Consider the following 144,179-nt stretch of genomic DNA (forward strand, 5'->3'; position numbering starts at 1 on the left):
TTCTTCTTTCTAATAATAAGGAATATTGATTAAAAAAAGAGTAATAAGAAACAACTTCTACATTCTCCATTGTTTAGGGGGTGCACGAGTGTATATAGACCCTACTATTAAATTTAGTGAATTCAACAGAATCCTGGGTTTTAGGATTATTTTGTATAACTGGAGTGTGAAGTGATTCTAAGTATTGTGTTTTGATGTGTTCCAAGAAAGTGAAAACTGCACCTAATGGCAACGAACATGTGTTGGGAAGCTGCAAAAGCAAATATTTCTTTAAATGGCGTAGCATATGCTTTTGTTGTTTGTATTTACTTTTATTTTCTAAGAATAATAACATACATTTAATAGCATGTATGGAATTAAAAATTAAGTTGACCATTAACCTTTATTTTACGGCTGTCAGTACACTGCCAGAATAGTAAATCCGTTCTTTCCCGCGTGGCATTGTACTGACACAGGCGAAATGTTTACTGTGACCCGCGAGCACACATATTTTTTTTTTAATTGATGTGCCTTATTGTATGAAGAGATAGTCCATAGTGAAAGGAACCAAAAACGTTGGTTCTCAACCGGAGTGCTCGCGGGTCAAAGTAGACCTTTCGCCTGTGTCAGTACAGTGCCACGCGGGAAAGAACGGATTTACTATTCTGGCAGTGTACTGACAAGCCGTAAAATAAAGGTTAATCCCCAGTTTCAATATAACTTTTGCAAAACAAGCGTCATTATTCACTACCATGATCAATATTATCCTTTCTATTTATTTGTTTTGCAAATTTATTATTAAATAATCTGATCACACAATTTTCAAGACAGAATTTTAAGATGTTCATGAGCAAGGAATCAAATATCTTCTTACACCTTCGTTGTTTAAAAGTACAAAGGGCTAGTACCGGTACCTACGTGCGTTCTTGTCAATTTATTTAATTAAATATAAAATACGATATATAGTATATTAACTGAAAAATAGTATCCTATTAGTTATACAACTTTTCGTCAAACAAAGTGTTCGAAACAACCAGGAAAACTAAGATTGATATACAAATATTCAGATCATGTCTTGCTCCCTCCTCCCCACTTTTAACGTCCACCGCCGCCACTGGTTATCGACTGCAGACAAAATGAGTGGTGATGAGATCAGAAACCTTAAGGAACTGATGAAAGATGGATGGCATATTTTCGATTGGATTATTTGACAGAAGACAAACCTTCATAAGCAGACACCTATTCAGTACGCACTAGTATACATTCGTTTTCCTGACTTCATCTTTTTTTCAAATACATCCACGGCATTTTTCGCAGGAGAGGACAAAGTTTGTGCTCCGGTTTTGTATTTTAATTGTAAGTGGACATTTTTATTCCACTTACTTGTAATAAGCTTACTGTATAAAGATATCTGGGTTATATATATATATATATATATATATATATATATATATATATATATATATATATAGTTTAAGGTTCATTAATTCCAAGCCTGGATAATTATTTAAATGCACATATCTATTTATATAGTCTATAAGGAGTTCCAATATTTATTTAATTTGTATAATTTATCTGTATATTATTTGTATAATAATTATATATATATATATATATATATACTGTATATATATTGCATATAACCTTATTAAAGTTATACTTCTTACAAGTAAACCTTACGTTTGGGTGAATCGAGTTGCTGACTGAGACACATATGAGAAAGTAATACAAAATGTGGTCAGTATTTCAGTGAAGTTGTAGGTGCGAAGCTCCAGGGGTTTAGGAGATACAGCTACCAGAACACCACATGGAAGTACAGAATAATCTTCATACAATTGGAGGTAAAAGCCCTGTAAGACCTCTGATAACGACAAAAGGTGAATAACAAATACATGGGTACATATTAGGAGTAGGGGGAAGTCATATAGTAAGGGTATACCTGACGGTGGCCATCTTGAAATCCGCCATTTTGAATTAAGGTTAAGTTTTTAAAATAGGAATAGGGTCATGTGATACATGATTTAAGGCGCAAATTTAATCAGAAGAACAATGGTGACGTTAATTTTGATTTACGGGCAATTGGTAAAAAGTTACAGGGAAATTAAATATTGCTGCAGCATATGTATTAGTCCTTTACCCCACCTTGTCAATTTTGTGTTCATGATAATAATTAAATAAAAAGCAGGTGGATAAATATTAGGTCTATGGTAAGAGTTGCCTTGACGGTGGCCATGTTCAAATCCGCCATTTTGAATCAGACAAAAGTTTTAAACAAAACGCATAACATTGACACCTTATTAATAGCAAATGTTACCATAAATCCAACGGTATAACCATTTTTGCTTTGTCATTATCCAGCATTTGTTATCGCCACCATTGTATTTCTGATTAACTTCTAGCCCGAAGTCATCTATTGCATTACTCTATTCCCATTTAATTTTGTGCTTGTTAATGATAAAGCAAAAATGGTTATACCGTTGGATTTATGGTAACATTTGCTATTAATAAGGTGTCAATGTTATGCGTTTTGTTTAAAACTTTTGTCTGATTCAAAATGGCGGATTTGAACATGGCCGCCATTAAGGCAACTCTTACCATAGACCTAATATTTATCCACCTGCTTTTTATTTAATTATTATCATGAACACAAAATTGACAAGGTGGGGTAAAGGACTAATACATATGCTGCAACAATATTTAATTTCCCTGTAACTTTTTACCAATTGCCCGTAAATCAAAATTAACGTCACCATTGTTCTTCTGATTAAATTTGCGCCTTAAATCATGTATTACATGACCCTATTCCTATTTTAAAAACTTAACCTTAATTCAAAATGGCGGATTTCAAGATGGCCGCCGTCAGGTATACCCTTACTATATGACTTCCCCCTACTCCTAATATGTACCCATGTATTTGTTATTCACCTTTTGTCGTTATCAGAGGTCTTACAGGGCTTTTACCTCCAATTGTATGAAGACTATTTTGTACTTCCATGTGGTGTTCTGGTAGCTGTATCTCCTAAACCCCTGGAGCTTCGCACCTACAACTTCACTGAAATACTGACCACATTTAGTACTACTTTCTCATATGTGTCTCAGTCAGCAACTCGATTCACCCAAACGTAAGGTTTACTTGTTAGCTAGAAACACTGTTCCATTTGTTTCTATAGTTTAAGAACCGGATACGTGCTGATGATCTGTTAGAACTTCAAGGGGGGAGGTTGGTAGCGTCGGTTTTTTCAAATTAGTAACGAACTTTCTTCATTTTTGCTGGGGATCTTTTCGTTCATGGATGCTGCCACTTGTGAGCAGAATCGTATATAAACCGAGCTGTTCCGCTCAGTTGGGGTTCTTCTGACACCCTGGACACCATGGTTACGTTCGACCGAAGGTCCTAATGTCTGTTGGATCAAACTTTTTTTTTTTTTTTTAAACTTTGCTGTTTAAGGCTGGCAGAGTAGGATAGTCTTTCGGAATGACCGAGGATAGGGAATAGGAGTTTTTGGTAGATAATTAAAGAATAGTTTTCTGGGGAGAATTCCTTTTTGTCTGTTAGGTCTTGAATTTTAATCCCGCCGGGGACCTGGGGATATGTATTAAATAGGTTTTATATTTTGAGATATGTTTTAATCTCTTGGACAGGCTTATTAAGGAATTCTGTTTTTCGAATACCAATTTCTTTGGGTTCGATGCCCCTCTGGTTCGAGAACTTTGTTTCTCGATTTAAATGTTTCTTTCCTGATCCTAATCCTGTATCAGTGATTATTTCCGGACTCTTTTAGAGCGAGACCTTTATTAGAGCAAGGCCTAATTGTTGGTGGCCAGTTTATTGTCTCGCAGAGAGAGAGACTTGGTTAGGGCAAGAAACACTTTACGGGCCAGTTTATAGTCTCATGAAAGAGACTTGATTTTTCCATGAACATAACCTATCACCTTGTAGTACTTTTTTAGTCAGGTATCCCTTTTCACAGGTTCTCTTGAGTTCTGGAGTCCTGTGTAGATAGGCCAAGCATTTTCTTTGAATCAAGGAACTGCTTTTAAAGTGAAGGCTAAGTGGAGCTGTGCCGCTAGCGAGACCCTTAAAACTTAGAGCATACTTTAGCATATAATTGTGTCTAGTTAGGGAGTGATGGGTTCTGAGTTAGACCCTTCACGAGTCCTTTTCCGAGTTCTAAACGAGAACTCTTGCTGTGTTTCATAGAGATTTTTTTTTTTCGTTTTTCTTCATATCTAGTTTTTGAATAAAATATTATAAAAGATCGAGATAATGTTTCGTTCTTTAAAATAAAAACTTCCCTGTACCCGGATGTAGTAAATATAGTTATAACCATACCCCTAGCATTTAAGTTTTTAAGAGAAGCCAGTATAGAAGGATTAATTGGACATAATCCTGTATCCTATTTTTTATTTATGTAGTATATTGACTTTTCAATTTAGTTAGTAGAAGACTGGTGTAAAAGAGATAAATCAAAGGGTTCATAGTAGTGCGATACTAGACAGTGAGTCTCACATTCTCTCTCTCATAGTCTTTTTTGGCCATTATATTATTAGTAATACTACTTATATGTGGCAATTATTTTGGAGACTACATAATATAGCTATAATAAGATAAGATATGCAAAGAAGTTGCACTGAGGCTAATTTATTTGATACCATCTCGACGAGCCAAGGCGGACCACGTTAATTCCACTCTCAACATTTTTGGATTTTGACAGGAAAACTAACAAGAAATCAGGTAAAATTAGTTTTAAATAATGACTAAATAGTCAGGAAGCAGTTGAGAGTCCCAAAAAATAATGAATTCTCATTTTAAACCAGTTAATAAGCAGTGAGATATGGATTTCAAGTATCAGGAACGCCATGTTGGTAAACATTGTGGACAGGAGTAGCATCAAAGTGCTTTGATTTTAGTGTTGTGAATCCTCAAGATTTAAGAATCAGTGATTTACAACGTTTACAATATTTCCTTTCACCCCTCCCAAAGTCTATTTTAGGGTTGCGGCAGCCTGTCCATTTATATATCTGGGTAGTGTATATATTTGTGTATGTAGTATATGTGAATTTTTTTTAACATGGTGTATAATTTTACTGTAGTTAGGGTAATTATTATTATGGTAGTGTAAACGTAAAAAGGGGGCTTTCATTTACTCCTGAATTCACTCAAGCTTCCAACTGAAATGGGTTGAACGATTTCTCGTTAGGGTTCTTTCCCTTCAGGAAAGGGACCCTTGCCATTAGCAGTTTTGATATGTCCTTTCAGTGACATTAATAGTATCCTGAAAACATGGTTTAGTTGGTAGAAGGGCTACTTGGCTCTGATTATTTCGTTTCCCCTTCTCAGTTAATAGGGCCGATTGTAGATATGGTAAAATTCAATAATCCTGTTCGATTCATATATAGTTGAATGGTGTGATGATATGCATTAGTATGTATAGTTATATGTATTAGTATTTGTTTTCTTGGGTATGTGGAATGTAATGTGCATGTATGTAATTGAGTATGTAGAGTTTAGGAGTAAGGTGCAAGTGAAAGTATGATATATTTGTCGATGGACAGAGTATTGTTGTTTGTTTATTTATCTCTTTGGTCCGTCATAATAAGTGCATTACTCCATACCGTAATTACATAGTACATGACTGACAATTAAAACTATAACAGCAGTGCAAAAAATATTTAATTGTGCACAGGATGTTTTCATATTACTAGCGCCACCGCGTTCGAGTTAAGTATTATTCGCTGCTAGTGTTCTGTTAATCGAATACCTAGTGATCTGGTCAATACGAAAATGACCCCTTTTTTGCTGTGAATAATAAGTAAATAGTTTAAAAACATAAAAATGGATTTTTAGGTAACTCACATTGCACAGGGTGTCTACTAAAATTCCAAAATGAAATTTTGACTTTTTCGTGACCTTTTATTTACAAAATCATAAAATTTTCTAACATTTTGAAGAGCGAATTTGGGTGCGAATTAGGCCGAATTTTCAACCATGCGATAGAAACTTACTTTGCTTGCGATTTGGTAGCGTCTAAACCCGACCATAGACATTTTTGGTCGTGAATTTTGACGTTTTATAGAACAAAATTTTCCAATCTGTACTTACATTTGTACAGTTTTCTGATTTCGTGACCGATAGACACACTGTTGCAAACTATCTCTCTGGAAAAGCACGATCATTTATATAACTAAGTAATCAGAATATTAATAATAATAAACTTCGCGTTCCCACTTAACTCGAAGTTTTGTCTATAAGGCATTATTTTTGTCGCCAGGCTGCATTTACGAATCATCTTTATCCGTTGCTTTCTGTGAGCAATTACATTGTTGACAGTTTTCTGATATATAGTTGCATGCTATTCAGAACATTGAACTTTCATTGCCTACAGAATAATTTTGAAGTGAATTATACCGTAGTTTGTTAAGAAAGAAATTCATATGCAGTATATAGAGGATCATACGTATTAATTAATGGATTATGGTAATTGCTGATTTTAATGTAGTTAGTTAGACTGCTTTGAACAATTGAGAAAGTATAGTGCTTACCGAGAAAGTATAGGGTGTCTAAAAATAAATCGACGTCGTAGAGAAAAGTAAATAAATAAACGAATAAGTGAGTAATGATAATATTATTAATATATAAATGTGTATAGTAACGAGTATGATTAAATAGTAGGACGCTCATGTGTAAATGTGCCCAGTGGTGAAGTTTGCTACGAAGTATAGATGATATATTGATATATAATAATAAATTTCTTAGTGCATTAATTCTCACGTTAGGATCCTATGTAAGTGGTACGATACGTAAAAACGATGGATGGTATGTTCACCTGGTGACTCGACATTTCTATAGTAAATATACCGAGTTTAGTAGGCTAACCATTTTCGGCATATAAAAGTATATTTGGCTGTGGATTGTTGTATGTTGAAATTGGACCACTTATCTTTGTATTTTAGTATCCTAGATTATTTCTTTGGCGCCGTTTTCTCTCTCTTCTCTATCTATCCCTCTATTCTCTTCAAGATTTTTTTTAAAATTGTTAACCTCCCCCCGAGTTTTGAACCTGACACATATCAATCATCTGAAATGTATCATTTGAACCTGAATTACCAACTGAGACATCGCGAGACACGATTCGTAGAGGTATTCATTGATGTGAAGTATGAAGTAGATGTTTTCCACCATATTGACAGACTGCAATAGCGAGCGATGGTCCGATCTACGATTAATTTTGGTTTCGTTTCCTTCCATCATTATCCGTGTAAAATCTTCCTTCAAATTATTAGCTATTCCTACATTTGTTTCCATTAGTAATGCTGAAGGTAATGGTTGTCGTAGTTGTTTGGGCCCAAGACGATTATCAATACCTTTAGCTTCATTTATATCTATATTTTTTGTTTACGTGCCTGCTTTGTACATCGAATGTTCACTATTTTAAATAGAATACTTGAAAATATGAATTTTATCTATATGCGCGTGAAATTAGTTAATTTGAAGTTGTACTATAGGTCGGATCTTGTATGTAAAGTGTTGCAACCTACAAATAAAATTTGTCGGGGTTATTAATTTGAAAGATTGAATAATTAATGAATATATACATGTTCAGATCTGAATATGTGTGGAATGTGAATATAATATTGAAGTGAGTAGTTAAATATGTATAAAGGGTCTTAGTACCTTACCCCGAACAGTCCTTGGTTGCCAAGGTTCCGAAATATCCGATAAATATAAAATGTAAATGTTAGAAAATACCGCCGCATGTTGGATATTCTTTTCCATCTGTGTGACACTCTTGAGTAACATATGTAAGAATTAACATTAACTGTATTACACTAAGCACATGCAGCATGGGTTTAAGACAGGTCAACGTAACCCTAATATATTACTAAATCTATCCTCAGACTAGTAAACTGAAATCCTACTGTATAATTACATTCTGATCCCATCCCTCCTGTACAAATCCTAAAACTCAACCACTGTTTCCACCTCTGTAATCGTGCTCTCCCCGACGAAGATCCTTCTGAACTTGAGAAATCCTAGTTTCTTGTGTTTCCCCTGTAAGTTGTGCGAATTTAACCATAAGTGTGCTTATCTAAAAGTATAAGGCAACAGTGATTAAACCTGGTCAAGGAACTAGTTAATCAATTGGAATGACCAGATAAGTAGAACAGTCGCCGTGAAGTAGAGATGAAACTTTGTCCTTGTAATCCAAAAGTGGGAGAAATGTATTCATAAGTATACCTACAGACAGATATGTGTCGGTTACGATTAGTAACCTAATCTCGTATGTGTATACGAAAAATTATAGTAAAGTGAAATGTTTGGACACCAGAAAAGGGTGCTTTGATATTTTGTGATATTAACGCTCATCGCTAACTTCGAGATAGGACTCGTAAATTTACTCAAAATCTTTATATATGAGAAAAAGACTCATTAAAACCCTCATATAAAGTTTTTTCTTTTCTCTTTCTTCATTCAGTTATGATTATGATCTTGTAAAATATATATATTTATATCTTTTTTAATTCGTACCATATATTCCAAAAATGTAAGTGAATATATATATGTTATCACAACGCTATTGTTCAATTTCACATGCAGATTGATTCATTCATATGTACGTTGATTGCATGTTCATAATTGTGTCTAATTCTAGAATAGATATAAAAAATTGACTTCGAATTTTTGCATATTAGCATGTTTTTTTCCTGATGTGATATTGATATGCTCTTTAAACAGAAATTCGTTTCAGGTATTTTGGGGTAAAACAGTAGGGTTTTATAGTGCATATATTTGCATATTTCAGAGGTTAGTTAGTGCATGTTTATGTCGTTATTGCATATAAATGCATATTTAAAGAAACGACCAAATTGATAATTTTTAATGTATAATAACTTTCGTCATAAATGGAATTCCAAGTTCTAAAATAAATAGACTCGAGATCTTGAAATGGTTCATTATGCCGGCTTCGAATATTTTCCAAGGTCATGTAAAAGCAGAATAAGAAAGGGGTGAGTGATTGATTCAACCTCCTGGCAATGATGCATGATCGACACCTTTTGTTTTAAAATAGAAGATATAAATAACGGTGTCAAATCACCTACAACAAAATTTCCACTTCACCCATCTCGGAAGTTAAAGTTGCTACCATTGTGTGTGTGTGGATTTGCAATTGTGTGGTCCTGTGGCAGGACAAAAATACTGAAAGAAAAATCTAGAAATTATCTCCTGAAACAGGGTCCATTTAGTTGTAGTGCGACATCTTCAAATCTGAAATTTAACTACGTCAGAATTTTCTTCATTTTTGTCCACCCAGTTTTTTTTTTTTTTTTTTTTTGTAAAATTAAATAAACGAGGGAGGGCCATTTAAAAATTTGGCCACTTTGATGACTTGTTGTGCGAGATCTTCAAATTCGAAATTTAACTAGCTCATAATTTTGTCCAATTTTCGTTCATTTTTGTCCACCCAAGAAAAAGTTTTGAAAATTCAAATAAACGAGGGAGGGCCATTTAAAAATTTCAGAATAATGTGTGTATGACAAAGTGGACATTATTTTCGAAGAAACTCCTAGGTCTAATTTTCATTTTTATATGCATTATATTCCAGTTTCCGTGTAATTCTTCTGTATTGGCGTTTTTTATATAGTACAGCAATTTGTATAATTAAAGCAATTTGTATACTTACACATTCTTTTCTCTCGAAATACTGGGACAGGAAATTGGGAACACTTTTTTGAAACTAAAATATTCGTATTTTTTAATACTTTTCAGCAGTTCTTTTATTTTATTATTATCTTTCCAAAATCTAATACGGCATGTCTTAGCTAAGTGTCCAAACTACAATAGCACGTTATTTATGTCTAAACCTATTATTTTCCAACAGGACTTTAAAAAAATTTTAAAAAATGGAGAAAAATTTGGGTACTTTCCCCTACGTCATTCTGGATAGTTGCCCAACTATGACTTCTGACCATTTTAATCAGGACTCTCAGGGAGAGTCCAAGGAATATAATAAAACAAAAATTAGTTGTCTAGTTTTCTCCGTTTCGAGCCATCTAAGGCTCAATTTTCTAATACTAAAACGGTCTTAAAGATTTATATAGTAAAGTTCAATAAAATAATGTTATATTTTAATTACTTTCATTTTATTTTAACTCGTTACAGTGAATCATCTTATTAGAGAATTCCTAACACTCTGGCTTTACTAAGAAAATCTGCTCTTCCAATGTAACAACCACACATTTTCCTGTGCCCAGTGTAGGCTTCACGTCCGTGAAGAACTCTCCAATTGTCGATAAAAGCGACAGTCCCTGGTTGTAGCTTCAATTTCCATTCACGCTCTGGACGCCGTATTTCTGTACCTAAATTTCTAAGCTCCTTGTAGAACATTGTTACTTGGTGAGATGGTACAGTGCGAAGAGGAGCTCGATCATATAAATTGAACCTACAACAGGTAAGGTTTCAAAAATAATTCAACATTCTTCAAAAAAGTAGTACTCATACAGGAGGATAGAATTATTTCTTACAATCAATAAGACCCAGTTTTTGAATTTCAACTACTCTGAGCTGTGTTTCCTTGTGATATTCTGTATCAATGAACATTGACTATCAAGAGATATTTACATGAACACAAAATGGATACGCGTAGCCACTATTTTTAGGTGCAGGTACTTATGGAAGAAATGGCAAGATCATTAAATATTCTGTCCTTTATTGGCTTTTGTATTGAACTGTATTTTGCAGCCGTACTTAACAAAATAAAGTAATAGTTGTTTCCTTGTATTGGCCTTTGAATTCAGATATAAATAATTTTCTGAGTATTTGGGAAAATTAAATAGCTACCTACTTAAATATAGAAACCACATGTTTTATATTGATGATATAAATATTAACGTCCTTATTAATACATCTATCAAAACACTATTCTGTAACAACTTTAGGTCTTATTTTTTATTTATTTACGTTAACATTAACGATCAACCTACAAGAAAATTTACATATTTAGATATTGTTTTTACAAATGATGAAAATATAATGTTATAATTGAAAAGGCAAAATATGAAGAAAAAAGTAAAAAAAAAAAAAAAAAAAAACTATGAAAATCAAACACCCAAAATATGAAATATACGAAACTAATACTTTCTAAAGAATAAACTAAATATGTATATATTGCCTTACAATTAAGTAACGTATTCATGAACTTTTTAAAAACACGTCAAGCGTAGGTTAACGTCATTATGTCAGTAATAAAAAAGGTTTCAATGAATAATACTGTTCAACAAATTTTGATCGAAAGTATTTAAATTGTTTAAATTTATGATTTTTGCATCATTTAAGCATAATACGAGAAAATATAATAGTGCACTATTCCTAGCTTTGGTTATGAAAAAGATTACTCTTGTACAATAATATTAGTATATTTCAAATGTATTAAAATTTATGAACATATTTAATCAAAGTAGTTGTAAATACCGAGATTAAAGTATTTTTACATTCATTAAACCGTAATGTGATAAGTTTGGATATAATTAAGACATACACTAGGCCATAATTTTATACCCTTGTACGTCCATATTTTAAAATGCGCAAATCAATGTTATATAACGGGCTTCAAATTATGGTAGAAAAAATTTGTACAAATATGTTTATGCTACATCAGGTAAAATCAGCACGAAGTAGTCCTAATTTATTTATAGCTGAGTAAGAATTTACAATTAGTATAGACATAATCCAACAGTTTCAAAAGAATCAAACTTAAACACAATATAAATTTTCAAACCAACAACTACACCACAATATAGGCAAAGGTTTCGTGAGATCCCTTGTACAAAATAGATTCCTGTTGAATTCATTTTGAGCGTCTTCGCTTGGCCTGCCTTTTATACAGTACATCTGAAGCGTCCCTTACAATAGTCCAACAGTAGTCTGCTAACATTTTAGAACTCCACTTGCCTTCATATCTCTTCTCCATGGTTGCAATATCTTGATGAAAACGCACACCATGTTCGTCACTTAATGCTCCACAATCCTCAGGAAAAAAGTAGAAATAGGAATGAAGAAAGTAGAGTTTCAGAGATATATTGCAATTAAGTTTCTCGTAGCATAACAACAACTCAGCCACTATTTCTCTGTAATTTGTTGTCGGTGTCTTCCCAAGAACTGTGAACAAACACTTTTCAAGCTTTCCCACTAAACTTTTTCCTCATCTTGTAGAATTTCATCGAACTGATGATCTCTGAATAGCTGTCAAATCTGTGGTCATATAAAGACGCCTTCTTTAACTTTGGCGTCACTTAAGCGAGGGAATTTTTCTCTTAAGTACTTATAGGCCTCATCCTCTTGGTTCATGCTCTTAACAAAACTTTTCATGATACCTAATTTAATATGAGGCGGGGGAAGCAAAATTCGCTTACGATCTATAAGTGGTTCATGTTGCACATTTTTCATCCCTGGCTGAAGAGTTTCTTTTGTACTCCAGTCACTTTTGCCGTAGTGACATGCACAATCTCTACTGTCCCACGCACAAATAAATCAACAGTATTTTGTATACCCTAACTGCATACCTAACAACAGCGTTATAACTGAGGTCACCACAAATGAGCCACTGAAAATCATAATATTTAATGGCTTTAGGTTAACGTTTTAAATTTTCATAAGATTCTTTCAAATGAAATGCATAACCTACTGAATTGAAGTTCATTTCCAATACGTAAAAGCACTGCCTTTAAATTCACCTTTGACGAATCTATGAAGAGCCTCCACTCCGTAGGATCGTAATTAATTTTGAGAGCCTTCATGAGACCACTTATATCTATATATGCCACAAGTATGTCTTGTATAGTAAAAAATGAGGTGAACTTCTTTTCCCTATTCCTATACAATGAAACATTTACTTCTTCCTGCAATAAATTCCATTGTAACCGTGGCGCTAAAATTTCTGCTTTCCTTTTTGGTAGGTCTAAATCCCTGATAAGATCACAGCTCTTCTTGAGTGAGTCTATGTGGTTCACTTGGGGGGTCGTTTACCACAAAGTCAGAGTCGTTCGAAGTACTTGGTTCAGGAGCTACAGCTGCTTGATCATAGTAAGAAAGGTGTATTCTCTGGGTGAGTCAAAAGCAGGTAGTCCTTCTCCATGTGGAACAGGGCGCATTGCAGAAGGAATGTTAGGATCCACTCCGCTTCTTCTTCCTGGAAATTCCCTTCTGGACAGAAGGAACCATACAAAAGTAACAGTCTTTGATGTGGTCGCTTGGCTCCCTCCAAATCATAGGCACTGCAAAAGGCATTGAACGTCTCTTCCCATTAATCCAGTTTCTCAGATTGCTTGCACAAGTGTTACAAACAATGGTGTCCAAGCCTTATCCTGGTCTCCAATTTTACAACCATAATAAAGTTCATAAGCTTTTCTTATTAACCTTTCTAACCGTGTGATTCCATTTGGAATCACAAGCTTCCTTGCTTTCATAGCGCATGGATTTTCTTACTTCCTTAGACTTAAACATATAATCCATTGAAATAAAAAAAAAAATCTTCATTTCCAAAACATAATTCAGGTCAGAAAGGGTTAATGGTGTTATATGCTGCTTTTGTGAAGAAAATGTTACTTCTCCACACACATAGCAGAAATTGTCCGGTCTATTCACACAATGTCGCGGCATTCCCGTCTATTCAAACACTCAAAATGTCATTTCAAGCAACTCAGAGGAACTGTTCAATAACATGCTTATAAAACTATGTCTTTTTATATGTTATATATGCATATAAAAAGACATAGTTTTATAAGCATGTTATTGAACAGTTCCTCTGAGTTGCTTGAAATGACATTTTGAGTGTTTGAATAGACGAAAACTCAGCGGCATTGTGTGAATAGACCGGACAATTTCTGCTACGTGTGTGGAGAAGTAACATTTTCTTCACAAAAGCAGCATATAACACCATTAGCCCTTTCTAACCTGAATTATGTTTCAAGAAAATCACACCAACAGCTCTGATAACTGCAATAGCGTTATTGTTTCGAACAATGGCAGAACGCAACTGTGATAAGGAATAGAAAGAAATAAAGCGTTTGTATAGTTCCTCCAGTGTTGCAGATCAGGGACATTTTTATCTCAAATAAAGCGAATATATTCACTATTATAACGTTATATAACGTTATTTTTAGACATGGGTGTAAAACAAAAACCAGAGCTAATATTTGATTTTCACTTTCACATTCATGATCAATACCACAAAATCAATAAGAATTAGGTAATTTTGTTCAATTTACATTTTCATTGTTGAACAGTCCAATTGGTGGTGTTAATATATATATTGCGGCTTTTAGGTGCTGATATGGCAGTCTGAGTCGTTATTAGGCTAATGATTATGAGGCGTAAGCCTATCACAGGTTCGAATTCCTCTGAAAAGGAGATATATATTTAACTGTCCATGAAGTTTCTATGTTCGTGTTCCTGTCGCATCGTATTAAGTAGAAAATTGCATTTATAAAAACCACGAAACGACTTAGAAAAGCGATAAGAGTCTCACGTCTGATGGGAAGGGTTCTAGCTTCGATTCTGGCTATGCGAATTTATAGTGTACAACATAATATTCCTAAGTTTGGTGGGGCTCTTTCGTTTCTTCTCACACTTTTCTTATTCATCAATTCATCCATTATAATTCACTTTTATTGATCACCCGTTTTCTTTAGCCTACAGACAAGGCGCCGATTTCTCTGTAAATTTGGGGGGGGGGGGCATTCAAATACAGAAGGTATATATATATATGAGGATTTTAAGACAAATTGCCAATTGTATATTCATAAATACAATAGGGGACCCACATGAGCTTGGAAGGGGGGGGGGCAGGATCGACGCCCTTGCCTACAGATTATATCTGTGGGACGAAAGCTAGAAGTTTCTTTTCATTTCATTTCAGTCGCACACAGTAAGAATAAAACAAAGCGATACAAGCCTGGAAAATATTTAACTATCACATCTCAGTTGCCCTAACTGTGTGTTAGTGTCACAAAGCATCTTCCCTCATCGTGGGATACAGTTAAGAATTTTTTTAAAAGTTAAATATATTAGGGTATAAGTAAATCCTATGTCGGTATGCCTTCCTATCTCATAAAGGAAGGCGAGCCTAATGTAAAGAGAGACGTCCTTCCGATCGGTCCTCGTCTGAGGCAGGCAGGGTTGGGATTGTAGTTATTACTTGGTTTCAAAGAGGTTCTCAGATCATTGGTTGGAATCTGGCGGGTTGTGCCATGCTATGGGATTCGGTATCTTGCGCTGTCGGGACGTCTCCTGGAGCTAAAAGGGGAATGTAAACATTCCGGTGTCAACAATGGAATCGGTGGTAGCCTTCCACCAGTAGATATCACTGGGTCTGGGAGATGGATTTCAGTCTAACGCAATTAATCTTATAAGAAAGGAAGCTCTCCTTCTAAATGGGGGAAAAGAGCTCTCCTCGCTGTAATAGTGGTTAAAGCGCACGCCTTTGGTACAGGGTTCCAAGTTCGATTCCCGGTAGAAAAGCATTGAAGCAGCTACGGTGGTTCAGATTCCGCCTTAGCAATAGGTTCACCTCTCCTATGATCTCGTTGATTTTAAAAGGAATGCTAAACTTCGATAAACTCCGGTAAAGAACGTAAAGAGAATTATGCGAAATTTCCATTTATGACATATGGATAGACGGTGTTAGTCATCCTTACACGTCAAGATGTAAACGGATTGACTCCATTACCCAACTCAGAGGATATAATCGTTATAGCTACCTGTTGCGAAAAACTGAATTCAAAATTTCGCTTATATGTATAGGTTATAGATAACCATTTTTACAGTCTGCATTATCCGTTAATATGTTAACGGATTTACTCTACTAACAAACTCGGTCAGTACGATCGCTCTAGCTGTCTACTGTAAAGAACAGAATTCAAATATTGACTTATATGTATAGGACACAGTCTATAAGTAGTCCCGTTATCCCTTAATATCCCTTAACGAACTCGGCCGAGATAATCGCTATAGCTACCTTTTGCACATATATAATATGTAAACAGATCCGTTAATATGTAATATTAAACAGTCGCTGTTATCCGTTAATATGTAAACAGATTGACTCCATTGGTGGACTTGGTCGAGGTAATCGCTCTAGCTATCTGTCATAAAAACAGAATTAAAACATTTGCACGCATGCGCGGCATATGGGTTATAGATAGCTAAAGTCACTGTTGTCCCTTTATCTGTTATCGAACTTAGCCGAGATAATCACTCTAGCTATATATTGCAAAATAATAATAATTCGCATCCGTTCAAGAATTATCATGCAAAGTAACAGACAGATTAACAACATATTTGGTCTAGGAATTAATTCGTGCGGGTGGACAAGAGATGGCGCAACGAACGGAGCGTCCCACAGTTCCGTGTATCCACACATGTGTTGCAAACCCCTGTCATCGCGTATCGTTCGTAGTATAGGGCAGTGGATTAAAGCGTCAACAACACCAGTTTGTAGTTAAGTGAACATGGCGCAATTTGTGCCTGATAAAGTGTTTTTGCGGGGTGTCCTGCTGCATTACTTTAACATGCAGAAAAGTGCGACTGAAAGTCATCGTATTTTGGTGGAAGTGTATGGTGACCATGCTCTAGCTGAGCGAACGTGTCAGAAGTGGTTTGCACGGTTTAGAAGTAGTGATTTCGGCTTGGCAGACCAAGAGCGAGCTGGACAGCCAAAAAAATTTCAAGACGAAGAATTGACAGCATTGCTCGAGCAGGATTCGTGTCAAACGCAGGAACAACTTGCAGCAGCATTAGGCGTTGATCAAACAACAGTCTCCAAACGCTTGAAAGCCATGGGAATGATTCAAAAGATGTCACATTGGGTTCCACATGAATTGAAAGACAGAGACGTTGAAAGACGAAAAACCATTTGCGAATTGCTGCTTCAACGACAGAGCAGAAAGGGGTTTCTGCATCGAATTACGGGTGATGAGAAGTGGATCCATTACGAGAACCCTAAACGAAAAAAGGCCTGGGTGAAACCAGGTGAACCAGGTCCATCACAACCAAAACGAGATATTCACTGTGCAAAGGTTATGCTGTGCATATGGTGGGATATGAAAGGTGTGGTGTACTATGAGCTGCTGCAACCGGGTGAAACTATGAATGGAGAACGTTATCGACGACAATTAATGCGTTTGAAGCAAGCTCTGGCCAGAACACGACCAGAATGGGAGAACAGACATGATAAACTTATTGTTCAACATGATAACGCTCGCCCACATGTCGCAAAACCGGTCAAAACCTATTTAGAAAATGTCGGATGGGAAGTTTTACCCCACCCGCCGTATTCACCAGACGTTGCTCCTTCGGACTACTACTTGTTCGATTGCATTAACAACGATTTGATTGGACAGCGGTTTACTTCTTCAGAAGATATCGAAACATGGGTCTCTGACTGGATCGCTTCCAAGGATGAGGACTGCTTTCGCCACGGAATCCGTACATTGCCTGACAGATGGGCGAAAGTGGTGGCTAGCGATGGACAATATTTTTCTTAAGGTATTTATGTATTTTGTGTTTGTACTACAGCTTCAATGTGTGCGTACCAACCGCACGAATTAATTCCTAGACCAAATAATATTGTTAAGTCTCACTGCGTGATCCTAATAAACAAACAAATAAAGAAAAGGAAGAGTATAATTTTTGAAGTTGATACAAGGTCACTGGATTTAGTGTCAGTTTAGGCACACGAAATGTAGAAAATATGGAGATTTTTACTAAATATGAAAATTTTATCAAAACATTATGAAATATGAAAATTCTAAACATGCTATTTCGATTCAATATATATCACGAAACATTAAGATCGTTGTTCCCATTGCCCTACGGGGCATGGATTAAAATACGAAATTTCAAATTTGCCTATTTCTAGCCATAAACTTTGTTATATGACAATGATGGCTCATGTTTCCTGTAACGCCAAAGAAGAACGTTACTTATTTTGGAATTAAAAAAAAATCAGATTAATAAGTTAGCGTAGCATATAAAATTTAAATTCCAGATTAGGTGAACCTAACTACGAAATTTATTATTAACCTTTGTGTATTCTTAAGGAAAAAACATCTACTATTTTGGAAACTTTCTAGAATTTTTATTAGCAAGGACCAACATCGTCTTCAGTGGATATCTTTAATCATTTTAAAAATATATACTTTATTTTTAACCTGAAAACTTCTTGACATGGCTTACTTTATTTTGGGGGGCTACCATATACAGGGTTCCCACAAAAAAGAGAAGATGGATTTCTCTGACACAAATTCTTGTTTTCCCTGACAAGTTCTTGAATATAAATGGGAAGATATGGGACAAGTTCTATTATACACTTTTCTAAAGGCCTTCTCTATCTCCATAGCCTATCTCCATAGTCGTCCATAGGTCTGCACGAAATTTATCAACAACAACAACAAAAAAAGCAATATAACATGCAGTCAAGAATATACTGCCAACTCTCCAAGAGTCCTATAATTATTAGTCCTAAAATGAAATCTTTTAAGTTTTAAGTTCCATGATTATGTCATTTAGGCTACAGGAGACGGTGATGATGAGAAATGAATGAAATGGTGAAATGAAGGAAGTGAGAGAAAACGAGAGAGAGAAAACTCATGCACATGGTGTTTGTCCACCACAAAGTTCACCTGGCGCGAGCTGGGTTCGAACCAAGGACCTCATGAACCAGAGGTGAACGCTCTACCACTGAGCCACCGCGGCCCACTATCAGTCCCAATATTGACAACTTTGAGACATGTTAATCCTCACACTTACATTTTTTAAACAGAATTTTGTTTCGCTTCCAGTTCTTGAATTTGTTCTACGAGAGCGTCTTGTTCTTGTTTGTAACATAATTCTATTTGTTTCTTCTTAACTTCAGCACTTAGTTTTCTTTTTTCACCTTTGATTTTACTTTCCTATGCACTTCTAATTCGTTTCTGTTCAAGGTTTCTTCGATCAACAGGAACAGATTCTACATCTCCATTGTACATAATTGCATCATGTACCCCTCTGTGCTACCACAAAACCTTCGATTTGGTTTTCTACAATAAGTGTCTTAATGACTAGGAACCCATCCTCCACTGAGATTACCGTGAGATGAAATTAAACATTTTCACAACATTCCACAAATCAGAATATTCTTGTTTCTTGGACATTACCTTTTTAAAGAAATCATCTAACCTGATACTGCCCATTTTCTCTTCGTATTCTCTGAAGTCAACTGCAAGAAACCCCTGAATTTCAGGACAGAAAGACATAAATTGACACTTTGCTTTCTCAGCTACAGAATCAGATATTTTGTTATGCTCATGCAGAGCTTGTAGGATGAGTTTCATCCTAGTCTGTGAGGAAGTTCTGGATTGTTCTTTTGTAGCCTGGGGTCCAAAGTTGACAGAGCGCGGACCAGTTTGTACTTCAGAGGGCTCCTCTCCATAATCTCCTTCATTGTGCCCAGCAAAAAGTTTCGACAGTCAAGCCTGAAACCTAGTTTATCTTTAGCTGACGCTTTCAGTTCTTTTAGTAGTTTTTCTGTCTTAAAACTGATGTCCACGGAATGACGAGTCATACTTCGATTTCTGCTTTTACATGATCAATTATCCCCCCCTCTGTCTCACACACAAAAACACACACACATACATAATATCTCACTCCTTTAGTACGAAATAGCAACACTACATCAGTGTCATCATGGGAATGCTGTATTATTGTGGTCCTCTTCACATGTCAATCTGTACAACTGCTAGAGAGGAAACAATGTTAGATTGAAAAAAGAAATATTACACTTGATATTTATGTTCCCTGACTTTCCATGAAATTTTATGCAAAATGCATGATTTCCCTGACATTCCTTGATTTTCCAGAATGTGGAAACCCTGGTTTATATATATATATATATATATATATATATATATATATATATATATATATATATATATATATATATATATATATATATATATATATATATATAACCCCTTTTTATATGGATTAAGGGATTAAGCTTAGTGTAAGTGCACCCAACACTAAAAGTTAACATTTGTTACATATTTTTTCTTTTGCAGGAAAATGCAAATATATTTGTCCAGTTCTTCACAAATTCCTCGGTTTCTCACCTCATGCACCATGTGATTAAATTAGTACAATGTTGCCATATCCTGTATTCATGCGCATCTATGATTATTAATTTTACTAGCAGTCAGAACTCCTTGAAACTTGATATACAGACAATTCGGTATAACGAAGAAATTTATAATTTAATAAATCATTGATTTCATTTTTAACATAATTTCAACAAAAATAATTGGGAAATCAAAATTTAGCTTTTTAATTTTTGTTGATGTAATATGAGAGATGATTTGAGATTTGGGACTGTGGCCGTCACGAACACAATCGCTGGTGGAGAAAAGGAATTTACTAGCCAGTTAAGTAATTTAAAAAGTAGACTATTGTTTATCGTTTACAATGACCATTCTTTACCGTATACAAAGTTCTGTATTCATAAATATATGTGGACTTTTTCATTGGCTACATAAAAAGAAGCTAAGAAAAAAACTAATTATGTTTCGGTACGGGAGAAGAGAGATGGTAGATATAAAGAGGAAAACTAATTTCAATCACAATTTCATTTATTGGGGAATTAATAGGGATACCAGCAGCAAGGTTAAGCCAGAAATAATGATGCTTGTGAGCTGGTGTGCTGACCATATTACATTACCCAGATGAACATGTGTTATTTGGCTAGTCATAACCCTTCATGAGCTGTAGATCCAGAAACTTTTTAGTTTTAGTGTGATGCTGCAGAAAAATGGAATGTATGGCATTTACATAAAAGAAAATGAGACGTCTTTAAGGAACATTTTTCGAAATATTCTTGGGAATTTGGAATCTGCCATAATTATATCCCGCAGACTATTTGTAAGCAGGGTTGGCAAAAACCAGGGTTTTTATTGAAAAAACAAAAAGAAAACTTTTTTTTTTTTTGTGTGTGTGTGTTTAAATTAGGTTTTTGGTTTAAGTAATTTGCTGTATATATTTATATCACATATGAACAGAAATAGTTTGTTTCGCCTTGGTGTTATTATGCAACAGCCGGGTTATGCTGGAAGGGGTCACATAAGCTTAAACCGGAATCCAAGGCGCTTCTCGGCTTGCATCCGAAAAAGATTGTCCTCCATTTGAACTCAAAACCGGGACTAATTGGCCACAAATGCGATACGTCTGCCGACTCACTCACGAAGGACTCCTGATAAAAATACGTTGTACTGATCTTTACATATTTGTTAATATAATTGTCAAGAGTCAAAAAGATAAACAGTTGCACAAGTGAAACCATTATACAGAATTACATATAGACAATTTGAAAAAATACTGCAGAGTACAAAAGAACTAATTTAGTCCAAGTTTGTTCACTATGACTTTTATTAGTCCAAGTTAAAGAAATACAACGACTTAATTTGCATATCAGTAAGAAAAGTGAATAAAGATACGAATTATTTGAGTCCACTTTGGCTCTGACCCATTTATACATAAATAGATGCAAAAGATACTTCTGACTTCAACAAATAACTCTCGTAGGGTTTGTATGACTCCCCCCCTCCCCCCCAAAAAAAAGAAAAGTACGGCATTTCGCTGTCTTTTATCAATAGTAAACATTATTAAAACGAAACAACATTTAGAATTTTTCTTTGATTGCAATCGCATAACAATAATAATAAACTATAAAAAAAAAGCACAACGAAACATTCAGAAACATTTAAAAAAAAGTTTCTTTGTAGTATAATCTCTCTGAGTAATGAATGGGGAATTTAGGTGTGCATATAATACGAATAATATACGGGAGTGAATAGCCCACAAATGTGTGTTCATCAAAACTTTACGAACACTCACTTTTACGAACGTTTTTCGTTTTAAACTTTTTTTTTTTTTTTTTTTTAAGCCAGATGGTTTAAACCAGCCAACCCTGTTTGTAAGGCTATCAATATGTATCTTAAGTAAAGATTTTGGAGTCGTACTTGTCAATCAATACCTGCGCACGAGTTTGATATAACTACAAAGTCTCTCGCGACGGGAGAAACAGCCTAGCTGCTGACGCCCCGATTAAATCATAACTATTCCGTTATTGTAAAATCTTGTTTCGCTTGCTCTGTTCTTTGCTGATAATTGGAACTATATGAGACCTCGCACTCAACCTAGAATACGAGGGAAATTACTGGACGCAGTAGAGTATCTGATTGAATAATGCATGTCGATATAGAAAAACAACTTGTTTTCACATACACACGCTTTCCAATGGGCACCAAAAGGTTTTATTACTATTATTTTACATCGGGACAGACTATAAGGCTTAAAAAGGGTGTACGGAAGTAAAACATACACTTCATTGACTTCGGCGCACATGGAGGTGATGGACTCAGCATCACATTCCAGCTTCTTCACTCCCCCGCCTTGGCTATCCATTTCACAAATGTTTGGTGGATTTGAGAGGCACACTTGAAAAAAGGTACAACGAGAAAAATTTCCTGTCCCCACCGGGAGCTGAACTCCAGGCCGCTAATGTATTGCACATTACCGCTTCTTGTATGTACATATATATTATGCACATTACCGCTTCTTGTATGTACATATATATTATATAAAAAGTACAGTATTATGATGAATAAGACCTACAGATTGACGTGTGTTTTTTTATGTATAATGAAATTACAAACTAAACCAACTTTTCTTATCAGCACTAAAACTGTCGAAAGGGCATTAACGGCCATTCACGGACTATTAGTAAGACAAATGTTGCCACCGTCACTTATTATTATTATTTCTTATTGTCACCAGAGACTAGCTGGCTCTTCCCTTGAATAGTGTTACCCTTTAGATCTTAACCTTTTTTTTAAAAAAAAAACAAGTTATAGAAAAAGTTTGTGTGTAAATTATATTTTTCTTCCGTTTTGATTTCTTTTTAGCAATCTGTGTGTTTAAATTTAAAAGAATTTTTGATGATTTTTTAAAAATATACTCGGTGCACACCGAAAGTACGTGCCGTTTCGTTCTAATTTCCAAGAACAAAGAAACACAGAGAACTAATCTATGTCTATTTCTCAACAAACTCTTCTTCTTTATAGATACACAGTTGCCATCACTACGTCCATTTTGTGTAGCATATGGTATAATCATTTTTGGGGGTATGTTTCGGATAGTGGAAAACAGCACTTCCCAAGAATAATCTACTGGCAAAATGGCGTCCACGAAAAAAAAAATCCTTGAGGTTTAGGAACAACCAGAAGTTACTCGGGGCAAATCTCGTGAGTGGGATGGGTGTGAGAAGTTCAATACCGTAATCAGCCAAGAATGAGGTCACACTCTTAGCATGGTGTGACAGTGTATTGTACATGTGGAGGATGAAATTGCCATCTGCCATTTGTGGTCATTTCTCAGTCAATTTTGGCAAAAATTCTGTATCCAAAAGTGCGCGAAAATGCTCGCCCGTAATTGTGACTTTTCGGAACAGGGTGGGCTTATATCGCTCCCTGTAAACCACAGAAGATAGCGTACAGCACTTTCTCACTTTCTCAATCGATGCCACCTGAAGAAAAGTTTTCGGAGGTGATTAGTGTATGTGTTTCCACTGCATTGACTGCTTTTATTTCTGGGTTGAATAATGGATTCTGTGATTAATTCATTGTAGTCTATGTGTTTCCACTGCATAGACTACTTTTATTTCTGGGTTGAATAATGGAATCCGTGATTATTCATTGTCACAACACTTTCTACAAAATTGCTTCCCTCTCTTCTGAAGCGTGTCAACGTTGCAACATTTGACATAATCCTTGCCTCTTTTTGATCGTCATTAAGCATTCGTGAAACCCAGCGAGACGAAACTTCCCTTAGGCCCAGTTCGTCTGTGATTTTTATCGTTCTACTGTTTCCACTGTTAGCCCCAGTGTATCACAAATCTCGCGCATTGTGACACGCTATCTTCCATGATAAAAATTTTCAACGGGTAATGTTGGTGTGAGCTGATGCTGCTGTTGAATATCCAGACCTCTGCTCATTTTTCACATTTGCTCTTTGAACTCTGGTACTCACCTGCCAACAATATTTTCTGCAAGAGCACAACCACCATACCCACTTTCCAATTGGCGATGAATATTGGGTACACAGCATCCAAATGCGGTGAGAAATTTCACAATTAACCGTTGCTCTTCTCCCTCGTTCAGGCACTGTGCTCAACCGCTGCTGTCTAATAAACAAAATTTGCACTGCTTAGAGACGAAGGATGGGGGTCTCCGACCCTGCAGTTGCTTTCCTGAATTGGCAAAAAACGTGAACTTTAGAAGAAAACAGCATGTACTTTTGGTGTGCACCTTGTGTATTTTTATCTGTAGGTGTGTGACTGTCATTCAACATTATACAGAAATGCAGCTATCTAGGGATGTAAGAAACAATCAAGAAATACGAACCTTAATAATCTCACCTTCCAAATAACATGATAATCTTATCTTACTTTTTCTTCTCTTTTCTCGTTTCTATAGCGAAAATAATTCATGATATGTCTTCCTCAGTCGTCAGGAATAACTTGATTTCTGACTGTTATCCATGGTGCTCTCACTCACAAAGTGTTCTTTCTCAGTTATCCGTCAACATAACTCACATTTCAATGACGGGTTGAAGGTGAGGAAGAGGGATAGAGAGACTACCGCTAGACGCGGACAGTAAACAGATACGAGTCAACAGTTCATTAAACAAAAGCAAGCACCTGCTGGAATCTCCCAAATGGACTGATCAGAGCTACGTTACTACGTTTTCGAAGTCAAAAGTGGAAGCTTACTATGTACATTTTTTGTTTAAATCTATGACATAAATTATAGATATATATATATCTCCTCTACGTCTATTAAAATTTTGGAGCTTATAAACTTAACAATAAAGAAGAAAACTGTCAAAAAACTTTGCTGTGAATTTTAAATGGGATAAATTTTGTGGATCCTACAGGTACCAGACCACAACACAAATGAAAAGCTACATTGTAAAGCAATTTTGCTGTCGTTCCATCAGAGGGGAAAAAAGTAAAAACACAGATAAAAAAGAAAAGAGGAAAACTCTGCTTTAATATTTCTTTTCTCTTTTCTTATCTCTGTCTGATGAAGGGTCTAGAAAGTGCTTACAGCATTGACATTTTTGTCTGTACGTTTCTGATAATGGTGTTAAAATGACTAATTCTTGATAAAGAACTTATTTTCACATGCTCATTTCGGGAATTCTTTTCTTTCAACTTAATTATATTACCTTATTTGAAGTATTTGTCCTGTCAAAGGACAATGCTTCAACACTGGCTCTGTACAGACATAATGCTTTCCAGATTCTATATACTCTGACTCGATTGGTGTGTTGCTAAGCAATTCATATCCAGCAGGATTGCTCCTCTTAAATGCTTCGGCAGCTTTAAATCCATCAACTAACAAAGTTTCCCCGCCTGTTCCATTGTGGTTTAAACAATGAAATACTTGGAGCCTGAAAGGAAGAAGGAAAAATTAAGATTTATCCACTAACATCTCAAGTACATTCAATAATTTGATGTAATACTATTTCATTATAGACAATATGATTGTACAACGATAGAAGGTAAACGAATGGTCTGAGTGAAATTGTCGTCTATCAATATAACATTTACAGGTTTTTGTAATGTTAATGATAGTTTATGGATAACATTTACAATAGAAGCTCCAGATACATTCTTACCTTAAATTTTTGTTTTCGGAAAGAGTACTTTTGAGAGTCACCATCTTTCCGACTTAGGATAAACTTACGCCTTAAAGTATAGCAAGCCTTGACACAAATTAAAAGTAGTAGAACAGCAAATCTCTTCATAATATCTCTAAAACTGTTTTTTATAATCGTTATGCAAACGTGAACATGCTCCCTCTATTTAGTAACAACAGATACAACACTGAATAAGAACAAGATTAGTACAAATATTAGAGCACACACATAAATACCATGCTTTTCCACAAAAAAATATAACTATAGTTATGATAAAATGTTCGATGTAAATCTTAACGTATGTTAATTGTTTTCGTTATTCAACTTCTTTACAATTGTAACTGTTTCCTGTTGAAAATAATGCTTGAAATATAAACAGATAGTGGGGCGGATAAGCAAAAGTATTGTGCACTTTGTGATAAAAGCATGAAATTTTGCACAAAGGTACCTGTTTATATTGTTAAAAGATATAGATATTGAGACACACGAGATCTACCCTCTGAGGCAATGGCAGCTATTTTCTAGTATGGCTACTTCACAAAATACAGTATTTGAGAAATATACAGTTTTAGGTTAATATTTCGTTTTCAATATTTAACGTTGCAATCTATTAATAATAAAAAACCCATGCTGCTAGGCTCTGAAGACCATGACAGTCATTTGCTAATACGGCTACCTAACAAAATGTAGTATTTGAGAAATGTGCGGTCTTAATCCTTATTTTTTAATGTTTAACGTTGCAATGTATTCAAGTATGTGGACAATAACAACTTACCCATGCCTCTATGGGATACAGATGATTTGTATGATGTGTTAAAGAAGTCTTGTAATTGATTTAATATGTAATTTAAAAAAAAAAAAAAAGAATTCTTTTTACCACTTTAGTTTAATTACATGTAATAAATGGTACTGTTTATGATATGCGTGTTTGTTACTTTTAGTTTTAATTAATTAATTTGTAATTTTATTTGCTATTATATTATATTTATTTTTTGCAGTGTTTTCAATGAATGAATGAATAGCATCATGTCTACAAACAACAGATTCAAAATTGTTGACCTGCGGAGTCCAGAACCATCAACGCCACGACAGGAAGCTGAAACCAACTGGACACTGTGTCATTTGTAAAGAGAACAAAGAAGATGAATAGCTTACTTGACCTTCACAATCCAAGAGAAAAGATATGAGAAGTGGAAATAGTATTTTAGCAAAAGCTTGACTGAATTTGCTGCCTCGGCCTGTTAATAATAATAATAATAATAATAAACGGCTGTCACTGAAAAGGTTTGATCAAGGTTGTGGCAAGCTCATAAACAAAATAATGCTCTTATTAAGGGGGATGGTGGGATTGTTGGATTTACTGATAATCCAATCGCTTTTCGGAGTTGGAGGACTGCAGATCCGGAAGCTGCACGTTATTGCAGAGTTTGAAGAAGGACTGGCACTGAAGAAAGTTTGGCGTGATACACGGCACCACGACCAGAAAAATAGCGTCCAAGAAACATCTGTTAATGGAAAAAATTGAAACTCCATTTGAGAAAGGTAGTATGGACCTCACTTCCATTGCAACAGAAGAAATTGCTGTTCCTCAGGTTGTCGACGTTGTGCGGAAAATAAAATCAGTGGGTTTGGAGGTGTATAAGGAATTCGCAACAAGTTCAGGATTTTCGCACAGAACACATTGAAAAGTAGCCATAGAACGAAGAATCATATAGCAACTTTAAAAATGATGTTGCTAGATTATACATCGGATATCAAACACTTGAAGATCTTTCGTTACGAGAACCAGGAATACCCATTACTTTTTCTGATAGGGAGCATATGCGTCTGGGTTCAAAAAGTGATATCCTCAAATGCCTAGAATATTCCATTGATCCTAAAAACTGGCAAACTGGCAATGACAAAAACAAAACTGAATTGTTCACGTTTCTCACAGGTTGTGCAATGAAAGGATTAAGGAAAGCAAGTTATCTTTACCAATGGTGGTGGTGATGATGATGATGATGTTCACCATGTGTATAAGATCAGAAACGGCGGTTCCTAAATGGCTGCAACTTTTGTTGTCGGTGGAGTGCCATTTTTGCATTTGCTGCTTAGGCCACAAAGCAATTCTATATGTGAATAAACTATTAAAAAAAAAAAAAAAAAAAAAGTGAGGAGTGGTAAAAACGCGAAAAAAAAAAAGCAAGTGCGTGACGATGGTCGTAGCTCGGAAAAATTGAAATGTTTGGATATGTTTCATGCTAGATTTCAAAAACTACGCATAGTGCAGCAATTAGGCCCGCTTTTGTTTGCGTTCAGTTGTGCAAAAGCTTGCGAGTGTCGATTGTTCCATCTTTCTACCTCCATGATCATTGCCACTTCTATATGTTAAGGGGGTTAGCTCCCCTTTGCACTCACGAAATCCATCGTCGAACTAGACCGCGGTATTAAGGCACTTAATGTATCAGCAAAGTGTAATTGAAATCCAATCCCAGTTACGGAAGTTAATATGTTCACAAGGTTGCGTTACATAAATCCTAACTATATATAAAATTACACGAACTGACATAAAATAAAGGGGTACTTCCGGTTCACGTGGAAAGTTGAAATTTAGCATGATTATAGCTTCCAAGTACTAACCCACAGGAAAATTGCTAAAAGTTAATATATTTAATTTTTAGGGGGTCTAAAGGAGAGGAGGAAGAAATTATCCATGTTATTTAAATGGGCTCTTTTTTGGACTTATAATCTCATATTTTAGGTACTTGGAATTGGAATAAAAACTTGAAATTCGATATAATTGTACACTCATGTCCAAAATTATTGTCGCATGCCTATAAATATGTTGTTGTAGTGATATAATTTGATAAAGAATTATACCAGTATTACTTATAATGTTATTACCTTATATGTATAATCGGCAAAGACATGTATGTGGAAAATTTCATGTGCAAAGAGCGGTAAATAAGAACAATAAAACGAAAATAAAATTTTCTTGTCCATTTAGCAACATTTTGATTTACTTATTTTAATTTTCGTATATATAATTCTTTTCCTATGTAATTTACCACAAATATACATTTCCCCATTATACACATAGTATCAGTCATGGTGGAAAGACTACAAGGTGGATGCAATGCAGTGCTACATTCTTGTCGCTCTGGCGCCTGACGTCATCTTGGTCGCAGACGTGGCCAGCGAGAGTCAGATGAACTTTTAACAAGCGCTTGCTCGCCGGTATCTCACACACAAACTTCTCTTTTATTTATAGTGATCTTCAACGAAGTAAAAATTTTAGTACAAACAATAATTATATAAACGTAATGTAATCAATGCTTAAGCTAAGTGAAAGGAAGATATTTACAATGGCAAAAGAAACAGCAATATCAGTTCACATTAAACATCTTTGAAGTTTGAACAAGCCAATATTTCTCACTACATTTTCTGTTTTTTCTTTCTTTCTTTTTTAAACATCTGAAGTAATACACCTGAGTATGTATAGGCCTGAATAATCTGTAACACATTGTGTCGTTAATGCATTTCATTATTATATATTTATGTATGCTCAAGTATATTTTCGTAACACATTGATCGGTTTTGATTTGACTATTATTATTATTTTGCTTGAAAGAGAATTCTTTACTGATGACCCCATATAAATTTTGAGAATATCTCAAGGGAGAATTCATGGTTTTCGTAAACAGAAATGCACGTACGTATATTTTCGTTATGCTTGGACAGTTTTTTTAAGAGGTTGCTCCCACGTAAGTTTCGTCAGAATCTCAGGTTAAAAACTTTATTGAGCAGGGACGCACGTATTTAATATTTTAAACATCGTTTTTATTTTTGATTTATATAAAAAAAAATCATCTTATTTGAAGTCGCTGATCGCTTATTTATAGAATTTGTATTTAAACAAAAGGTTTGGTGAAACTGACAGTACTCTGAATATTAGTGTCAAAATTTACGCTATAATAAACTGTATTATTAAACATTTGTACGGAATAAAACGTTACATATACTACTGTGTTCTAAAAATATATAGAAATAAATATGTATATACAAAGCATCTCAAACAAAGAAATTGCAACTGTACTATTTCAAGCAAGAAACAAAGTACTAGGCGTAGGTGAAGACGATGTAGGAGTGTTACAGCTAGACTAGAAACATATAAACCATAAAATTACATAATTTTCTTGATAAGTTTTCTCTTTTCTGTCCCGTGGACTAAAGAAGACAAAAGATAAATGCAAGTGAATGATTATGTGGAATGTGGTGGAATGAGAATGCGGGAGTACCCCGAGAAACTCATGGACACGATGTTGTCCACCACAAACTCACTTGACCGAGAAGCGAACCAGTATCCCTTTCACCAGAGGTGAACCTTCTGCCACTGAGCCACCGTGCTTCCTTGATTGATTGAGAATCTACCATATTTTTAAATGTATTGCAGTCATTCTTAATTTTGTAATTCTGGAGGGGGCCCCTAAATATGTATATGTAATTATCCAAAGTTATGATTAAAATGAACAAAAATTTCAAAATCTGAGTGTAAAAATGTCCCGACAATGTCGCCATGACATGGTAGGTGGATACTTGATTCTCTTGATCTAATACATTGTTATACATCTTTGTAACCGTTAATCGTTATTACGAACCTTTCATTCGTTAGTTAATTGAAGTGCAACGTCCCGTTTTAGCAACGAGGCTACAGGGAATGCAGACCTCCAGAATGAAATGGGATCTGAACTACTTTAACGCGTTCAATGCTCTCCATATGCGTAACACGAGGGAGGTAAGCCTCCTAGATCATCGTGGCTCCCTCTCTGGGGAAAATTTTGTCTCAATTTCTTATGTAGAAGGAAATGATGATAGAAATGATCACCTTTGTCGGTTCCCCTTCCTCATGATTTCGAATCCGGGTCTTGCCTCAAAGTTCGTCTTTTTAAATCGTACTATTGGATTTTTGTATGCAGAATCAACACAAGCTACTGTAGCCCTATATACTATTATTACATACTATTAATACTAAAAAGAAACTACATAATGAAATTGCTTTTTTATAATTTCATTTAACATTGCGTTTATTTATTACTTTTATGTAAAACTTACCATATTTAGGTTTACTTTGTCCTGTCGCCTGCAAGCTAAAATCCATTTCTGGAGACATTCCCCCTCTTTTGAGGAAATCTAAAGTATTTTTTATTAGTTCCTTTAGTTTTTCTGTAATAATTACTACAGCCGTACACTGCACAGTTAGACATTCTCAATATCATTTAACAGAACAAAGTAACAAAGAATTTCCACTTGTCATTTAAAGCCGCGCCTCTTCCCGTTGTCTCTTGCAAACCAGATGGCGTCACAGCCACGACAGCGCTCCAGGCGACACACAGTGGGGCGAAAACGCAAAAACCTGGCCAAAATATGATAACTATATTCAAATTGAATGAAATTTAGTATTAAGGGGTTATTGAGGTTGCTGATTACGATTCTGCAACTAACGTTGAAAAAAACAAAATGGCGGAATAAAATTTGCAAAAGTCGAAAAAGTCGTAGAAATGTTCTCAAAAGTGGCGATAAAGGGGTTATTGAGGTTGCTGATTACAATTCTGCAACTAAAGTTGAAAAAAACAAAATCGTGGATCCAAAATGGCGGAATAACAAGAATGTCAACATACTTCGTAATTTTCATAATGCATCTTTAACAACATTCACTTTTTTCACATGTTTTGATGAACAATTACTTGTTACTTACGTTCTTATTTATTAGAAATCTATTATTATTACTTAAATGACACAAATTATTGGTATTTGACTCGGTTATGATAACTGCAACGGCTTGTCACTGTAACATTAAATGAACAATAATTAACATCAACACGCTTCGTAATTGGCACGTTTTGGCAACTACGTTTTTGTCGACAGCATTAATTAATTTTCAGACTACCATTAAAATATGAACGTGGTGCACGAGGGTGCACATAATGTTTTCAACGCTTTAAGTTAATAAAATATATAAACAATGTGAATATTTTTGCCTGATTTGCGATTCAAATTATAAATTATTATATCATTATTATTAATTTTTCGCTTCATACACTTATGCTACTTACCAGTACGATATAGGAAAACTTTACAGATTTAAAAACAATGAAAGCGTTCGAAAATTACAACCGTTTAAACGGACGCGTCACAATTCTTCTATTGTTCTCTACGCATTTGACCTGCTGAAGGGTCTACTTAAGAGTGGCTCAAGTAGTCGTAATAAAGTAAAAACCCTATTCTATTTATGGATTTGGGCCCTTCTAACATCACTCTAGCCAACTACATAAAAAAATTTACCAACTTTCGTTTTTTTACTTTTGTCCAGCTTTTTGCGTTTTCGCTCCACTGTGCGAAATGTGCATGCAATCACCTTGTAGTCTTTCCACCATGGTATCAGTATTAAAAGTACCCTGCAGAATCATCATCAAATTATATTCTTACAAGAAGACAGTTATAGATATGCGACAATTATTTTGGACATGAGTGTACATTTCAGTTAGCGTTACCTAAGGAAATCCCAAAACTAAAAATTTTCAACCGTATAGAGGTTTTATGGGGAACAGAAAAATCTTCCCAATGTTATTTATATGGGACATCTACACACCAAAATGCTTAGGCATTTCCGGCAGGATTAGAATGATGAAATTTGGCATGATTGTAAACTTCTGGAACTAGCTCACAGGAAAATTTCCAAAATTTCCAAAATTTTTAGTTTTTAAAGGTCTAAAGGGAAGATGAAGTAATTCCTATGTTATTTAAATGGGTGTTTTCTTGTGATACAAAATCTTATATTTTAATTGTTGTAATACGAAAAGAAACTTTAAATTTGGTAGAATTGTAGGTTTTAGAGGTTCGAGGCAATAGACCAAGCAGACGCGAGGGACTAGGGCCGGAGCGCCCAGCTAGCCAAGGGCTAGTCTATCCTGTATAACGCAAATGGAGTTGGATTTCAATGATACTTTGCTGATACATTAAGTGCCTAAATACTGCGATCTAGTTCGACGATGGGTTTCGTGGGTGCAAGAGGGAGCTAACTCCCTTACAATATAGACGCGGCAATGATCATGGAGGTAGAAAGATGGAACAAACGACACTCGCAAGCTTTTGTACAACTGAACACAAACAAAAGCGGGCCTAATTGCTGCACCATGCGTAGTTTTAGAGATCTAGCGAAACATATCCAAACATTTTAATTTTCCCGGGCTACGACCATCGTCAGCCATGTGTTTTTTTCGCTTTTTTTTTTTTACCATGTTCTCACTTTTTTCTCCATGTAATATCAGTTATGATTTTTATTTGTAATAGTTTATTTACATACGGAATTACTTTGTGGCCTAAGCAGCAATTTTTAGTACTTTGCCCTCCTGAGATGTTACGCCCCAAAAATGGCATCAAAATCACAAACTTTTTCAAACCTCATAAATCTACGGTGCCAGTAGTATCATAGCTGTGGATATTTCTGCAGTCTCTTTACATGCAATAGTATTCAGCACAACCTTCCACTTTATGGCATTCCAAAATACAGACCCTTTAAAAGTTTAGTTTTTCTGGTGATTTCAGGTATTTGTTTCCAACCCTGCTTATTTATTTAGAAGCAAGAGTATATATTCTCCGTGTACCTCAATCTCTCCTGTAAAGATTCGTTATTCTTTGGTGTTTGTCTGATTTGTAGGTCCTGAGCAACTGTAGTTTTCGTAAACGTTTACAAATGCAAAAAATGGCACTCCACCGACAACAAAAATGGCCGCAATTCAGGAACACTTCTACATACAACGTGAATGATGTTATTGACCTTCTCATACACACGGTTCATCACAATCTAATTTCTCGGAGATGGTCGAGCAACCTGCTCTGGACCACTTCGTATGGACTGACCCACATGTGAGAAGAGCTACTTACCAGGACTCTTTATTCAATTCATTATTCCAGGCAAGTGTTTCCATAGTCAATTCAATGGAGTTGGAGGAGAAATCCTACTGGAGGTTACGAAATGTTATGGACTACTTTGCCACAATCAGCCTAGACAAGCCAAGAACTGGTATGGGTAAGTGCGAAAAATGTTGTGACAGATGATGTAATTGCAAGAAAGTCCAACTTCCATGTACTGCTACGTATTTTTGTGAAGCAGTGTTTCAGTTGTGTAGTAAAATATTGTTATTGTAATGTGAACGAGTTTTTTTAAATTTTTTTTTAACGTTTATATAGAGTAATAAGCTATAATATAAAATTATAACACAGCGGTGGAAAAGATAGTGAAATATTAATTTATACTGTGTAAAACAGTAATATACATGGAGCACAGAGTCTTACTATTACAGCATTCTCCTATACTCTTACATGAAACATCCCTTGGGTAGCATTCACAACATTCTAAATTAAATACAGTTAGTCGCCGACTTACAACCGACTTCGGTTACGACTTCCAAGTCGTAAGACGACCATATGATAACCTATTATGCAGTAATTTATCAAATAATATTGTGATCGATCGTCGATGACGATTTAGGCTGCGATTACAATGGATTAAAATTTGTACAGAATTTGGTCATACGAATTCTCATGAATCAAACAAATTGATATACATAGATGCAGTTATTTTAATTCCATTCTCCTTTAGTAACTTTTCTGTTAGTGATAAGTATTATTACAGATCGTTGATATGATAATAACCAACTAACCTAACCTTCGACGACTAACCGTACTATCGGTTCCTCCAAAAGTATAAATTTCAATAAATTTTCCTACCCCACTTTCTTTACAGCCATGTTATACTCTAGGAAAAAATTCCTTTCTTTCGTTATCAACATGTCTGGCAAACCCATGCTATATGATTCACGATGGTAATTACGGAGTTGGACTTTACATGCCCATGATGAAGAAGGGCTGGACTGAAGCGTTACTTTCTAGCTTTGTAACGGTGGATGCTTTTGATTTGATACAATTTCTCCAACAAACGGTTAACCACAATAAATCAATTTGCCTAATAATTCATTAAAAAGATAGTAATAAAATAGTGAAGTACAAGATGACTCTTCCCCTTTTTTTTTTAAATGAGGTCAAGAAAGATTCCTTGAACCAATTTCCTCCCTCCCCTCTCTCTCTCTCTCTCTCTCTCTCTCTCTCTCTCTCTCTATATATATATATATATATATATATATTGTTTCCTTGATTATTCGAAAGTGTACACTCCAATGGAGTCCGGACTCCCTCTTTAGAGAAACGAAACTACGAAGTTCATTCAGATTGATTCGATTGTCGTTTGTCAGGGAGACAAATGACAAATGTAATGTTTCTGGGCAGTGTAGCGATCGTGTTTCCGCATTACGGCGGCTATGGTCAGTGGACGCTTTTAAAGTGAGGTGCGTGTGACCATACCGCCCTAAACTCGTTCACACATTTACATGGTACATTAATATGCTTGTTTCTATTTGTTTCCATTATTTCCACTCTGTTTCATTGTTTCCACTCACATTTAGCTTGCAATACGAGAATAATCATTCAAGTTTTAATTATCATCTCGGAAAAATCAAACTGCGACCATGAAACTTAATGATGGTGTTAATCCTTTTCTACATATTTACCCTTTAATGCGACACATTTTCCTAACGATGGATGATTTAGCACAGACCTTGGCTGTACAAGTATTTATCTTAGCTATTCACGAAACATTCCACCTTGAAAATCACCTCGTTCTCATACCAGAAATGCCTGCCATGCAATAGTTTCTTCGTCCGCGGGAAGAGGAAAAAATCACTGGATGCCATGTCTGGAAAATACGGTGGGTAAGGCAAAATTTGATAGCCCAAAGCAGCGGTACGTGTGACTGGGTTCTGTGCACAATGAGCTGAGCACTGATGTGGAGCAAAAAGATTCCCTTGGAGTCGTAATGTTCTGCGTCATAAATAAATGGAATTCGTAGGATTTGAATAGAAATCGCCTCGCTATCAAATACATATATTCTTCCTCCTTCATGTCAAACTGTAATTAAATTTCCTCTGTTAGATACATATTTTCTAATCTGCCATGTGGTGTTGCGACATAGTCATATATGTATCGGGCCATACCGCCGAAACAAGGTCTCCCCGGAGGTTAAAGGTTTATATCATGTTCTGGTCTTGTTTCTATATGTAGCATCACACCTCACTCAGATGTGCATGAGTTCCAGACCAACCGATATATGTTAAATAATTTTTAATGCGTCAAAACATAATTATGGTTTAGCTTAAATCTGAACAATGCTGTTAGTTCACACAAAAATCCCACACATATAGATATCAACTTACCAGTGAGCATAATTGAATTTATAACCCTTTTCTTAGGAGGAAAAAAAACTTGCAAGAGATATCCACTAAAAGTACTACTAGAGAGATTACCACTAAAGATATTTCCCTGAAGGAAAAAAAAAATTCAGGGAGCCCAATTATACGTGCAACACCATGAACGAGCAATATGCTAACAGACGTAGGCTCACCCAGCTGCTTCTGTTAGATATGTATGATCTGTATGCACTCCAAGGTATTGCTTTGTGTACGCAGTGTCGCTGTGGTCCATTTTACTACTGAATTCCCACATGTCTCCGAAGAATGTTCGATGGATATGAGCCATACGCTCAACAACTTCTTGTGTTGCTTCCACAGAAATAGGAACCTACATCCGAACAAAATGATAAACTTACCTTTATTACGACAAGCGGAGACTGAGTATCAAATAATCTGGGAAACCTTTTAACTACTTTAAATGTCAACTGGTACGGTTTAGTGACTCTGATTAATAAACTACCGGATTCGAATACTCAATGAAAATTACAGTCTTAGTAAAAGTTATACGGCGTATTACGCATGATTTTGATCAGCAAGATCTCAGGTACACGTTTAATAAACACAGCTATTTTCTATTGATCTCTGCTGTATACAGAGCACATATATGAGAATATTCCATAAGATGAAAATAGTTATTCTGCAAAAATAACACCAAGGCCGGCCAAAAAGTACTGCATAATCCGTTCTGGCCTGGTAATGGTAAACACTAGAGAAATGAAATTTTCTAGATAGAAGTATTGATCCTTTACGACCTAACCTATGCTTAATTTTTATTTTCCTGCGTATCGTAGTCAGGGTTTGAAAAAACCTGGGTATTTTTGAAAAAAAAAAAAACAACCCACCTGGGCCCATATGGGTTTTTCGGGTATTTTCGGGTTTTATAGGTTTTTTCGGGTTTAATTGGTTTTTTTCAAAACATTTCAATGTTTTTGGGGTAAAAGTGTTAAAATGTGATTTATATTTCAAGACTGTCATTGTCGCAACTTGCAACAACTTTTGTTCACTACTGTTTTGAAAAAATGGTCGCCATTTTGAAATTGGATAGCCGAGAAAATCTATACAGCAAATTTAATATGTCTCTTGCTTCTACCCTCAATATTTCAACTTAAAAGTCCGAAAATTGCACCCTGTAGCTTAGGTACACGCTAGTTGAAAAATGGCCGCCATTTTCAAATTTTACGTTTGATTGCCGCCAAAATACATATACAGCTAAGTCAGAGTGTCTCGTGCTTCTACTCTGAAAATTTGTATTTAAAAGACCGAAAATTGTGTTTTGTAACGTGGATACCAGCTATTTTGAAAAAAAAAAAAAAAAAAAAAAAAAGCCGCCATTTTGAAATTATACGTTGGTATGCCGTCAAAATCTATACAGGAAATTTAGTGTGCCTTGTGCTTGTACCTTGAAAATTTAAACTTAAAATACCGAAAGTTGTACCCTGTAATATGCGTGTGGTACAGGCAGACAAACGAACAAATCTAGATCAAATCATTTCAGGAGCCTCACTAACGTTCGCCAAATACAGTATGAATACCAACTATATTAATTTAAAACAAATATATAATTCATGTATTATAAAATAAATGTTACAAAATATCTTATGTGGCAAATATTTTCCAGCATAAAATAAATGGTTTTATTATTGAAGTTCACTTTCAATACTTTGTGCATTCAATTACTAGAATTTCCCTAGCACTAGCAAGACGGTTCTTTCCGGAAAATGAATTTAAAACAATTAACAAAGAGATCATTCCTATTTTATAAAGTAAATGTTTCAAAATGTCTTAAATGAAATTAAATATCTTCCAGCTTAAAATAGTTTTATTGTTGAAGTATTCACTTCCGATGCTTTGTGCGTTCAATTGCGGGAATTTCCCAAGCACTTCTTTCATGACGGGTTTTCCCCGAAAATGTAACTTTCTTTACTGTACATCGACACTTCCACTAGTACGGAAGTTTAAATTCAGCACTTGAAATAGTAGTGTTACATTGTCTTCGGAACTCCGTGTATTAAGCTTGTTAAATTTGACAAGAATTTGTACGCTATTGCTGGTGTTGATTCTACAGAATGCTTATTTGAAGAGTAGCAACTAATGACGGAACTAAACTGTTGTTGTTGGAAAGCCAAATTTTACTGAAGAATACTTGTGTTAGCATCAAATGTATGAAATAATACTAATGTATTTATATATTTACTAGTGGCACAGGCACCTATGGCCTTAAGCTCGTCAAATATATGAGTGATAACGTCCCACGGCGTCGCCGAGCACACTATTCACGGAAAGTATTTTCTAAAATATAAAATTGCATATTTTACTATACTTCAAATAGGCTATAAACACAATCCATACATTAATTTGTTCTATAATTATCTCAAGCTAAGGTAAGCTTTTTTATTCATTCAATGCATTCAGAACTTTACATAGGTCTAACATTGAATGTTGTTGTATACTCTAACATGAAAGCTTCTAATTCGCCCAACGGAAGTCCAAAATCTGATAAAAATCACTTTCAATGTGATTACCTTAGTTGTACCAATAATATACTATCAAAAAGCTCAAAAACCAAGCTGGGTTTTAAAGTTATTTTTTTTTCAGGTGGGTCCAAACCGAAAAAATCCCGGCAGGTTTTTTCGGGCTGGGCCCACTTGGGCAAACCCTGATCGTAGTCGCTAACGGCCTCGTCTTTGGTACGCGCGGTTCCAGGTTCGATTCCCGGTAGGACCACTCGGTCGAAAAAATGTAAAAGATCAGCCATCCTGAGTGGTTTTCTCCTCATTCACACCAGGTAAATGCAGGGATGGTACCTAACAATGGTTCCAGCCGCTTCCTTTCTTCCCCATTTCTTTCTTCTTCTATTCCCGGATAGTGTGATTGTCGAGGGACATCATTCCTCATTCGTGACGGGCTAACATGGCCACAGAGCGCAAAAGCCCAGATTGACTGAATGAGCTTTAATGGGGACGTCAGCATCGACGCCATTTATCCCCGTCACAATCAACTCAACTGCAGTAAATAAAAGTCAACGTTGGAAACGAAAAGATCAAAATAGAAGAAAAATCCGCTGCAAGAAAGATCAAAACGTAAAAGAAGAGATAATATATTAGAAGAACAAATACATAACAATGAAATATATATATATATATATAAAACAGTTATTAATAATAATAACAATAAATAGTAAGATTAGTAATAATAACAAGAAATAGTAATATTCGTAACAATAACAATAGGAAGGTTAGTAATAATGACAATAAATAATACTAACAGTAACAATACAAAAATATACAACAAGGAGTTAAAAAACAATAAAAGTGCAGAATAACAGACGGTGACAGGAATTAGAACTCCAACAATCAAGACTTTGGAGGTTGACATGTAAGGCGAACCTTTCCACGTGGGCCAAGTACCGTCCACTCAGTATTGATCAGTTTGTCTTCCACCATGTCAGATGTCAAAGAACTCCAGATGGTTTCCGGACAGGAATAGAGTCTGTTCTTTTCGGGGAAACAACTGTATCATTGAGCCAGCGTATATGCTGGTTGTTTTAGAGCAGCGATATAAGGTGACAGGCGAAGAGCTGAAATTCGCAAAAGACCAGCACAAACAGAAACACGTATGGTTTTGGGAGGTTCGCTAGTCGATGCGACTGGGGTCTGAAGTTATGAACTTTTGTTGGGAACAAGATCTGTTTGGATGAAACCGTCGGACGTCTGGGTTTCTACAGATTTGCAAGAAGTAGCTTCAATATTAGCAAAAGGCACAGAAAGCAAGGAAGGTATGCTTTCTTTTAAAAGACGCTTAGCATCGGCAGCAGAGAGATTTTCCCAACAACCATTAACTCTTGGATAAGTTTCTCACGTTGAAAGGCTGGACAGTCTCGAGACTAAGCAGAATGTTCGCCCTTGCAGTTGACACAAAAGGGATTGGTCACTGTACAGGGTTCCGCACCATGGCTACTCTTGCCCCGATTCGCACAAAGAGCAGCACTCATATTACACAACGTGCTGGTGTGCCCAAAGTGTTGGCTGAAAGTAAGAATGAGTGACTGAGGAGTGACGACTTCACTTGACTTCTTACTTTTAGGCGAGCTACTTCTACAACATGGTGGTCAGCGAGCTTCGATTTAATCTCCTCCTCAGTGGCGTTCAGGAGGTCCCAACACGATATCACACTGCAAGAGACGTTCAGTAAATGATGAATGTCTACGCACTATCCACTCCCCAAGATTCCCACGAGTCCGACAGCGGTATTGCCAGCTGAGGGGCATGCGAGAAGATGCGGATGAAGGTTGATGAATGTGTGAAAAAATAAAGCTGCGCTCTCAGCTCCATTCCCTCCCTGACGATGACGGTCCAATACATGGAGGGGAGGAGTCAAAATCCTAGAAATCTAAATCCTAACCTAACGTAAAGTTTACTTTCTGTTGTTGAAGTAAGCCAACATGGATGATCGAGGCGACACTGTATTATGCCAACGTGCAGTAATCGAATTCCTCTACAAATCCAGGAATAATTCAGCAACAACGATTCACAGTAAGCTGTAGCATGTCTGTGAGAACAACATAAATCTAAGTAATGTGTACCGATGGCTTTAGAGGTTTCGGCGTGGTGATTGCAGCATTCAAGGCCAGACATGGTCAGGTAGACCGTCAATCTTTACAGCTGATGAAAACGCATCAGCCACTGAGGAACTCATCCAAAAAGATTCATGCATCACCACAAGACAGGTTATGGAGCACACAGGCTTGATAAAAGGATCTGTATTAACGATACTCCAACGAATGGGAAATACAAAAAATTGTGTTCGGTAGGTTCCGCAGCTCTTGACAAGGACATTGATACAAGTCAGGAAGAATTTGTGTAATGATCTTTTGCGAAGTTTATTTGGGGATTGTTATGGGTTGGCCGCGGGAAGCATGTACAATTGGTTACGAAATATTAACTACGTAAGGAAATAAACAAGATATCATCTTTCAGTTTTACATTTCAAGGTTATGTCGTGTAGGCTACCAGGAGACGGTGATGATGAGAATGAATGAAATAGTAAAAGAATGTGGGAGGAAACGGGGGACCCTCCAGAAAACCCACGTACATGATGTTTGCACACCACATAGACCATTTGGCGCGAGCTAGGATCGAACCGAGAATCCCACGCACCAGAGATGAACGCTCTGCCACTGATCTACCGCGACCCTATAAACAAGACAGATAAAATTAACAAATGATTGTGATTAGTTGCCCGAGTCGACCTACTACACATAATTACGCTCAAGTGTATTGAAATTACTTTTTCCTTTTTTAGTTTATGAAACGAAATCTCTATTGACTGTAATTACTTTTTGGAATGTGCATTATTCTTCTTGAATGACTTGAGTTGAACCAAAATACTTGCGAAGTTGATAATCTGATCTCTTTATCTGCATTCATGTGTCAAAAAGAAGAGATTGATGAAAATTGATAAGGATTATACTCCACTGAGTACCAATGAGTGTAAGACATACAACTTACTATGGATGCTGGTATGATGAAGCGTTGAACGGCTCTTTCTCCAAACAGTAGGAATGATTAACTGTTTGATTTTAATTCCCTTGGCTTTATTTAAATACCAGTTTGTTATATGGTTCGTTGTTCCTTCTCAGGGTTGACGAATAGCCTGTGCGAAGCGCGTCTATCGAAGACCAGGCACGAAATAGTTCGCAATCACCCAGAAACAGAGAGTACTAATAGTGGAAAGGAATGCATGATCCATTATCGCCCAATGAGAAGTTCCATAGTCACCACAGCAATGCCTTGACAATGAACGCATGATAAATTCATAATGATGTAGCTTGCTTAAAAACTAACAATTTTGTTTCATTATATGATATATTTTTACGGGTATTAGTTACACAGCAACACGAAAAAGTAAATGTGTTATGAAGAGAACGAGAGATACATAAAACGTAAAGTAAGAAATAGACTGAAAACTTGATTTGAAATAATATAGAAAAAAATAACTAAAAGGATTCTGTGCATTTAATATAAAGAAATGAACCGAAACGAACTTAAACGTTACATAAGAGATAAAAAATAATTTGTTTATACACACCGGTACTAAGTACCAGAACAGATAGTGACATCCATTATATGCAAACCCCATATAATTTTAACGATACTTACGTTCTCTACAAAGCCTACTCCAAATGTAACTAAAGATTTCACAAGTATAGACAGTCCTGATTCTGAAGTTAAGTATTCATTTTTATCCACATGAGCTATATCCAAGTTATGCACTTCATTGCCATCCCATGTAGAGATTACTTTGTTCATTCTGTCTTCCAGAAAGTTATCAAAATAGTTTTTCTGTAACCACAACAGAGGAAACCACGATTCATGATTATCATTCCCTACAAATAATAATAATAATAATAATAATAATAATAATAATAATAATAATAATAATAATAATAATAATAATAATAATAATAATATGATGTTGGATAAATTGATCTTTATATAGCAAAAATATAAAATTCTAAAATGTGATAAAAAAAATTGGAAGTACAGGGTGTTCCAAAATGATCTTTCCAACTTTGATCGCGTGTAAGTCAGAAATGGGGAGAGATAGAAAGGTGGGTTTGCGGTATATCATAGTCGTTTAACCTAGTTTAATGTGTGTGTGCCATCTGTGCCACGTAGGATATTTAAGCGATATTCCAGTTCCTCACACGTCCGGCCTAGCATGTTCTTCGTAACGTGTTCAAGTGATGCCGATATGAGCTCGCAGTTTCTGCAGTGGGGTCTTGAACATGACATTCTTCACAAAATCCCCACGGAAAAAATCTAATGGGGTGATGTTCGGAGACCTCAGGGGCCACGCAACAGGTCCTCCTCGACCAATACAGCGATCTGAAAATGTGTTGTCCACAGAGATCGAGTCCAGTGAGGAGGGGCACCATGCTGTTGCGGCAAGATGTCAGGTTGCTTGTATTCGACCTGTGGAAATGTAAATTGTTTCAACATGTCTGATACACAGTCGCACTGATTGAGGTCTATTTAAAGAAAAACGGTCCCATCACACGGACATGTAGCAGACCAAAACACACGTTTTCCTTTGAAATGTAGTGCACAATTTTTCGGCTTACGTGCGGGTTCTCTGAGCCCCATATCCGTCCATTGTGTCGGTTTATCATTGCGGACTCATGATAGCACGCTTCGTCTGAGACCACCACCTTTGTCAGAAAGTCTGGATCCTCGTTGATGCGATTCAAAATCTTAATTACAAATGCTCTGTGCTTTGGCTTGTCATCAGGCTGAAGTGCATGAAGCTGCAACTTGTAGGCATGCAGCTTCAGTCGCTTGTGCAGCACCATGTGTACCATAGTCGTTAGTAGCTGCAACTGTCGAGACGATTGACTGATTTGGTTGGACTCCGGAGAAATGCCTGTTGCCTGTTTCACACCTGCTTCACTCGTGCTCGGAAGTCCAAAACTCATTCTCTTCATAACACTTCCGGTTTTCTTGAACTTCGTGTACCACTACTGAATGATCGGACGTGATGGAGAAGAGGGCGTGCGGAAGTTTTGTTAGACCTGGATGGCAAATTTGGTCTCTATCCACCATTCCACACACTGTGTCATCTCCTGGCGGTTGGTCATTTTCGTCAATGGCTCACCTGCAAAAACAAAAACAAAGCCAAAAGAAATCAGAGAAGACAGATTCCTTGGCAGTGCTGGTATAGAAGACAACTTCAGGTGTGTGAACATTAAGCCGCAAACCACACCTTTCTATCTATTTCATTTTTGACTTAGCTATCTATCTATTTCTAGCTATCAAAGCTAGAAATAATAATTTTGGAACATCCGGTGTTTGGATCATTTCAGCTTTTCTAAAAAAGTTCTATGAAGAATTTACATTATGCATATGAGAATTACTGATATATAGATATTAATAATAGTGAAAAAATGTGTTAAATTTAATAGGTACTAATGGATAACAACGAACTTGCTATTCTTTTGCAACAAAGCACAGAAGAAGAGATAGAAAATTCTGACTTATTGAATCACACACATAAAAATGAATAAATAAAAAGTAAAATAATAATAATAGTAAAATCTATACACATACAACGCTTAAGATCAAGAAAAGATGTATCAAAGCGTCTAAAAAGATCAAGAAATAATACTACCGAAAATCCGAGATGAAAAAAATTGTACGGATTGTATGTATTAGCTTTAAATATACTTTGCCTTTCGATACTTACAGAAGATGCGCAAGTTTTCTGCCCCAAGTATACATTGCTTCGGTTTGATGTCCAGTGGTATAGAAAGTAAATCGAACTCTCTTTGGTTGGTCATGTGATTGTAACATTTCTCACACCTTCAAAGAGTACAATGTAATGTTAGTTTTCATCATATAACAAGTCTCAACAAAAGTATTGATACAAACTTCACGGCATTGTAAGTAGCTTGGCAAAAGCTGCCAAAAGGAGCGCATTAGATGAAGGTAGTACAGATTAGTTGGTTGGCTGAAGCTTAGCATCCCTTTTCAACATAGCGGCTACACGAGATGTGACCTACAGTTTACGGTGGAATCCGAATCACCGTCATATATTCAAATTTCAAGGCTCGCTTACCATAAATCAAACCCGGAAGTTCACTAGATCGCCAACGAAGGCGTATAGAATAATGTGAGATCACATTATTTTGCCTGTTGTTTGTTTCAGATGGAGCAGGATACAATGATAATACGAGGAGAATCTCGATTGTGGGCTTACATAAGGCAGCCAAGATTACAAGTGAAATATTCAAAATTTCTGCAGCCAATCAGGATTACCTGTGTGTTTAAGTACCAGAGCATAGAGAGAAACCAGCAGGAGTTCACTGCCACGGATTGTCCACGTACTATATACGAGCTTCACAGGCCGTCAAAAATGTGCGCAACAGAATGCAACGAAATCCGACGCGGAAGCAAAGTGCCATGGTGAAATAAATGAAACTGCATTTACAGAGAATGTCCCGGACACTGCGTGAGGATCTAAGGGGTTAAGGTCAAAATATGCAAGAAAGGGTATTTCCTAACTCCACAGGTACGGGCGAACAGTTTCTCCAGCGATTCACACAACATCCTGTTTATGTTTTTTTTTTTCCTTTCTTTTTCACAAGTACAGAGTGTATGCAACATTGTACAAGGAAGCGTTGTGATCGCTCCCAAAGTGCAACATCCCGCATTGGTAATGCGGGAGAGGTTACATATCATGGAGTAACAAAGCTCCACTTCTGCAAGACTGGACTGAAAACGCGTGTTGCGAACTACTAGTCTGACGTTCTGATACTTGTAGTTAAATGTATTTAGTCACACCCTCTTTGTCAATACCCGCTGGGTCTTCCAACAGGATTGAGCTAAGGCTCATACGGCAAAATCGACCCAGATGTGGCCTCAATATTTTTCCGACTTTGTCACGATGGACGAATAGCCCGCTGGCAGCCCGGACCTTAACGCCTTAGACTATAAAATGAAATTAAATCTTTAAGTTTTTCGCCTCCGGTTGTCCTTTAGGCTAAAGAAGATGGATGATTAATGAAAGTAAAAGATTAGGAAATAACTGGTGGAATGAGAATGTGGAAGGAAACGGGAGAGCCATGAGGAAACCTACGCATACAATGTTGTTCACCACATACTCACATGGCCTGCGATCAAACCAACGAAATCTTGTGCTTCTCTTTTCCAGCCCTTGGACTATGAGTTATGGTCTAAATTGAAGTCCAACGTTCGCTGAAAGCGACATTCTATATTATATCCCTGAAATGTAACCTTGTGTGAGCAGTAGTTGCATTTCTTCTGGAAGTAATGTGTGCTGCCATTAACGACTGACCAACGCGTTTATGGAGTTGTATGGCTATCTCGATATACCTGTTACTTATACACGGGACCACATCCAATAAATTTCTGTATGGAACATAACCATCCTCACATTTACTTGTACGTATCATTTACATATGTATCAAAACTTTTGTCTAGACCAGGAATGTAACCAATATTTTAAAATCTAAAACGCATGTATATACTCATTAACTACAAATAGAATTCATATCTTAGGCGTTCAAGTTGATATTTGCATGCAATAGAACTAACATTGAGGGGGAAGCAAATAACTACTGTAATTAATACATGAGCAGAATATTCTCGCAATATGTAAGTTTATTCTCATTTTTGACTATAGTTGAGTCTTCACTTCATACTTCTTTTCGGAATTATATTAATTCTATTAGATAAATTCAGTGGTGGCTGGTGACAATTTATTACGTAGTGACAGAACTATATTATTATTATTATTATTAATAATAATAATAATAATAATAATAATAATAATAAGAAGAAGAAGAAGAAGAAGAAGAAGAAAATTTCAATTTAATTATAATCGATTATACATTATCAGCAATCAGGTAGGTACTGGTTCTCTTGCTCCTTTCACTGAAGTTCTATTCTTCTTCATGCCAGTCAGTTATATATTGAATTGAATTCAGAAATCAAATTTGCGGAATAAATCTTGAGATGTTCTTATTTAACTAAGTTTATTACTTATCTTGTTGATAAAAAAACGCATACACACTGATATTGAATAAAACACGAGTGCACTGTTTAAAAAGAAACACTTCGCTTGCACTGTTTATTCTCTTCGAACTTTCAACTGAACACGTTTGGTTGACTAGTTAAGATGCACGATACTGAAACTCATGCGACGATTTTTCTTGCTGTAAAAGACGTCGATAACTTTTTTGTTAAAATTATCTATCTCATTAATGAATGTCTTTTCACATGACAACACGCCTAACGCAGTTAATCTTTCCTCTTTCATGGTATTTCTTAGGAAAGTTTTTATTCTGCTTAATATCGAGAAACATCTCTCTGCTTCTGCTGTTGACATTGGCATAGTTATCAATAACTTCTGTTTCTTGAAACGTGTCGCACAATTCATCGTCTATAATGAACATTAAGAATGACACCGCGCCAGACACCGTTCTCAGTTCGGGTCTCGAATAGCACACTTGAAGTTCGCTTTTAAATTTCTTTTCCTCCAAGAAGGGATATTTTTTAACCATCTCACTGAGATAATTATCGGGGAACTCCTTTTTGTAATTGTCAAATTCTTCTACAGCAAATAATCTCGTAGCTACAAGGTGCTCAGTGAAGTGAAATCTAGATTTGATCTCCGCTAGGATTGCATCACAAACTTCTAATGCTTTTTTTTTTTTTTTTTTGTCGTTATAGAACGCCTTACTTCGCCGTCTTTTTGCACATGGTTCGTCTCTTGCAGTTTCTAATTCGGTTTCTACTTCCTGAATAATGTTGTCAATTTGTTCTCTGACTGACTGCATACCAAGTTCAAAATTACCGTATGCAGATGTTCCCGAATCTTGACAGGATCAGTAGCTACATTTCTTCTGTTGTTGGATGAAAATAATTTCTACGTGTGGCATAATCTTGTGGAAAAAAGTGAACCAAAATACGAAATTTTCTTCATTTAATAATAGCTTGTACGCGGAAGCTTGAGTTAAGGTGCTCTGTAATGTTATATCTTCACATTTTTTTTTATTGCCAACATATTAATTAGATCTTTCCGATACTCGTAAACTGTATTTACTCCACGAGACTGAAAATTCCACCTGGTGTGAGAAACCCGCGGCAACCCCCAAGCAGTGTATATGAGATCGTGAAATATCGGCTGCTTTCGGATTCTGCGTGACAAGCTTTCGTTGTCACAAACTAGAAGCAATGGAAAGCCTTTCCCGTACACAGCTGATAGGGCGCGTATATGGTGATACCATCATTCCAAGCAGCATTCAGAAGCAAGGGTCTGGTGACAGTCACCGAAGCAGAGTTGCCACCGTCAGGTCTTTCGCGCTAGGTCTTGCGGCTAAACAGATACGGCAGCGGTCAGAAAAAGGAAGAAATTCAGAAGCAGTTATGATATTTAACTCGCTTTCTTTTAATATTCTGAATCTTCTACCTCTCAAGGGAGTGACATGTCACGGCGTCACTGCCTCAGAGGCCGCCACTGGATAAATTGATTACTTAAAATTATAACACAATGTCTGCACATATCCAAGGTGATTGAAAATTCGATCTTCGTTTTGTTTTCCGTTCAATTATTGCATGAACTAATGCTTTTATCGTAACACTATGACTGGCAACGTTGCTCTTTCTATTACCATTAGGGCAACTACCAGTGTAGAACCAAAACTGCTGGTTCGATAAAAAACAGATACTTTACATTGAAAACCTACAATTTCCAGTAACTTCGTCTCCTTACATTTTGTTGTATCTGCATTCATAACAAAGTTGGATTATGGTAAGGGACTTTTGTTAGATCCTATACACCAGTTTTTAAAAACCATATAGATATCATTCAAAACGTTACTTTGGTGCGGAAGACCCAGGATCAATTCCTGCTGGAAGCACGTGTTGTTCGGTTTCTACATTAAGCTGTAGTCCACATCTCAAATAGCCTCGATGCTGCATGAGACGCTAAACTACAAAGCAACCAACAATCAACAGAGCATTTTGTTAAAATAAAATTTAAAAAAAAAACACTGGTGCTACGTATTTTTTAATACAAAAATTACACTGTACTAGTCCAAACATAGTCCATTCTATTTTTCTTATCAAATTCACATTGTGACAATGGGCTGGGCTACAAAGCTTTAATGTAATCGAATACTTCACCGCACAGAACAGGTGAATTTTTTTCTTTTCTTCTTCTTTTTTTTCTTCATCACTTTAGAAGAAAAGAATAAACTTACCTACAATGATCACGGAGCCATAAATAATTGAAGATTAGCGGACGAGACCAACTAGCAGATGTCAACTGTATTTCAGATTCAAAAGTATCTAATATGATCGTTCCTAGAAAAAATGTTAGGTCATGAATATTAATAAAATGCTAAAATTAATAAGTAAAATATTGAAAGATATCCAAAATGTTAAGAATGAGAATAGTATACATAATTCTCTGATATTATATAGATATAATTCATATTCAATTTGGTAATATTAGGTCAATCAGTCTAATATTTTAATATTAACATGATTATTGTATCCTATCTAACACTAAATAAATAAATCACAAATATCATAATCAAATAATTAAGCCTGAATGTAAATAATGTGCTCTGTCTGTGTTGAGTAATTATTATACGTAACATACGGAAAGCAACTCGACTTACAAGTCACAATCTCAATAAAATTAAATTTTCAGTCGCAAGCAGAGATGTTATGCTAACTGGGATTCTGGAACTTTAAATACACAAAAAGGGATTTAAGGGAGAGCGAGTAAGTACGTAAGAGCCCCTCGAAACGGATATTTGAATTATTCACCTGTAGTCGCCGAGGAATATTACAAATTGAGCCGTTATATAACAGGTGCAAGATAAAAATACATATCTAGTGTGATTGTATTCAGAAAATAATGCAGTAGCAAAGCATTTTCTTACATATTAATTTCCGCTGAGCTAAATACTGGAGCACTAGTTTTCAAGAGAATTCTCTTTCTATATTGCTTTCAGTACTTTTGGAAGAAAAGGAGTAGTTGTAGTTTTGTTTAGGTTTATATGTCCTAATACACTACATTAATTATGATATATTTTATACTTTTCTTACTTTCGTACGCGATAAAGTCATATCCGATCAACCAATGATGGTTGCTGACAAAATTTTTAATTAAATAATAATAATAATAATAATAATAATAATAATAATAATAATAATAATAATAATAATAATAATAATAATAATAATAAAGTTGTACTATATTTAGAGAGTTGGAAACAAGCATTCAATCATTTTGTAGAAGCTCAGTTTCCTTTTGAGTGGCCAATTTGTATAGGCCCATAAGCTTATTTTACGCTTTACAAAGGTTTACGGTAAACGCTGTAGCTACGTTATTTGTGCAGATATTGATTTCAAACAAAAACATTTGAAAAATAATTGAATGCACGTTTTATGTCCAGTGCACACTCAGGCCTGCTATACTACAAACGCCTTTAAAAAATGTTAGAAGTTAAAATTTGAACGCGAATTGTCATTTTTGAAATTAAAAGTTTAAAGAAAAAAATAGACTCATCATTGCTTTTTTTTTTAGATATAGGTTTTATGATATATTTTTTCCTAACGAACAGTTTGATACCTAAGAGTCTCGTCCTCTTTTTGTTATGAGTCTTCAAGTATTGCGATTTCTGGAAAATCAGCTATGTTTAACCTGGATCACGGAATCATTAGCCTTATTTCCCACTCTGGAAATATTATTGCACGTATACTTAACAGGTGGCAGGAAAGTAAGATAGATGAGATGTTAGAGGAAGATCAACTTGGATTCCGGAAAGGAAAAGGCACCAAAGATGCTATCGGGTTGATGAGAATTATATCAGAACGAGTTCTTGACGTAAAGGAAGAGTTGTGTTTGCGCTTCATTGACTGGCAAAAAATTTTAGACTGGGTCAATTGAACCAGACTTCTGAAAATACTTAAAGATATCGGGGTCAACTGGAGAGACCGACGACTCAGTCGCAACCTATAAATAGGACAACGAGTGAACTTGTGCTTGAATGAAGGCGAAACTAATGGTGTAGAGATTGAAGAGGAGTCAGGTAGGGATGTAGTACGTCACCCCAATTACTCAACATTTACAGTGAATGTTTAATGAAGAAAGCATTAATGGAAATTGGAGTTTTCAAGATTGTAGGCCAGATCATTAACAGGATCAGATATGCATATATATGGTTAATATAGTTAGAACCGAAGGAGTACAGGAGATGAATGACAAAATAGTTGACACTGGGAAACTAAATGGAATGGAAATCAACACTGAAAAATATAAAGCCATGAGAATATCCCGTGGAAACGTGCCCTTACGGGTCGCAGTAGAACAAAGAGAACTTGAAGAGATCGATAATTTCAAGTATTTGGGAAGTATTTGACGAAAGACGGTTTCTGCACCAAAGAGTTTGGTCAAAAATTGCAATAGCCAAAGAAGTTTTTAACAGGAAAAGATCACTCTCAACTAGCACGCATCATATTGGACTAAGGAAAATGTTGGTCAGGTGCTATTTATAGTATTTGACTGTATGGCTTTGGTACCTGGAAATTACGGAAGTTAGAGAAGAAATATTTGAGCAGCTTCGAAATGTGGTGTTGGAGAAAGGTGACGACGATAAAACGAGCAAAGAGAATAACAAATATGTTTTAAAACAGATAGGAGAGAAGAGGACGCTTATAACTAGCAATCTTCACAGAAATGCCAATTGGATTGGGCACATCTTACGAAGAAATTATCTTCTTCATACCGCCATGGAAAGAAATCGAGGAATATGAAGAACATAACTGATCGATGATTTGAAGAAAATATAAGAAGAAAATATTTGAAGAAAGATAACAGAAGAAAATATTGGGAGCTAAAAGAAGAAAGTGAAGATTGAGAAACATTTCCAGGCCCAAACATACAATGAAAACTCATCATTCTCAGGAACTACCAAAAGGCACAATACTTAGTAATGTATATATAATGATAGTGTTACTAATGTATTATTTCGATTTTCAACACAGTTTTTATCATACTTACACAGGACATCACTTAACTTGTGATTTCATCATATCAAAAACAAACAGTAATTCAAAACTAGTTAAGTGTCAGTAATCAAATCTCAACCACTTGTTACTACGCAAATCTGTTTTGTGAAAATGTGAGATTTTGCAAATATGTGCCTTTTGAAATATTTCAAGTTGAACATATCCCATTTTCGAAACATTGCAATGTTTCAAGACCATTACAAACAATAGGAAGAGACTCGCAGGTATTAAACATTTTTAGGAGGAAGTATATCACGAAATCTATACCTAGAAAAAAAGGATTTAAAAAAAAATTTCAAACATGGCAATTTGCAGTTTTCAAAGTTTCAAAAACGTTTGAAGGTATTTGTAGCGTAGTTGGCTTAAATGTGCACAATGTTGCACAGTTAAATTTTTAACGTTTATATATATATATATATATATATATATATATATATATATATTTCAGATATATATAAATCTGAAACCAGTATCTTCAGAACTAACTGTTACAGTGTCTGCCACAAACTTTTGTACCGTAAAGTGGAACATAGGCTTAAGTGTATATATATATATATATATATATATATATATATAGAAAGAGAGAGAGTGAGATAAAGAAATAGATAGATATAGATATGCATATATATATATATATATATATATATATATATATATATAGAGAGAGAGAGAGAGAGAGAGAGAGAGAGAGATAAATGGCCGCTCAAAAGAAAACTGAGCATCTAAAAGATAAATGAATGTTTGTCTTCAACTCTTAAAATATAGTATAACTTAGAGTACAAGAATTAAAAGTTACAAATTCTGTAAGCAATCTTTTAATCTGAAATTGCGTGACGTCAAATGAATTGACCCTACACGCACTTTTGTCGATAAAACACAGATCTGCAAACAATAACATAGTTTTCATAGGCAAGATTCGAACCCACGCTGCTAAATTAAACATTTCTATACAGATATGTGACCTAACTGACTACACCACAAGATCATACCTGCTTGTTTTTCGATCTTCGCTCTCTACTGGCTTGATTCATTTATTACTCAGTATATCAGTTCAGTTTCTTTTTACTTTGATCATTCTCTCTTCTTTAAATCATACTGACAACTGTACTCTAAGTGACAATTATATATTTGTCAGGTGCCAACATGCAATGTCAACACCCTATATAAGACATTTCTCGGGGGATCATCTGTTGAGTTCAAGTTCGAGTAATAACTGAAAAATGCACAAAACTGACACGGTTTGTGGTAATTAAGTTAAGAATATCTACCCAGCAAACATAGGCGGCGCCAGGATTTTGGTAATGAGGGTGCAGGCTAGGATCGGATAACACATCCTAACATTTTTGCTAGAATGCTTTGCACTATTGAGCCTTAAGATCTCAAAAACAATCCCTAAGTTTTACTTTAAAAAAAAAGGGTATGATAGCAGGAAACTTATGAGAGACTTACGAACTCACTCAAATATATCCAAAACTAGGAAACAAGAAATATACAAAATAGAAAGGATTATTGTAAGAAATCTGAAAATCGAAGTTAATGTGCGTGCAGCTGCACCCACTGCAATTATTGTGGCACCGCCTATGGCACCAAGCAGAATAATGTGATTTATTGTTCCGATAGTTCAGTGGTAAATTTGCTCTTTTTCCCTTGTAATTACTTATCTCTATCTAGAATACTATAGATCAAGAGAAAATATGACTACTGGTTTTTAATTATGTGAAGTGCTGTTAGTTAAACCATTATTATTATTACTACTATTACTATAATGTCAAGGTTGGCTGGTTTAAACCAACTGTTTAAAAAAAAAACTGGTTTAAACCAAAAAAAAAAAAAAAACCTTGACAATTATATTAACAAGTATGTAAAGATCACTACAACGTTTTTTTTATCAGGAGTCCTTCGTGAGTGAGTGGGCGCACGCATCGCATTTATGGCCAATTAGTCACGGTTTCGAATTCAAATGGAGAATTTCTCTCGAATGTAAACCAAGAAGCGGTTTGGATTTCGCTTTAAGCTTATGTGACCTCTTCCAGCATAACCCGGTTGTTGCATAATAACACCAAGGCGAAACAAACTTATTTCTGTCCATATATGATATAAATACATAGAGCAAACTATTTTTTAAAAAAAAGAAAAAAAAAAGAACTGGTTTAAACCATAAAAACCGGGTTTTTTGGTTTTTTCAATAAAAGCCATTGTTTTTGCCAACCCTGATTAGTGTACCGTCCGACGTTTATGCTACGAAGTTAAGAGAGATAGTAACGATGAGGTGAATGATAATGGTGGAATGAAGGCGATGGAAGGAAATGGAAGAACCTCGAGAAGAAAAAAAAAACAAGCACATGATTTGTCCAAAGTCTATCTGGCACGAGCTAGAAACAAACCCGGGATTTCACGCACCAGAGGTTAGCGCTCTTACAAAGAGCTGTCAGCGGTTGGACATTGAATAATATTTCTGCGACTTAAAATAGAAAGTAAAAAATACTGTCGTATCATATTAGGTAAAATTTATAGATTTCTTAAGAACGACACATTATCATCTTTCTTAATGTTTCACAAGCGGTGTAAATTGATTTCATAATATGCCATGTTGGATGGAAATGGTGTAGAATGATTTGAGTGTTTTGTGCATAGATTTACAATTTGTCAGGGCTCTTTACTTCCAGTACTATCTCAAACAGTAAAATGGGTATCATAAGTTTAGAATACCCAAGAGCATCATCTTATCATTAATCTAAAAGGCACTACTTCAAGAAACATAGACTTTCGTTAAGTATACACTGAAGATGGCGATAATTTATCACTGAATTGTTCAGAGTAAATGTTAGCTTCAGGATTTTTTTAAAGTGTTGACCATTCATTACAATTACTGACATGTATCTTATTGTTTCATTAAGTTATTTATGCTCTGTCTTACCTTCTTTATGTAAGCTAGAAAAACTACTGGTATGTCGAAAAGAGGCAGAATGGTGAAAAGGTATTGATTGACCAAACAACTTCTTTCTCCTGCATCCGTCCCCATACAGCGATCTCCATATAAACTGCAATGGTTTCTTCACACACCGAAACACACCCATACGAAATTTATGTGATAGCATTTTCACTTGCTGCAATACAGAAAAACAATAAGTTTTAGACTTTTCAGAAAATAAGACAGTATTTACACATACATAATTATACAGAAAAATCTGATGGCCTGAAAGGAACTAGAAGCTTCTTTTGTCAGACGGCCCTCTTCGGAACCAGTTTATATTTCCCATATTTCGATTGTTGAATTTGTTACGAACTTCTGAGCAAACATTTTGTTTCAAACAGCACAGAAGTATGAAATTTTCACATTTTATTCAGTTCATCTTCATTTTTGTTTCGTTGATTATTACTAAATTGCATTTTGTCCTTATGTACACCCAGCCACAAAATTATCTTCCCCCTAAGTGCTCTTATTCCATTACTTGGGGTCCAGGTCTTTTGCAGTTGAGAGAACCCCTAGACAGATGCAACCCAACATACACGCAAATTTCCTCGGCACTGACCGCAGCTGGTAGCACTGAGTCAAGTCTGTATGGAAGTAAAATTGTGAGTAGATGACGCACGAAACATTTCTCCATTCTGAGATCAATCTCTCTGGTTCAGAGCGTGATATCCAATGAACATCTTATGTTAATCTCAATATTGCTGTGTATGTAATGTATTATTTCTTTATATACTGTATGTTTACAGAAATATAAATACTAACCATGCATTTATAAGGAAATGCTTGAAAGTAGCTGAAAATATCAAATCTAGAACAACTTTTGGAAATAACTTTGTAAATGATTGCTTCCATTGAGAGACCTTCTCCAATTCTTCTCATTCCAACATCTTTTTCTCTCTGGAGGAGAGAAGATCTTGCGTGTCACACTGAGTATGCATTGAAATTGAAACAGAAACATTTGAAAAAGTTTCAGCCTGGCCGGGATTCGAACCCGGGTCCACAAAATATAAGTTCAATGCGCTAACCACCCACCTACCGCACCATTTAAGCTTCCACCCAGCCGTTTCATGGAAAAATATAAGCAAGATACTTACATATAACAAAAACAAACGAATATAAACAAAATATAAATAAAAATACAAATAAGAAAATATAAGCAACTTGTGTGAGGGCTTAATGGACTTATTCGAGATTTCCTTGTTTAACTCAAAAACAAGTTATATAGACGTTGCTCAAGGAGGAAAATATTACGAAATGTTCTTCAAGTTGAGCCGTAACTTATGGGGGAGCAACTGCCTCTCAGAGAAGCTCCCCGCCGTTCGAGAGGGCCAATTTTGAGACATTTTTTTTTTTATTCCATATACGATACGAACATGCAATTAGAAATGAAGCATCAAATAGGGTCGCTAAATTACATAAACAAAACAGCACACAAAAGGTAAATAGAACAAAAATGAATCGTGGACCCATTTGAGTAATATTTATTCGTATGACTTTGAGATTTATCAATATTGTTCACTTAATAATTTTGTCATGTATGGAATGGGCCCAGGGAGTAACTAACGGAACCGCAGACCCTGCCGTGCGGGAGGGCTCTCAAGCTCCGGGAACCCATAAAGATTAAGAGAAAGTTGGAGAGAGGGGGCGCAATAATTAGAAAATCAACTTTTTCTAGAGGGCCCAAATAAGCTTATTAATGCCCCCTTCAGAAAATAATCTAAGTTACGGCGGGTCATCGGTTGCAGGTATGGTCCCGGTTTACATTACATTTCGTCTTTACCATAACTTCTAATTTCCAAAGAAGAGAAGACGACAAGAATTATTTTCACATTCTTTGAATTGTATCAATACGTATAGAAATAGACAGTTCTATGTTTATGTTCCATAATTACTAGTTTATTTTCTTATATTCATATGAGGAGTTTTTGGCAAGTTGAACCGGTGGCACTAGCCCAGTGATCCCGGGAGTTCGGCTTCTGATCATGAGGCGCAATCCACTAGGGGTTCCAATTCCTCTGAAGAGCAAGGTCGGAATTTTAATTGTCCTCGGTATTTCTGTGTTCGTGTTCTGTAGTGTTTGGAATATGTCGAAAGCACATGAGGTGCCAGTGGCGAACAACTCCGGTTGGGGCGATTTCTTGAAAAAAAAAAAAAAAAAAAAAAAAAATGTGAAAGCAGGAAACTCTCATTGCAGCTACTTGGGTTCAAACCCCGTCGTGGTAATTAGTAATTTTTCTGAATTGGAAGATACTGTTTATGAAATTGGTATTGTAATTATGTTATTCCTTTATTATTATTATTATTATTATTATTATTATTACCGCAATGGAAAGAAAAAGTAACATAGTTGAAGGTATTCATAGGAACAGAAAAGATATAGAGTATGTCAGATGTTTCTTAGGTTTACACATGAACGCAATAATATTATTACGTTTATGGATTTACAGATACAATTATTATTTTGTGACAACAAGAAATGGAATATAAAGATTTGTTAGCTGATAACAGTAATGCATTTTGTTTCGCTCTTCTTCTAAGTAGAAAGGTGAGGTGACATCAATAGGATCATTCTCGTGACTAGCGATCCCTATTGTAAGTTCGATCACTATTTGCAATTTGTGCACAGCTAGGAACAATTCCTTGGAACTCATTTTTGGCCCATACTACAGCAGTGAGGACGTGTTCATCAATTCTTGTGCAAACACGTTACTTGCCAGACAGTTACGAAGGTTGATACGGATGACATAATTTTGTGTTGTTGGTATATCACCTGTAAAGGAAGTTGTCTCAACTCTTAGACCCAGAGAAATTGAATATTTTTCATGTTAGTATACATCAGAAGTATGTTTTGTAGATTATAAAAATTTCCTGAATTGCCACAGCCGGAATCGAACTCGCGTCCCCAACATTATGAATCCACTACTCTAAGACATCACTGTTCTGGGAGAAGGAAAAAATGGAGTTGCAGTGAATTCAGTAATTACACACTTTTACGATTCCAGTGTAGTAATGCTGAAAATTTCTGATTTCAGTCATGATAAAATAGTAAAGTATTATGCAGAAATAGTCCAGAGAAGTCAACTTTAAATTGACAGCTCATATGTACAGAGGCGCTGCCGTATGTTCTCGCCTCGGGCTCTGATTTTTCACGGTACGGCATTGGACAGATATTTATATCGATTGGAATTTGGTGTTTCAGTGCATTGGATTATTTTTTAAAGTTAATTAATTTAACGAACCTTCCTCAATACCTTGTTTCCTATTTTTATGCGTTTTACTCACTTTTACAGTTTTTCCACTAACTCTTTAAGAAGAGGGACAAAAACACAGAGGACAGTAAAAATCAACAAACAATATTCGCGCGTTCTTCCCTTGCCTGAAGTAAAACAATAAAATATGGTGAACATGCAATTTTTGGTCTTCCATTTTCTGTGGTGTCAAATCCAGAGTTGGAGTGGGTCAAATTGATCGAGTTTTCTGAGTGGGTCAGTGGGTCAACTGCATGTGACCCACTGCAACCCATCATTCACCATGACCCACCACTCACTATGACGCACTCTGACCCACCGACCCTCTCTGCTCACTGCATTGTAGACAGGATCTGACGCGACAAAACGCCAATGAACCACAAAATTACTCCCCCAAAATGTTAAATCGCCTATATGTGTGATTTGTTTACATTAAGGTGAAGTTAAAAAAACTAAAAAAAAAGTACCCCGGAGGGGGCTCGAACCACCAACCTTATAATTACTGGGCGGGTATTCTTCCGACTTCGCCACGGAGGCGATGAAGGAGACGTCGCTTGTAAAGGGATAAATCGTTGAGATCTTTTTAATTTGGTCAATCACAGTGCTCTTAACCGTATATATGACACGATAACTGTTTGGGATAAGATAAAATGAGTTCGCCATGTAATTTTATAACAAAGTGACACGTGTCTATTTATTTTATTTCATAGTTCTCCCATACTCACTTTCTAATGATCGACGACAGTTGCCATCTAAATTCATACAATTATCGCACTCAAGATTTTTCACTTCATGATGTTGAGACAACGGATATTCTTGACCCCCGGAGCTCACTTTAGGCTCATTCCACGTCAAATCACCCAGAAAAAAATCCGAGATGTCACTTACCGATTCAGATTTTAATGGAACTTCGTGTAAAGGTATGAAGACCTGCAAAATTTTTCTTCCGAAATCCTAATAGTTTGTGAGAAATACGAGACCAAAGTTTCAGAATTTCAGAGATCCCGGTCGTTCTCAAGGCCATCTAATATTTCGTAGAGCTTAATACAAAAATTCATATCTCAGTATCTAAGCAATGTATCACTTGGAAATTTTTACCCGAAGTTTATATAAGTCTGTAAAGCTAATAAAAAAAACACCGTCAAGATTGCTGTACATTAAGGGTAAAAAATGCACCCTTGCACTTCAAAACAGTTAATTTTTTGTGTAAATTTCTAATTTTACATAATGCGCATTATAGCTGTAAGGCGGACCAATTACCTTGCCGCTCTTTTTTAAAAATTGAACCTTATGGTATGTTCTAAGAGACTGTAAAATAAAATTAGTTTTTTTTTTTTTTTTTTTTTTTTGAATGCTTCGGTTAGTAATTCTCGTTTAACCCTACAAGGCCAACGCGCCAGCTTTTCGTATCATTTGTAAAGTGTTATTGCCATTGATGCAAGCAAGGTATTGGCACATCATTGCTCGATTCACTCACACAGGTCTCAAGTAATTACTAAATATGCGTGACGCGTTCCATCTCAATTCAGACAGGGCATGTACCGGTCAAGTCATGGATTTTGGTAATTATTTTTTTTTTTATGAATTCCTTATGGAAAATTAAGAAACCCGTATTTTTTGTTATTTTCTCGAAAAAAAATTTCTACTGGGATATTGCTTCCTTAAGTTCATTGTCAGTAATTGCTGAAGACCAAAAAGTAGTATTCTGTACTACTTTTGACGAAGCATATCTCAGCAACAAATTAACATAAAGATGTAATTCTTTTTTTCCTAATAAATAATTGTGTCTAGTTTGTGATGTCAGAAGATTACTCCCATGTCTTGTATACAGGGTGTCCAAAAATTGTGGCAACTTTAGAAAAAATTTCAAAAATTACACGATTTCGGAATTTTTCCCCTCTTTTTCGTAACAATACATATATTTGTTGTTTAAAACTTTGAGTAGGCATGACTAGGTTTTTTACCGCAAAAATACTTTAAAGAGGTTGTGACTGTTATTTTAGCAGTAACAACAACGAAAATTTGGCCGTTTTCGCAGTCCGTCATATATGGACGCCATTTTCTTAGAAAACGTACTTTCAAAAAATATAATTTTTTAGTATAAACGAGCTATGTATGTGTTCTAAAGGCTCACCAAGTCTTATGTTCGACCACACACTGGTTTAGATTTTATGGCTAAAAGTTTCCTCCGAAAAATTGTGTTCACGAGGCAAGTCGCGGGATATTGAAATTTGACGGAAGATGATGTTGCGGTCGCCGATAATTCATTTCTCACCTTTGCGAAGTTCGCAGAACATGTGCTGATACATTCGTTACTATGTTTAAACTCGTTCCTTCCTCCTCATCATAGAGCTCCTTCGTGGCTAAGCGGTTAGCGTACGCGCCTATGGGGGCAGACCCGGGTCCGATTCCCGGTGGGAGATCATGTAGTTCGGATTCCACGTTAATCAGTAGGTTCACCTTTCATATAGCCTCGGTGCTGAACGGGCGCGAACTCAAAATCAATCAATAAATCCTCCTCCTCCTCCTAATAATAATAATATAGTAATAAATTGCTATTTCCAGTAGTAGGAGGAGGAGATAGAGAGTTATTATCAAGGAGGCCATGTATTCGAACCCAGAAGTTTCCAACTCTACATATTTTCCAATTATCGTTATCTACACCAGTCGAATGCAGGGATGGTACCTTGAAACTAAGTCCTAATGTACTTCTTCCCAACATTTTTCGTAACTCCGTCCTATGCTGAAAGGTCATAAATAAAATAATAATAATGACGATTATGATTATGATTATTATTATACTGCGTGGCCAAGTCGGTAACGCGTTAGCTTTCCGTGCGAGCAGTGCCAGGTTCGATTCCCGGGTGTTCAAAAATTTCGGTGTTGACCCTGCATCGTAAGGACAACTGGGGAGCTATCTCAATAGAAAGGTAGCGAACTCTGGTTTGGAAAGCCAGGTTATACAACTGTGGGAGGCGAGGCGGGGACCACGTCTCACCCATGCGAAAAGCTGTCTGGTCGGCTTAAGCTCTTCAGGGCTTCGTGCTATGGAGTTATTATTGTTGTTACTATAGTCCAACTGATTCTAGTTTTCCACAAATAAGCGGAGGGCACCACTTCTATGCAACATGTTTCAATGGAAAAAAATTATACAATATTCTGTGGCCCTTTATTAACAAAAACGGGACATTCCCTAAAATCGGGATTTTTCCTAATGTTAGTCATTGGTTTTGACTGTAAAAACTGGAAAATTCCTGAAGTCCTAAAGAAAGCACTTCGTCTAGCAAACGCATTCTCAAGTAGATCATTTCGAGTGTGAATGTCGTGGAATGTGCTGTGGGTGGTTAGTTTTGCTGCTCATTCACTTCTCATCGTAGTTTTTGTAGTGCCTTCGAATGTTAACTGAATACGTTCTTAAGGTTCGCAATTTGAAGAACTTGTGTTTTCGACTATAAGGGCTCTTAAAATTTAAACGAAGACTGGAATCTTTATTAATTTATGTAATCATGAGAGCATGTTGTAAACAGGTACAGTGTGGCTAGGACACAGCATGTACACAAAGTTGTTGACATAGTGCTTTGTAGAATTATAATTTCAGTCTATCTTGTGCATATGATTGTGTAATTTTCAGTTCTTCGTGGTTAATAGTTTTATCAAGGAAGAGTTTACAGATAAATCTTGAAAGGAAAAATACCTGGGCGTTCTTGGCCTCTGAAACTACGTCACTGCTTAAAAAAATAAAAAGTGATCGTTTCATTGAAAATATTGGGTGCATTGTGTGGAAGTGACTAAATAGCTTGTATACTTTCAAAAATATATGTATTTAGACAATCGTTTTTAAGCTGTTAACCGGTCCTATTTTTATCGTAATTTTTCATAATGGGTACGTTTACAGAATACCGTGTAAAGTGTGCGGACATTGCAAAACGGCACAAAAAAGTTATTTATCAACCAAAGTCAAGAAAATTTCGTTCTGTTGACGAGTTCGAACTGGTTAGTGTAATTCAACGCTGTCATCCTCAACTTCTTATTTCGGAGCTGATACTTTGTGTTCGCGGTGTGTTGAGTATTATCTAAGTGCAAGAGAAGACCTTCCCGAACCATCCACACCAAATCTTCAGCCTAGCACTCCCACGGGAATATCACCTGGTACTGATGAGCAGAAGTATGAAGATCCTGCAGCTCTCACACATTCTTTAAATTTGGCCGCACGAGTAATGGAAATAGACACTAGTCCCCTTGTGCCACCGACAAGTCTCAAAAGTCACCAACGAATGTCATATGCGTCAAAAAAACGTCGTAAACTGTTTCAAGAATTTGAAAAAGTTGTAGCGAAAACAGTAAGTTCAGTGTACAACGTCGACCTTACACCAACTAAAACCACCTCAGTCTGTCCCGTTAAGTGTTCTGCATGTGTAGCATGGGAAGAAAATATCAATAAAAGCTTTAGCGGAACAACATCTTACAATGAAAAGGTACGATTGGCTACGATAATACCAACTTCCATTTCCAGGTCAAAGGCACTTGAATTATTCCCTTCCGTGACAAAATACTTAATTGACAGTCAAGAACAGTAATAAAAACCAAAGGAATTTACAGAAATCCTGACCCACACTGTGGCCATTCAATTGATGAGAACACAGTTGAAAGAGCTTTGAAGTATTATCTATGTGACGAATTTGACTGCTCCCGTCAAAGCTCAAACAAAAGCGATGTTGTTACTGTGGTAGAAGATGGTATTAACACAAAGAAAGTTAAGCGATACCTAACACGGTCAATTAACGAAATATATAAAGTCTTTAGAAGAGAAAATCCAGAATTGAAAATTTGCCACTCAAAATTTTATAGCCTGCGGCCGAAATGGGTTATACCCCAACCCTATAGAGACTTTTGTGTTTGTGTCTGCTGTGCGAACTTCGAACTTGCCGTTATTGCTTTAAATCATCTGAGAAACAAACGAACTAGTAAAGAAGAAGTGTTCCAGGAGCTCTTTTCACTTGTGGTATGGTCAATTGACAGTCAAAGTTGCAAGATACAAGAATGTGCCGATTGCCCTGGTATAGAAGGAATACACATCGCTTCTCTGGAATTGGAAGAATACCTAACAGAAGTTTCTTATGCAGTTTGGGAAAACAATGATCTTATAACGAAAACCGTCCCTCTGCAAAGCTTCGTCGTGTACATTGGTGCAGTCACAGTTAAAGTTCTTGTGCATAGGGAAATGAAGGAAATTCAAAGGAAAGCTGTAGCTACTGAAAAACTTAAGGTGCGTGACGATAGTAGTTATTTAGTAATGCACGTTGATTTTGCAGAAAATTGGTCTGTAATACTGCCTGGGAAAATACAAAGTTACCACTGGCAATCCAACCAAATATCAATTTTCACCTCAGTTACATACAGTAGCAATGAAACCTGATCCTACGCTGTTGTTAGTGACGATAAAGTACATGACACCGCCCATGCTATATACGCTATGAAAAACATTGAGGGGCACGTTAAATCGGCAAGCCAAGCAGAAATAATGAAGTTGACAGTTGTGTCCGATGGAGCAGCTAACCACTTCAAGAACCGATTTCAGTTTCAGGAACTGAAAAATCACTCGTATAAATTTAAACAATGCCTTTTCACGGCAGCTGGACATGGAAAAGGACCGTGTGATGGCATTGGTGGACTTGTAAACATTTTGCTACACATCACAATCTCAGCAAAAGCGCTACTGAAGTGATCAAGAATGCACAAGATTTTGCATTAACTGTACAAGATTATGTACCTTTAATTAAAATTATATTATTACGAAGTTCGGATGTGGAAAATTTTCGAAAACAGAAAGTGTCGGCGTGGCAAAAGGTTCGTCCTATTATAGGTAATTCAGAAATGTCATCGTTTGCTTTCCCAGGACGACAAAATGTACTTATCTCGCACAGTCAATCATGGTCTCCACGAACCAGAGAACATTGGGACAAAGTATGTTGGGAATGGCTTTGTGCAGTTAAATGACATTAAATCTGGTTGCTTTGTTACTTGTCTTTATGTCAATGAATGGTGGGTGGCAGAAGTTTTAACGGTAAACTATGAGTTTCGTGATGTAACTGTCATGTTTATGTTACCGCATGGGCCTTGTGGAGGTTATAGATTTCCCGCTGAGCACATGAAGGAAGAAAATACATGTTCTATCCCACTAACAAACATTTCAAAAGTCGTTAATACACCTGTACCGGTAGGCAGCACAGAAAGGTCACAAAAAGTAAGCGTTTTTGATACTGAAAAAAACAATTCGTCGCTTTTCACGGAGGACACACTAGGGGTAAGTATTTATATTTGCATACAAACATTTGTGTTATAAGCATGCTAGCATATTATTCCTGGATGGGTAACATAGATTTCGACTGTGCAGCAGTGGTCATAGTCGATCTCATTTTGCGAATCAATGTTGTCCTTTTTTGTTTTTCGATCAATGTAATTTAACGATGGTAACTAATGTACTGTATCAGCACATGTTCTGCGAATTTCGCACAGGTGAGAAATGAATTGTCGGCGACCGAAGCATCGTCTTCCGTCAAATTTCAATATCCCGTGACTTACCTCGTGAACACAATTTTTGGGAGGAAAGTTTTAGCCATAAAATCTAAACCAGTCGAGGTCGAACATAAGACTTGGTGAGCCTTTAGAACACATACATAGCTCATTTATACTGAAAAATATTTTTTGAAAATACGTTTTCTAAGAAAATGGCGTTCAAATATGGCGGACTTTGCGAAAACGGCCAACTTTTCGTTGTTGTTACTGCTAAAATAACAGTCACAACCTCTTTAAAGTATTTTTGCGTTAAAGAGCCTAGTCATGCCTACTCAAAGTTTTAAACAACAAATATATATATATATTGTTACGGAAAAGAGGGAAAAAATCCGAAATCGTGTAATTTTCGAAATTTTTTCTGAAGTTGCCACAATTTCTGGACACCCTGTATACAAGACATGGGCCTCTTCTGACATCACAAACTACACACAATTATCTATTAGACAAAAAAAAAAAAGAATTACTTCTTTATGTTGCTGAGATATGCTTCGTCAAAAGTAATACAAAATACTAATTTATGGTCTTCAGCAATTACCGACAATGAACTTGAGGAGGCAATATCTCAGTAGAATTTTTTTTTCAAGAAAATAAAAAAAAAATACGGGTTTCTTAATTTTCCACAAGGAACTCACAAAAAAAAATAAGTACCAAAATCCATTACTTTATCGGCACATTTTTTTCCTTGACCTGCCTGAATTGAGATGGAACACGTCATGTGTTGTTTGTGTTGAAGTGTGTGGGGGTTCAGAGAAGCGGCATAACCAGGCTAGAAACATTCATTTTCGAAATTTTATAGAAAAAAAAAATCTGTTTGCCGAACTATTAATATAATCAAAGTAAATTTAATGTTAAAATTGAATTAATCTTCCAAATCTACAGTCCATTATCTTTCAAATAACGTAGAAATGAAGTCTATATGACAGTCCGAAAGGAAGGGGGGGGGCGGTACCTGATTATTTTTCGATTGGGAAGACGTACTTTCATAAACGTAATTTACAAATAGGAACAACAGGACTAATACAAAGTACAGAACAAAACTCAATTTCGTACTTCTTTTTATCAACATTTACGACAGTTACATTTTAGTCTTCAAAACGAAATAAAAATAATGATTGAACTTTTCCACTACATTAAATTGAAAATTTGTAACCAAAGAAATATGCAATTTCCTTGTGCATACAATCAATTTCTTACCTCAGCATACGCCAATCACAGTGATTGGATTTCACTATTTGAGAATGAAGGAACTTGCTACTTCGTTTAAGCAAAACGCAGCCTGTATTGTTCCTCCACAAACTGAACCTCCTTATCTGAGAAATAATATACTCTTCCAGTACCTTTAGTAAAGGGGGCGTACACAGAACAAATAATATTGGATATCGGAACATGGCACACGTCGTCTTTTCCTGCAGAAGGTCAGTAAAAGGATGGAGCCGGTCCAAAAGGGTGCATAAACTTGTCTTCAACATCATTTTTCTCTTCATCTTTATCTAATGATAACCCCAAAAACCAATGGTTATCGTAAACACATGCAAGATACGAATTAGTGATGATGTCCGCAATGTTCATTCGAAAAGATGTCTTCTCTTCAGTAAAATGAAAAATGGAACTGAAATCTGGATGAGCAATGACTCGCTCTGTCCCAATCGAGGTTTGGCTTAGAGGAGAGAACTGATGATATGATCGTGTTCCAGGAATTGTTTTTGCACCAGAAAAACGATTTTGTAGTTTTTTTTGTGTGTATCTATGAAAGTTTCTTTTTTCAGCAAGCTGAAATTTATATATTCAATGCAAGATCTACAGAAGGTAAAATCTTTTTCTGGCGTATTTAAAAAATCAGAACATCTTTGAAGGCTTTCTTTAGTAAGCAGATGTTTAATTGTCCCACCAATACCATCACATGGGGATTTATCATGACTTGTAGCAAAAAATGACAATGATGCACTTAAGGAGAAATTCTCATAATGGTAACACAAGTTCATGAAGTTTTTACAATTCCTGTACTGCGCAGCGCATCCATCACTAAACTAATTTACATTTTTGACATATGGAAATTGCTCTTTCAGAAAAGAAGTTATTTGTTTCTGAGTCTCATAAATAAATGCGACATCGTGTTCCAAGTCATCTGATATCACACACAAACTAAAAACAGTCAGGTCTGCAGATCCAGGATGACGTGTATATAGTACTGCTGGGTGTAGGGTACAGGAATCAGTAGACCAGTGATACCGTTGAACTTCGTCTTGAATTATGTAGGAATAATTTTCACTGAAGTCCATCAGAACGACGGCTGTCTCTGGCTCAAGATTTTTCTTTCTGTCCTTTAAGAAATGTGACTGTGCTTTGGAAATAAATGAATGTGGCACAAGTTTTTCAAGCTTTCGTATCAAAATTATCACATACTTGTCCAGTGTGACAGTACTTTTCACCAATTCTGTTCTGCCCGTTGATACCTACTGGTAATATGTTACTTCCTCCCCAGGATCAAAATCCTCGAATTTTGCAATCAGAAGCTGCCTCAAATTTTCACTGGAGGGACACTTGGAACAATGTCTCAACATGCAATCCCTACTGTACACAGAACAAACCAGATGACGGATCAAGTCTTGATATGACTCTTCTATATGACATGCATGCAGTAGGAGAATAACGTTTTGACGTATTGTACACACGCACACGGAATGTGTCCCAGCAGAATCTGCTAATACACACCACTTAGGACGTAGCGTGCAAAATTTAGAAAATTCAATTTTAATGTTGGGATGTTGATGTTTAAATGAGGAGTATAATTCTTTTAAATTCCCAAGTAATAATCGCTTCTCCATGTGTACATTTTTTGAAATACTCACTGTTTTTCCAGGTAGAATTCTGGAATATTCATCATCAACGCAGAAATTCTTTACTATTTGAATTTTATCTTCACTCAGCTGTTTTCCCTTTCTCAATTCAGGAATAGCTAAAATTCCTTTATTCTTCAGAACTTCCCTTGCTTGCCGGACGGCATATTCACTTACATTAAATTCATCGACAATCTGTTTCCTGCTCCAAGATGAGGGCACTAAAGTTAACAGTTGTACTTTTTCTCTTCTAGTGATTTTACCTTGGAGTTTGGCCTTTATTAAATCAAGAAGTTTATCCATATCATGAGCCTTTTGTTTCACATCTTTTGAAATTTTACAAGAATCTTGTTTAGAGACAAGCTCTTTCCCCACAACTTTGCTTATTTTACTTTTCAGAGCAGAACTTGCTGAGTCAAGCTTTCTTTTAGCATATGCAGGCTTGCTGTGTGACGGAATGGCGTCGGATTTTAGAGGTGACTCCCCTAATGCTGTAAGTGAAACATTAAGATGCTCTACAGTTTCGTTTTTTGCGACAGATTCTTCTAGAACAGATACATCGTGTTCACTACATCCGTCCACGTCTTTGCATTCAAAGGAAATCCCAAGTTTGTTTCTGCAACTACTGCATATCTTTTGTCCAGGAATAGCCTTTACAGAGTCAATGTTTTTATTAATTTCATTAACAAAATCAACACTTACTTTTCGCAAAGCCTTAGTGATTGGTTTTTTGTGGCAATTAAATGGATCAAAACAACTTATCTGATAATGTTCATACTTCTTCAAGTAATATGTTTTATGATGTTCACAAACACTAGTTAATAAATCAGAACTGATTCCACTCCTTTGGGATAACAATTCTTTCTCGGATGCACTGATAATACAATGCAATTTGACCACCCGTGTATAGCTGTTCTTGTGGCATTCACTTTTAGTTTCCTTTCCTACACTACACTGTTCTAATTCACTTCGCGACATCGTTGTAGGCCAAATTATCACTTCACAGGATGTACAACACTATCTTGCAGCAACCCCAATAAGTATTCAGTCTTAACCACTCAACACGACATAAACATCTGCACAGAAACACAGCTGAAACCGAAATGAATAAGTTACTGTACGGCCACAATGCAGAACCAGGCAAGATTAGGCATGTTCCTACTCGCATTGCTCACACAAGATTTTTCATGTCAGTTCAAGACACAACTTGCATGTTCGCGTTAACTAAACGATATTCAATCCATAACTAGTCCTGCATTAGATTTGATAGTTTATTATGCATCATGTACATTCACAGCAAAAAGTTCTGAGGTGAAGAAATGAAATTTACTCCCCTCCCACAGTTGCAAATTCGGTCAATCTCACTTCGTCTCAAATACTGAAAGCTACACAATAACTCTAAAAATAACAGTGAGTTTAGAACTTTACATGGAGAAAGTATTTTATTCGGGTTCGGGAAATCAAACGAACATTTGTGCTTGTGTATAGGATATCTCAAAAGTCCCCTGACATCGGGTAACTCAGTTATTATCAGAGTTACAACAAAATGTAAGAGGGAAAATCGTCTCCAAATATGATGTTTTCAATCTAAAGTGGAGGAACTTTTTAAATCGAACTAGCCGTTTGGGCTGTACACTCTTTATGTACCCGATGCTAAATGAAAACGCAACATTGCCATTTACCTGGGCCCACAACACAAGTGAATGAAGTTACTGTCTTTTACGCTAACGTGTCGATGACCAGGCCCCACTTAAAACATAACCCCTATTCACCATACTTTTACAAAATTGATCCACCTCCCCCAGCCCCTCTATTAATGGCAACGTTGCATATTCGTTTAACGTTGGACGCTAAAGAGTGCACAGCCCAAACGGCTAGTCCGATTTAAAAAAATCCTTCACTTTAGATTGAAAACATCATATTTGGAAACTGTTTTTCCTCTTACATTTTGTTGTAACTATGATAATAACAGTTAGCCTATGTCAAGGGACTTTTGAGACACCCTGTATATTTAACAACTACGAAACGTACGATCTTTGACACTATAGATACATATATCAACAAATATATTAAATAAATGTATACTCTTCAAGTCATACAAAACTTTGCATTATGACTAAAAGCTTGTACTTTAGTTTGTGCGGTTAGGTTTAGCTGCAGGGACTTTTGCTGGCACTGGCTTCCCCTTGACTACTATATAACTTTCATTTCTACTTTATTTGAAAGATAATGGACTGTAGATTTGGAAAATTAATTCAATTTTAACATTAAATTCACTTTGATTATATTAATAGTTCGGCAAACAGAAAAAAACTATAAAATTTCGAGAATGAATGTTTCTACCCTGGTTATCCCGCTTCTCTGAACCCCCACACATTTCAACACAAACAACACGTATACTTAGTGATTACTTGAGACCTGTGTGAGTGAATCGAGCAATAATGTGCCAATACCTTGCTTGCATCAATGGCAATAACACTTTACAGATGACACGAAAATCTGGCGCGTTGGCCTTGAAGGGTTAAACGAGAATTACTAACCGAAGCATTTAAAATAATAATAATAATAATAATAATAATAATAATAATAATAATAATAATAATAATAATTTTATTTTACAGTCTCTTAGAACATATAAGGTTCAATTTAAAAAAAAAAGAGCGGCAAGGTAATTGGTCCGCCTCACAGCGATAATGCGCATTGTGTAAAATTAGAAATTTACACAAAAAATTAACTATTTTGAAGTGCAAGGGTGCATTTTCATCCTTAATGTACAGTAATCTTGATGGTGTTTTTTTATTAGCTCTACAGACTTACGTAAACCTCGGGTAGAAATTTCCAAGTGATACATTGCTTAGATACTGAGATATGAATTTTTGTATTAAGCTCTACGAAATATTAGGTGGCCTTGAGAACGACCGGGATGCCTGAAATTCTGAAACTTTGGTCTCGTATTTCTCACAAACTATTAGGATTTCGGAAGAAAAATTTTACAGATCTTTATGCCTAAGTAGTGTTAATAAGTACACAAAGTTTCATTAAAATCTGAATTGGTGGGTGATATATGGCCTGGGTGATTTGACGTGGAATGAGTGTTTAGGAACAATTCGTCAGGAAAAAATAATATAAAGTAATAACAGCATGCACATGACTGGCGATAGTTCGTGTTGATCCCTTCGCGATTCTCCGTGACAAATCGAAGGAGCGCGGACCAAAACGAAGTCCTCGCTGCTACGCGGTAGTAACTTCAACACCCCGACGTGAGATATCTGTTTCCACTCGACGAAATCCTGCCGGCAGTGGGACACTAGCGGCAATCCTTCGACTCGTTTCTATATTGACGATCGACGTTTACCCGCAAGTGTGCCACCAGGTGTTGGCGACGTTTACGACATGGGGTAGGTCCATGTTTCATATAGCCCCGCTGCTGAAAGCGACGTTAAACTCACAATCATCTCAACTCAACTCAACAAAAAATACAGTGCTTCGCATCATATATCCATATAAGCTTACTATGCGCTTTATAATAATTGCTGAAGCTTGTTTGTTATATGGAGCGCTTAGAACACAGGGCAATCAACCCATAAAGTTGTGAGAAAAACAGACATTAAATTTGTAATGTAAGCTTCTGTATGTTGGTCTGCGTACTTTGATTTGGGACTTTCAAATTTCATCCGTTTCTCCACTGAAAAGTATCGATAATTCAACAAGGAAATAATTAGACCATGGAAATAATTTAATTCAACAAGGAAATAATTTAATTGCAATTCATCGTAATTTTGCCCATGACAAACACTTTACCATTTTATATCGTAAGGTCAGATCCATCATTGTTGTAACAGAGCGGTGCTTGAGGGATTGACCGTAGAAATTCAAACTCCGATTAGTTAGAATTTGACAGCCTGGTTTTATTACAAGTATAAACTCTTTAGTCGGTAGAAAAGAGGACGTGGATCATGTGTCAGAGTTGATGACGATGTGTTTTGGTGGGTCAGTGGTTGATGGTGGGTGGTGGGTCGGAGTGGCTCATGGTGGGTAGTGAGTCAGAGTGGGCCAAGGTGGGTGCTGGATCATGGGTCAGAGTGGATTGCGGTGGGTGGGGGGTCAAGTTTTCATTGACGCACGCCATCTCTGATCAAATTTGTAAAACCAAACCAAACAAAGAGTAATATTACTACACAAAACGCTCAACATCTTACCTATTCATGACAAACTATTGCAGATCCGAATAACTCCAGTATATCCACAAACCATCATTTGTCATATTTTACCGAAATACGTCATGACTTTTTTGACAACCTGATACTTTAAATGTTGTTAATACGCAAAGTTCATTGATCTCATCACTTATTCACTTATTCTCTTATGATCATCACAACCTTTAGGGTACTTCCCGTAGATAAAGAAAGGTGAAATGTAGTATTACTTTACTTGGTGTAGCGTGCAAGTAAACAAATGAAAAGCAACAGGATAATATTTCCCTCCTCCAAACTCCCTAAAGTGGAGTGCGTTGATTATTCAACAAAAAGACTTGAAATCCAATCAGAAAATTCACAAAATATAAAATATGTAGCCAAGTCTCGACTTTGCAATAATAATAATAATAATAATAATAATAAAGGAATAACAGAATTTCAAAATCAATTACGTAAACGATAGCTTCCAATTAAGAAAAAAATGATTGCCACGACGCAGGGCCGTAACTTGAAACCGCTACTGCCCCCCAGGGAAGCTCCACGCCGTTCGAGGGGGCCCATTTTAAGACAAAATTGTCTTATTCCATATACGATACAAACATGAAATTATAAGTGAAGCATCAAACAGGTTCACTACATTACATAAACAGAACACACAAAAGGTAAATAAAACGAGTCGTGGGCCCATTTCAGTAAAAAATGTCTACTATTAGGGGCCCTAGAAATAGTATATATTCGTATATTATTGTTAGATTTGTCAATATTGTCCCCTTAATTAATTTGTCGTGTATGGAATGGGTCCAGAGGCATAACTAACGACTCCGCAGACCTCCGGGGACACATAAAGAGTAAGAGAAGGGTGGAAAGAAAGGGCCCAAGAATTAGGAAAACGGCTTGTTCTAGGGGGCGCAAATACGTGTATTAATGCTTACCCCCTCCCCAGAAAAATCTAAGTTACGGCGCTGCCACGACGGGATTCGATCCCGTGTCTCTCCCATACGAGTTTCATAATTTGCCAATCTACCGCAAATTCCTCATACAAAGATAAAACAATAAACTAGTAGTTACAGAAGATAAAAATAGAACTTTCTTTTTCTACACGTGTTGATGCAATTCAAAGAATGCGAAAATAATGTCTGCCGCATGCACGTAGCCAAGGGGTAGGTCCGGGGGTCCGTATCCTCCTCTTCGAGCAAAAATGAAAAAAACATTAAGGAAAGATGAAGCAAAAAGAAACGAGAAAAAGAAGAACCAGTGTTAAAAATATAAAGCTACAGCAAGCGTTTAGTTACTCTTTCTTATGAGGAGCTTTGTGTGGGGGAAAGTCAAGTTAAAAATGGATATTATTGTAACGGAGCATTCTGAAATGCATCTAGCTCCATGCTAATAATATGGACTACATATGACGATCAGATAAGAGTCTCAGGTAGAACTTACGAAATTCCAATAATCTCCAATAATATGAGCCTGGCAACATAGGTTCCAGTGACACTTGTTAAAGAAATTTTCAATTTTGCGGCAACATCAATCCATTTCGCGACAGGATGTTTTCACTGCCGAAAGAGATCTCGTTGCTATCCTTAACGGCATTAAACGAAGACAAGAAAAAGAAGAAAAGACAAGAAGAACCGAGTTCGAAAGACCTCGGAAGACTATATCTTTTTCAATTTTTTAATATCCTTTTACTCGAGATTTCTTCATAGTTTGTTACTAAAATACTTATTAACATATCCTCAATTTATTGTCCTAACAAACCAATATGGGTACGCTGTCAGTAAAATAGTTTAGATTGATAGAGTCTTTTGTGGTAACCACAATATTTCATGTCACGCCCCCTCATTGCAAAATCCTGGCTACACGAACCAAAATATTTCACCAGTAAAATAGTTTAGAATGACCCGGCCCCTGGTGTGATAACCTCAATATTTCATCACGTATCCCCGTATTACGAAATCCTGGCTACGTGCCTGTCTGCCGGCTTGCCCTTTCGCGAATTCCAAGAATTTTTTCAATTTTCATAACACGTTTTTCATTAAAGTAAGCTTGCAGTTTTACTATACGGATCCATAGTAGTAGTAGTAGTAATAATAATAATAGTAGTAGTAGTAGGAGGAGGAGGAGGAGCAGGAGGACGAGGACGAGGAACGGGTTAGAAGCTCCGCAGGGTTGGTTAGGTTCTGTTCTCTTGCTCAAAATTTTCTGTACATTTTACATGAGCAACTTCAAAAAGCCGGCTAGGGTAGCGCGGATCGGCGTAAATGCTGCCGGCTTTTCCTCTTTGGAAATTAGAAGTTACGATGAGGAAGAATAGTAGTAATGTAAATCGGGAACAGTTAAAAACGATGAGGTAGTCTCAACTTGAAGAACGTTTCGTGATATTTTGCTAATTGACGAAGGTCTATATAACTTGCTTTTGAGTTAAAGAAGGGAATCTCGATTAAGTCATTGTGACACTCATAAGGAACGTCTTCTTATTATAGTATTTGTATAGTCTTACACGCAACAATTTTAACTAGCTAAAAGTTTAGATAAAAGATGAAGTGACGCGGTAGGTGAGTGGTTAGAGTATTGAACTTCTGTTCGGCGGACCCGGGTTCCAATCCCGGCCAGGTTGAAACTTTATAAATGTTTCAATTTCAATACATACTCAATGTGACAAGAAAGATCTCTCCTCCAGAAAGAAAATGATGTTGGAATGAGGAGAATTGCAGAAGGTCTCTCAATGGAGGCAATCATTTACAAACTTATTTCCAGCAGTTGTTCTAGATTTGATATTTTCAGCTACTTTCAAGCATTTCCTGATAAATGCAGGGTTAGTATTTATATTTCTGTAAACATACAGTATATAAAGAAATAATACATTACATACACAGCAATATTGAGATTAATATATGGTGTTCTTTGAAAAACACGATCCGAACCATACAGATTCATCTTAGAATGGAGAACTGTTTCGTTAGTCACCTACTTTACAATTTTACCTGAATAAACCCCTGGATCAGGTCTACCAACTGCTGTCAGTGCCGCGAAAAGTTACGTGTAAGTTGAGTTGCATCTGTCTAGGCGTTCTCACAACTGTAAATTATCTGGACCCCAAGTAATGGAATTAGAGCCTTTATAGAGGGGGGGGGAATACTTTTGTGGCTGAGTGTACACGAGAAGCGTGAAAAGTAATTCGCGTAGAAATTCAAATGATTTTCACATAGCCAGACGTGCATGCGACATTGAAAACACAGCCTCATTATAAATAATTCATCGGGTTTTAAAGTGAAATATGTCGAAAACTAGTAAGGCATTATGTTTGTGCTAATGATGAAACGAAAAAACAGATTTGAAAGTGTAATTTGTTAAACTATCTCGTCTCTCTCTTCCAAATCTTCTCTTCTGTATCCATTCCTATTAGTAATTGGTGAAGTATTTCTATGTTTTCTTTCCTACTCTATTCCATTTTGGATGATCCTTATCAAGATTCTTCATCTACGTCGCTTCTCTTATGGCGGTATTTCCCTGCAAAACATTCTTTTCTGTCCTTAATTTTACACCATCTTTCTCTATAAATATACATACAGTTTATCTTATGCTCTTCTTCCACTTCAGTTTCTAACTTTATTCTTTTTTCTGCTTCAATTCTCTTAAATTTCTTCAATTGTTTCTTAGTCCCTTTCCATATTCCCAGTAATAATTTACAGATCTACAAAAAATCACAAGAATCTGCCCTCTTTCTTTTTTCACTGTATATTCCCACATGTTCATTACGATTTCTACGAGTACCAGACTCAATCTCGACCCTATGCTTAGTGCTTCTTTTATTATCATCACCTTTTCGTCTATGGTATACACATTAATTTCCCAAATCAACTTAATGGCTTTTATCACTTTCTCATACTCTTATCTTTCATTTCTTTTTCTGTTGCCTGAGAACATCGCCTTCACATCTACAGTGAACAAAATCATGTTTTCATTCCTGTCTCTTATCTGCTTTACCCTATTGTGATTTTCACTCTTCTACTTTTTGTTCTTATTTCTTCTGCAATACTCTTTATCTCTTCTATCAGTTCAAAAATATTATTCCTACAGTCATCAGTGGTTTAATTTCCTTTTTATGTATTTTTAGAAATCCTCTCATATTTGGTATTCCGTCTCTCATATTTATCAATTTTTTGAATTCTTGCTTCTTTCTATTCTTCTTCTTCGCAGAGGATTCCAGTTTTGTTTATTATTACGAGAGTATTTTCAAAAGTTTCGACCCCACACTTGAAATGATATTGTGGTACTGGTAATAAATGTTTCATGCCATACACTGCCATCCATGGAAGAAATAATATTTAGTTTCAACTGTCTAGTTGCATCAGTTCGTTGGAGCTCGGAGACAGTCATTTGAAAGACTTGTTGTGCGTTCAGTTTGCAGACAGCATTACAATCCTCCAATTCACACGGCTGTTGTTGCCAAGGTTGCAATGAAAAATCGGTTTTATGGAGATTTAGCCCCATCCACAGGCCAGATTTAGTACGTGAAACCATCAGGTAGTCCACTGTAAATCCTTTTCAAAGGAGATGAAATCTTTTGACATTTACGTCCCACAGTTATGCCGGCTAGGCTAAAGGAGACGGTGATCATGAGAAATGAATAAAGTGGTAGGAAACGGGAGAACCCCGAGAAAACCCATTCACACGGTATTTGTCCACCACGAAGTCCACTTGGCGCTAGGTGGGACCGAACCAGGGAAACCACGCACCAAAGGTGAATAATTTACCACTAAGACACCGCGGCCTCTACTTTTCAAAAGAGTAGGGATTACTAGAGAAAAAATACTTTTACATAGTTATATCTGGTTTTGTCCGTTAACTTAATCTCTACGAAAATCTCGATCTTGCCATTACTCCCCTGCATTATTACATCTTCGAAAACAGACCTTATAATAAATGTTGAATGTACCTCTGTTTCGTATTTTGTAACTAGAAATTTGTGCAGGCATAGTCCAGGTCAATTTAGGCAAGCAAAGCAAAAAATATTACCGTGATGGTCTCAGATGTTATTGAATTTGACATATGTTAAAATTCAGGACAAACTAAGAAACCCGTATTTTTTGCTTTGTCCAAAACAAAATTCCCGGCCTGAGATACAAGCGGCCAATACAGCGCCGTAACTAAAATTTTTCCGGAGGTGTAAGCATTAATATGCGTATTTGGGCTCCTTAGAAAAAGTTGTTTTTCTCATTCTTGGGTCCCCTGTTTCAATCTTTCTCTTACTCTTTAAGGGCCCCAGAGACCTGTAGGCCCTCCCGCACGGCAAGGTCTGCAGGGCCGTTAGTTACGACGGTGGGCCCGTTCCATACATGACAAACTAATTAAGGGGACGATATTGACAAATCTCAAAGTCTTACGAATAAATATTATCTTTAGGGCCCCTAATAGTAGACATTTTTTACTGAAATGGGCGCACGTTTCATTTTTGTTTTATTTACCTTTTGTGTGGTTTTGTTTATGTAATGTAGTCAACCTGTTTGATGCTTCATTTATAATTTCATGTTCGTATCGTATATAGAGTAAGAAAATTTTGTCCTAAAGTGGCTCCCCTCAACGGCCAGGCGCTTCCCTGGGGGAAGGGGGCAGGACGGCCCTGGGCCAATATGGTGCCATTTCTTATGTGCAAATTTATGCAAAATATGAAAATGCCTTATCTCTGGAATGATTCAAAATATTTTATTGCTTTTGGCTTTATTTAAAAGATAATAATTTATCAATTTAATAAATTATATCCTCGGTTTGGAAATGCGAGTTCAAGTTCTCGTGTCTGGCTTTTTCTCTTTTCAAAAAATCAATTCTCTTTCTTTCTTCGCTAAAATGCCAACCGCAAAAATTTGATTTTTTTTCACTGTTGATCAGTGCCATGCATTACTATTTGCCCTAAATAGAAGAACTTCCACTTTTGACCTTAACGAGTTTTATAAACAATTGAAAATTCTGCCATACATTGAACCAGTTTCTATGAATACATTCTTACATATTGGTCTCATTAAACCAAAATCTAGTTTTATTTGACATGCCTTTTAATTCTGATTACATTAGAAAAAGCTAATTAGATTAATTAAGATATGTTTAAATGAATCCCAAAGTAAAATCCGGGTAGAAAAATTTTTGTCCACGAGCTTTCACGTCGAGAATGGCACAAGAATATGCGTTGTCGCCATTATTATTCAACTTTGTCCTGGAATACGCTATAATAATAATAATAAAGATAGCAACCACGGCCTAGAGTTGAATGGTATTCACTAGGTTTAGCGTATGCTGATGATGTAAATTTAATACGGGATGATAGGACAATAGAAAGAAATGCAGAAGTCTTATTAAACGTTTGCAGGGATATGGGTTTAGAAGTAAGCGCACAGAAATACATGGAAGTTCGTCGGGAAAGTAATACGGCAAATTATGGATGCGTTAAAATATCGAATAATACTTTTGATACTTTTAAATATCTAGAATCAATATTAACAGACGAAAACCATATTCAGGAAGAAATTAAACGTCGACTAAAAGCAGGGAATTCGTGTTATTATTCAGTTCAAATTCTCTCGTCGTCGCGAATTGTGTCGAGGAATTTGAAGCTTAAAATATATAAAACGATAATCATGCCTGTTGTTCTGTATGGTTGCGAAACATGGTCACTTACTCCAAGGGAAGAACACAGACTGAAAGTATTTGAGAACAAGATACTGAGACGAATATTCGGATCCGAGAGGAATGGGAATAGGGAATGGCAGAAACTTCATAATGAGGAATTACATAAGTTATACGGTTTACCAAACATTGTTAGAGTCACCAAGTCTAGGAGGCTCAGGTGGGCAGATCATGTAGCCAGGACGGAAGAAAGTAGGAACGCTTTTAAAGTCTTAACTGAAAGACCAATCGGAAAACGATCATTAAGAAGACCTAGGCGTAGATGAGAGGACAATATTAAGATGGATCTAGCAGAAATAGGAATACAAAGTAGAAATTGGATCCAGTTGGTTAAGGATAGAAGTCAGTGGAGAGCTTTTGTGAACGCGGTATTGAACCTCCGGGTTCCATAGGCCATAGAGTGAGTTAGTTAGTTAGTTTATCTGATAACTGCTATACGGCATTAGTAGCTCTACTTTCTACCGAGTTATTTGGCCTATTTGTAATTACAGTCAAAAGCTAGATTTTAATATCCAGGGCATTTTATTACAAGTTCCTCAAGGTCTGCCCACGTTTAATACAACGCAACTCCGCAACGTCCTTATATTTTTTTTATACCTGATAGATAAGTCATATAAGATAGTAGCTCCATTTTCTGCTTAGGAAGTAACTAACACCTGAATTTCAATATTCGGTGAATTTTATTACAAGTCCCTCAAGGGAGCTTATGTTTGCTATCGGTGAGCTTATGTCCGCCACCCACATTACGCATAGATATCTCTTAACTAACACACAGATTCTTAGGTTTTAATTTTTATTTATTTATATTTTTGTGAGAAGACAGCTTTAGAAGTAAAATTAGAAGTAGAAATTTAAGGAGACATTACAGGTATTCAACATTCGTGAAATTACAGAACTTATAATAACACGGGCTAAACGTTTCCCGAAAGTCTGCTAAACGTTCGGTAAAGGAAGTAACAGGATCTGATATCAGTGACTATAAGTGTTGGTTAAAACCATTTTATAGTAAAAACAGCTACCTCAGCGGAAGCTAAAAGCAAACCAAAAGGAAAAAGGAACTTTTTCTGACCCCTTTATATCGGTTTGAATGTAACACAACGAAATAATAGTACTTCAGAGGGTATTGCAATATCAATGGTCTCATAGGCTCCAATAATACTTGCAGGAGTTCCGGCCTATCCTAAGGGACATACTAATCAAACAGGGTGTTTACTAAAATTCCAAAATGAAATTTCGTGACCTTTTCTTTACCAAATTATAAAATTTTCTAACATTTTGAAGAGTGAATTTGGGTGCGAATTAGGCCGAATTTTCATCCATGAGATAGAACAGTACTTTGCTTATGATTTGGTAGCGTCTAAACCCGACAATAGACATTTTTGGTGAGGAATTTTGACGTTTTATAGAACAAAATTTTCCAATCTGTACTTACATTTGTACAGTTAAAAAAAAATCGTGACCTAAAAGCTAAATTTCGTGACCGATAGACACCCTGTCAAAGCATTAAAAATTAGCAATTTTTGAGAAATTTTGGTAGTGTATACCTCCAGAGCAATAACTTTTATATATAGAGAGAAGGAAATGTAGAAAAAATATTTTCTTTTTGTTTTAAAATGTACTTTCAATCGGAGGGGGCTTGTAAGAGAAGTAACACGGATAAAAATTAAAAGACTTTTTGTTGCTTCAAACTAAAAGAAGAAAACTTTCCTACTATATTAATTGTCGTATACAACAATCAGGCTCGGACTTCAGCGGATTGGACCGATTGCTCCCAGTCGGGTCCCGCGCTAGAGTGTAATCTACTATCCAGTGCCGTCTTAGCAGCATAATACGTACCACTTATTCACAGTGAATCAATATGAATAAGTGCTGGCAACCCTTAGCTATTTCGTCAGGTATGTGCTAATCTTCACGGTAATAAGATTTGATAAATCCGCAATGAAAATATTGTGTCAAACAACATCAAATCGGGTTGTAACCAGGGGTAAAAATGGATCTGAAAAGGTTGGGGAACGCATGACGTCATGCCGTCTCCTGTGCCTATCTTCGCCCACTATATTTTTTAGGAAGTGGAGGGATGCCATAGATATTTTTGTGTTTTCGTGTTTTCCCTCACTTTTAACTCTGGTTGTAACAAACGACACGCCATCGTTTCAGGTTAGCTTTCGAAAAAAGACTTTAATGAAAGAAGGTGTGCGTGTGTCTTATTTTGTTTCGATGTTGAATTGCTATCTTTCTTTTCTTAAATAGCCCACTGACTTATATAAGGAAGTATTTTTCTTTTAAATAGACGAGATTTTAATCATTCAATTTTACTAATTTCTTCTTCTGGCCTATTTAAGAGTTCCTTGCTTTAAAAATATTCAATGTAATATTGTTTTAGCTTTTATTTATACCGGTATATATTAAAATTATATAATACAGTAGTTACATTTTGAATAGAATACATTTAAAGATCTCAAGAAGAAGTAGTCAGTAAAATTAACAGGCTAAAACTCTTTTATTTCAAAAAAATTAAAACAATGTTTCCTCATATAAATTAATGGGCTGAATAACCATTATGGTGCAAGTTATCAACATTCTTAAGAGCTACTCTTGTTTATTGGGACTTAAAGAAGATACAATTAAATAATATATAATTATTTCGCTCGACTTTTCTATGAACGCCTAGCTTCATTAGTTGCTAAAATTTACTACTTCGCAAGGTCAAGTAGTTTCCTTACTCTATGATCTCACAAAAAAAAAAAAAAAAAAAAAAGAAAAGAAAAGAAAAGAAAAAGAAAGAAAGAAAAAAAAATAGCTTGGGTCATGGAAGTTGTTACTAAAACAACAAAAACATATACCTGCCTCAAACAAATACCATCCTCTCATAATAACCATGAAAAAGTCGGTTTTCTATCGAAAGGTGTTTGAAGTCCTCTGGACAATAAAATGACAGACATCAAGAATGTGCTTTTTCTTTTTGTAGAAGTTGTTTCATTCGTCCCTTACAATTCTGCACATGGAATGAGTTTCCTATTTTTTTGACTCTAAAGCAAATTAGTGCTCGTGAGTGTGAAGTGAGCGCGGGCTCGCACTCAATTTAACTCGCGCTCGCTGGGGCTCACGTTCACTTCTCTCAACTGAGCTTGCATTTACTCGGGCTCGCGCTCACTTGAGCTCGCGATCATTTCTCCCAACTGAGCTAGCGCTCATTTCTCTTAATTGGGCTCGCGATCACTTCCCTCAACTGGGCTCGCGCTCACTTCTCTGAACTGGGCTCGCGCTCACTTAGTTCATTGGGGCTTGGGCTCGCACTCATTTATTGAGCCCGAGCCCGGTTGAGCGCGAGTGCCTAGCTCACGAGCGTCGGGCTCGCGAGTTTGGACACCTATGAAATTTACTATAGACTATGCCTGCAGATTTACACTAATCCGTCAATAAATGTAAATTTTACAGTTAAATGAAATGAAATCTTTCAGTTTAATGTCCCATTATTATGTTGTTAGGCTAAGGGAGAATAATTATAGCAAGCGAATGACTAACTAAGAACTGGTGGAATGAGAATGTGGGAACAGATGGGAGCAATACGAGAAAACCCACGGACACGATGTTGTCCATCACAAATTTACACGCCCAGGAGACCCAACGCATGTAAGCATTCAACCACTGAGCTACTGTGTCACCACTAGAGCGCACATAAAACAGGGCTGTCTAAGATATTAATTTCCAGCAATGGAGTCTTTCTGCACAGTGTATGGAGCCTGTATTTTATGTTTACAAGAATAAGGTTACTATCGTGAGATCATTACAAGCGCCATTGGAACTCTTACAGATACAACTCTTGCTTGTAGCGGTCATCTAGCAAAGATTGGTGCGTTTTTGAATGAATATTAGTTTTTGATTCCGTGTGGGGCCAGCAATTCGCCTTACCCTGACCTAAAATACATACAATGCTTGTTTGTAGCAAGCACCAAGCAAAGTTTAGTGTAATTTTTTGGGAAGTTAACTACCGTAGACGGCGAGCCCGAAATAGTAATAATAAAATAAATAAACAGAATCAGACGAAATGTCAGCAAAAGACGTAATACGCGTCATCACTGTGAGGTAAATAATTATTGAGAAAAACGAAGTAAAATTGTGTAGTATATGAATTCGCGTATTAATTATATATTAGGCAAACAGATATTAGAGCTAATGTATTAATGTTTCAAACTCATTCTCTTAGTAACCAACCTAGGACGTCTATCCAGCAATAATGGAGGGAAAAAAAGAAATGTACATAGCACAAGTTGGATTATGTTTTCAAGTTAATTCGTGTCTTATGTAGTGCAGCATTTGGCTGATATTTAGTATCTCCCCCAATCTTGCACATGTAAGATTTACAGTGTGTTACTTACTTTACAAAATATAGATGAGTTAGGGACAGCTAGCGAAGGTTGTTAGAAGCCCCCAGGGCCCTTGTACTTCTACCTTTTATCACAATTTAGACAAAAACAAGGTACTCGGATCTGGAATCATGAAACGAGTTGGGGGAGATACTAAATGCCATCCCAGTTTTTATGCCATAAGTTCATACGCTTTATTTATACTCAACCCTCCTAAAGTGAATCTGCACGTATTAATGGAACTATTCCCTTTCTAAGGCAGTAAATGCAGATATTTGAGACAATATCTTATTATTATTTTTTAATCGTTTACGAATTCTTAGTAGCAGTTTCGAAGCTATATCCTCCATCCCAGTCAGAATACAAGGATTTATTGTTTTCGTTATGTCAATAGTAGTGCATAGTTCGCAACACTTAACAATATAAAAGTACGGTACTAATATTGGACAATAATACAATATACATATACATTTCTGCAGGCAACAGAAATAAATACAAAAGCAATATAGCTGCATTTTAGGTTTACAAATGTAGGGTTACAAGTACTTTACTACGGAAGCGAATTCATATGAAGCATGATTGTATTAAATAATATTTTCCATCGGCGGTATATTTCTTCACAGTGTACAGAAGCTGTATTTTGTTTACAAGTGGATTATTGCTAATAAAAACCAAATAAAGTGCTTCAGAAACTCGTATCATTGTCAAAACGCACTTGTTTTCACTACCCTCGCTTTAGCGTATACACAAAGTCACTGACGCGCTGGCTCCCTTATGACGCACCCCTATTAGCTTCGCACTATTCTGACTCGGTTACATAGCATTTGTGCTTTTTAGTGGCCACCTAGCACAGGTTGATTTGCTTTTAGCACTGTTGCTTTTATTTCAGACACCATATTTAAACCTAAAACGAATCGTAATTTTTCAAAAATTACTTCTGGTACTCTCGCTGAATTTTATCTATGGTAAACGGGGCACGTCACCCAGCGCAAATCTGTTGTAGAACAATATAAAGGAAATTAGTGAGTGTTGTGCCAAAAGGAAACCTGCACGGATAGTTTTTATAAAACATGTACACACATATGCGCATGTGCGTATAATTTATACGGATATGATCAATCTCTACATATTTGGGCATGCCAGTTTCAGGGAATTGTTTGAAGAAAAGCACAGCTTCTGTGTTTTTACCATAAATAATCTCCTTTTATGACACGTCAGTCTGCACAAAAATGATACTACACATAGTCGTCCGGGCAGTCCCAGAAAAATAAAGGGTGCAGAAATTGTTAGAGAATCAATTCCAGAAAAAAAAAATACAGTAGAATTTGGCGGATTATTATAAGCCTGTGCGTAGAAAATGTTCACGGAATTACATAATTAGTCCATCCACCTGTCTTCGTAGTGCATAATTTCTTAAAAATATAACAAAATAAAAGTTACCTTTAACCTGTTTCAAAGTTCGATATACACACACAGTGGTACCAGGAACCAAAATTAAAAATTATCAGAATTTACAAATAATTTAGAACGAGCTCCATAAATTTGTATTCATGGGTATTTCGGTGCAAAGAGAACGCAAAGGAAATAAGAAATTGACTAGACTTTAAATACTAAAATACACTCGGAAGAAAGCATGTCATTCATCACATAGTCATGTCAATCACACACAATAATTTGGAGTATTGTTTTAGATGGTCGAGAAATGTACGTATCAAATCGTAGTTTATGATAATAATAGTAATGGGCCTTATGCAGAGACGTTCTGGTGTGATTAGTATCATACTAAAGGGTTCGACTAACATATTTCCCGCAGTATTCAGGCTTTTAGTATGACGCTCATCATTCTTCAAAACGACTTTGCATAAGGTGGAAGAAATTTTATTGCAAGAAACATCTGAGAACATCAGATGTATTACAATCGTCAGAAATAAATAGAAGTTGCAAATTTTAGGGTTACTTATATAATATACCATAATATGAACAAAGATCACTGCACAACAGACGCAAATGTTTTAACTATCAATTTTGAGTTAAAAGAATTCTTCAACACTATATATACAATTATTAATAAGTAATTTCTGTACTTGCATTTTAAAAGCCAGAAATGGAAGTTCTCTTAAAAATATAGGAAGAAAATTATAAAATTTAGCTGACATATGTAAACGGTCTTTTGTGTCTTACTATATTCACATCTAAATAATACTAAACGGTTCATGTTTCTAGTTTCATAAGTATGAGAGTACCCTAATTCATTGTAAATATGATTGTTTTCCTTGATGTAAAGCAAACATTGGTATATGACAATTGCAGGTACTGTCATAATTCCTAATTTAACGAAGCTTGGCCTACAATGTGCACGACTAGGGAGACCGAGCATCAATCTTACACATATCGTTAGTATTTTCAATAGGCTTTTGATGGAGGACTGATTACCCCAAAGTATCGTGCCATAACTTAAATGACTGAATTTGCGCATAATAAACAGTTTTAAGTACTTTTAAACTTACGCACAATTTTAATCTATACATTAGATAGGGGAGAGGTGCCGAATATCGCACCCATTTTATTTTTCATACGTAGCGAAGCAGAAATAGTTCAAAATGAAAACAGAACAAGGACAAGGCAAAGGATGGAGTGTTTGCCAACTCGTGTGATGCCTAGAATGGATTTCAATACATTACATACTTGTACATAACGTTTTAAACAAAAGTCTACGATTTTCCGAGTTGAAAACAAGTGTGCATAATATCGTACCCCGGTGTGATATTAAGAACACATTCTGTAAGGGCATAATGTGCAAGACTTTGTTGCCGAAAACAAGAACAAGCAGTTATAATGAGGCATGTAATTAAACAGAGGCCTCTTACATGTTAATATGCTACAACTATTAAGGCCTCTTCCATGCTAAAATAGAAAAAAAAAAACATGTTTGGTCTACATTCTAAAGCATACAACACATTATTGTACAAATTATCCAGAAATGGAACATGGACATTGCAAAATAGCCTACATGTGTGCTACAAATTGCAAATGAAACATCGAAATTGCATAGGCCTACAAAGCTAGAAATATTCAATGAAATATGGAATGGATGCTTTGAGAAAACATTAGAAAAGATGTAGTTAAAGAAGAGGCGAAATAAAAACAACAATGCCGCCAATGCGGTTCAGTGTTCACGCCAAATTCAATGTGAAAGTGATTATTCTAATGTTCCAAACACAAATCACACACAAACTTCTTGTAGTCGTCAGTAATCGTGCATAGCTAATGCCACCAAGAGCTACACTGAATACAACGGATCCATTTTTCGTCTCCTTTGTCACGTGAAAATGTTCCGTTACAATAAGGACATTCACAGTCTTCATCAGTTGACACTAAATGAAAAGACATATCCAAATCTACATCACTGGTTATGAAAGGGCTTCTCTCCCGTGTTCTTTTCTTCCCCTTCTTTAACGTTTGTTTATTCTCTGTACGAACGTGTGTCCTTTCCAATTCGCTTTGCTGCTTTCTTTTCATTTTGTTTGACTGTTCCTTTTTGAGATGCGCGTTGCAAATCTTCAGTGAGTTTATTTTTATATGGTGAGCTTGTTAGAAGAGTAGCAGAACCACCTCATCTTCCTCTAGACATGCCAGGATGAGGCACATGATGAGGCACTGGAGTTACACCCAATGGTAAGACGAGCGACGATGCACTGGAGGTGCATCCATTTGAAGAATGCGAAGACTGGTTGAACGTATCGGTGTTTCCTAAATAACTGCCTTCAAAAGTCGTTGAAGAGTGAGCAGCAGGTGACTCATGCAGGCCTAATGCTATAGATGTCTTGGGGTCTTCTGTTGGTGACGTAGGCCTAAGTGTTCTCACGTGTGTGGAAGCCACAGTCCCTCCGTTTGCTGCTTCCTTGCTGATTTCTTCATTTGTTTCAGCAATGTATTCATGCTCAGGAAATATATTGCGATCGCAGGGATACAGACCAGTCACTCGATATCCATTGGCAGCTACTTCAATTGTGACAGCCTTTTTGTAAGCATCTCCAAACAATGCTGCAACTTCGTAGTGGGTAACTGCTCTGTGTTTGTTATGTTTGAGCCATGTCTCTATTGCTTGTACATAATATGTCTTCAGTGGTTGCATAAAAGCTCTGTCGAGAGGTTGCAATTTCTGTGTCGTGTGTGGTGGCAAAGAACAAATGTGAACACCATTCTCGCGTGCCAATTGAAGCAACCTAACATTGCGCGTATGTGAGTAATGGCCATCCAGAATAAGAATAACTGGATTATCTTTGGAGGGTCTGACGTTCGTTAAGAACTGCTTCTGGAACCATTTAAGGAAACTATCAATTTGTATCCAGCCTGAGCTGTGGCAATGAGCGATGGTGCCATAAGGGGCACCATCCAGAAGTTCCTGCTTCATATTCTTTCTGGGATATACAATAAGGGGTGGTACAAAATGCCCTGACACACTCATGCATGAAACCACTGTGGCTAGGGAACCACGTTCCGCGGACGAAACTGAACCAACTTGCCTTTTCCCTTTAAGAGCAATCACCTTTGTTGTTTTGTGCTGGACGATGGTAAGGCCTGTTTCGTCAACGTTGTAAATTTTTGTTGGGTCACGATGCACAATGTCAACCAGTGGTTCGTATATATCAAAAAATGCATTAACCTTTTCTTTAGTGAACCCCTTAAGTCTAGCAAGACTTGTCGGTTGATGTTTTCCTAGAGTGAGCTTTGGATTGCGAGTCATAAAGCCACGAAACCATTTAACACCAGCTGACTAATCGTTCTTCGGAAATGGATGCGGAATTTATTTCAGCGAGTTGAAAAGCTAAAAGTTTGATATCGTTGGCCGTTAAACCGAAAAGCACAGATTCCATATCTACACAATACTTCACCAATTCACTTTCCAGATTGTACTCAAGAGTTGGTTTTCGCCCTAACCTAATGGAAACTAGCTTATCTATATCCTGTTCGGCACAACCCACACGGAACATGCCCTATACAGCCTTATGCGACATCATTTCAAGGTGAAAAGTGCTATTCGTAATATCGCACCCGTGCGGTATTTGGAACATATGCAGGGTGCGATATTCGGCACAAGTGGGCATGCTAACATGGCGCCTACTTCTACCAACACATTTGGTATCCACTTCGCAATATACACTTCACACTATAACTAGGTAGTTACACATACCATTTATGTACTAATTATATGATTATATTATACCTTTGACTACAGAATATATCGTTGACGACAATCTTGCAAAATATTTTGGCCTTCACCAAAATTGCAACCGCTCGTGCTTTTCTTCCACCTGCACACAGCGCGGCGAAACTCCGTCTACTGGAGTAGATACCTCAGCCGATTATAGTACACGTGTTAACACCAGAGTGCAGCACTCCCCGGCCGAAATTCAACGGGGTACGGAATTAGGAAGGGGTGTGATAATCGGCACTTCTCCCCTAAACTTCTTTACTAGCTCTAGATTCCATCTTAAGGATATGGTCGTCCCAGTTCAAATGATTATCAATTAAAAACCCCCAAAAAGGAGCGGAATATATTTTAAATTCTGCATTCGAATTTTTGTTATTGTAGGTAAGCACCAAGTCTTTGATCTTATCAGAGTTAATACAAAGCAAGTTGGAAGTACACCAGTCTTTAATAATATATGAGGTGATGTTTAATATAGACTGAACTGAGTCCTTTTGTCGTGAGTTAACACAAATATTGAGATCATCAGCAAATAAATAACTATTAACGAAGGGTGAAGCGACGTTGTATGGAAGGTCATTAATATAAATAATAAAAAGAATCGGATCAAGAATAGATCCCTAAGGTACTCCGTGTCTAACACGCAACAGGTTAGACTCTTTCCCTTCCTAATAACTCTCTGATATCGTCCATCATATCATCTAAGATACCCAAACCAACATATATTGGTTTATTGAAAGTTAATTTTGTGTTATTGCACATAGATTCTATTATGATTGCACATAGATTCTCAGTGCAAATAATTCTATCTTTAAAATTTGGTTTAGCAATTAGTTTTTCTACTTTTGCTGGGTCACATTCTATTTTTATTGGTTTACATCTCTCCTAATATTTTCCATTGTCTTCCCGAAAACTGAATTATTCATGAGCTTATAGAGGTCTTTCTCAAAATAATTTGTTGCTCTAGTTCTCATCTGTGTGTTTAAATCTATGTAATTCTTTAACCAGTTTGATTGCTTGTACTCTATTACCTTATTTATTTTCTTAAGTTTCAATCCAAGTGATAGACATTGTTTTAGATTCCGATAGTGAATCACATATTTTTCTTTATCATATAGGGTTGTTAGTAGCTTTGATTGTTTTGAACCAGGTGGACATATGTTTTCTGGAGCTAATGGATAGTCTTTGTGATAGTCATGTATTTCTTTTGAGTACTCAAGATCTACCTCTAGTATATAACCAGTATCAGAATCATCAAGTGTCTTTGTGAAATCTGTTTCCCCTATCTCGTCTACATTTAACCATATAAATCCCTTATACGGTAGATATTGATTCATAGCCCAGCCGTAGAGGTTACTTATTGGCATCTAGGTACATAATGTAATAATACTCTTCTTTATTCTCATCGTAATCTTCCATATGCTTATTGTTTGCTTTTACATATCTTTTACTAATTGTGAGATTCCGCCTCTTATACCTTTCTCTATCAAGAACATATTGTAATATGTTAGTAACTCTAGTTTTATATCTGTCACCTTTAACATTGCATCCCAAGCTAAACCTTGTGCTGTCATATACTAAGCTCGACCAAGACCATAAGCTTTAAGGCATGTTTCTCTAAAGTTCTCAATCACATCTGCTAATAGGTTGGTTGATTGGAATACCTGTTTGTTGTTAGTGTTGAAGTAAAAGATTTGAATTTCTTTACCTTTCTTATATTGACAGTTTATCAAGAGATTAACCTTTAACGAACCACGTTTTTGTAAGCTGATGTTTAGTCTATTTATTAAAATCTTTGATGTTGAAGTGATATATTGTTCTAGAGGATCATATTCTTTGTAATCTGTTTTGAATCTCCATGTTTCTAATCTTGATTTAATTGCCGTTTCTTTGAGCTTTACATCAATTGGTACTGATTCAGGTTTTACTCTTGGTTCTTCGAATATCTCTTCTTTAAATGGAAACAGTTTTAAACCTCTCTTCCTAGCTAATCTCTTAGGTTTTGGTTTTTCAAAGATGTCTTCTTGAAACGGAAATGTTTGCTTAAAGTTTAATTTATGTTGTTCATCTTCATGTTCTTTAATATGGTCAATAAGTTCTGCTTTTCTTAATCGGGAATAGCCTTTTATCCCCTTTCCTTTACATAAGTTTTTCAGTTCAACTACTGTATGTTTAATTAAATTATTCATTATTATTCTCTCGTTTTTATTATATAAAAGAAATAAATTTAATCATTTTCGTCATCTAATACAACAGCTAATACACATGTGATGTAGGAAATCTATGTTCATTAGTATGTTGTATTAGAACAGGGTTTCATGGGATTACCCCATCAAAGTCACTAATAAAATAACAACTAATTCATTTTTGCTATTCTTTCTATAAATATACCTCATCATGATCATTGCTATCATTTGTAGGCTCAAGCTCTTTGTCACTATCCCAATTCGATTCTGGCGTATATCTTTCTAGTGCTGCATTCTCTTCTTCTTTTAATAACAATTCCTTTTCTTTTAACAATATTTGCTTTTCCAGTAGTGTTGCTATCAGTTTAAGATCTTCATGAATAAGGTGAAGTTTATTATGTATCAAATCACATTGCTTATCTATATTTATTATATACAAAATTTACAAAAATGAATAATTATTTTCTTATTATTATATAAAACGAGGTTATGGAAAGGAGAACTATTTCCCAACTTAAACAATACTGTAGAGAGAACATGGTTTCGAATACATGGTTATTCGAAACTTAGGAAGCAGAAATAATAGCCTTAATCAACGAGCACAAAAATAAGTCTTTAGCAACAACTGCTGCAAATTCACAACAACGAAGTAAACAAGATAAAACAATGACGAATAAAGATGAACTTATAAAAGACATGATTCAAAAATTAAATCTTGAGCATATTGTAAACTACTTTCAAAATCCGCTTTGTAGAAATATAGTTATAGATGCACTTGATAGTCGAAAATTCAAAGAGTGGAAACAAATTTCAGAAATAAAGAACTTATCCGATGACTTTCTACATACCTTCGAAAACAAGATACATTGGTATTTAGTTAAATTAAACCATAAACTATCACTTTCTTTTATTGCTAATGGAGAAATATGTATATACAATTCGGGGAATAACATTAAATCATAGAACTAGTGATGAGATTAATTTTAAGAGTTTTTTATGAATTAGTAACGGGAAAGTGGACAGGAAAGATGATTGAAATGAAAAAGATTGTTCGGAATCCTGACTTGCGCATCTTTTCTCGAAGAGAACTAAAGAGATTTGATTTTTTATTTGATTTTAGTTTAGCGTCCCTTTCAGCAGTGAGGATATATAAGACGTGGACCCACAGATTAACGTGGAATCCGAAACATCTCACTGGGGAGCGAATCCGAGTTCCTACTCCAAAGGCGCGTGCACTAATCGCTTAGCCACGAGGAATCTTCCAAATTATACATAAAGTACACTTACCAAAGAAAATTAACTGTGATATTTATTGTACAAAATTTATGTTCAAAAACTGACATGCTAGAGATTTTACTTTAAATGCACATTACATAGTGACATTTAAAAATCAACGGAATAAATTACAAATTGGATATTAGGCAAGAAAATTATACACAACCACAACAAAGTACTTGGACCACAACAAAGTAAACAAGTGGTCCAAGTATTTGAAGATATCACACGTGAACCTAACAGTTATTTACTCTTTAATATCACAAAACAAACACATGACGCTCTACGAATGAGAACCAATATATTTCCTTGAGAAATTTTGCATGCGTACACTAGTGTTAAAAATAGGAGTACACCAAAGTCCTTAGTTGGCATAAAAATGTTGAAGGTAAAGCATCATTATAATAAGCTTTTTACCTTTTTCCTTTGATGTGGGAGACCCGGGTTCGATTCCCGATGGAAGCTCATGTGGTTCGGATTCCACGTTAACCATAGGTCCCGTCTCATATAGCCTCGCTCCTGAAAGGACGTTAAACTCAAAATCAACTAAACTTTTTAACCTTTTAAAATGCAAGTCCTCAGATCAGAGGGTTATTCTTCAAAACGCATCGGGTGATTTAATTCCAACCATATAACAACTTAGCATAAATACTATAAAAAGGAATAAGGTACTAGCGGGAAATAAGGCCCAGTGCAAATTTCGTATGTTAGAAGCACTGTAGGAGAAATCTGGCAATGTCGCAAGTAGCGATTACTCACACAATGCCTGCTTACGAGAATTCGTCTTCCTGTCCCTGACGGAACGCTGGCAGCATTGAATCATCGAGAAGTCAGTTTCCATGTGTTGATATAATTTACTGAGGCAAGATAAATTCATCTTTTGTGTGTAGAATAAAGCTAACGCGAAATATCTTGTATATTGGTGATGATCATAGTGTTTAGTACCTAGGATAGTAGTTACCTCGTTTTAGTCCGAAATATATTTGTAAATAATGATTTATAAAATGACGAATACATGATCGGTAAATAAGGCCCACCAAAAATCTACTGACCCTCATTACCCTACAAAAATGTATACGTTGTTAAATACTTAGAAACTGGTAACTTGAATGTGTTAGTTTGTTATTCTTTCTTGACCAATGCCAGCCTCTGTAGTAGGGCGGTCTACCATGTTCGGACCTAGTTCTTGACTATGGGGTTCGCAGGTTCGAGTTCTACATTGATGTCTTTCATAACGTAAATCTCTAATTATAATGCATGCGAATAGCTCAAACCACTGTTTTGGGGTATATTCTAAGCACATTTTCGTGCGGTTCTGAGCGTTTGAGATATCGTAATATCATTTATTATGCGCCAAAGAATGGATCGTTGACATGCGAAGCTGTAAACGGTGCGGTGTATGAGTATATGGCGAATGCATTGTCTTGCTCGACGCCGATGATGAGGGATTCATTTGATACAAGTGTTATCAACTGTAAACATTATTGAAAGTTAGTGTGAAATCTGTTTTCTGTTTTCAATTATGATTTGTTTATTATATGTCCAAGCTTATTCTTTAAAATTCAGTTAGTTGGCACGAGTTAACTAACAACTGCATAACACATGGAAGATCACCTATATCCTAATTATTTCATATCACAATGCTATTAAATCCCTTTAATTATTAATATTTAGAGAGCTGCAAAATATTAAGTGTTAATTAAGTTTCAGTGGTCTCTCAGGTAGTAAAATTTTACTTTTCAAATAGTGGATCTTATTTACTTACCGTGCGGGTAATAAGGCCATTTTGTATGTTTCTCTTTCAATACGTTTTTCATACAGTTAGTTCAATGTTTTAAGTTAAAGTAAATATACCATAAGACAGATAAAACATTGACAAATAAAATGCATATCAATTTATGTCTATTATATTATAAGTATATACGTAAGGAAGCATTTTTTCTTAGATGGGCCGTATTTGCCGCAAGTACCTTATTATTATCTCAATGATTCAGAAACAAACACTATGTAAGTATAAGAATGATTTTAGTGCTCTCTAACTCTCTCTTGAAAAGAAAAATAAATTGTAACTTCAGAAAGATGTAGCTTTTCTTCCATTAATTCTCGGACCGCTCATTAGTACTCTAGCCTCAATTTTGAAAGATATACTCCTACTTCATGCAAATATCATTCAACAAATACAATCTAATTTGAAAACGCATGAAGCACATCAATCAAGAATAGAGCATGAGTGATAATTCTACAACATACAGATCTAAGTGGGAAAATTGTATTAGCAGGTATTGCATTAATATTTACATTATAAATTGGGCTCCACACCGGGAAAGCTTATTGCCTTGCCAATTGTTGGCCTTGTTATAGAAGATAATGCAAGTAGCCGCACAGATAACAGTAATAATGGCATTACAACACTTGTGCCGGATATATTACAATCAGTACCGAAAACGCTTCGAAGGAAAATGGATTTATTTACTTAAACAATATTCATCAATTCGTAGAAAATATCTTGGGATAAGTCAGGTACAAGGGCTATTCAGGAAATACCATTCCGGGTTCCAATATTATCAATTAAGTTAAGGGGCCGTCCACATATTACGTAACGGTATTTTTTACCAATTTTTACCCTCTCCCTCCCTCTTGTCACACTTCGTAACGCAAGGCCAAGGTCCTTTTGTTACGTAACACTTTTTGACTTTAGTTTTTTCGCCAATTTTGCTTATTTTGGGAGTTATTTTCAATAGTAGAACTTTTTTATTACAAAATACTTGTATTCTAAATACATTTGTACTGTTTTTCGCCTACAAATCAAAGTATTGAAAAATTGTAGTAGGACACCGATGAGTGGCAAGGAGGAAATACTGCCGGGAGATGCAAGTGAAACATGATCTAAAGAACTGATATAGACCTGCTTTTCCAGGATCCAGGATGCTTCGTGTATTTGAAGTTCGCTAGTGTCGACGATACAAACAAGTTCTCGTCCTCGTTGACCACTGATTCGAAGTGGCTGCACACGTGAAGGAGCAGGGACATCTCGTTTGTGAACAGGATTTCGAGCATCTTCTTTGGACTTTGGACTTTAGTTTAGCCCTTTTCAAATTCATACTCTCCTAAATCAGTGCCAGAATACTAATAAACTCGATTTCTCTAGAAATATTCAAATTCAAAAATTAATTTTTAAAATCAGTATGAGATGAATTTCGACGAGTTAGGTTTTTAATAGGCTACCTTATTTTGCTCTGCAAACCGTGTATCGTTCCGTCACAGAAAATATTTCACGGAAAAGAGCTTCTTCTCTTTCACATGCGAAACTCCTTAGAAGAATGAGTGGGTAATGATTCAAATCAGAAGTTTTAAATAAAATTCTCAGAAATAGCGATACGAGTAGAAAGGCAAGGACATTTTCAAGTGGTGGTTACGTTCATTAAGAACTAACTTCAGAAAAGCATGTGCCATAAACATAATGCTGCGTTAGCCACAAAATGCAATTTTATTCAATTGTAATACACGCAGGATTCGTCCCACTCATGCTGGTGTCTAGTATCGACTTTGAATTCCTTGTGCATGATTCAATTTATATAGGATATATGTTCGTAAATTCCCAAAACAATAGAAATATGTATTTATTTGTTTATAAAAAGGAAAAGAACTGAATAAAATTATTTGTTTAAAAGATTGTATATAAACCTGAGAATAAAAATAAAAATTATGCCAAAAATTGCGTTACGTAACAAAGACGTGACCCCCTTTCTCCCCCCTTATCACACTTCATAACGCAAGACAGAACCCCTTTTTCGCGTTACGTAATATCTGGGCGACCCCTAATGACGTTTTCGTACACGTAAATATTTAACACAATGTATAAGACTGCAGAATTTTAAATCGTTATTGAATGATATTGATGTTCCTCGGGAATTTATTGCTTCACAATCACAGGATAACTGGCACTCGCATTTGGGATATTTACCACACGTATCCTGAAGGTAATTAGTAGCAAAAAACGAAATTATAGTATCAGTAGAGGGCACTCTTCTATTATGGTATTGGAAGAATATTAATTCTAGTGATAGTCGACAATTATGGGAACACATTTGACACTAGGTTTTGTAGATATTTATAGAAATGCCCATTTACAAATCACTTATCGATAGTAGTTAATATGTGGCTACTCATGAGCGATGTATATTATTACTTTCTATTTGCTAATGATGTTTCTCTGCACTATTTGTTTTTGTTAAATGTGGGAAATTTATTCATATGGATTTCCTTAAATGCCTAGAAGCATTTGCATTTACTCATATGGTTTTACTTATGTTCCTATCTATATAGTGCTACTTTACAAGACCAATATAATCTTTCGTAAAACGTAGGAATATAAAATCGGGATTATACTGCATTTTGAAAAGAGTAAGAATTTTCAAATTCAATTTTCGACTATATGAATTTAAATATTATCTTTTTAAAGCGAAATATCGGGTTTTCCATACTGTTTTAATTTTTTCGGACTTAGATTGGAAGACAGTCTAGGTTTTTGTGAGCAGATTAATACTTTCAGATTTCACACTGCCAACTTTAGTAGTGCTATCTTATCTCTTGCGTGATGTCGTATTTTAATCGTGAGTGGTGTATTATTAAAACAATAAGAGTAAATTGTAAGTATATGTATTTACACCTTTTTAAGATACACATACAAAAAATATAATTTTAGTTGAAACAATATACATTTAGTGTAATATTTTTTCTTTTAAATTTCTTTGCTGATCATTTGAGACTTAAAACATAATATTGTTAATGCGAGGGACGCTTCTTAATATAGTCATAAAGTCATGTGCCTTTCCACTTAATACGAAGAAAAATAATGAAGCATGGGCATTTATTCCTGTATACCAAATACAAATGGCAACAAAAAATATTTATTTTAATATTGAGTTTGAAACCCTGGTTGATGTCTGAAACATTTGACAACATAGTGTAAGTCACAATGCTTGATGTTACTGTTAGGCTAGTTCTAGACGGAAGCATTTCTCGTAGCAGATGTACTGCCAAAAATCTCGTATAATATTCTATGGCATCAAAAGTATATGGTGCTTTTACACGGTAGCATTTTGATAAGCATCTTGTCATGACGTAGCAAACAAATCACTGGAGAAGAGCGCAATTATGGCTTCGAAACTAAACCGTGAGGTAGCTAAGGCTATAGTGGTTGTAACAACAGTTCTCGCCGATTATATTAGAAAACGAAAACCACAAAGAAGTATGTGGGCAAAGAGCATCCGTACTCCAACTCAGTTTTCTTTACTACAATTCAATTTTCGACACAGAACAAAGAGCATGGATATTTGGCACAAAATCTTTTGCTTCCTTTTAACACACCACGGCACTGCAATCGGACCAGAAATGCTGGGGAAATGCTACGAAATAGAGCAGGTTCTATCGACAAGAAATGCCATAGGATATGCCATGGCATGGGAAATGCTATACCATTTACTACTTTACACGGTAGGATATCGATAATACGATTTTTGCTATGAGAAATGCTACGATAAATGCTTCCGTCTAAAACTAGCCTCAGTTTACATGTTCTGCCTTCGCATTTTCTAGTGATTATCTGCTACACCGAGCAGCCCTTTAAACGTTTCCTGTTATGTACAATGTAATCACATAATTGTCGTGACTGAAAAAAAAATATTTCGTTTCAGTCGACAGATGGGACCACAGGAGAAGAGGAAATAGGAATAAGCCCAAGTTCTGCGGGTATATGAAAAAATGAAATGAAATCTTTGAGTTTTACGTCCCACGGTTATGCCGGTTAGGCTAAAGGAGACGGTGATTATGAGAAATGAATGAAATGGTGGAATGAAGAAAGTAGGAGGAAACGGGAGAACCCCGAGAAAACCCACGAACACGGTGTTTGTCCACCACAAAGTTCACTTGGTGGGGGGGTATGACGCACTCAATCTGAGCGAAGTGATATTGATTTGTTCCGTTTCTCGCACACACACAAAAGAATGACTCATATTGTATCAAAGACGAGAAGAATCCACAATAGAATATCCAGATTATCCACACGATTATCGCGAGTTACTTGTAATTCAAAATTATAAAATACCAATAAGTAGAGAGTAGTCAGTTGGCAAATCATGTAAAATAGATTTAAGACAGACATTTACGGAGGATCAGTAAATTCGGTCCCCTGTAGATTTGTGGAAATTTATACATGGTTTGAAGCTTCCTTGTGAGTATACGGTTTGCAAACGCGTCTTCGATATGGGGTACAAGGATTCAATTCTCGATAGGAACACGTGTCATTCATACTCTACATTAAACAACCTATCTACATGTTGGTGCTGAAAATGATTGGTCAAATGATTACTCATTTGCTTTAGAAAAAGACGAAATTGAATGTATACTTATTTCGATACATCACGAAAATGTTATTGCGCCTCTATTTTAGAAGTAAGTGAAATTAAATGAAATCTTTAAGTTTAACGTCCCACGATTATGTCGTTTGGGCTAAGAGAGATGAATGATTAAAGCAAGTGAATGATGTAAGAATTTATGGAATGAGAAAGTGGAGCACCCCGAGAAACCCAAGAGACACGATGTTGTTCACCATAAACTTATATACTTGGCCGGGGATGGGATCAGATACCCCATGGACCAGATGTAAGCGCTCTATCACTGAACTACTGTGCGTCCTCCTCTATTTTAAAAGTAAATTAATAAATATCCGATAAAGTAAATAAATATCGGTTGACGGTCTCACTTGATAATGTAAGTTAACTTTTCACTATAACTAAGTATTTACATCTATTTCAAATTTCACTCTTAAGTATATATGTCAATGGGCATGTAGACGAATGATTTTTAGAGAATAGATTGAGAAGGAAGTATTGTGCGTCAATGGTAGAGTGCTCTATCTGGTGCGAGGGATACCCGATTTGATTCTCCGCCTACATGAGTTTGTTGTGGACATATCATGTCCGTGAGCTTTTTTTTTTCTCTGGCTGTTTCTTCTCACGTTCTCATTCCAAAAATTATTTCTAATTCTCTTCAATTAATTCATCCACCTCCGTTGGAAGTAAGATAAGGAATTCATTTCATTATTTCTTTTCTTTGTGGTGAATAATGCACGTAAAATTAAATTAAATAATTCTGTATGTATCTATGTATGTTATTGGATAATAACAATTATTTTCTGTAATATTTGCACCTAATATTAGAATTTAAAGAATGTCTTCAAAGTAAAACATCGATGGAGGTTCCAAAGTCAGAGCATGATTTTTGCGACGAGAGGTGGGGAAACGGGTTACAAAGCCAATTTTGCTGCCATTGCCGATATGACTTCCTTGTTGTAGAACTCTTAGAGCCACCAATGGTTAACCCCAAATTCACGTGTTCTAGCTCTCCGAAATAAAATAATGAAGATGTTAACGGTAATTATTTTTTCCGACGCAGTCTCTTGATAATAGGAATAAATAACCAAGTAACTGCAGTCACTAAATTTGCCACAGCAAAAATCCTGAAGAAAGCGCCACATCCGTACTGCATAACATCATGATAGGTATCTGTAAGAAAAACAAATTATTAACCGTTGTAATATAACGAATAAAGGTATAGACATTAGAAATATGTAAACTTACAGGTGGTAAGTCAAATCGGTCGTAAGTCGGCCACGCAGTAGCAGATAGTAGCACATAGTACAGTATAAAATACCACTTCATAAATCATCGGTTGACGGTTTCAGTTGATCAAAATTCGTACAATATTTGGTCTTTCGAACTCTCACGAATTGTACAAATAAATTAAAGTTCACAGGGTGGTTACAAAACTCCGTCTTATTCGAGTAAATAAGCGCCTATGATTATCAATTAATTTGTCTAACTCATACGATTTAGAATTTGGACAATCAAATTTCGTACGATAGAGTGTAGCTGCTACCATACATATAATTCTCACCAATAATTTTTAATCTTTCATTCTAATTATTATTTTATAAGGCTTATTAATTTTACACATTTTCTTCACCTTTCTTTTCTAATACGAGTTTACTACTCGTTTAATATCTTCTTACAATCGTAATTTTTTTTGAGGTTAAATTCGAACACTGTCTGCTTGAGTACGAATTGGTTTACTTACAAAACAAACAAACAAATTTATTAATGTTCAGAATTGTTTATATTTATATAATCTTAGTAACAGTAACTTTTCTGTTAGTGATATGTTATTTTTCTCTTATGTCCATAAAGTCATCAGAGCAAAACGATAAAAAAATAAGATTTTTATTTTTTCCCTTGTGCATATACATTGGTTTCATAGTTATTATTTTCTCTTATTATAGTTTCCTATTATTAAAGGTCGTTGATAAGACTTAGGTAATAACCACCTAATCCAACCTTTACAACTAGTCGTAAGCACGGGTTGTCGTAAGTCACATAGGACGTAAGTATGCGACTAACTACACAAAGTTCAAAAATAAATTAAGCGGAAAAGCCAATACTCATTTATGTATTTAAATTAGAGCTTCACCTCGGTCGAGTGTGAGTTCTGAACTTACAATTTTTGGAATAGCAAATTTGAAGACGGCTAGACTAACTTATTCTGATGTACCAGAAAGCACAAGAATTAGGAGGGAAAGCTAACAAAAGTATACGAACGTTCGGCACCGAAGATCAAGAAGGTAATGTAACCACTGACCATCAAAAAATCCTTAGAATTTGGTAGAAATACATAAAAGATCTGTATGATCAGAAGAACCACCCCAAAGATATTGCGATCGAAGAAGAGGAAGAGGTGGATGATGATGAAAAAGGACCCAGTATATTGAAAAGTGAAGCAGTACAAGCAATCAAAGAAATGCGAAGGAGAAAGGCCACTGGAAAAGACGACATACTAGTAGATTTGCTCAAGGGATTAGGAGACAACGCAATGAAAGTACTGACTTCGCTTATTAACAAGATCTACCTGAGTGGAGAATGGAAAAAGGATTTTCTTGATGTTACAATGATTGCATTGCCCAAGAACAAACAAGCAAAGAAGTGCAGCGATCACAGAACCATGAGCCTCATTTCCCATACTGGAAAGATCATTGCACGCATACTGAATAGGCAGCTGGAAAGTAAGATAGATGAGAGGTTAGAAGATCAATTTGGATTCCGGAAAGGAAAAGGCACCAGAGATGCTATTGGATTGATGAGAATTATATCAGAAAGAATTCTTGATGTAAAGGAAGAGTTGTGTTTGTGCTTCATCGACTGGCGAAAAACTTTCGACCGAGTCAATTGGACGAAACTTATGAAAATACTTAAAGAAATCGGAGTCAACTGGAGAGATTGATGACTCATTCAAAACCTGTACACAGGACAACGGTGAAGCTGCGCTTGAATGAAGGAGAAACCAATAGTGTGGAGATTGGAAGAGGAGTCAGACAAGGATGTAGTTTGTCGCCCCAATTATTCAACATTTACAGTGAATGTTTAATGAAGGAAGCATTAATGGGAATTGGAGATTTCAAGATTGGAGGGCAGATCATTAACAAGATCAGGTATGCATATGATACGGTTATAATAGCTAAAACCGAAGGAGTACTACAGGAGATGATTGACAAAATAGTTGACACTGTGTTGTTGACAACTGTGAGACTGTGTTGACACTGTGTTTTGACAAAATAGTTGACAAAATAGTTGGAGAGAGGAAATATTTGGATAGCTTCGAAATGTGGTGTTAGAGGAAGATGGAGAAGATAAAATGAACAGAGAGAGCAACAAACGAAGATGTTTTAAAACGAATAGAAGAAAAGAGGACACTTCTAGCCACCATCCTTCGTAGATAGGCCAATTGGATTGGACACATCTTGCAAAGAAATTGTCTTCTTCACACCGCCATAGAAGGAAAGATGGAAGGGAAGCGAGAAGCGAGGAATAGGAAGAAGAAGAACACAGCTGATCGATGATTTGAAAGATAGGAGAAAATATTGGGAGTTAAAAGAGGGAGCTGAAGATCGACAAAAGTGGAAGAAACATTTCCAGGCCAACATCTAAAATTGAAAAAAAAAAAATCCTCATTAGTCCCAGGACCTGCCGAAAGGCAGAATACTTAATAATAATAATATACTAACTTATGCTAGAAGAAAAAGTTAAACTCCAAAGAAAAAAGAACAGAAAGATTTAACATTTCGTGATTTGTAAATTAATGAAACGGACAAAGAAATTAAACGAAATGTAATGTATAATCCAAAGAAAACTAATCGAGATCGTGGACTTCTTAGTAGTATTCTAATTACAAATACCAGACTGAAATTCAAATCTACTCAATTAAAATACGAGGGATGTTTCCCTCAACGTCCATAAAGTCATCAGAGCAGAACGAGAAAAAATAAAATCTTTATTTTTTTCCTTGTGCATATAAATTGGTCCTAACATTGCAATGAAAATATGTATTAAAACCCTTAAAAACACTTCTAATTCTATATTTGAGTGCAGTCCTACCAGAGAAGTTAGAAGCACTACTTGATTTTAACGCCACAGATGTGGAGCTCATCGCCTATATTTAAGAATCTGTGAATATGATTCGTACGCCGGAACGCGTAAACACCTAAAACTAATTTATCGTACTTTCATTAGCTTAAAGAAGGAATTTCTCCACACAAAATCACACTTCCGAAAACGTGGTGGTGATGATGTTTTTTTCCGCAATCTGAACATACTTCATTTCAATGAATATTTAGATTAAAATGTGGTGCTATTAATATTTTCTTTATGCTGTATCTTTTTAGAGTGTGTATCTTTTATTTGGAGCTACTCAAGTTACATATACTTCCTTACCCATTCCGAACGTAAACAAAACTATGAGAAGTCCAGTTGAAATCTTCAGAAGTCCTTGGGCGCTTGCAAGATCAGTTGACCCAGCTTCTTCTCTTAGCACTTCTTCCGCAGTGGCATATATGGCACCTGTACCAGTACCAATTAGTACGCATGATGCTACAAGCGAACTTGGTGCGGAGTCTGAAAGGACTAGAATAAAACAATAATAACATATGATACGAAGAATAAGTAACTGTATTGTACAATATTCTTATAGAACCACAATCCTTGTAATTTAAGCACGACCTAACATTGTCAAAAGAATGCGTTGGAAAGCAAGGAAAGCGTTAATTATTCCATCGCCCACTTTTCACGTTTATAAACTATTGTTGAAGAAGAAAAATATTATTACAGAGATAGGATTTGTATCCAAAAATACATCTAGAATGAACGAAGTTTCGTTATAGTAAAAAGAAGAAAATAAATACATGGTCGAACTCCAGATTTGCTATAGATTTACACTTCTCGTGCCTGTATATGCAAAACGAAAATTATGATGTTCGCTGATTCATTAGTCGACCAATGGTCTATTTGCAAGTAGATAGGTTGGTCTAGTACACCAAGCTACACCGTACAACATACTGAAACTTAGACCAAATTTTAAGCTTTAGGTTTCCGCGGGGTTCTTTAGAGATTTTTAAAAATCCTCCTTATTTTGAGGATAATTAGATGGAGAATATAGAACTTTGACTTTCTCGAAGAAGATTCCGACGACTTTGTTTACATTTCAGAAGTTAGTGTTACCCAACAACATAACATTTTTGATGATAAAAATGAACATGGCTAATTTTTCTAAGAAAATCCCAGAAGAGAAATTTACTGATGAGTGTCTTTTACGGTTGATTTTGACGTAAACGGTTTCGGTGAATTCGTTAATGTATCTATATAAAAGAAGAAATCTTACCCGCCTGACTGATTGATAACTAGGCCAAACTGCTTGAGATAGAAACTTGAAATTTGGACAGTACATAGTATAGTGACGTAAAGTATTTTTGGAGATTTGTGGAAAGTATTGTGGAAGGGTTCCAGTTATTACGGTAAGATGTGCATTTCCCGGAATTCTTTAAGGTTAGAGACATGAAATTTTATGTTTAGATTTTTCATTTAGAATGGAAGAAAAAGGGATGAAGGTAGATCACTAAGATTGTCTGTAAAAGGTATTAGAATTTCATGAAAATTCCTACTTCATATAAAATCTACTTATATGAAAAGTACAGAAAGAAGAACGTAAAATATTACCCGCAGTAGCATATGGGACTATTTACTAGTATTTCACAAATATTTAATCAACAACCCTTTAATAAGCCATTTCTCTTGGAAATATTCAAAATAACTAGTTCCTGGCTGGTGTGAAGTTTCCTAGGATGATGTTTGAAGACATTAGCTATAATGATTTTATTTATATGTCATAAGTATATCATTTAAAGTAGTAGTAATAGAATATAGACTAATAATTATTAAAAAGTCAGATAGAGAATCAATTATTTTTTAATAAAATCGATTTGACTTTTTTCAGCGGAATACTTAAATCACAATTGAATTGCTCTCGCTTATTGGAGAGAGCATATCTTAAGGCATCAACCCGGAAATTCAAACACCAAGGGTAGGGACATGCCGAAGATACCTCGCGATCGAGGTCGAGGTTTAAGTCGCGGTCGCACCCTCGATACTGGCACAAACATGGATTCAAATAAGTAAGCGCGTGCCGAAGATGTACGCTACATCGCGACCTAGAAGTCGACCGCGAGGGTGAATCAGTGATCGCGATGATGAACAACTGAGTTTGTCTTTACATCGATGTTCAGCGAAAGCATCGCTGTGGCTCATATTCTCATTGGCTCTGCCTGAAGCACTGCAGGGAATAAAGTCTTTATTTGTTTAGAATTTCGTCTGCAGAGGATTGTGTCTATGCCCGAGAGGTTTTGCTGCACTATTATATTTGATTATGAAAGATATATTAATAGAGGAATGTTCCAGCAATATGAAATAAGCAACACAAACATCATAAGAGGCACGTTTTAAATAGAGAATGGAAGAAAATAGCAACTGAAATGGGAATGTCAGATAAGTTATTTATTTGAGAATTATACTGTAGCTTATTATTATATAAGGCAATGGCGGTCACAGGGAGGAGGCTTTCGGTCTGAAGTCCGTAAATTGTAGAAGTTTTAAAGAAAACAGAAGCTACTGTTAATCATATCTATGCTTTAAAACTCCACGCCCTCCCCAATTCCGAGATTAATAAAAAGGATTTCTTATAAATTCGTTATTGATATAAGGTAAAGAAATACCTGTAAAGACAGGCACGTATCCATAGGGAGGAAACGTCGAATAATGGAATTGAAGTGCCAAAATTTCATTTGCTGCAGTTAATACTCCCTCCATCTCTAAACCTGAAGACATACATGATTTATTTATTTATTAAATTTTACTGGGAAACGATTTCTCGCCTGAGTGCTGAAAGAGGACATTTCTTCACAGAAAACTGAATAAAAAATAAAAGTCTTTGATTTAGAAATTTGATACAGATGAACAAGAGATGAGACTCAAATATTTTTGCGAAACAAGAGACGAGACTTTGGCGTCCATCCCTATTTATAAACTGTTTGGTCCTTTCAATTTCGAAATGTGGTTTCGCAGTGATTTTTATGCACTGACGGAATAATTTCCCATGCGTCACAGCAATGTTTCTCCTTAAGAGGGAGAAGGAGTGCGCCACAGCGGCCGGAAGATTGGTGTTCAATTTAACATGGGATCTCAACCATTTTTTAGGCAAATCATGGTTTCATTTCGTTCTTTCGCAAAAATGTCTCAATAGCTCACTCAATATGATGCATCTCATTTTAAAGGTGCAATTTGAACGCTGTGCGTGATATTTTCTTCTTATAAATACAGATAATTATAATCCAAATTCCCATAAGAAAATGATCAAAATTAGAGGGAAAAGTCTTCTGTTTTTTTACAGTAAGGAAAAGAGCTAAAAACTTCGGACTTTTTTGAGAATGGAGTACTATCTTTGTATTTGTGCGCTACTGTACTATTTTTTCGCTGTTTCCAATGACATTCATTACACAATCGATGAGAAATTATATCCTTCATTATTGAATCTACAGAAATCAGAAATCAGATTTTTTCGTGTTCACGTACTTGGCCGTCTAACTGCTAGATGGCACTATAGTCATTCCTCATCCCACTTTCCTTCTCAGCGGGAGCCAGTCCTTTTGAAAACCTACTTTGAACTTCTTAACAGGGGCGGGAGGAAGGAAGTCGTTGTGAAGAACGGGAACTTCAAACACGAGGAATGGCAAAATTTATGACCTCTTTAGTTGATGGTTTCTGTTTCAGCAGTACAGTGTATTTGTAGGTGGTTTCTATGAGAAGAAGTAATTTGTGTTGGTAGCGATAAAGTCAACCTTTCGACATAGATTTGTGAAGGAGAAGCCGAACCAAAGTCTTCGTTTATCTATTCCAAGAAAGAAATGAAAGCTTCCTGCAGGACTGAGAATATACATACAAGAGAAAAAATAAAATACATTATTATAATCTTATTATAATAATCGAGTAGATTAATCCCCGAAATATTCTTTGTTTACCTGTCAAAAAATCAAGAATAATATAAAGCTCTTTCATCAGCTTCCATCGTACAACATACTAAACACAAACATTATATATATATATATATATATATATATATATATATTGTAGCAGCACTCGATTTTCGAGTAAATTGATTTGTATATTTTTGATTCTGTTTTAATGTTTATGTCATAAAAATCATTTATTAAGGTTATGGGAATTAAATGTTGTGTATGAGAGTATAATGCAAGCTGCACAATGTTGCTAATGTTTGTGTCAGCAGTTTGTTGTAAATAAATGTGAATAAGAATGTCTTCGTTGAGAGTCTGGCAATGTAGGAAGGAAATGTTGACAATGTGTCTATCCTCACATTAGCCAGATTCTATACATTGTATAAAGTGAATCTGTAAGATTTCACGAATTTCACGAAATTACGGATATGCGGAGAATTGCTTAGAATCGGGAAATCAGAGCGTGTCGAGGATTGCAATTTTGAGTCTTGACACATGGAAGGAATTTGTCTCTCCATGTGAAAACGGTGTCGCACGTGCTGCAAGCAGACGACAAGCAGACGACGGAGGTTGGACAAAGCTCAACAAAACCACAGGACGAGAGAGGTTTTGGATCAAGTCCTGGAAGTCCATAGAGGAGTCCTCAGGGTGCAGTTGATCGAGTCTATGATCAAGTCTTAGTGATCAGTCTTTGGTTCGAGTTCTTGGAGAACCAAGCTTTAGTCGCGAGTCAGCCAGATGTCAGGAGAAGGAAATACCAAATCATTCTAACAACGTAGAACATCACGCCGAGAGTAGCAATTGAGAGGAGCCATACCTCAATGCTCGTTCTCGTCTTTCAACAGTAAGGAGATTCAGCGTAAAGGAGCCGAGTTCAACGCTAGAGCAACGTGGGAATTACACCAGATTATCCAGGTATGTGTTGCACCGACTCAGGGCTCAAAGGCTCAATACTTGACCGTTTCTATACCCGTCTGGCAAATTATTCTTAATATCCGTCATTACTAGCGTTCTGAAATCTTACAGTAAACTCATAAGTCAAAGAAATACAGTGATATTAAATTAATGAAGTGGATGTATCTTTATTTGATTTATCCCCAATGAGAAACCTCTCGCAAATTAATATCAAAGTTTATCCCACTCATTCTAGATGGTGAGTGGAAGGCATCCAGTTACACTCAACTTTGCATCCCCAATTAGGCACTGAGTGGCTGGGTTGTCATGGTTGGAGATTGCTGGCTTGTAAAGATCTCAGTAAATAGTTAAATCCCTCCCATCCCTCCCATGGTAGGAGATGCTTTGGGTTTCAGTCTCAGTAGATTTATATAATTAAGCCCTCCCTTCCCACCCATATTTTAGATGATATTATATTACGTAACTAAAACCCACCCTTCCCACCCTCTCTTCGATGAAGTGTAATTTTAAGTATTGTGATCGTATTTTCTCGAATTAGGTTAAGGTATTAAGTTATAATATGTTAATTGATATAGTGTGAATTTAAGGTTTTGCAATAAGAAAATAATTTATCCGACTCTCCCGACCAGTTAATTAAAGTAGCTCGAATATACGTGTTATAAGAATAAATAATTTTAAGTAATTAATAAGTAAATGAGTAACGAAAGTATTCGTACGAGAGCACAAAAAGCGGCAAAAGGAGTACAGGTCGGAAGCTTGTTTAATATTGCGACCTCGAGTAAGAAAAAGCAAGAAAGTGTAAAACCTAATTTGAAATTAGGACCCGTCGAGAATTTTCCGTCCAGTCCTATAGCAAAATCTTATACGGAAGATTTTACATCAATCTTTCCATTTGAAAGTAGCGTAATAGGTAATAAGCAGTCAAGTAGTTCAAAAGAAGATAAAATGGCGACAGGCGTAACATTTTATTCCGATGTAAACAAACTCCCGAAGTTTGACTTAAAGACAGATAATGATATAATTGGCTTCTTTGATGAGTTTGACGATGCGTGTCAAATGGCAGGCGTGAGTGAGGATAAAAGAAAAGAGCTGTTACCTAGTGTATTTAAAGGGAATGGTAGACAATGGATGAAAGTGTTTTTAAAGAGAAGGAATGTTAGCGAAATTAGTTATAAGCAATTACAGAAAAGTATAATAGAGGAATTTACACGTACAAATGTAACATTAGATATAGAGGAACGTATAAGAGAAAGGTTGCATCTCGAGGATGAACCTATAATAAATTATGTGTACGATATGCTAGTTTTGTGCGAAAGATTAGACGCTAGCATGGATGACAAAAAGAAAATAGGGATAATCGTAGGTGGCCTTCAGCCATATTTCATGGAACGAGTAGGAACTAACTCGTATTCGACAATTGACAAATTTGTAGAGGATCTTCAGAAAGTAGAGAAGAATAAGTGCAAAGTAGAGAAACGCGTCAAACGGGAAAACGGAAAGGTTACTGTCAAAGACCTTCTCAAGAAAATGAGAGAACAAGTAGAAGAGGAGGATAGCGATGTGGAAATTGATAAGTTGCTGTTAAAGAAAGAGATTAAAAATAGGGAAGACGTAAAAATTAAGCAAGAACAACCAAGTATCACTCAGTTGGGTGAGCTAGAGAAGAAAATAGAGAAATTACAGTTAACATTTTCGACGAAGTTTCAAGACCGGAATAGTAGAGAAGATAAAAGCGATAGTGATTCGAAGCAACAGAAGAATAATAGTAGTAATTTTAGAGGAAATATAAATTTTCGTAATGGAGGACGAAATTTTTACAAAAACAATGGAAATAGGAGCTGGAATCGGGATAATAATAATAGTTATAATAGGAATAGAGGTTCTAGCGGATACAATAACAGAAGAGGATTTAGAAATAATTGGCGTAGTAACCGAGGTGGAAGGAAGACAAATTTTTGGCAACAACGAGGGAATAGTTGTTGTGCTAACGGTGTTAATGGTCCATCATGGTGCCAAAATCATAGTCAAGTAAATGGTCCAGTACAGTATGTTCCAGTGGTACCGAACCAGATAAATGGTACAACTTACTATCAGGCTACAAGTTCAAATAATTTAAACTAAGTCAAACTGTAAATGACAGAGGCGCATTTACAGGCGGTAAATCAAAAGTTAGAGAAATAGTAGCCTCTACGTTAAAAGATAATAATATGCTCTATGTTCCGATAGAAGTAGACGGGAGAAGTCATAAGGCGTTGATTGATACAGGATCGCAGATATCCATTGTAAATGAAAAGCTAGTCCCACCTAGTGCGAAGGTAATCCCTAGACCAACACGTATTCGTGGAATAACACAGAATGTGTTAGTAGTAAATAAGATCGCTGTGATTAGATTTAAAATGGCCGGACAGACATTTCATTTGGAATTTCGCGTAGTGAAGGATTTTCCGTATCAAGTTTTGATCGGGAATGATTTTTTACAGAGTCAGAATTGCCAAATAAATTACGGTCAGAATAAATTGACATTGCAGAGATTTGGAAAGCCAAGATTAAGGAAAAGGGAAGAACAGGAGTCTGTGACTTTGTCTGATAATGCAGCTTTAGGAATAAAACATTGTATTAGACCAAGATGGGTACTAGGTCATAAGGTACGATTGTTACCTAGGACTAAGACTACTGTGGAAGTAAATTTGGTTAGTTCTTGGAATAACAGGGAATACTTGTTAGAGCCGGACAGAAAGATAGAAGCCCAATACAATGTGTTGATCCCGCGCGCACTTTTATCGGCTGAGAATAATAAGATCGAAATTATTAATCCATCCAATAGAGCAATTTTATTAAGACCAAATGTAACGCTAGGAAAAGCTGAAGAATGTGTAGATGAAGAACAATTGAAGAACGAAGGATTATCAAACGAGGATATAAATAGTATTTTAAGATCCCGTAGGAATTTTGATAAATCTCGATTGAAATTTGGGACCGAAACGAAACCGGAAATTAGGAAGCGAATTGAGAGTTTATGCTATGATTTTGCGGATGTTTTGCATGGCAGGATGACGAATTAGGCCAAGTAAAACATTTTGAGCACCACATCGAAACGAAAGTACCATTTAGACGACACCAATATCCTATTCCCATAGCGTTAAGAGATAAAGTTAAGGAACAAATTAACATTTTTTAAAGACAAGGAATAATTGAAGAAAGTGCAAGCGCTTATAACTCTCCGATGTTGTTTATACAAAAGCCGTCAGGGGGTATTCGGGCAGTTCTTGACTGCCGTTTTTTGAATAAATGCGTAAAACTGCACAGCATTGCGCTGCCTCCGATCCATCAAATTTTAACTTGCATGGGAGGACATAAATATTTTAGTATTTTGGATGTAAAGTCAGCTTACCATCAAGTGCCTATTTCTGAGGAGTCACGGGAGTATACCGCATTCAATATACCAGGCGTAGGAGCCTGTCAGTATCGAGTTCTTCCGATGGGATACTTACAATCGCCCGCTATATATACAAAAATAATGGCGATGACCCTGGCAAATGTGAATCCAGAGTCAGTTTCCTATTATATGGATGATGTATTTTTATATACGAATAATCAGGAGAAAATGGTAGACGTACTACAATCAGTTTTTAAAAGGTTGAGACATTACGGACTCAAACTATCTGTAGAGAAATGTCAGTTCATAGAAAGGAAAATTTTGGCTCTCGGACACATTGTCAGTGACGCAGGATATGAGGTTAGCCCGAAGATAATTCAGGCAATAAAAGCATGTAAGGCCCCGAATAATGTAAAGCAGTTAAAATCTTTTCTTGGTCTAACGAATTACGTTAGAAAATTCTGTAAGGACTATGCCAAAATCACATCAGCGTTTCAATCAATTTTGAAAAAGGGTCACAAGTTCGAGGGGAATGAATCACACCAGCAGGCGTTCGATCAATTAAAATCAGCGTTAATTAATGCACCATTATTAGCTCCGTTTAGGGAAGATTTGGACACGAGAGTGTACACTGACGCATCGACTAGTTCGATTGGTGGAGTTTTAATGCAAAAACAGGCTAATGGTGAATGGACACCAGTAGCGTACTACAGTCGCGTGTTACGTCCACAAGAGAAGACCAGACACATAGTGGAGTTAGAAATATTGGCAGTGATAAGATCATTAAGAGCATTTAATTATTACTTGTTCAATAAAGAATTTGAGCTGTACACCGATTGTAAGGCATTAAAGTATTTGCAAACGTCACCCAAATTAGCTCCGAAACTGGTGAGATGGAGTTTAGACTTAGCCCAGTATAAGTACACACCGGTGCATTGCCCTGGAGAAAAGAATCCTAGTGATATTTTGTCCAGGAACACCGACATTGAACCAACAGTGGAAGATATTGAGTTAGAAACGTTGAAAGTGAATTCCGAAGATCTCCAAGTTAATTTGACCTTTGACAAGGACATTGATGTTGGCGAGTTACAGAGAAAAGATTCATATTTCGGACCGATTATGCATGCAATTGAACACCCAGAGGGTGCTGACGTAAAGGCCGAAAAACAAGCTCGATGGTATACGGTAAAGGACAATAGGCTTTATAGAACACAACGAATGGCAGGCGGTACAAAGTTATTATTATGTATTCCTTATGCATTAAGAGAACAGGTATTCAAGAACCTACATTGTTCGGTATATGGTGGCGGACATTTTTCTTACACGAAATGTTATAAACGTGCACTAAAGTTAATATATTTTCCGAACATGAAGAAATTCTTCATGGAGAAGATAGGTGAATGTATAAGTTGCCAGATACAGAAAAGAAAGACAGGAAGAGTACCGTTTCACGCGCAGACGTACCCCTCTTATGCTCCATTCCAGTCAGTTGTGATGGATGAGGTTGGTCCTTTCAAATTGTCTCGTAGCAATAGAAATAAATACATTATAGTATTTGTAGATAATGCAACTAGATTTGTTATCGCTAGAGCGGTACCCGCAGTAACGGCAGAGATCGTTGCGCAGGTAATATTCGAAGATCTGATTACGAAACATGGGGTTCCATCTCAGATCCATCTGGATAGGCTATCATCTCATCCCAGCAAAATCTTGGAGGAAATGTCAGAGAAATTTGGAATGCAATTGCATTTTGCGAATACAAGCGCCCATTATTCGATAGGAAGTGCAGAGAGGGCCATTGGCTCATTACAGCAAGTAATGAAGCATTACATTGACAAGGATTTTTCAAACTGGGACGAGATCTTGCCAAGTTTGATATTTACTATTAATACGCAAGTGCATGATGGTACTGGTTTTTCGCCATACTATCTATTGCATGGAGTCGAACCAAGAACGTTTCTTGAACAGGACCTAGACATTCCTTGCGAATACGTCGACAATGAGGTGAGACTTCAGAGCATAAAAGAGGCACGACAGCTAGCGTATAAGAATTTGCAGAGAAGATTTAGATCTCAGAAGAAGCAAATAGAGAAAAAGTTTGATCAACCGAGTTTTGAAATTGGTCAAAAAGTGTTAATTAGGGAAATGCCAAGAGCAGGTTTGCCCGCATGTTTTGGTAACCGTTACAATACAAAAGGGGTAATTGTGGACAAGATAAACAATAATTCATACAAAGTACAGTATGAAACTAAAAATGGTGAAAAGAAGAGTGACACTATAGACTGAAGACGATTAAAATTATTTGTAGAAAGTAAAAATGGTGAAAAGTTGGGTGACACAGATCAAACATCAGATGGTGATGAATAAATTTGGATTTGGTGGAAAAAAAATTTAACATAGGGTCTAATGTAACTATGGTACAAATTGGGTCTACCGATGAAGTGTCAGAAAGGGGGCACTTTCTCAACCAAACCCTAAACCCGAGATTGGAGGAAATGCTAATCTCCATCAGGAAATTTCCCGAATCGATAGACACTTTTTGAATTATAGTTACTAGAGTTGTGAATAAATAATAAATGTATGGAATGTAAAATTAAATTAAATAATTAAAATCAGTTGACACCTAGAAAGTAAAATAAAAATATAGAATACATAGGAATAAATAAATTGTTGACAGTAGGCTAAAACACAAATAAATAAATAAATGAATAGTAACAGGAAATTAATATTAGGTTTTACTAATTCCAGAATTTTATTCGAGACTGAAAAGGAAACATTAGAATATGGAAACAACAATGTGGGTGATCTATATAAAGTTGATAGTTATGGTTCATTTTGGAAAATCAGACGATCATCATCAAGTAACTATGAAGGACGTAGGGATAGCCCTAACGCAAGATTCGTTGGCAGTTCATGCGTCAAATATGGTTTATACAACTATTCGATTACATGTTAATTTTCACGAAGCTGTGCCGATGCACAAAGTGTGTAGTGAATCATATGATATTTTAGAAGAGTACGCAGAAGGGGAAAGACAATTTAGAATTAATATAATAAATTCAATACCATGTCAATTTGTATTCATAAATGGTAGTTCTAAATGTATGGAGTCAACAAGGACTAAACGCTCAATTTGGTCTATGCTATTAGGATTTGGGTCTATAGGTTTGTCAACCTATAACCTAATACACACACAACAGTTGTCTACCTCGATTCAAAAATTATCTGAACACGAAAATGTATTGGCTGAGGAAATTCACAAGTTAAAAATATCGCATAATGAGGAAATTTCAATAATGCATGGCGTGGTAGTTAAGGTACATCATGTTCTTCAGAATGTAAGGAGTAAACTGCAAGAGATGTATTGCTACTTGCAGCAAGCTCAAAGGAAAATTTTGACTAATCTATTTTCGCATTTAGCTAGAGAAAGAGTCAATAAAATATTCAACGACATACTTAGCAACCAATTATCCTATCATATTTTGTCGAATTTAGATGTGAACAAATTTATAAATAGTCATGATATCTTGAAGCATTCAATTTATCGTTCTGATATAGGAATGTTCTATCGAGTATCGTCGATTTACTTAATGAAATACAACTATAATGAAAACAACATCGACTTATTATTAAAAACGCCTATTGTTTATGAAAATACTGTATTAAAAATGTTTAATGTAATTTCAATGGGTTATCTAACGAACAATTTTCGAACGTACTACAAGTTACCGGAAGTGGTATACTTAGCTAATGGAATATATCACACACTAGATCGATCGAAATGTGAATTCAAGAGTTTCTTGTATTTTTGCGAGCAGATATCACTAGATGATGCAGCTAAGTGCTTGAACAACATTGTGTTCAATGGATCGCTAAGTGGTTGCGAACAACAAACAGAGAAATACCTAGGCAAGGTAGTGTACAAATATACTCATGCTGGAGTATTATACTCATCATTGGTAGAAGGATATGTGACTAAGCTAGGAAAACATCACGAAGTTACATCGACGAAGGTAAATTTTGGGAATAATTGTTCGTACTTCATTGATTACAGTTTATTTGATAACCTAATTTTTGGAGAATTGGCGATTCCAACAAGAAAAGTAATAAGCGTAAATAATAAGCATTTAAGTTTGATAGGAAATTGGACGCTAAAGCAATTAAATTTTAGTATACACCATGAGGAACTCAACAATGTAGCAGAAAATTTATTAAAACTGAAAGTGGATACCACTGTACCACTACTAATAATTAGAACGAATTACATAATGTATGTAATAGCAGCCATCATAGTAGTATTAATTGTTTCAGTCATTGCATTAATAACGTTGTACTGCAGACTGTATAAATCGATAAGAAAATATAAAGTAGAAAACAATGAACCATAATAATCATAATAATAAAAATAATAACAATAATAATAATAACATTATTTAGTATCATATTGTATATAAATTGTTTGAATATTCCGTGAACTAGAACGAGAAAAGTCTAGAAAAGGTTGTAAACCACGTTGTAAACAATACAATTAAGTATTGGTAATTTTTGAAAAAAAATGAAGTCGAGTGTAAACAAACATGTAAATGTGTCAAAAGTGTTCAAATCATGCATTCCATACTCACCAAACAGCCATCACCAATAGTAAACACCATCACCACATAAAGGTACAAGGTTAAGTAAACAAAGTCTATAGTCTATGATAGTCCATAATAGTGATACTACCCAAACCGGATAGGTTGTATTGTAATACGGTGTACCAAACGATGTCCCATTTCCATATAAAGTGTGAACGAAATGGAGAAAATAGTGAAATAAGGATAGAAATAGATGAGAATAGATAACCTAGATGAATCTAGGATAGTAACATCAATCAAGGATAGATAAAGTCAAAAACATTCAAACATTTAAGAAGGGATAAGGAAAATAAATGTAGAAAGTAATAATATTAGTAATAACAACAATAGAAATAGTTAATAATAGATAAGAATAGACGAAATAGTAATAGGTTACTATTATAGTAATAGTAGATAGTATATATGCATAATTACTACAAGTGTTTTTATAAAATAGAAAATAATGAATTTTATATTGTATGTATATGGTGAATGAAAGGGTTAAAAGATGCAAATAAGCATAGATAAAGCTAGAAATAATTCACAAATAGTGTTAAAGATGTTTAGTGTATGTAGTAATAACGTATTTACTCATTATTTTTAAAGTCCGAAAATTTTTGTAAGTTTTAGAAAAGAAAAGAAAAGAAAATAATATATTTTATTATAATTAGTAATAATCAATCAATATTGATTGAAAAGAATCATTAGAATTATTAATTTTATTGTGGAACGTAATTTGTAAACGATACGAGCAATGCTCATATATTATTCAGTATGGATTTGCGTCAAACAGCTTTTGAATGCTCTGAGCAGCAAGAGGTAAGAATGAGAAGTGAGACCCCGCGAGAGAGTATCTCCGCGAGAGGCTACGTTAGTCTCCACTCCAGGTCTCAAGCAGAAGGAAAGGCGAATGATTCCGAGTGAACTCGAACGAACACGAAAGGAGTCACTCTATCCCGCTTCGCTGTAGTCCCCGTAAGCTTGATGTGGCATCCCAGTTCGAGCGTAAATCTATGTAATATGTTTTTAGAAATTCTAGAAAAATTAGTATTTAATAAAATTAACGATATTTAAACACGTAGATGATTAAAATAAAGTTTAAACTACATTAATACGTATGAAATAAGTACTAAAAGCTTAAATATAGAGAGATATAGCGAGTATAATTTAATGCTATATTTATGGTAGAAAAAGAGTGAAAACACGAGTTTTTAAGTGTGAAACATAGTCTCCAAGTTATGGTTAGAAGGACTTCACACATAGCTAAAGTTTTAACGGTCACGCACGAGAATTACTAAGAAAGTAACAAGGGTGCTCGACACAGAAAGAACAAAATAAGACTGCTTCAAAAAGATGCGACTTTTAGAACGCAAAAGTGTAGGCAGACACAAGATAGGAGTTTTAATTATTTAATTAACTATAATAAATGTAATTTTCTACGAGTTTTAAGTAGGCCTATCCCGACTTTATCTATTTCTCGTCTATTTCAGATAATATTCAAAAACGAAGGAAATGGACATCAATACAATATTATTATTAATATCAGCGTTAGTTTTAGGAAGTGTATTAGTTGTAATAGTAATTATCACATGTTATATTTTGTTAAGATTAAATAGGATAGAGAGAAAATACGAAAATAGTGTAAGAAATAGTAAAAATAATGTAAGATCAAACATAGATTTAGAAGTAAATGGTAGAGATGAGTCTGAGACTTACGCACTCTCCCAAGTATCACCAATTTACGCCACAATTTTAAATACGAGCAAATCTACACTAAAAACTATCCCACAAAGCACTGATATCACTATTTTTAAGAATTTGCCAGATGTAAGTATAGCGGATTGTAGTAAGAGCACTGAAACTGAGCGGGAAAACACACACTTGTACCACATCACTACAGAAGATGAGAAACACACTAATACATCAATGGGACACTATGAATCCACGAAAACCGACGTTTTCATCGAAAATTCCGACAAACACGGGAAAACTGAGTGCCCGAAAAACATGAAAAGTGAATATTTTTATCCTTGCGACGTGGTGGTATTATAAAATATAGTGTTTTAAAACTAATAACGAAATAATTGCTAGTGAATATTAACACCCAGTGTTATCCGTACAAGAGTGACGCACAAACAGAAGGGCAGAAAAGGAAGTCAAGTTAACCTTGGTTGAAAAGTGTTGATCTTGCAGTTACCAAGCTGGAAGTATCTGCAGCATATCCAACGCCCTGTGGCAAGATTTTATTTGCGTTCATGCTAAAATGTCAGTGATTAAAATTTTGATGAAAATAAAACAATTATATTTTCAAGTTTTACAGTGCTAATGTAAAAATATTAACTAACTATGTTTTAACACTATGTTACAAGTTTTTGTTTTTAGATTTCCAATCACATAGCGGTGGAAATAAATGAAGTTGAACCAGTACTGATACGGCCAATAAATTCATTGGTTGGCACGTATGGACAGACAGAGTAGTGGTAATTTTTGGTAACATGAAACTCTAAAAGCGTTGTTGCGAAGAGAAGATTATTCAAGAGTACTTGTAAACGAGCATATATAATTATGCACAATCACTCTTGAGCAAATGTGATGAGCAAGTATTTCAGCGAAAACTCACTAAAATCTATCTCAGACAAGTTGATAGGAACTTCTATCCCCACCACCTACATGCTAGCTGCCTACTGTTTGAGACGGGGGTTGTGCTGCTGTTCTCTTTAGCAATACAAGCCCCCATTCGCTGCTATGTAGATATTTTTAAAAAACAGTGTGTAAACAACCAATTGAAACTTTTTGTATTTTATAATTATAGGAATTAAGAAAAGATTAAAGATTCAAATATATATTTTAATAATTTTAGGTGAAGGAATATTAATTACTTTTTTTTCTATAACTATTTTGCACAATTATACATATTTTATTTAATTTCAAATTTATATTTATCTTTCAATATTGATTCAGTTTATAGATGTACAGGGTGTTTATGGAAAATCGCCCTCTTACGAGGTCTACCTTGGATTGCGAGGCAACCAAGTTTTTAAGGGGGGCCATGTAGCAGCACTCGATTTTCGAGTAAATTGATTTGTATATTTTTGATTCTGTTTTAATGTTTATGTCATAAAAATCATTTATTAAGGTTATGGGAATTAAATGTTGTGTATGAGAGTATAATGCAAGCTGCACAATGTTGCTAATGTTTGTGTCAGCAGTTTGTTGTAAATAAATGTGAATAAGAATGTCTTCGTTGAGAGTCTGGCAATGTAGGAAGGAAAAGTTGACAATGTGTCTATCCTCACATTAGCCAGATTCTATACATTGTATAAAGTGAATCTGTAAGATTTCACGAATTTCACGAAATTACGGATATGCGGAGAATTGCTTAGAATCGGGAAATCAGAGCGTGTCGAGGATTGCAATTTTGAGTCTTGACACATGGAAGGAATTTGTCTCTCCATGTGAAAACGGTGTCGCACGTGCTGCAAGCAGACGACAAGCAGACGACGGAGGTTGGACAAAGCTCAACAAAACCACAGGACGAGAGAGGTTTTGGATCAAGTCCTGGAAGTCCATAGAGGAGTCCTCAGGGTGCAGTTGATCGAGTCTATGATCAAGTCTTAGTGATCAGTCTTTGGTTCGAGTTCTTGGAGAACCAAGCTTTAGTCGCGAGTCAGCCAGATGTCAGGAGAAGGAAATACCAAATCATTCTAACAACGTAGAACATCACGCCGAGAGTAGCAATTGAGAGGAGCCATACCTCAATGCTCGTTCTCGTCTTTCAACAGTAAGGAGATTCAGCGTAAAGGAGCCGAGTTCAACGCTAGAGCAACGTGGGAATTACACCAGATTATCCAGGTATGTGTTGCACCGACTCAGGGCTCAAAGGCTCAATACTTGACCGTTTCTATACCCGTCTGGCAAATTATTCTTAATATCCGTCATTACTAGCGTTCTGAAATCTTACAGTAAACTCATAAGTCAAAGAAATACAGTGATATTAAATTAATGAAGTGGACGTATCTTTATTTGATTTATCCCCAATGAGAAACCTCTCGCAAATTAATATCAAAGTTTATCCCACTCATTCTAGATGGTGAGTGGAAGGCATCCAGTTACACTCAACTTTGCATCCCCAATTAGTCACTGAGTGGCTGGGTTGTCAATATATATATAGTGGCGGATCCAGGATATGATCAAGGGAGGAGCTAAACCATAGTTTGTCTCTTTATCCAGAGTAAACAGGACTGAAGCCCATTTTATCCAGTGTATACCTGAACGTCAAGGGGGGGGGGGGTTATAGCCTCTATAGCCACCTTTGGATCCGCGCCTGTATGTGTATACTGTTTACAGTGCCGGATTTACGTATAAGCTAAACAAGCTATAGCTTAGGGCCCTGCTCTCTTGGGGTCCAAAAATCTAAAGAAAAACTGGATATACATTTCTAAAATATAAGAAAATTAAAAAATAAAATAAAATGTATATATACGTAGCAACAATGCTTCCTGCTGTGTAGCCTACGTTCATGTAATTAATGGGGCTCCTTCTGCTAGTCTGCTTTCTAAATTATCTCTAGTTTGTTCATTTCTGTATGTAGGGTGCCTATGTTCATCTGGACACAGAAAGGACCCCATTACCTTAAACAGCTTGGAGCCCCACGAAACCTAAATCCGACTTTGACTATCTATTTATGCATGTTTGCTCCCTCTCTTTTCGAAGCAGTTTCTTTGATATTGCTTCAGATTCCGGCAGGTTTTACCAAGGAGGGAAGAGTCCTTACTCATTCCAGGCATTCAAACTAGGGACTGGACTACTTGCTTCCAACATTCTGTCCCCCATGTATCCTGGTCTGAATCAATTGCCTAAAGCCCATAAAACATTCAAATTCAAATGTAGATGTTGTTCATCAGTGTCGACACCGAAATATTTCTCAATCAATGGTAGGGGTGTTTGGTATCCTCAATCTGTCTCCCTCTTATTAGCGGAGAAATACTCTATATTCGGTAGTAATTTTTATTTATTTATTTATTTATTTTAAAAGTGCTGTTTAATGTATCGCATAGGAAACTAAATTTTTATATACCCTAGTAGTATAGAAACGCACCATACGGTACCTTACAAAATAAACATCCTATGCCAAGGATGCAAACATTAACAATAATAATAGAAAAACATACTAATAAACATTTTAAAGACATTCTTTCATTAATCAAGTCGCACTTAAAAGTAGAAAACAATTTTGGTTATGCATGACTTAAAAAAAAAAAATGGAATGCGCTCTAATATAGGCTTACATACAGTTACTTTATAAATTCTTAAAATGACGCACCCCATTCTTTTATTTAGGCTTGCATAAATAAGATTATTTTCAACTTTTTAGTGCGAATTGATTAACAAAAGAATGTCTTTAAAAGGTGTTTTATCATTTTTTTTATTCGTTGGACACATTTTCCAAATCCTAAAGTGATATGCAACCAGGGAAATAAGGGCTGGTTAAAGGCTAGTATTTATTTTAGGATAAAATAGTTGAAAATAAAAACATTAAAATTTGCTTTTAAAATAAATAGATATATTGCAAAGTATGAAAGTAAAAATGAAATATTGTATTGTCGCCGGACTTACGTCGCTCTGTGACAGTTCTTAGTTCTGTGACGTCAGGAAATAAGTTCAATGTATACGAACACTTATTCAATGTTTGAAACAAACACCTGTTACGTCCTTGTACACTCATCTCCAAAATGATTGTCGCATATCTATAACTGTCTCCATGTAAGAATATAATGTAATACTGAATTTGCTGGGTACTTTTAATACTGATACTATGTGTATAATCGGGAAATGAATATATGGTAAATTTCATAGGAAAATATTTATAAATACGAAAATTAGAATGAGTAAATCATAATGTTGCTAAATGGTCACGGAAGTTTTATTTTCGTTTTATTGTTCTTATTTACTCCTCTTCTGACATGAAACTTGCATACATGTCTCTGCCGATTGTACATATACTAACATTATAAGAAATACCGGGTGAATTCGTTATCAAATTATATTCCTACAACCAGTGGTGCCCACCCCCCCTTATGTCCATGACGCACCCCCCGCAATTGTCTATCCATAGGTATTCTTCCATGAAAAAACTTTTCGATTAATTTTACCCCCCCCCCGTCAAACATATTTATATAGATTTTTAACCCCCCCAAATATTTCAATGACGCAGTTTGCGTCATAGCCCCCCCTTGTGGGCACCCCTGCTACAACAACATATTTATAGACATGCGACAATAATTTTGGACATGAGTGTACCTTCCTGAAGAATGTGACACATCTTTTAATTCTATTGTTAATGAAGTGGTCTATTTTCCCAAATAAAAACCAATACCAAGCAGAGCATATGCTCCCTCCTGTCCTTCTAAGCCGGTACCCAAGGCTAAATGTAACATTGCGCCCCTTTCCTGTTGTAATAGGAAAAATTCAGGATGGTCAGCTACTGGTATCGATCCCAGGACCATTCGAATGTGAAGGCGAGACAGAGGGTAAATCTGGTGATCATATTTTGAAAAGAAAATAAAGAAATGGATTCCACTAAAAAAGAGTCACATTGCCAATACATTTCAGATCTTTGTCTGGGTTTTCTGCCTTTCAATTCCAAGTTTTTTTTTTTTTTTTAACCACGAAGGCCCAAAATAAATTAGAATATCGACTCTCCCGTTTTTTTTTTTTTTTTTTTAATATTTGCATGGTTCTTCATTTTATATCAGACTCTTCCTGCACTATTCCCGCGTTATTTACCATAGGTAGAATCCTTTGAGAAAGAGACAGGCGACAAGTGCTTTAGTTCTCTATGGTATGTTTGTGACCGTTGTAGATATTTCAGTGGCTCTCTAGACACGGAGCTAACTGCTGATATCATGTTGGTCCCTCTTATTTCTTTTTTTCTTCAGTTCTGTTCCTTCTTTTCTCTTAGCCAAAAGAAAAGAATTTCACTTTTCTGTCCCATTTACAGCCGTAACCATCCCCCTCCTGCGCTGTCCAACTTTGACCACATGCAGGGGAAAACGAAGGAAAAGGAGGGGTGCCGTTTGCTTTGACGGCATTTCAGCAACAACCCCATCTGTTGCCAAAATAAGGAAACACTTTGCACTGCGATATCTTCGATTTGTCAAGGTCACTTGACTCCTTCCGACTCTTAAACTGAGAACTTAACAGCGAGGGTGCGACCTCCTCGCTATGTGCGCCCTTCATCCATCGCGACCTAAACACCGAGGTAGCGACCGCGACTTAAACCTCGATCTCGATCGCGAGGTATCTTCGGCATGCATTTACCCTCAGATTTTTCCACTCACTAGCTTCAAGAAATATAAGAAAGCCACATTTGTACTTTTGAGATAGTACTGTACTTGTACAATTGATCTCAGGCTCAGAATATGAACTGGAAAGAAAATTTACTGAACTTGTTGCAGCAAAATAAGTGTTTTTTCTTTTGGTTGATTTTCTAAAAAAATGCCTCAAGCGATATTGTTCTATTTCATAAATAACTGTTTAATTAATTACCTTACAATATGGCATTATTCATTTTTCACATTTTTTTAAAAAAAGTAATTAACTAGGAGAATAAATTTTGCTAGAATAAATTTCTCGAAAATTATTTTAACAACTTTTTCAAAATTATAAATAAATGAATTATTAAAAATATTAGAACATGACATTTTTTTTAATTGCCCAAGAGAGTTATGAAGTAAATTTTCATCGGATGGAACTTCTTGAATTCTTTTGGTTCATATTGCATAGATAAATGTTTCAGTAATATCTCTGAATTCTGGTATCATCAATTGAAGACTCGCTATAGAAAACAATATAAGTGCCAAGAACAGAGTTGCTATAATAGTAAAGACAAAAAAATTAGTAAATTGTGCCCAAGCGTCACAAAATAGAACATATTATTGCTTGGAAATATACTCTAGCATATAACGAAGTATGAGGCTCTAACTAACGCATAAACGTATTTTTAAAAAGTAAAATAAGTGAGACAATTGCAAGATGGCATTTACATTGTTTTTTACAGCAAGTCTTCACTTATTCAATTAAAAAAAAAAAAACGAGAAATTTTAGTGAGATAGCACGTATCTTTTACTAAAATTAAGTTATTGTCAGATTTTGCAGACCCACATACTTAAAGCATGATACAAGTTTTCTAATGTTCACGATCCAAGAGTTTACTTTTCCATTTTTAATAAATTAATAAACTTATTACTAAAGCCTAGATGTATAAGCACAATGAAACTATAAAATATGCAAATATATGCAATTATGCATGCAAATATGCATAATTGAAAAAAAAACGCCAAAATAGGGCCTAATCAAAAACAAATACACGAAACTAAATGAAATATTTGTGTTTTGTGAAATTCTACCTTATTCAAGGTTGTTTCAGTATATTATGATGGTCGTCCTCAGATTTTTTGCGTGAAGCTTCTGCCTCTGTCGCTGAAAAACGATTTGTATGGTGAAAATGTACTTTCCACGTTGTATGACGTCACAGGCAGGGGCGGATCCAGGACGGACTTCTGGGGGGGCGGTAGGTAGTAATACTGCTACTTTGAGCTACTTTTAAGAGCTACAAACTTTTTATGGATTGATTTATTTATATATAAAATAAGAAAGTTTCCCCTTCTGGGGGGGGCGATCGCCCAGATCGGCCTCCCCCGGATCCGCCCCTGGTCACAGGGACTTGTGAAAAGCAACATAGTTCTTCTTCGGTGAATTCTTTTTCAACATCTGTTCCTTCAGCGGGAAGCTTTACAGAAATTTTGTAGTATTTTGTAACCAGGATTTTTAAAGTAATATATGACTAAGGTTGTCGAATGCAATTTTAGCAACACCACGATCACTGAAGACAATGTTACAGAAAATTCTTTTATCAGAGAAAATGGATGCTATAAGGAATTATTTCGAGCCTCCAACTATTTTATAAAATCGGGTAATTTGGGGAAGTAGTCAAGCATGTACTGCGTAAAATATGGATTCAGTGAGAATAACGGTAGTGCATAAAACTGTAATACGCATTTCTAATGTGATATATTTTTAATAAATGTGCAACTTTAATTGAAAATCTTAGAATAAATAAGCGTTAAAAATAAGCATTTTACCTGTAAGCACTATCAATCATGATTAAAATTGCTTGTTAGGGTGCATGCTACGAACCACATTTCCGCATATCTTTAGAAGTGTGGAAATAAATAAACGTTTGCTTAGAAATCCCGGCTCTACTTATTATACATGTTTGTTCTCTATTCAGGCTACACAATCCGTTTTAGTAATGTCTGTTCTACCTAATATGTCTAGCCTTTTTATTGCTTTACATTTCCAGCTTTCCATATTGTGCTTCATTTACTTTAGATCATTATTTGTGTTTCTTTGTTTACGCACAAAATATACATTTTCTGGAAGTCTCCGTTTGGGGTAATGGTAATCACAAGATAACATTGATAAAGTTAATTTTCATTGTACGTTTTCAAATGAACGTTTTCACTGTACATTTTTAACAAGTAAAATGACACAAATGGCCTTATTTCTTCCAATAACTTTAACTTTATCCAATATACAGATTAGCCCAAAAGTAGGTACACCCCCTTGCATTGATCAAGTATAACATTCTAGTTTATGGGTTTATTTACTTCGGCTGTTCCGAGCTTAAGGTATAAGTAAAAAGACATTAAGAACAAATAATAAAGAAATTAAGTCTACCTGATGAATAACAATAAGAAATGATATACGATGCAATGAGCTGATCAGTACGGTACTGTATATCCACTTTTGGGGAAACCTGTATTACGATGAATGATGATCTCTAACCTTAAAAATAAGATAACAATTGTTTTATCTTTGTTTATTATGTTGTTATTAAGGGATTATTAATGATCGCTATTACCCCAAGGTGCACGAAATGAGGATCAATGAAGTTGCCATTCTTGTTTTCGGTATAGCTACTTTTTTGTTTAATCTGAATCGTATCTTACGTGTATAGAAGACAAACAAAGTTTTGTGATGTAGTAGACTATAGTTGACTTACACAGTATACATAGCTTTAAAAAGTGTTTGCGTTTGATGAAATATTTTCCTTAAGCGATCCCTATTACCCCGTTTCCTCGTATAATGCTTAAAATATGGTCGCCTAAATTATCATAATTGATATTTCTTGACAATAGAATTCATCTCAACAGCACTGTATATCATCTTCAGCATTAAAATGTAACATATATATAAATTGTACTTACGGAAAAATCCGATTGAAGAAACAATACATCCGAGCACATAAAACCCTCGCTGCTTGTTTTGCACGAAGTTGATACAGCCCAGAAAAATGACACATGTTGCGGCTATACCTGAAATCATGAGTAGCATAGCACTGTCCTGGAGACCATAATTGAGTTGCCAGTTGTGAACTGGGATTAGAATCCAGAATAGAAGAACAGAAACTCTGAGCACAGTCATTGATAGCAATACCGGAAAGAAATAAGGTTGGAAAACGGAAGACACTTTGAAAATCTTGGATAGTCCACAACAAACACGTACACAACAGCATTGGTTTGTATTTACAGGTCGTCTAACCCACAAAATATTCTCACCATCTTCGTCCTCAAATGAAAACACAACATCTTTAGGTCTTATGGCGCTTTGAATTTCTTCAAATAATGACTTGGGATTTTCTTCAGCCTCCGTATTCTCCATAAAAGGTTTAGTATTTGTGGAGGAACTAGGTTCCTCACCACAGTTTCGTTGTTGGTATTCCTCGTATAATTCTATTGAATCAAAATCTTCGTCTTCTCGCTGTAAATGAATAGGGCTTTGGTTTGTTAACGTTTTTAAATCGAAGGATTCTTTCATTTTATCTGTAGATGATGTATTGGAGTATTGAGGTAAAACTACTTCTTCTTCCTCCTCCTCTAATAAAGTATACTCTGAAATACGCTGCTGAGATCGAAACCAATTCACATTACGAAACAATGACACTCCTACAAAAGCTTGCATCACAATTCCTGTATGAAAGATCAGTGTATATCGCAAACTATATATCTCTAACATGTTGGCCAATATGAGTGGCATCAATAATTGACCAAGTCTCAAACCAAGTCGGCCGATCCCAAGAGCGATGTGTAGCTTATTTCTAAAATATCTCTCAAGTATAATATCTGTTTGAACTGTTGCTAGACTCATGCCAATGCCTGGAAAAGAAACATAGAAAATCAAGTCTTTGGATCATTCTGCTAAACAAATGCAGCAAACCACTTTTATATAATTCTCTAATTGTACCGTGTTATGTAAAAACAAATCAAGCTAAACTTAAAAATTTCACCCAAACGCAACCTCTGGTTTTTGGTACAAAATTATGCAAAAACAAAATGACTGGAAATTTCGTACTCTAACTTCAGAGAATTACAGAGTGATAGATATCTCCAATATTTTTGAAAGGTCGATTGAAATTTCAGCAATGTGATGTTGATAGAAAATTGCCATATATGTTTATTTTTCTCCCTATTCATATAATTGATGTAACATATTATGATACAATATAATGTAACAGAGTAAAACATATATAAATGATATTTTACATACCCTTCACTAACTTGCAATAATGGAATGAGTAATAGCGAACACATATACAACGAAAACAACTATAGCAAATTTCAGAAGTATTCATTCCCCCCCCCAAAAAAAATTCTCGTTTTTCACATTAATATAAAGTGTTTCAAAGTGCAAAATCTTGGAGGGATAGGGGAATTTTTTCCTACTAATAATTGAAATCACCTCCTCTAACAAGTTCTGACGATAAATGAAGTAACACTATTGTTAAAAATTTGCGAATTAATTCCAATAATTAACTGATGAGCTAGTGGTTAGCGGTATTCCTAATTCGACACAGTTTCATAATTATGAATTTTCAAATATGTTAACTCTCTTGGAGAATTCCAGTGCGAAGAACGCTTTTTTGTACTAATTTCTTAACTCCCTTCTTCGATTTCACACAGCGACTGTTTCTATTAACTTTTTAAAAATTGAACAGAAGGAAAAATAACTTTTTGTTTTTAAATCATGAAAATGTGTATTATATTCACTATAATATATTCTACACTTTGTGTATATAATATATATAAGAACAAATTATCAAAGAATTATGTATAAAAAATGCATTGTCTTCTAATGAGTCTTGCAATTTGCCTCTTGAAATTTTACATATAAAAAACCTGTAAACTTTTAAGCATGGACAATTATTTGTTGTTGACGCTACAAGAATTTACGATAATAATTAATTCTCCGAAACGTAATTTATTGAAATTTGATTCTTATGATCTTATCCCGCACAATCTTATACTTAATTATTTTTCTTGTGTTGTAACCGGTGGACCTGGTAAAGAGCAATATCGTAATTTCATAAAAATCTTGAGGAAAGTGGAAGAGTAAAGATGCTGTAGTATAATTAAGTAGTACAATAATATAATTCTCTCTCTCTCTCTCTCTTTATATATATATATATATATATATATATATATATATATATATATATATATATATATATATAGAGAGAGAGAGAGAGAGAGAGTTTTTTGGGATCAATTATTATTTTTCAGGTTGTGTTCAATGCAGGAAGTTTTACTCCCATGGAAATAAGTTTATTTCCAAAGTTTAGAAAATTTTCAACAAGTTTAGCATTCTTCGTTGGATTTGGATACTGCAAAACTTTTTTTATTATTATTATGTAATTTTTGTAGAAAATGTTATAACAATTTTTGGTAAGAGGAGCAATTAACTCCTTTTTTCACATAAGCAATATCACTGGTTCAAAAAGACAACTGTGATCTTATGTACCACACTGGTATTCGACTCTTAAAAGTGTTGTCTGGAAGATAGATTGTCAGCATCCTCAACCATTCTGCCCATGCCACCAAAGGCACGCCGTCTTCAAGCATGTACTCAGATCATAACATATTCAGAAATGTTTTATTTAGTTGTAGATTAGCACTATATTACAGTACAATTGTCTCTAACTTAAAACCAACCAACAAACAAAAAGTTTAGTTACCTCCCAAAACACCAAAGCACACTCGCTGGGAGACTAGGTTAGTTGAAAAACTGGTTAACAGCATTCCTGAAGAAATAAGACATACCCCACAGAAGGCTAGCGCTCGAGGAGAAGCAACTGATACCAGAGATTGGCTGCAGGGATCTGTAACATATTCAACAATATTTAAACACAGTAGAAAATTAAGTTACATGATGATATTGAAAAAATCCTATAATGAATCGAGGCCAGTGGGAAGGCAGACTAACTGCGTGACTACTCGGTACTTACATCTAAGGACTTCAAATAACTTTTTCCTTTCTAAATTATATCTATAGTTTAAGAAACACCACGATGTAAATGCTACATTTTACATTTTGTGAACTTAGTAAAATAATATTATATCATGCAGTGGTCGAAGTGAGACGAAGTGCGGTCGCCTTTGGTTTTTCAGTAATAAGGACATACCGTCTCTGGTTTTTCAAGACAATATTTAAACAGCCGGTATGTTGAGTTAAAATCATACTAAAACATACCGCCGCTGCTTTTTTTCCACTTCGAACACTGATATCATGCAAATATTTAATACAGTAACGACCACTCGTTAACATTTTGGTAGTTGCAATCTTATTTGAATAGTTACAGAACCATGAACATATAGTGTAGGGTGGCTTTGAATAGGGAAACTTACTGAGTAATTTAATAAAAAACGTGATTAATTGAAGACTTTGGCGCAAAACCCAGTCTAGTCTAAAAAGTGAAAGTGTAAAGGAAATAGCTTCGCAAGGGTTTTTCTTCGTCCCATTTTCTTCAAACTTGGCACCTAGACCGAACACAAACCGACAAGTATTTTTGCTTCTTTCAGAAAATAGGTTAACCCTTTGGGGATTCCATGGTACAATTTGTACCATACGGGTGTCTCATGGTACATTGCGTTATAACTCTCCTATTTGAGCTTTTTCGTCCGGGTTTTTTTGTTTGTTTTTTTGTTTTTCAAGTCCAGAGGCATTGTAGAAGACATTACGTATGGTTTCACACCTTCCTGCGTCGAGACATAGAAGGTGATGACATCATAATTCTAAAATATATATTTTCGTGTAATATTTTTTTTTGGGGGGGGGGGTATGTAAAGTATTTTGGCGGGCTTATTTTTGCACGTAGAAGATTGAAATTTTGCACAAATATTCAGTCCACCGAGTAGTATTTATCAGATTTTTTTCAGATTTCTGCGTTAAAACAGGGGGGATCCAGAGGGTCAAAAACTTGAAAAAAGGGATATTTTTACCAAAAAATCTCTTTCTTCGCGATTTTCCCGCCTTAGATACACGATGGGGACAAGTGAATGGTGCCGCCTGAAAGGCAGTTCTATTCTGAAGAGAATGATGGGCGAAACATGACCCTAGGGTAATTAGGGATGTCTCAGGGAATGTTTAAAAATTTCCCTCTGTATACGGGAGTATGGGACATTGTCGGTATATATATATATATATATATTTTTTGGCTTGCTTACTTTTGCACCTGGAAAATTGGAATTGTGCATAAACATTCAGCCCACCGAGTAGTATTTACCAGATTTTTTTCAGATCTCTGCGTTAAAACAGGCGGGTTCAGGGGGGCTAAAAGTTGAAAAAAAGGATATTTAGACCCAAAAAATCCCTTTTTTCGGGATTTTCCCGCCTTAGATACATGATGGAGACACGTGAGTCATACCGCCTGAAAGGCAGTTCTATTCTGAAGAGAATGGTGGGCGAAACATGACCCTAGGGTAATTAGGGATGTCTCAGGAAATTTTTTACCTGAGATCATGGTGTTTTACGATAATTTGGAGCATGGTGGGAATTCCTGATAAAATTTCTCCTGCCCTTGGTATTCAAGATAGAAACTTGAAATTTGGCACATACATTCAGTATACCAAGTACTATTTATCAGATTTTTTTAGATGGCTACGTTCACACAGGGCTGCTCCAGAGGGGCCCAAAGTGCGAGAAAAAAATTTTCCTCCGAAATTTTCCCTTTGACATCATTTTTCCCGCTCCTGGTATATGGTATGTGCATGCAAGTGGTACCACTTGAAAGCCAGCTCCATTCTGAAGAGAATGAGGTATGAACCATGATCCTAGGATAAATAGTAACGATGCAGTAGCTGCTTGACTGAAAGTCTAAAAAATAGCCCAAAAAACCGGAATCCGGAAAGGGTTAAGGGGGACAAAGGGCCCCTTTTCAAAAAAGGGTTCCCTTGATTAAAAGTGTCACTTTAAAGAAACGAAACCCTGCCGATGCAAAGATGATTTCAAAGTAGGAAATACGTGTTTTGACGTTTTTGCTAGAAAAGGATTGCAGGGGCAATGACCCCATTCGAAATGACAAAGGACTCCGTACAATCCTTACGGAAACTAATTTCGGTATAATTGCATGAAACCGTGATATATTGTAGATATTGGGTTCCTGAGAAAAAGTCTCAATAGGCACAACCACCAATCACTGACCGTTTGGCCACTACAGGGTCGCTTTTTTGGAAACAGAAGGTAACGGTATTCTGAATTTCAGTGGAATTGCTTCAAACCGTGATATGTTGTAGATATGGTGACCCTGAGGAAAAGTCGTAATGGGCACAACTATCACTCACTGACCATTTGGCCACTACGAGGCCACTTTTTCGAAAGCAACGGAAGATAGTGATGTTCTGGATTTCGGTAAAAATGACTGAAACTGTGATATATATTGTAGATATTGTGATCCTGAGAAAAGGTCTTAATGGGCACAACCACTAATCACTGACCGTTTGGCCACTACGATGCCACTTTCTGAAAGCAGCCGAGCCGAAGATAGTGAAATTCTGGATTTCAAAATGACAGAAACCGTGATATATTGTAGAAGATCTTCCCACTGTGAGAAAAGTCTTAATGGACACAACCATCGAATTTTGACCGTTTGGCCACTACACGTCCATATTTTTTTAAAAACAGCCGGGTATAACGATATTTTTTATTTCGATGTAAATGAATGAAACTGTGATATGTTGTAGATGTCGTGATTCTGAGAAAAATTGTCTGGGGCTTTCCAGGGTTTTCCTGTGTCCCGCAAGATGAACATCTGAATGTTGTCTATGCTTAAATGATGTTGGCTGCTACTCTCCTCATCCCTTTTCCGGGTTGTAGGATACTACTTTTCAGGGTTTCATACAATTCTACCAAAATTCCAGAGTACCCTTAGTCCTTACCTTTTGCTGTTTTAAAAAATGTGGCCCCGTATATATAGAATGGATCAGAGACACTCGTAGGCTAAATATTTTATTTTACACCTCATTATGTACTCACTCTTTTCTTATAAAAATAATCATTCTATCATTTTTTTTAAAAATATAGGTGTTGATGGCAGTAATTAAGAATTACTTATCATCTTCTCGGGTGCAGAATAAGACATGTTCGAATTTACATAGGCGTATTGGACCTCTCAAATACTTTGGATCCCTCCCAGCAAACATTTCTGGGTGTTAAACTGGCAATCCTGTTTGTTTTGACGTTCTTCGATTTTTGGCTTCTGTTACGTAGGCCTATACATTCTGATCCTACATCTGGCGGGTTTCAGTTTGCTTTTCAGAACGTATGACACTGATAAATAACCATTGTTTCGCCTTATGTGGGAGTATATGTTCATTGTGCATTGCTTACAACCAAGACGGATGATTTGGCATGTAGTTTTTTACGTACGTGTGTGTGTTGGTGTATATGTGACATTCGCATTTCATATACCTATTTTATATCAACTGTTTTATTTTTTAGTTATTAGATTTACTTGCATTTTGTGTGCTCTAATTCTGTAAATAACCTACAAATTCTGAATGAATTCTATAACATGATTGCTGTAAATAACTTACAAAAAAAAAAAAAAAGCAATTTGACCAACTCTCCACTGAGGAAAAATTCACCATTAAGGCTTAGACAAAACAAGCAAAGGGCAATTCAAGAGGGTGTTCGAAAAAAATCCGATTTAAATTCACAGGACATCTTATGGCAGCAATGTTTTTGCACTAGATATATTCCACAATTTATTTTAATTTTTTCTAGATAAACTTTGAATAAAGCGTGTTCAATTTACATTTTTTTTATAACACTAATCTCTGCCACGAACTGTCTTCAGTCTAGGCTGCAGAGGAATTTGGATCACTGTCAGAGATTGGGTTTGCTAGAATGAATTGTTCGCAATAATCTAGAAAAAAAATATTTAGTGAATCTACAAAGCTTTTGAAATTAATAATAACTGTGCATATCTACGTCAACAAAAGGAGAAAGATGTTTTTCCACATCGAAAAGAATTGACACTTTCAAGGAATTGAATGTCCCAAGGAAGATTATCGCCGAGAAAGACTGGCAATAAGAATACCAGAGTTCAACCATCATATATTAGGCAGATTTGCTCCAATCAAAGAGAGGAGAATCAACTTACTAAGTAAATAAGGTGACTAATCGGATAAAATGTTCTGCATTATTTTTTTTAATTTTTAAAACAGAATTTTATTTAATTTCACATGTTCCATAGCATTTGCATCTAAAATTATGCTGATTAGTCAATGAGTCTCCGATCGTTCGTACTGCAACACCCGAAACCACAATCCACTGGCCGCCACTGAGATTAACCCTATTCTTGGGATGCTGAATTTACATGAAAAAGTTATTTCCCGCTACATAAAAGATTAAATAACTACTATTTAAAAAAAATACCCCTTTGTTATAGCATTTTTCATGCTGACTTTCATACATAATACATTAATTCTCTGTTCTTTTTTTAATACAGTAATTCTGAGATACAGGGGTAGACAAAAAAATCTAAAAATACTTTATACAGGACACGCAACTTTGGCCCTCCTGTACACTACGAGTTGCGGTTGCCGATCGTTTTTTTGTTTTCAATGTGTCATGTCCTCTTCCGCCAGCAGTAACAAGTTCACCTCTGAGTGTCGTGGTGTGAAAGTGGTGCGGTAAAATGGGCGACCTGATAGACTTCCAAAGAGGCATGATCGTTGGTGCCCCTCTGGTTGGAGCTTCAGTGGCAACAGTGGCGAACATTGTGGGGATATCGAAAGGCACTGTGTCCAATGTCACGAGGGCATGCACAATTCATGGGCAAACGACGTCTGCAAAGCACAACCGTGGTCGAAAGACAATTCTCCCAGATAGGAACCGGAGGGCATTAAAACGGATTGTAGCAGCTAAAAAGAAGACCACTGCAATTAAAAATACGTCTGAACTCAATTTCGGCCTACACTTTTGCAAACGTTTTAGAATTTTTTTGTCCAACTCCTGTATATGCAATTATAACAGTTTACTTAAGAGATTCTTTCCTGTTACAGGTAGGGATGCGCTCGAGTCGAGACATGTCTCGAATCTCGACTCGACTCGACTCGAATTCGAGTCGAGATTCGAGTCGAGACACACTTTGTAAAATTCGAGACGAGTCGAGACAAACGTATTTCTCGACTCGAATTTTCGAGTCGAGACACGAGTCGAGTCGAGACGGCTCTTAAAAATCTCGACTCGACTCGAATGTCTCGAAAATTTTTCTATAATTTTTAATATTATTTTGAAGAAAGTATTCACTCAGAAACAGCCTTGAAACTAATTCCAGCTTTTATTCCTTCAAAAAGGTACAGAACGCATAAAATTAATAGTTAATCTTTAAAGATCAAGATTTAATTTTCAGCTCAATTCAGTTAATTAGAACTAATAGTTAATGTTGTTGTATTTGGTTGTACCGCAAATATAATGATAATAATAATAATTGATTATCTAGTTTGTATAAAACTATTATCCGTAGTTTAAATCTAGTTTGTATAAAACCATTGCGATAAAGTGAACTTCATAAATTCTCTGAATGAGCAGTTGATAGTCTATAGTAATTTAGCATAGTTATAATTATTGTTTTTGTTCCCATGAACGCAATAGGGTTACGTAACTTCTGGATTATTCGCTTGCCCAACTATTTTGAGGCTTTAATATGTTGCAGCATATCAAGAGCTACGGATAATATATAATGAAACATTTGTTGTACATCACATATTGTGATACGAGACTATTTTACATAGTATATCTTATCTAATATAAATAAAATAAAGAGTTTGCTTGTGAGTTTGTCTGTCTGTTTGTGTGCGACCTGGGGACCAGACGAGTGGACCGAGAGTTCCCAAAATTTGGTCACGGGTACCTTGGTCCAGGCCCCAGATCAAGACGAAGCGTTTATTTTTAAATTTCGAACCAGGGGGATCTCGGAGGGGACGTTTACTGGGACCGACCTGGGGACCAGACAAGTTGACCGAGAGTTACCAAATTTTGGTCTCGGATACCTTGGTCCAGGTCCCAGTCTAAGGCAAAGCGTTTTTGTCAAAATTGTAACCAGGGGGGTCTCAGGGGGGCGTTAACCGGGACATGTAAAACTAGTAGAAAATCCAAATTGATCGACATTAGTATCAAATCCATAGTTTTCACGGTCGCTGAGATCAATGGTGACACTTCCATCAGCGATGACTTGCAAATTCAGCTACCACTGAATGCGGGCCGGGTGTCAGCGGTTGAGGAATACCGAGACATGTATAAATAGCCCATATTGATTGATACTAGTGTCAAATCCATAGTTTTCGCGGTCGCTGAAATGAATGGTGATACTTCCACAGGTGTTGACTTCCAAATACAGCCCCCATGCGAAGAATGGGTATATTAAGCTAGTATTACAATAAATGGACTGCTTGGATGCCAAGAACTAGTACAGATAAGTACTGTACTTATCTGTACCTTTCACTTCTGTGAATAGGTATTTTTTTAAAGGATTTTTGTAAACACTAAATTATAAAACAATGAACTACATACAGTAGTTATGGTTTTGGTTCCCAACATAAAAGAAATATGAATTGTTCACGAGATATTGAACTTTAACTTTCACTCCTGGAAAATTTCAATTTTGGAGTTAGGCCACTTCGCATCGAAGCAGTTCACTGTAAGATAAATACATTCCGCACATTAGTAACATAGTTGTTCAGGAGCCTTCGATTTCCATCCTCTTAAATGAAAGCTGAACGATTGCTTGGTACATGCTGACTATATAGGAGAAATAGTGTATTAAGTTTTCGAGCTTTGGTGCGTATCCGTATTTACACTCTGATATAACTTTAAGTTCACACTCAAATCGAGCTAATTGTTTAATACATTTCGAAAGCTTTTGTTTATATGCAGCTCATAAAGGAAAATCTATTTCATAATCGTAACACTTATGTACTAAGAAACTATGAACGTAAAATGGACTCGACCTAGCCTCGTGGCTGCTGTGACTCAGTGGCACAGCTTTCACCCTTGGTGTGTGAGGACTCCCCACCCAACACAAGTACATACTGATCATGTGTAAAGAATGTTCCTCGAGGTACATTGGAATGTACATGATAGGTACGTGAATAGAGCAATCATGTGAAATACACATGTAAGGAATAAGGTTACTTCCGCCCAAAAGTACGTGCATGACACATACCGAGGAATGTATCTATTATGTGTATATCACGTACCGTGTATGTACTTGACACATTTACTTGGCATTGGCATGTGCCAGGAATGTACTAGGCATGTCAGTAATGTTCCTTAGGGCAGTGCTATGCAACTGGGGGTGCGAGTACTTAAATACTAAAACCTTAACGCTTCATTTTTACGTTCGAATTTAGAAGCTTGTACTTTTAAAAAAAGCCAAGCAACTAACTCTGAAAATATATGCCCTCCTCCGGCATCTGTGTGGCAATTTAACTATCTATTAAAATACTACAGTAACATTTACGAGCGACCGAGCTCTAACCTATAATCTTAGCATTCAAAGCTTTGATTTACGGTTATTTGTGATTTCACGTTTATAACAAAGACAAATATTTTTAAAAGAGTGTAGTTTAAATAAATTACTGAAATAAATATTTTTCACAAAGTTTATCCTTTTAAATTATTGTTCAAAGGCCTTTGCCTTTAGTAAGCCTTCTCCGAAATACATGCAAATGAATTGTGCTGCCATCTTTGGAGCTCTTTTAAAATACACATATATGTTTCTCGACAATGAGATCTCAGAAACTACAGGCTCTAGAAAGATGACGTTTTCACTGATCGATTGCAAATTTCATGTAGATTGTCCAGTTCTAATTGAATATTTAAAAAACATGGTCACTATTTCTTTAGTACATTTTTACGGGTACATTGGAAGTGTTGAACTTTCAAAAAAATAAAATAAAATATCACATCCTAATCATTACACATTCCAACACCACACTGTTGTATATAGCGGTTGTATGACACACACAATATATTACAATGTGGCTAAACTCAGAAAGTGGCTATAGAAGTGAAAAGCATATGGCTAAAAAGCCACTATTGGCTCTTTGGAAATTATGTGACTAACGACGTTCTCAAAATGGCCAGATCTCGTCACAAAGTGGCTAAATTGGCAACCCTAGTCGCAATACGAAGCAACTTACGCACAACCATGCCATGGTACATGGGGTATGTGCCATTCACATTCCTCACATTCCAGTGAAGCATGTAAAAGTACCTTTCAAGTGTCAGAAATTCCTCGAAAGGCACGTACCTAGCGACACGTGCTATGCATATGAAATGTACATTTTTCAAGTACCAGGTACGTAAACGGTACATATGGAACTTAAATGGCACGTTCCTAGAATGTACCTGGTTGGGTGGGTCTGTATCTGTGTGTGTGTGTGTGAACTCCGTGGCTAGTGTACGCGTCTTTGTCGTGGAAGACTCGGGTTCAATTCCCGGCGCGAGCTCATGTAGTTCGGATTCCACGTTAATCAGTAGGTCTACACTTCATATATCCTCGCTGCTGAAAGAGACGGTAAAGTCAAAATCAACTCAACAATATATATGTGTGTGTGCTTATGTGAATTTCCTCGTGGCTGTATGGTTAGCACATACACCTTGATCGCGGGGGACTCTGGTTCGATTTACGGTGGAAGCTCATGAAGTTGTTACCGGTATCCCACTTTAAACTGTAGATTCATGCCTCATATAACCATATATATAATATATATGTCTTTGATACACTTATTTTCCGACTTGGAAGCCATCGAAAATTTCCGGACACAGAGTCCCGTAGACCGAAAATGAGAAACATGGCTACAGAGTAAAACTGCCATAAAAATTTAAGCTTTTTAGGCTAACTTAATCCTTATATATAATGCAACTAGCTTGGCCAAGCTATAATGAAGGAAATGCTATCATTTGCAACACTCTGAGAATAGAAAATGTTCGCCAGGTATTACTATCCTCCCCTCTCCTGCAGAATGAAAACCCTGACTAAAACTCAATATTATATATATATATACAGTGGCGGATCTAAGGGGGGGCTATAGGGGCTATAGCCCCCCCTGACGCTCGGGTATACACAGGATAAAATGGACTTCAATCCTGCTTTACACTGGATAAAACGGAAAAATATGGTTTAGCCCCTCCCTTGATCATATCCTGGATCCGCCCCTGTATATATATAACTATTTTGTGTAATGTAACAAACAGTGGCGGATAGTATTCATGTTTTCTTGCAGAGGTCCTTACGAGGGTTCGCTTCCATCTTCCTCTCCCCAAGAACTAATAAATTAAAAAATTGCGATTACTTGTTAATCTTGTAAAATTGCGATTACTTGTCAATCTTGTACAAAGGACGCAATTAAAGTCCCAGTGTAACACCCCTTCACATTTAGATTTTTGCCCTGGAAGAAAACCAGTTATTATTGTTTCTTGATTTCTCAGTCTCACCTACATAAACATACGAATAGAATTAAAGGATAGGACATGTTTAGAGTGCTTGCACGTGACATCTAACTATATTTCTCATCAAATGTGTCACAGATGAAAATGTCCGTTTGTACTGCCTCTATTTTCTGGTACACATGTTTCATTTATGTTGCTAAAATTCGTTAGGAAACAAGTACAGACTGCGCCTGTGTGCCTGACAAAACATAAATGTACTGGATAATTATTTCTTCACTTTCTTCAAAAAAAAAAAAAAAAAAGTAACCCATCTCATGTCGGCTAACAAAAGGAGGTAGCAGACCAAAGATAGCCGTTGTTTACCTAAGGCCGTTACACAGCAGGGGTTTCACTCAGTCAGAGAGAAAAAAAAATAATTTAAAGTTTCTACATTTGTTTTGAACTGCAATATACTTCTTCCTTTTATTTTAAGAACCATTTCCTTGTCATTTGTCTGCATCAGAAAAAAATGCAAAAAAATCACTAGAATGTGCCTATTTACCCAAAGTACGTACTAGATCACTAGTTCAATAGTAAAATCACTAAATCTAGTATTATACGAAATCATAAATGTGGCATCCCTGGGTTGGAGCGAAAGTAATTGTTGGAGTAAAAACTAGTCCGTATTTCTACTGCGTTCTGATGTTGAATTCACAGAAATGTTCAAAAATAAATTCAAGAAGTAAAACACGATCCTACAAAAGACTGTTTACTTGCTCACTGGTTTTAGTATTGTGAACTGAAACTCAAGTTGCAGTCATGTTGAATACTTCCGTCCCTTTCTAGTAGTTTCTACTTTACCACTTGAGGTAGGATGAGGGTCGAGTCGGAAGCGGTATGTATTGTTTATACTACTTACAATGTTACCCCCCCATAAAATATAAATTTACCCTTTCTCCCTTCCCTTTTTCGAATACAATGAACCGACTCTTTTACTGAAGAAAGATGCTAAGAGAAAATTGAAACATCTGTGTCTAAACTTTCTTTGAAGCGCATTCTTTTGTATTTGTAGGGTTTTGCGAGTGTTTTCACGTCAATATGAAGAGATAGTTAGCCAAATCTTTTACCATGGACTCCTGCTGCGAACTGACCGTGAGTAAACATAAACACCCGATCTCGCTGTGCTCAATTTCTCTCGCACACGTGAAATGGGTGTTGTTGTTTCCAAAACAAATAGGAAGTTATCTTGTGCTTTTGCATTTCTGCACGCACACAGGTACCATTGCTATATTTTAATGATCAGAAGAAATATCAAAACCATCCAATATATATGATACGAAACAGCTAACAGAGGGAGGCAAAGATTATAGTATACCAAGTTTTCCGCGTGGTACCATTATGGAGAATAAATATTTGATAAAGTCACGTAGATGCGCTTAAACCTATTGCATCTGTCCTTATAATTTTTCTGGTCTCATCAATTTCTCAGGAAAATACGTACAACATATGTCCAAATTCCATATATACTATTTCTAAACTAATGAGTAAACTCATTAAGAACACCAACTGATATCAATAAACAAGAAAGAAAACAATACTTTATACTTCTATCATTTGGTACACATCTCTATGAAGCACAGCTTGTTTCTTTTCGAAATAGCTCCTTCGTGTCACAGCTGTGGTTAGTTTTGTTTTGTGTTAGGATGAAAGAGAGAAATGCAACATTTGCTTTGCGGTGAAGTTATATATTATATTATTAAGATGAGCGGTGATAAGCGAGGTTTAACAAAGAGTGCCTTTCGGATGCACAATTTAACGGGTAGTTGCAGTCCGTGTTGAGAATCGAACCAAAGCTATGTAAGACATGTCAATATTGAGCTATTTTGTGGTAAAAGTGAACTTCAGAAACACACAAAAGACTTGAAACATCAAGCTAATGTAAAGCAATTGAAAAATAGCCTACCTATCGCTGCATCTTTTCTGTGGCTAGGAACATGCAGTGTGTAGCAACAAGAATCGTGTTAAGGACTTTTTTTTTCGAACATAACATTCCCTTCCGCACCATAAAAGACAATATAATGTTTGTTAAAAGAAAGTGCACATAATATTTTTAAATTTTGTTTGTGATCCTATCATGCATAATTATAAATAATGCCTTTCATACTACGAGAATGAGTTCAACTATACGTCATGGCCCTTCTAAAGCGGGGCCGCGGTGGCTCAGTGGTAGATCGTTCACCTCTGGTGCTTGGGGACCCTGGTTCGATCCCAGCTCGCACCAAGTGAACTTTGTGGTGGACAAACACCGTGTGCGTGGGTTTCCTCGGGGTTCTTCCATTCCTCCCACTTTCTTCATTCCACGATTTCACTAATTTCTCATCATCACCCCTCTCCTTTAGCCTAACTGGCATAACCGTGGGACGTAAAACTCAAAGATTTCACTTCATTTTTTCCTTCGAAAGCGATATCTTTCAAAATTATTTATTGTTAGATATTGTAAATTTACGGTATCTATTTTAGTGGACGGGAAACTTTGCATCTAATCGGATAATTTCATGGCTTCTAACAGGAATTCGCAGTTACGAAATTTGCATCACTGTCTTTTGAAAGGATGCCTAGAAAAAATACTACTAGAAAATAACTGAAAACACAAAATGGATTTGATAGCCAAATTCACGTCATCTTGGTTCGTCATTATTTTTCTTTAAATATTTGTATTTAGTATTAGATTAGAGTTTAGTGTCCCTTTCAGCATCAAGGCTATATGAGACGTGAACTTACAAATTAACGTGGGTTCAGAACCATAGGAGTTCCCATCGGAAATCGAACCTAGGTCTCCCGCACCAAAGACGCGTACGCTAGTCATATGGACAAGGGTGTTCGATATTTAGTAATGTGTACATAAAGTTGTGAAATTGCGCTTGTATAATGGAATGCAATTCCTTCTACTGACATAAACCTTCACAATACTTAGCTGGACAAAGTATCTTTAAAAAGAAAATGTCACTCTTTATGTTTCAGTTCCTGGTTCGACTGAAGGATGGAACAAATTGCAATGAGCGTTTTTGGATCCTACTTTGTGTAGTTGATTCATCATAAACTTGGTATTTGATACGGATATGAACTATTACACTTATTTGGTGTTTATTTCTAAATAAGTCCTAATACAATTTCATAAAGTTGTAATTCTTCTTTAGTTTGTATCACTTTACACAATGACAAATCCAAAAGGTGTGTTGTATTGGTGCAGTGCAGTTTTTCACGTTTTTCAAAATGTTCCAAAACCCAAAGAATAATCTTTAATTTCTGATATTTTAGTCGTCACAAATTACAATTTTATAATGTAGTCAATGTAACGTCCCGTTCAGCAGCGAGGCTATGTGAGACGTGGACCTACTGATTAACGTGGAATCCGAACCACATGAACTCCCACCGGGAATCAAGCCCAGGTTTCCCACGCCAAAGGCAAGTATACTAACCGTTAGCCACGAAGGAGCTCCACCATAATTTTAGTGGGCGATAAGAAATATTTCGCCAGTGCTTTTACAATAAATAAAATTTTATAGGTATTAAAGAATAGTGGTAAGAGATTTTATAATAGCTCTTTTATTTATGAGATATGAGTATTTAAAAAAACAACAACTAAAGAATAGGTTGGCGGAACCACAAAAGACTCGTAAAATAAACTTTCTTATAAATACATACGCACCGTACTCACCTTTTATAATTGCTATGCTTACGTTCTCCATAAAAATAGAAATTATCTTTTAATGATACTTTACACAAGATCATGAAGTGGGTTCAAATTTAATTAAAGGCAAAATACAATACAATAATCCACAAATATTGCCTCAAGTGAGTTTAAAGATTTCTAAACACTAGTGCGAAACCGGGCTCTGCCGTTGCGATCGATTTACAGGTCTTGAGACGAAAGTAAGAAGGGACTTACGCACACAGTAAGTAAAAACAATTAATATGCCTGTAACTTTCCCCCAAATGGGTGTATCTTAAAACTAACCTCACCATTATTTTTCTAATTAAATTCTAGCCCGAAATCATGTATCATATTACCCTATTCCCATTTTGAAAACTTGACCTTAATTCAAAATGGCTGATTTCAAGATGGCTGCCATCAAGGACATATCTACCATACGACTTCCCCCCAGGACTTATATGTATCCACATGGTTTTTCTTCACTTTTCTTCATTAACGCTCCGTTTACAAAGGGTAGTAATGGACTTCTGTAGTAATCTCTAATAACCACATCACAACTCTTAAAAGTTATTTTAAAAAAAATAGAAAACATGCACCATGGCAAAAATTTGTCATCACAAGTAATGATGCATACATGCCTTCTATCAGCAAAAAAAAAGTTTCATTGAAATTGGAGCCGTACATTTGAGTGATGTCCCTTGTGGAATGTGATTGAACGTGACGTCAGAACACATCGCCCCCCTTCCCGGAATTTACGGGAATTTGGTGACCTGAGTGAGCACATGTGGTGCCAGCTCTCTCCAGCGACCTATCAAGGATCATTGCGTGTATGCCAAGACGTGTCGCCGTTTTTATCCATGTCAAATTCGACATACTGACAATTAGGTAGGTAGTCATGATGGTCTGGCTGATGTGTGCGTATATTTTAACTCGTACATTTTGTCTCGACTCGAATTTCGAGACGTCTCGACTCGAATTCGAGTCGAGTCGAGACAGAGACTGTCGAGTCGAGACACGAGTCGAGACAGAAACATATTTTCGAGTCGAGACACGAGTCGAGACAACATTTTCTCGAGACGAGTCGAGACAGGCTTAAATCTCGACTCGACTCGACTCGAATGCATCCCTAGTTACAGGACCAATTTAAGTCAATTTAAGTTAAATACATGAACAATTCTAAACAGTTTCACCGTTGGCAAGTGGTTTATTCTACAGGATTTCCATTATACATGAAACGTATTAGACTTGAGCTAGCGATCTCTATGACAACAAAATGGATAAGACGTTGAGATATACACAGTACATTTGGTCTTAATCGATTATCTTTCTATATAAAAGAAGTTCTGAGTGAGTGAGTGATTAATCAATACCCAGGCCAAACCGCTTAAACTGAAAACTTGAAATTTGGGCAGCGCATAGAAATTGGGACTAAGATACCAAAAAGAAAGATTTTTGGACATTCGATAGGGACGGTGGGAAAATAGAGGTGGCAATTATTATATTAAAAGTGTGAATATTTCCGAATTCCTCAATGCTAGATACAGTACATGAAATTTCATTTTTGGACTTCTTATTTAAAATAATAACACGCTTATTCCAGTGTTTTTTTTAACCCTTTATTTGGCAGTGTTGCTCTTAAGTAACATCGCATTCTATTGCGTTATCCGCACGAAATATAACGTCAGTGATCATTTAATGGGCATTATTGCTTTCATACAATATTCATATACATGATTGGCGGGTCGCTTCTTTAGATACTTCTAATCTTCGTCAACAGGGCACAGTCAAATTTAATACTGTAGAAGCTTTATCTCCTACGTTCCGCGAAAGTTTTTTTTTTTTTTTTTTTTTGTATTTGTATTTGTAGTTTCTTGCTCGGTAGGAAAATATTTCAACAAAACTGTTGCTAATTACTGAGAGTATTCTCATGATATTTAACCATAATAGGGCAATGCTGCTCAGTAGCTACGCATAAAACCTGTTTATAAGAATGTTTCTTTGAAATAAACATCCTGTATTTTGTAACCAAAGTACGAAAATAATTTAAAAATTACTAGATTATGATCAGGAAGACATGATTCAACCATAAAAGCAAACTAAATATTTTAATGATAATGCCATCAATGCTCGCCAATTAAAGGGTTAATATTTTACCTTGAAGGGAAGAAAATGGATGGGAAGGAAAAAAGGAGTGAGATTGCAATTATTAGGGTCTATATAAGAAGTATGTATCTCGGAATATCATAACGTTAGATACATAAAATTTTATGTTTGGACCTTGAGATTTGAAGTTTGGTATCTGGACTTTGTATTTAAAATAATTAAACATGTGTTTCAGCATTTTTTATTTGTCCTAAAAGTACAGGAAACAAATTAGAAGAAAAACGGATAGAAGTTGTAATTATTATTATTATTATTATTATTATTATTATTATTATTATTATTATTATTATTATTATTATTAAGTTATTCATATCTCAGAATACCTTACGGTTAGAGGCATGAAATTTGGTGTTTAGATTCTTCATTTAAGATTAAAAAATAATTAAATACGTGTTTCATTGTTTTTCATGTTTGTCATAAAAGAGAAGAAAAGAGGTGAGAATAAAAAAGGGCAGTAGTTACAATTATTATAATAACACATATAAACATCTCGGAATCCCTTATGGTTAGAGATTTGAAATTTGACGTTTTAGACTTTTGATCTAAAATAATTAAACAAGAGTTTTAGTGTTATTAGGTTTTTAACATAGAATGCAAGAGTTCAGCGTTCACCTCTGGTGCGTGAGGAGCCTGGTTTTATCCCAGCTATCGTTACGCGAAATTTGTGATGAGCAAACACCCTGTGGCTAGGCTTTTCTGGATGTTCTACTGTTTATCCCACTTCTTTCATTACACCTGATCGTCTATGTCATCATCACTATCTCCCTTAGTCTCTATGCATAATCGAGATACTTAACCTTTAAAAAAATAATAATAAAATAACAAGTAATTAAAAAGCAAGAAAAAGGGATGTGATGCTTCCTTAAGATGTCCATACCAAACGTTCAAATTTTTATTTTTTAACGAAACCTCG

At 35.9% G+C, this 144,179-nt stretch overlaps 3 protein-coding genes across 4 annotated transcripts in view; all 3 read right to left on the reverse strand.

Annotated features, from left to right (window-relative positions):
• Window positions 1-10,100: 10,100 nt before the first annotated feature.
• On the reverse strand, window positions 10,101-84,171 carry Tmlh (Trimethyllysine hydroxylase). 2 transcript variants are annotated; one of them, XM_081751667.1, is made up of 8 exons: window positions 84,030-84,171; window positions 54,631-54,820; window positions 48,893-48,995; window positions 44,353-44,468; window positions 42,270-42,496; window positions 36,264-36,439; window positions 25,292-25,516; window positions 10,101-10,421 (listed from the first exon to the last, which is right to left on the reverse strand). In XM_081751667.1, exons 2-8 carry the CDS (start codon window positions 54,809-54,811, stop codon window positions 10,154-10,156), a joined length of 1,296 nt encoding a protein of 431 aa, XP_081607793.1. In that variant the 5' UTR covers window positions 54,812-54,820; window positions 84,030-84,171; the 3' UTR covers window positions 10,101-10,153. The 2 variants fall into 2 exon arrangements, with proteins under 2 accessions (XP_081607793.1, XP_081607792.1); XM_081751666.1 differs by lacking the exon at window positions 84,030-84,171 and adding an exon at window positions 83,778-83,868.
• A 2,031-nt stretch (window positions 84,172-86,202) lies between these two features.
• LOC145681945 (uncharacterized) lies at window positions 86,203-87,336 on the reverse strand. Its single transcript, XM_081753545.1, has one exon. It carries the CDS (start codon window positions 87,334-87,336, stop codon window positions 86,203-86,205), a length of 1,134 nt encoding a protein of 377 aa, XP_081609671.1.
• Window positions 87,337-95,905: 8,569 nt separating this feature from the next.
• The window catches only part of LOC145680724 (uncharacterized), a 59,749-nt gene continuing 11,475 nt past the window's right edge, over window positions 95,906-144,179 (reverse strand). Inside the window, exons 3-6 of the mRNA XM_081751668.1 lie at window positions 127,688-127,831; window positions 124,884-125,831; window positions 102,083-102,271; window positions 95,906-98,827 (exon numbers count right to left, since the gene is read on the reverse strand). Of these exons, the coding sequence (XP_081607794.1) occupies window positions 98,700-98,827; window positions 102,083-102,271; window positions 124,884-125,831; window positions 127,688-127,831 (1,409 nt within the window). The 3' untranslated portion in view covers window positions 95,906-98,699. The remainder of the gene's footprint in view (window positions 98,828-102,082; window positions 102,272-124,883; window positions 125,832-127,687; window positions 127,832-144,179) is intronic.

Source organism: Thermobia domestica, chromosome 3 (assembly GCF_964235325.1).
Source record: "Thermobia domestica chromosome 3, izTheDome1.hap1.1, whole genome shotgun sequence".
Taxonomy (NCBI): Eukaryota; Metazoa; Arthropoda; class Insecta; order Zygentoma; family Lepismatidae; genus Thermobia; species Thermobia domestica.

Excerpts from the sequence above, each read along its gene's own strand:
- LOC145681945 (XM_081753545.1), bottom strand. The coding sequence starts at position 87,336 with ATGACTCGCAATCCAAAGCTCACTCTAGGAAAACATCAACCGACAAGT.
- Tmlh (XM_081751666.1), bottom strand. Across the intron at positions 44,469-48,892 it reads TGGCTCCGTGATCATTGTAG|GTGTGAGAAATGTTACAATC; the intron begins GTAAGTTTATTC and ends TACTCTTTGAAG. Across the intron at positions 10,422-25,291 it reads GGACAAATACTTCAAATAAG|GTTCAATTTATATGATCGAG; the intron begins GTAATATAATTA and ends TACCTGTTGTAG.